A 127940-nucleotide genomic window follows, 5' to 3' on the forward strand; every position below is an offset into this window, starting at 1 on the left:
TAACTCTCCTCTCTGCTGCACTGAGTCCCACTGAGCCAAAGACTTCCTTAATCTAACTGGCTTTATGTTCTACAGAGAAATAAAGCAACACAATAAAAAAATAAATAAACAACCAACAACAATAGAAAAGAAAACATTCATATAGAGGTACCACATGACAGTGCTTGATTTTTTGTTTTTTGTTTTTTTTCTCCCTTTTTTGTTTTTTTAGCATGCAACTTGTAGCAGGCAAAGTGCAGAAACAGGATCAACAAAGTAAAACACTTCATTTACAGACGGCAGTGGAGACAGTGTTCAGTCCGTGTGAGATGAAACAAAACAAGACGGAGGGAAGTATCCGGTCGGTTTGTCAATATGATGATGGTCTAAATTAGTCGAAGCTTTTAGGAGGAATGCAAAATGTGTGCAATTTTTGTTATAATACTCTCTTAATTGATTCTCTTGGTCCCTGAGCGTTCAAGTATTTTGATTAGTAATTCATTCCTTTATATCTTTTAAATTCCGTCCTGAATCACCTCTTGACCAACTACAGGGAAGGCTTGTTCACGACAGACTAAGTGCTACCAAAAGATTTCACACAATGCTGTGGCTTTTCCCCAAATAGAAGTCCTGCTAGGACCAGGTAAACAGCTATTTTTACCCGCTAGAATTCAATTTTTACTTCATTGTGCTTTGCACATAGGTATCGTAAAATAGAAGTGCTACTGTTACCTACAGATTGCTCTGCAATGGTCTTGTGCTCATTTATTATTCACTACCTTTGGATTCCTTATAAGGTTTATAGCTTGGACTTTGTATTCAGCCCAGGTCATAACAGATCAACATTATTGCCCCAAGGCCTCCGAAGCCTGTGAAAGGCATGATGTTATGACTTGAATGTAAACAGTATGTGTGGGTGAGCATGACAGGGGCTCAGCCGTCACTCCTTGTGGTGTTAGCTCAGCTCCTTGTGTTGGAAGGATAGGGGTCACAGTGCAGCCGCCGCCTCAGAGCCCAGTTACATACATCTCCATGCCGTCGTTGAAGGTGAAGATGGTGGTGGTGCTGGAGGTGGCGGAGCCCTGCTTCAGGTCGCCGATGCTCTCGTACAGGTTCTCCCCCGGCAGCAGCAAGGCTTTGGCGGGCAGGTGCTGTAACTTGGGGGTCTGCTGCGTCGGTGGCGGCGGAGGGGGCTGCTGCTGCTGCAAGGGCTGCTGGGCTTTCTTCCTCCTGGGCCGCAGGGTGGCACACGTGTTAGGGGGCCTCTCTCGCTTCCAGGCGCCTCCACCTTCCATGTTCTCGTAGGCCGGATCGCACTCCTCTGTCCCGATGGACTCGTAGCAGTGGTCATCAAGTGGCCCTCCGACTGCTTTGCCCTCCTGAAGGGCCCACGTCTGGGGTTTGACCACTACACTAAACCCCCCATCCCGGTCTCGGTCCCGGTCACCACGACCCAAGGTCCGGAAGCCAGGATTGGCTGGGGGAGACCCAGGAACAGCTCTCTTCTTCTTTCCTGGTTTACACACCTTTGAGTACATCTCAGCCACCTGCAGTCAAATGACACGTTACTGAGACTGTAAAAACAGACCAGACAACTACCAAGACAAGGAATAGTTTGACATTTTGGGAAACACACTCATTCACCTTCTTGATGAGAGTTAAATGAGAAGATCAATACCTCTCACATGTATATTAGCAGGTTAGCTAGGCATGAAGACTGGAATTCGGAAGAAACAGCTGGCCTGGCTCTGTCCAAAGGTTGTTATACCTTTCTTATTTAATCCATACAAAAACTGAAATGTAAAAATGACATGTTGAGGTTTTTACGGGGAGTTAAAAGCCAGTTGTCACCCGAGATTGCCAAGTAACCAGCGGCGACTCCAGAAAGTCACTTTGCCGTGCCAAAAAATAGTCTGGCACACAGTCACACCTCCGTTTTTGTACGAAGTAAACAAACAACATCTTTAAAAGGTGCTGCTTGGTGGATTTTGTTATCTTTGGACAGAGACAGGCTATCTGTTTTCAGTCTTAATGCTAAGCTAATTGGCTGCTGGCTCTAGCTTCATATTTAAAATTTATTCTTATTCTAAATATTTCTTCTAACTCTCAACAGAGAAGTGAAAAATCATATTTCCTACTACTTTAACTACTTTTAAATATTGCGTGAGTGCTGCACAATAAAAAAGATGTTTAACTTCAGCTGTGTCCAAACTGTTATTTCTTATCCATGTAGCCAGAAAGGACATGTGCATCTCTTTGCTCGTACTCGTGTCATTTCCGGCTGACATCTTTGTTTGAATTATGAAACAGAGTTGTAACTGGAAACAAGTTCAAAATCTTTTTTATTGTGCAGCGAACTGAATGGGTCTTTTTTTTTCATCCAGATGGTTAGAGGAGTCTTTGAGGATTCTCGAAATACCTTCAGGACACATCTGCAGGTATTTATTTTTCACAAAAACGGATGCTCAGCTCTGTGACTCAAGTGCACTGGTAATACTGTACACGAGAGGAACAAACTGGATTAAACCAATTTCAGAGTGATATGAGTGAGCTAGGTCAAGCAGATACAGAATACAGATTCTCTAAAACAATGTGTAAAACGGTTTTGTCTGATATTAATAGTAATAGTAAATTTAAGGGGAGCATTGGGAACAGGGAGCTTCAACACAGTAATTTAACAGAGAGGCTGATGCACAGAGTCCTCGCTCACCACAGCAGCAGACGGCTGTATGTTCTCCACTGTGTGAGCACCCAGCGGTCCCAGGGCTTTATTTTGGTGCATGAGCATCTCTTCATCCTCGGGAGGCTTCCAGATGTACTGCTCTCCATTTCCCATAAACATCACTTCCTGTCAACAGAACAAGAAATTAGATTCAGGGCAGAGCTGCTGACATGTCTTCTTTGAGTATTTGTGAATATAAAAACTGCAGTTTAAAAACAGACCCAATGGGCTTCATAAAAGACAAATTAGCCGCTTTAAACATGCAGAAGTGTTGTAGCACAGAGCGGCCATTAGAAATGCATTGGATGGATTTCATACAGTATTGAAAAGATTTTCCCTGGAAGGTGGAGCTTGTATCGTGAGGAACCATGTGATTATATTCTGGATGACTCACTTTCAACATGTTGCGTCATCCACAAGAAAATGAGTGGCGAACAGCCCTGCGAGCAGACTGCGTACACATGTAGGCCCTGTGAACTGTGCGTGTTACTAAACTCGGGTCACAGCAGACAGTGCGACCTTGCTGACCTCACACAGGGCAGCAAATGGTCTCCCACTGTCACCTGGAGGGGAGCACAAAGCCTTAGTCGCCTCCACTCCTGCTGGCGGGAACATATGGACGAGGTGACACTGCTGGGAGCAGAAATATACCGCTATCACCGAGAACTCCTCGACAAATAAACACGACTCGCTGCCCGGACTTCTAAATGTCTACAGAAGTGATAATATAACACCATGCATGATGTGCAGAGAAAACTGCAACATTGGCACAATTACAACTGTGTGGATCCTCTGCAGCATCAACAGGAAATCTGACAGAAATACTGTCAAGATCCTGCTCGCTGTACCAGGACTACAAAACTGCATATTAATGTCGTACTGATGCTGACAAACTACTGAATGAAACATTCATTCATAGTACTCTCCAAAAGTACCAAAACTTTGGGGGTGGGGCTTGTGGCGCTGAATATTTCTGATTAGTCGAGTAGCATACGACAGTCCAGGCCTTATTGAGCATTATTGAGTTCCTCCATGCTTACTGTTGTTGCACAAATAATGATGCCTGTGTGTCGCTTTATATTGCATCATTGATGTTGTATAGTTGCATGCAAAAAATGACAGCAGTCGCTTTTTCACACGTCAGCGGACTAATTTGCCTAATTTTCACATCTTTAAACTGTAGTGGAAACGCAGGCAACAGCAGGCTGAAGGAACCTTTTCATTCCTTGAAAAGTAGTTTGTGGGGCTAAAAGTTCGACTGTGTGTTTCAACAAGACTAAGGCCGCCTTCATACCGACTCTAAAGGCCTGACCGTCGATGCAGAGGGAAACAGCAAAAAAACACACGGTTGTCCAGCAAAAAAAGTTGAACCTGGTTCTGCAAGCAGCTAACAAATGTGAACCTCATGGTGGCGCTAGAGGAAAAGTCAGGGGATCACCAAAGTCAGTAGGAATTTTCCTCTGGGGAGCATGAATGTCTGAACTAAACTTGACGGCAACACATCCAATAGTTGAGATATTTCCGACCCACATTATCATCCATACAGCCACATAACAATGGCGTGCATAATAAACTGACACTTTTAGGACCTTCCAGTGAAGTCAGAGCACAAAGCATCAATTCAGTCTTAATCTGCTTTGTATGATCTCATCTGCTGCTCCAGTCAGTCCTCTGGAGAAACACTAGCGACCCAACTTAGCTGTTAACTTCCTCTTCCCCTCCAGTCATCACTTCCTCACTTGCCTCAGCCCATAAAACTCAATCCTGTTCACCTCTACGACATTACGAGTAATGCTGCTTAGAAGATATGTGGGCTTTGTTTTGAGTGGCATCAAGGTCACCAGCACTATGAGAGAAAAGTTTATCTCTTTCTATGAATAACTAGCTTACATGTTAGTTATGTGGGAATTCGGTCACATTTAATGCTGCCCATGAAAAAAGTCTAATCTACTATCTTACTAGCTTTTTCCGGAGCTTTCAACTGCATCTCATGTTCCGGAAAAAGCTATTAGTAAGTGCAGCTTGTCCTTGTGTAACTACTGTACTGTGTCCATTGTATGAACAGTTTTAAATCATCAGATAAATAAAAGGTTCCTCTACCAACCTTTGGGAATGCCGGGACGTTGAAGGCATCCACGTTTCTACGGGGCAACTTTGTGCTGTGGGGGTGTGGTGGAGGAGGGGCGGGATGTGACGGCGGGGCGTGTCGCGGAGGGGGCACTGGCGGCTCCCCCATATCCGTCCCGCTGTCCCTCTTTTGGGGTGCCTTGTCGGCCTTCCTCAGCTTCCTGACGCAGGCGTACTCGGCCGTCTCCTGAGGATGAGGGGGAGACATCACCTGGGCCTCGGGTTCGGGCAGCCCTCCTTCCACATCCCCATCAGGGTCTGGGGGCGCCGGGGTGTTGGCGGGGACGGCCGGAGGGGCCGGAGTGTCCGTCTGCCCGGCCCTGCCTACCATGGCGTAGAGGGCATCGTCAGTACGTGTAGTGGAGGAGCTCCGGCCCACCTCAGAGTAAGTGTGCTCTCCGTCCTCTCCAGTCCCAGAGGGGATCTGGGGAAGCTGCCTGCCTTGAGAACGAAGGTCAGAGTTAGACCGGCGGCTGAGCAGCAGCAGAAGGTCCATGCTGGCTGGACGTTTCTTTTTAGATGCCTCTGCCCACCATAAAACAGAATTCACATTTACTCCTCCTGCACTGGACAGTTCAACAAACATTTGCGAACATGAATAAATCTCTCGCTGGTAAGAGAAAAATCTGGAGCTGACAGTGAACCGGGAGCTGACGTAGATGTTTGATAAAATGCATCCAAATTGACTTCATTCCACTGCAGTGGAAGCGGGACAAACATGAAGCGGGACATATGCTTATATTTCTTCAAACCCTCTCAGGCTACTGTCACAGTGCCCACAAACAGTTCCCTGTTGACTGTCAGTGATGGAGCTCCAGGACTTGTCTTGGCTCTCTGATTTCTGTCTTTGAGAGAGAGAGAGATGCATGTTCATAAAGCAAGATAGAACAGTCCAGTGGAATATGGCTGAGCTGCGGATGTAATGTGAATTCTGTTTTAGGGTTAATTTCTCATCCAAAGTGCCCTTAAATGTTAGGTTTTGCATACATTTAGAGCTGGATTAGATACTGAGCACTTGGAGAAAAGCACCAGGCGAATGTTAAACATCTACCTAAACATTTATTTGCATTATTAGAGGTTGGTAATGGACTCCAAACATGGCATTAATTAATGAGGATGAAATCAGCCAAATCAGAATATGCCACAGTTCGCTTTATGTATTTACTTGTCATGCTATTGATCTGCTGCTAAATATTCCGAATGATTTTCCGTTCATGCCATTTCACGGACTATATTGACTCTGTTGGGTGAAAACCTTGTACCTCCACTGTCTTGTGCTTTCAAATAAGCTGAAAAAAAAAATGGCATGTGGTTGAGAAAAGCCAAAAGTGCTTCGTCATGCAGCTAAAACAAGACCAGGCTGTTTAGTTCCAGATGAGTTGACATTTAGGAGATACAAGGTTTTCACCAGACAAACAGTGAGGTGCTGTTTACAGAGCACACAGGTTGGATGTGTATGTGAGAGATGCACTCACTTTTGCCATTGCAGTTCATCTTGTTCATCTCAGTGTCTGATTTACTGATGGACCGCAGCTTCGACTGCCTGAGTATACCCTGAAAACACACACACACACACACACACACACACACACACACACAGGGCCAGTTAAACTCTAATTAAGACTGAAGAGGTGTCCTCTGAATGATATTGTTCCCTGGTGAATTGAGTTGCTTCAGCTTCCTCTGCTGCATCACAAACAAAACATGGAGGAGCATGCTGCCTGATACCTACCATGTCCATGAGACGGTGTTTTCCACCCTCGCCGGGAACATTGTGTGTCTTCCCCTTCCTGTGGTAAACACAACCGCTCTGTCACACAGGTTGACACTTACTACAGTGATGCACAGCGTGTGTGTGTGTGTGTGTGTGTGTGTGTGTGTGTGTGTGTGTGTGTGCGTGCAGAGTTTGAGTCATTGTCCATGTTTTTCTGAGTCATCTTAAGACTGTGCACGTGTGTGTGTGACAGAGACTAAGAGTATATTTGCATAAGTGTGTGCCAGTGCTGGAGAGTATTTCCATTTTATGCTACTTTATACTTCCACTCCACTATATTTCAGAGGGAAATGTACTTTTAACGCCACTACATGTATTTTACAGCTATAGTTACTTTTCAGATTAATATTCTATATTAAGAAAATCATATGATAAGTTCATAAAATGCTTGTGACCTCTTGTGTAAAATCAGTGTCTAGTCGGGGCCCTTTGTCACGTTTCAGATGTCTATGAGTTGTTAACGTCTGAACTTCAGGTGGTTTGACTTCAGAAAAGGTCAAATTACCTTTTAAAGCCCCCAAAAAACAAATTTGTGTAGACAAACTTGAGTTTTTCCTCTTTCCTCTCCCATTCATACTCTCAAAACCCCTCAGATTTACCTTGTGTCCCTTTGGAGATTTTGAATACAGGACTTATATTTTATATTGTTGTACCTAAAGGATCTGAGTACTTCTTCCACTACCTGGGCGTGCATGTGTAAATATTCAAAGTGGTGTGTGTGTGTGTGTCTCACCTCTGGCAGCCCACGCAGAGCACCACGATGAGGATTGTGACAACAAAGGCTGAGGCAGCAGCGATAGCACCCAGCAGCAGGACCTTGCCGTAGGGAGGAGCCGTGAAGTTCAGCCCGTCCTGCATGGAGGCCATGTGGGAGCGCTGGCGCTCACTTGCTCTCACACACACTCACACTCACACCCTTACAACTCATGCACGCAGGGAAGTGCCACGGTCTCACTGGGATCTGCAGCGAGAAGGCGCGGAGTGGTGCTTAATTACAAAATGATCTAACCTTTACAAAGCATTAAGTAGGTTAACAAAGCAGCAGAACCAGAAGTAAAATATTCAAGCAGCAGTTTGACAAGAGGGAAAGTGAGAATTCCCGTCCAGTGCTGAAGCAGTGAAGGGAACAGACATTACGCCTCCGGCATGTGCTTCTGCTTTACCTTGTCTGAGGGATTACTGGGCTTTGTGTGTCACACTTATATGGACACACCTGCTCACCAACACAGATTTTCAGGTATCTGGGTCTACATAGCATGAAAGTGAGCTAGTACTTAAAGTAATCCTGAGAATCTGCTGATCTGTCAGTCAGGTAGCAGCTATGACGCATATGGGTAAATACAAATTTCCTATGTTTTTAACCATTCAAACACGAACAAACATACATATGGAGAAGGTGCGATGAGTCACGGCAAAGCTGCACATGCCAGCAGGCAGAGTAACCTGAAACACTGATGTATGAAAGCAGAGCGAGCAGACAGACACATCTTTCTTGCTTCTCCTCGAGTCCTTGCTGCTTGCCAGACAATTTCACATTTGGCAGTGTAATATGTTTGAAATAAACGATAAAAACACGGAGCCATAACAAAAAGACCAAACAACAAGCCCGTTCTAATCTGTCAAATCGTGCCATCTGTCTACTGTGACAGTGTGTTTTCATGTGTGTTTGTCGCTTGTCCATCAGCAACAACAAGACTGAGCGGCAGACTGCGGGAAAGCACACCACCTGGTTTTGTCCAAAGTCTTGTTGAACTGAAGCTTCGGGATGATAACACCTAACATGTCTGTCCAAGTGTCTCTCGAATATTTGTTCAGTTTCTAACTACAGATTTTCTTCCAAACAAAAGCGCACCATGATGGATGTTGTACTTTGAGACAAACTCTTCCTCAATCCTCCTCACTGATGATCAAATCTGACAACGCGCTTTAGTATTGGATTCCACATAGATCCTTTCCTTCCAGACAGAATTGAATTTTCGCCGTCCAAATTACTTTAACAATTTGCCTGTAGTCTGGTGAACAAAGCGTATCGTCTCTGACAGTTTGCCAAAGCTTTGGACGCCTCAAGACTGTTTTTTTTATCTGTTTTTTTTTTTTCAAGGAGAAACCACCACATTAGTGTCCGCTCCTGAAGCCAACATGTCAAATAATCTAGCTTTAGCATTGCAGTAGAGATCAGTAAAGCCAGTGAGGCCTAATAAAGGTTCAAGCAACCCAAGCATGAATTGCTGGTCCGCCTCTTCTTCATTAAAATCGTTCATGACCTTGTAATGTGGTTAGACTTAATTAGGGATTCATTATTTTATTCCAGATAAATCTCACCAACAAAAATCATACTAATCACCCAGATTGTTGCACACTTTTATGTTTTATCCATATATTCTTTGAGTCCATCCAGGTCTGCTGATTTAGGCCACACTCATTCCCACCTGAACATGAATTTTGTTGGATTTTGTCATGCAAAGCCTACTATGTTTTGTACACCCTCTTTTACAGTAGTAAAACACTTCTGTCTGTCTTGCCAATATATCTCGCTAAGACTGGCTGCATGTGCTCGATGCCCGACAGGTTTGCCTTGCAAAATTTAATTTAAATTCTATCATTGATCCCATATTTCCTCCAAATGTGGCATGCATCACCTCTGGACTTATGACTTAAGAAAAATCACACAAAGCATTAGATAAGAGTTGTTAGATACATTTCGTGACCATCTGGACTGTGTGAGAAAACAAAGAGTCTACAGTCACGCTTAGTGGCGCTTTGAGCTAAATGCTAACATCAACATGTTCACTGATGTTTAGCAAGTTAACATTTTAACATTTGCTAATAAGCACTAAACCCAAAGTACAGCTGAGGCTGATTAGTCAGATGCAGTCAGGCCTCATCCTCCATGAATGCCTGTACAAAATGCTGTCAAACAGTTGTGGTGATATTTCAGTCTGAGCCGAAGAGGTGGACTGACAGAAAGACCGACAAGTGTCTGTTTACCACAGCCGGCGTGAACCATAGAAGTGCTCGGGGCTACATTGTGGAAAAGCTTCTCCTGTTCTCATGAAATTTGACATGAAACATTAGACTCTGATCTGACTTTTAGGAAAAGTTAGTTAATAGCTGAACTAGTTATTATGTGCTGCAGCTGAGCAGCTAATTAGCTATCTAGCCTGCAAACCGACACATTTTTCCCGGTGATCAAGCTACGGCACAGGAAGACGTGCGTTCATGTTTGTAAGTTTGATGAGAAGGTGGCTCTTGTGTTGTGTTGCTGCTGTCTGGCTCAACGCTGGCATTACTGACTTTATGCAAGATTTGATTGGCTGTATCGAAATAAGGTCTCCATCTACGTAGACGGACACCAGAGCTGTTTTCTATTTTGACGATTTTGATTTTATTCTGAAAGTGATTTACAGAGCAGATATGTATGTTTTCAGTTGGACTTTAACACTGTTATAACCACGATACCGCTGGTCAGCACTGTAAATATGCAACAACCTGCACTGCCTCTTTTTAACGTTGAAGTTTTATCCATGTGAAGTTTTATTTTCTTTGTGAATGTTTCTTGCATTTCATTTGACTGACTTCACTACTGTAGTACTGAAGGTATCTGCTAACAGAGAGAGTGGAGACAGGACAGAAGTTTATCAGGCGCTGCACGGTAGAAGTTTTGCAGGCTTTGGGTAATTTGCATTTTCTTCAGTAGATCCAGCCATAAACCCAACTGTTCTCAGCGTGAAATCCAATTTGCGCACAGACGTCTCGGTGGTTCTTTGCACGCTGCTTGTAGTTTCCTCTGTAAGTTCAGGGCGTCCTGACCGGAGAGCAACTGCTATGTTTCCCCACGTTAATTACTATTAATGTAATCTATCAATAAGTCATATTTTCCAACATAATTACATATTTCTTTGAGCCACGTCTTAAGAATGTGATTGCAGCGAACATGTTTTCCCAGCATGTCTATCAAAACTATTTGGTGTATTTTAACAGCAGCCAGCAAACATGTCAAAGATCTCTCAGACTGTGAGCTGCTTTTAATGCCACTAATTCTCTCACCAGAGCTTCACCTTTAACAGAACACTTCCTGGGTGAGTAGTCTGATATATTATGTTGGATTTAAAGAACCATATGCACCTGTGAGGCAATGATCGTTTAAATTACAGTGGCAACGGTGTAATTATATCTGTGCTGATTTGACAACAGAGCCGAGGAGTGAAGATGGAGAGGGTAATGACAGAGAAGAAAGGGGAAACGTGGAGGTGTGGAGGAAAAGAAAGGAGAGCGCAGAGGGGAGGAAGACATGCGTGGGAGTCCTGTGGCAGGTGTTTGAAGACGCTGAAAGCAGATGATGAGAAGAGGCTGTCACATTTCCCAAAAAGGTTTCCCGGCCTTCCTCTCCCCTTCCTTTCCCTTCCCCGTCTCACCGAGTGTGTCCACACCTCCCCACCCATTCTTCCCTGCCTCCGCCTGCGGTGTTCAGCCAGAGTGACGCCTCAGCACTGCAGTGTAATCTCTGGCCCTAGAGCTGCCTCGTCAGAGCCAACCAATTGGACGTAGTGCTCAGAGCAGGAGCAAGAAATGGCCCTCCCCCGGCTGCTTCCCTGCTAAACAAAGCCCCCCCCCCGGAGCTTAGTGTGCTCGTTACAAACACGAGTGAATACCTGCAGGTGCAGATTTGCCAGGTGTTGCCCTGACCGTGTATCTCAGGCCAGAAGGCTACGAACACTGAGAGGAGGCCAGCAAACCGGAGCATCATCCGTCTTTAATATCTGGTTTCTTTACTGAATCACATGCGTCGTATTAAACTTTTAAAAAATTTGAATAAATAAAAGCTCATTCTTTATCTTTGGGAACAGTTCATGCAACAACATACTGACAAATAAAGACTGAGTGTGTTTGAAAGCTCTAAAAGCCAGTAAGCTGAATACAGATTTTTTTTATTCATTGTGCATTTTTTCTCTTCTTGAGTCAGTGGACACACAGGAGACCAGGACTGCTAACGATTGTTTTCATTATTGATTAATCTGCCAATTATTGTTTTGATTAATCGTTTAGGCTTTAAAACACCAGTTTCCGAAAGCCCAAGGCGAAGGCGTCAAATTGGCTGTTTTGTTCGAGCAACAGTCGAAAATATACAAAATATTGATTTTACTGTCACATAAGACAAAGAAAAGCAGCTGGAACTGAGGAATGTTTTGCACTTTACTTTGAAAACGACTTTAACAAATAGTCGATCAATTATTTTTCTGTAGATCGACTAATCGATTAATCGTTTAATTGTTGCAGCTTTACAGGTGAATGAACGAGTGGATGAAAGTTTGTGTGGATGACTGTAGAGCTGCAACCATGTGTCGATTAACTGATTAGTTGATCGACAGAAAATATATCGGCAACTATTTTGAAGATCGATAGTAAGTAATTTTTGCAGCTACATTGCTCAAACTCTGATAGGTCTGCAGCTAACGATTATTTTATATTATTGATTAATCTGTTCATTTCCAAGATTAATCGATGAACGGTCTCCAGAGTGTGTGACTGTGACATCTTCTTATTGATTGATTTGTTTCAATCAACAGTCTAAACCTCAAAGATATTCAGTTTACAAAGATATAAAACAGACAAAAGCAGAAAATCCTCTCATTAAAGAAGCTGGAGGCAAAAAACGGATGTCTTTTGTTTGAAACATGACGTTTGGTCGACTAATCAACTCATCTTCGAATCGTTTCAGCTCTAAAATCAGATGATTACAGCTGCTCAAATGGGAGAATTTGCTGCGTTTCCTCATCTTATAATTTAGAGAATTGATTCTCTTTAGATTTCGAACTGTTCGTCAGATAATACAAAACATTCAAAGACCTTGGGAGATTTTTCACTGATGTTCTCTGATGTTTTATGGACCAAAAGATTAATCGATTAATCAAGAAATTAACCGTTAGTAGCAGCCCTAAAGGTGACTGAACTGAATGACAAAAACATATCACCTGTTGACTTGGATCTAATATCAACGATTAAATGAAGTGAGAAACATGCTGGGAGACACACCTGGCCAATCACATTATCAGATCATATTTCATAGGCAACATTTAACAAAAGAATACATCTATATTCAAACAAAACAAATGCTTGTACTCTGACTGCTTCAAACAATAAAATAAATGTTCATGTTTCTGCTCACGGCGCCTGACGAGGCCACGAACAAGGAATTATACTGTAATCCTCATAAAAATGCATTTTTCAGGGACATGTTTAGCTTTACAGTGTTGCAATAAATACCAGTAGGCTTATAATTTTCTAGGAACATGCATTGCATTTACATGTGTGTTCATTATTAATAATACTGGAGCTCCCTTTCCCACAAACACAGCCAGCCAACCAGCCAGCGGTGGCCTCTCTGCCGAATCTGCTCAGGTTTTGATAAACCACCTGGGAGTTCATGTGGATCAAAAAAAAAAAAAAAAAAAAACCTCACCCTCTGTGTGACACAAATAACAGCAATGTGTGTGTGTGTGTGTGTGTGTGTGTGTGATGGGGGGAGAGCGAGAGAGAGAGAGAGAGGGGAGAGAGAGGAGGCTGCTATTGTGTGAGAATGTGAATTAGGTCAAATGTTTGCTTGCAACAACGATTAACCATGCCCCTGTGAGGAAGAAAAGCTGAGGCTCTGTCTTTATCTGTGCAACGCTGCCTCTGATACAAACACCGCCTGACATTATTCACAGCAAATAAAAGAATAATTATAATGACTTGTGATCACATGATTCACATCCTTCCCAGCAGCTTTTGACAGAGAGTAGGGGGGGGGGGGTTGAAACAGGCTGAACGACACCAGAGATGCTGAAGTAAGTTTTTTTTTTAAAAAAGGGGGGGGTGTCATCCTTATTTTTTAACATTGTGGGTCTATTTTGTGCGATAAAGAAGGGCTCCTCCATAAAGGGCTCATGTTGGTATGTATGTGGCTCATGATGGCACCCACTCAGCGGGCATCAATCACACACTGAGGGTGCCCTGGCTCGCCGCGCCTCTGGGCTCTGACACCTCAAACTGCGGTGATGCTGCTGACAACAGGTTACAAGCCACGACTCACATGATGACGCCGGCTGAGACAGGAAAACCCATGCAGGGTGTGAACCCGGATTTGAGGGTTAAAAGGGAAAAAAAATGGTCACAGAAAATGAAGAATTTCAGGCTGATGCAGAGTGCTTTTATGGTGGTTTTTTTTTTTTGGTTTCATTAAGCCTGTAGCGCCAGAGATCTTTTTCTTCTAATCATCAAAGCGTTTCCGATTCATTTCCAGATCAAAGTGAGGATGGTAAAGGATGTTGTGTCCCTGAGGTCAGCTGGCAACTTACACGACAAAGCCAGTTCCCCACACCCCCCCTATTTATGAGTAAAGGAGGGAGGAGGTAGAGAGGGATGGAGAGGAGGAGGAAGAGGAGGAGGAGGAGGGGGGGTGCAAATGTTAACGGAAGGTCTAACGTTAATTATCTTTATGCTTCGCAGTCGGCAGGGATGTTACGCAGAGAAAACGCGTGATTGGAGGCTCCCTGCGCCTTCCTCTCATCAAATCACAATGAAGTTCTCTGATCACTCCGTCAATTTGGGGCTTAAATCGCCCCCCAAAAAAAGGCAATGCAGTAACGCTGAGGTGGGTGCACACGTGTCTTGTGTGTTAGCCTAAATGCATGACCAGAGATGAAGGGGGTGGGGGGGGGGGAGAACCAGGGCGAACACAAAGAAAAACAGGCAAAGCGGAGGGCTACATGTCCTGGATGAATAAAAGATGCTGTGTGCCGTTTGCGTGTGCAGCTTATCGAGCTGGATCTATAGGCACATAGGAATGACCCACCCCCCCTCTTCCCGCTCCCTCCCCACCCACCAGCCTCCCTCCAGCCTGTCACATAGCCACGGGCACAGAGCATTGCGCTATAGCATCCCTGTACTCACTCAGCTCGGAGATTTTGGGAGGCGCAGCGTCAACCCTGGTCGCTTCCTTCTGCTTCCGCTCGGACCAGGCGCTCCCCGCGAGCATAATCAATCAAAGGCGATACCTCGGCTTTCTTGGGCTTCACAAAACACGAATGCAGCATATTGCATGTGACATCCTCTGAGCGCCCGCTGACCCGCTTGTGCGCCCTGTCCGCGCTCCTCTGCTCCCCAGCCAGAAGGGAGGCTGGGAAGAGTCTGACCTGCCTCTCTGCCGCCGCCGCCGCTGTGTCTCCAAATATTATCTCCAAGTGCCAGGTTTCTCCTCCACCGTCCCTCAAGCCCCCTCCATCTGTACTCGCATCCCCTCGGCTCAGCTACTGTGCTTCCATGTGACACATGCAGAGCTGGAGACCCCCCAATTTTTGAATTTGTCTTTTGAATCTAGCGTCATCCCTCGGAAGGACGAGGAAGTGCGGGTGTAGCGTCTGATGAATGGGCTGAAACCGGTTTAGGAGGATTTCTCAGTCCCTGCTAAAGGTGCACGAGGCGCTGGTTAATTGCAGGGGCAGATTTGGGGACATTTAGAGTCTGTGTGCTGCAGTTTGGACACTCGGGGTCTAAAGTCAGGGTCCCTCTTTTTGCACAAGGACTATAAAGTGAACGTGACCTGTTGAAAGTGTTTTGAATGTTTCACTTTCCTGTGAAGATTTTCTGAAACATATAGTTGATGTATGTGACAAGCATATTACATATTGACGCTGACTTTATTTGACTGACCCCTTAAAAGCCTCCCAACAAGACCATGACCCCTATAAGAGCCTCCTACCAATAACCCAGTGTGACCCCCATTTTACATTCTTCCACTTTAATAACATTTGCACCAAATGCAGGTGAACTGAGAAATTCTGATATCATCACTTTTTTTGTCTTATTTTTCTATAACAGAGTTAATGTTGTAAAAAAAAAAAAAAAAAAAAAAGGATATGAAAAAGTAGGGCAGTAAAGTCTTTAGCTTGTTGTAACCTTGCCACTCTCACACACCTTTGAAGCCAACACCTCCATCACTCTACTGCCACCTACCGGCGACTCCAGAGCATCGTAGAGGAGCAAACCACCTATCAGGGAGCAGGAGACGGTGTTGCTGTATGAGGGTCAATCCGTGCCACAGTGCGGGAGAAACAGAAGAGCCGCGAGAGAGGGACCTGATGAAGGGTTTCAAGAGGGACTGTCCTGCCGGGACAAATCACAGCATCAGTCGTTTCAGCTAAAGACAGATGACGACACGCAGGCCGGAGGACGTTATTCCTCTTGTGACGTTAAGTCCACAGAAAGAGGAGGTCAGGTTGGGCGGATGGGTCTGAGTTTGACACAGCAGTCTTTTAACCCAAACTATAATCCTTCCCCAACTCTGACCAAGTTGCCTTAACCAGTGTTGTCACATCATAAAATGGTTTTATGTTTGGTTTTGGAAGGCATTAACAAATGATGTCATCCTGCACACAAAGTGTTTCTATATGTTGTTCTGGAGGGCAACGACAAAAAATATATATATTACGCCATCTCTTCTTCTGAATGGTAGAATGGCCTCCGACTGGAAAATTAGCACCACCAACTGTTTATCTCGATGTGCTGAACTCTTAATATTCACATAACGACAGTGGATGGAAATTCACATAGAATTCAAACACTCTATAATACAGCCGGCAATTTACTGTGTAATGTTGTCATATGACTCAGATAAAGTGCTTAAAAACAAGAGTATGGAGAACAAGAGAGTAACAACTGCGCATTTTGGAGGGAAAGAGAAATAAATTATACTTTATTTTTGTAAATACTAGGTAAAGCACTGGAAAAACAAAGGTTTGGGGAAATGATTTTAACAACATATTCTGCAAAACCTATGAAGTAATATATGTAGTTATTTATAACTGCTTCCAGAACTGTGGATGTACAGTGAGTTAACTGTTTTGTGTCCCAGTATACCGCAAAGGTCCCCAGTATTTACAAAATAAATAATAGAGTATAATTTATTTCTCCTTTCCTCTAAAGTTGTTACTCCCTTGTTTTTTTGTTTTGTTTTTGTTTGTTTTTTTGTCTTGTTTTCTTACTGTGTACCTACATTAAAGCAGCTGCTGTATTATAAAGTGTTATTAAAATTCACAGACATTATTGTCCATTAAAAAAACACAAAAGGCTCACAGCGTCCTGAGGCTGATTTTGTCCTTCAGGGTTTCCCCCTCTTCAGCTCATTGTGGCACGAATCGCCCCTCATACCGCCGCCCCTCCCCCTCACCGTAGTTTCCTCACAGGGGCAGCCTACGTGTTTTCCTCAGGAGGTAAAGTGTACTGTGCGCTTCCTCACACGTCTGGCAATGGATCTAAAGCTTCGCAGGCTCGTCCCTTGTGTTTGAGCAATTTCTAAAAAATTCCAGTCCCTTCACTCTTGTTGTCCACATCCTCATCCTCATCCTCATCCTCAGACCCAGCGGGAGCAGAGAGGAAGACGCAGGAGAAGAAGATGGGGTGCTGCTCGGCACGATGCATGCTGATCCTCCTGTGTTGTCTGCAGTTGGTGAGATGTTTTCCTCTCATTTCTCGCGCGATGCTTCACACAAACACATCTGCTCACACATCCGGACGTTGCCGCTGTCTTATAGCAACTTATACTGATGAAAACCACTAAAAATGGCAAATAAAAGCTACTTTTTAAATGAGTCAATACCTGAAAAGACTTGTTGTTTATTGGGAAAGTTCCTTTGTTGGAGCGTCTGACAATATAAAATCTAAAATTTAGATTAGTGGCTACAATATTTTAATAATCACCAAAACCAACTTTAATACCTGTTAAACACATTATTTGGTGTATTTGTACTTGATGACCTTCCGTTCACATCGTCATGAATTCAGGTTTCTACATCATCTGCAAACTGAAATGAAACGTAAGAAATTAGTTTGTTGGTTCAACAGAAAATTACAACAATTTAGATAACTGATTGATTCATTTTCTTTTAAAGCAAAAATGCCAAAAACATTCACTGGTTCCCGCATCTCAGATGTGAATATTTGCAGGTTTTTCTTGCTGTTCTGTCGGAATAAACTGAATATCTTCATGTTTCTGATTGTTGGTCAAACAAAACAAACACTTTGAAGACGTCACTTTGGGCTCTGGTGAATTATGAAGGGCATGTTTCCACTTCTTTCGTACATTTTATTGCAGATTAATCAATACTGAGAATAATTGTTAATTGCAGCACCTATAAACATGTATTTTTAGTGAACCGTGTTAATAGTAAGCTTGCTGTGTAGTTGGAGGTGCAAATGAAAAGCAGTGACCGCCCACTGCTACAACCACCACAATGAAAGGCTGCACCCACTTTGTCCTCCTCCTCTGTGGTTCCCACCCTGCCCCCCTCCCCTGACTGGGGCACCAACCTCCGAGGACATAACACTATAACCAGGTCTGTCTTTGTCCCCCATGGCTCAGTTGCCCTGACAACTCATATGAATGAAAAATACAACCACAAGTGAGAGATCAAGCCGGGGCAGCACAGCCTCTCCTGACACCGACCGGTGAGACCGAGCGAATGTCTTTTATAAGTTGTCTTTGCTGCCACTGTCTCTAAACTCTGTTTCTGCTCCTGTTGACCAGATCACTGCGCTGGAGAGGCAGGTGTTTGACTTCCTCGGCTACCAGTGGGCTCCCATCATGATCAACTTCTTTCACATCGTCGTGGTCATCCTGGGCCTGTTTGGTGTCATCCAGTACAGATCACGCTACGTTATTATGGTGAGGCAAGTTTGTGTAAAAGCATTTAATACTGAATGTTGGATTTACACCAGTGGTTCCCAACCTTGTTTGGCTTGTTAGGAGTAGTTTGATTTTGGGGAATACACTCGAAGATCGATACCACTCTCAGAGCCTATATCTGAATATGAAGCTACAGCTAGCAGCTGGTTAGCTTAGCTTAGCATAAAGACTGGAAACAAGGGGAAACCGCTAGTCAAATGGTAACAAAATCGGCTTACTAAAACCACTAATAAACATGTTATATTTTGTTTGTTTAATGTGGGAGCAGTTCCTAACCAGCGAAGACTCCAGGAAGTCACTGCCCCCCCCCCCCCCCCCCCTATAAAACGGCAAATTGAAGTTTTTACACTCTGGTGTTTGTATGGTTAAAACAAACAAGATATTAAGGATTAATTAATGATCTTTAGAGATGCTGGTAGGTGGATTTTGTCACCTTTAGACAGAGTCAGGCTAGCTGTCTCCCCCTGTTTCCAGTCTTTATGCTAAGCTAAGCTAACCGTCTCCTGGCTGTAGCTTCGTATTTAGCCCACAGAGGCGAGAGTGGTATCGATCTTCTTGCCTAACTCTCTGCAAAAAGTGCATTTCCCAAAATGTCAAACGATTCCTTTTAAAGTAAAAACTGTCCACTCTTGATCCCTCGTCACAGATGCAGCTCGACCAAAGAGTTTCCATTTTATTTAAACGTGACAAAAGTGTGACGTGTGAGAGGGATGTGAACGAATATGATGAGAAAAACATGAGAAAACAAAGAAGGAGAAAAAACCCCAGCTGCTGTGACATGCAGAGTAAACTGGGCCATTATTGATCGGATATCTGAGATGTGTGTTTGTGTATGTCTGTGTGCCCGAGGTCATGTGCATGAGAGCTGAGTTGTACTACATAAAGAAACAATTACAACAATCCTCACCATCTCTATCAACACCTTATATTATTAATCATAATAAAACTCAGCAACAGATGAGATTGTTTGACTCAGATTGTTTAATTTGAAACTTGAAGTAGTGATAATATCCAGTGTTTCACAAGAAAAACAAGCAACATTTAGATAAAATAAATAAAATACACTTTTGTCATCTTGGGAACCAGTGCTTGATACACTGTCAGGATAAATAAACGTGTAAGAAAAGAGAGGAGCCCTCTGCTACAACATGACCATGTTGAAGAATTGTTATTAATTGTCTTTAATAACGTCTTTGTTTCCTCAGTACCTGCTGTGGACGCTGCTGTGGGTCGGCTGGAATGTCTTTGTTAGCTGTCTCTACTTGGATCTGGGAGGGCTTTCAAAGGTAAGTCTAATGGTCACGTAGGAGTCGGATAATTAGAGAGCGACGCAGCTTCAGCTCCTAAACACAGTGTTCGGCTCCCTCCTCGTCTCAGGAGCTGCCTGCACAAACAGTCACATGATAATAACACTCCTTTGCAGCCTGTTTCTGTCCGCAGATACGAAATATTTAATTCATTCAGTGTCATGAAGGGACAGCAGCTTGTTTATGTCCCATATCTCCATTGGAAAACATATTGAAAGGTCCTAATTGATTATTGAGTATTGCTTAGTATTAGTTGTAAAAGTGGTGGTAGCCTTGGTTTTAGCAAGTAAAAAGTGGAGGAGTTAAGATGATTATTTGATAAGTTGACACAAAAGAATTTCTCATTAATCAACGTAAAAATACAAATCATTTGCTGGTTTCTGCTTCACAAATACAACATTTTTTAATCATTAGGTTGTAATTTAAATACTTTTTAAACATTTTTTACTGATGGTCAGCCTGAGGAAGTAGATTTAAAACATATTTGGGGTGGGCATTTGTTATTATTTGTTAATATTTTACATAAATTAATCAATTCATGTTGTTATTATTGTCTTCCAATATGGTCTTTTACTGCCAGATAACTTCAGTAGCTGCAACAGAGCTTTCTCCGTGGACTCATTACTGTAATGTTCTCACAAAATAAAGCATTACACTTCCATAACTATACAGCACCTAATCTGTTCTATCAATTACATAATTATCCCTTCTTCACTCTGTACTATTTTACTCTGCAAAACTTACAAGAATAACCATCAGAATACCTGCTTTTAATTATGGTTTAAGACCATTTTTCTGTACACATACTAAACTTTTTGGAGTGAAATCCAACATCACATTAGAAATACTGTCACCTTTTTGCAGGTTAAACATTTATACAGATATTTTATTCTTCTGAATTGAGGTTGTAATCACTAGCAGAACTTTTCAACGAACCAAACAAATTCTGTGTAACATGTCACTGGAAACGTTTAAAAAGGTTGTTTTCTTTCTTTCATTGTTTCTCTGTTTGTCTTTATGCTATTTTATTGCTTTTTGTGCTCAATATGTGGGACAGACAGTTTTGAAACTGAGTCAGGCCCTCAGCTGGTTCAGTTTTCCCTGCTAAACACACAAAATTAAATGAAATAAAAAGTTGATAGCTTAATCAATACTGTAAATAATCATTAGTAGTGGCCCCACACAGGAAGACTATCATGTTCAGACTACACCTGATCCTTGTTGCTTTCCACTGCTCACAGTCTAATAACACAGAAATATCTTTAACACCCTGAGAGCTGATAAGTTGCCTTCACACCTCCTCTGCCTGTTCTCTCTCTGCAGGACAGCGACATACTCTCCCTGGGAGTGTCGTCGCACAGCTCGTGGTGGAAGGACAACGGGCCGTGGTGTGACAACGAGGGTCTTCCCTCCGCTGGGTGGCAGAACCAGCAGAACCCGGAGCTGACCACAGTTCTGAGCTGCTGGCTGGAATACCAGTACATAGAAATCCTGCACTGCATCGTGCAGCTCCTCATATCTGTGAGTCTCTGTCGCACTTTACTGAGTAACTCATTCATCACATTAGTTTGTTGTTTAAGTAACATTAAACAAGGGAAAATATAAACAGAATTACCAGATGATGCTTTTAAAACTTAGATTGAAACGCATTAAATAATGTTTTAATATCAATAAATATGCATCTGCACACGCAGGAATGGACTGTTGCCTAGCAACAGCGACTATAAATTGGAAAACGGGCCTGAAACGTTTAAAAAAGGCACCACATTATCACACTGATATGTAGAGATAGTAAGTGTGCTGCTGTTGTTATGTATGAATGTAATTTACTGAGATACTGGGTCTTCTAGTTTCTGGCAGTTAGTGGCACAAATGTACTTTTGAAAAGTAGAAGAGCTTCGGAAGTGACACCAGTCTGTTATATCATCCTAAATGTGCATATTGGCTTTGCCTCTTTCTGTACTGCATGTGTAGTCAGAGTTTTATTAATTAAATTCAATACAACTTTATTTATTCCTGTCAGAGCAATCACATGCAGCAGCTCGCCGCCCCGATTAAGACACACACACAGTAGATACTGTAGGAAAAGTACTGTTCATCAAAACTAAAGACATCCAAAAGATGTACGATTAAAAACTATATGTGGAATTGGTAATAAATACATAATAAATAATAATATTAATATGAAAATAAGAATATCTAAACAAACAATATCAAATTATACACAATCTAAAAACTCTAAAATGTAAAATGTCTTGTGGCCATTAGGTTCAGTTTGTACATACTGTTTATAATGAAAGCAGCTAAGTGTTGTATTTCACACTACAAAAGGTGATAGTCATAGATTTTGCAACAATTGTATGAATTTGTATTTCTGTCAAATCAATACAGAAATGCCACCCATTATTTAGGGTTAGGGTTAATTACTCTAGTTAACATTTCGGGAAGGTTTTGTTTGTGTTACTGTAAGAAAATCCCAGACTGATCCAACTTCTTTTCATACAAATCAGATGAAAAAGATTTTTCTTTAGCACAAATTTCCTGTGAGATCAGCCTGATTGCTATAGATAATTTCACAGACAATTACTTGTATAATAAAGCAATTCATATTCAGATGTTTCAATCGATGTACTCACTGCACACATGAGACTGTATATCTGCACACACAGCAGACATTTTGACTTGTAGGACAAGCACAGGTGTTACTAATAGCATAAATGAAGCAGCTAAATTTAATTCTGCCGCCATTATTTTTATTATTTACATGCATGCTTTTCCTACTGTGACGTGTCAAAATGTCCTATAAAATCTTTCATGATATCTTTGTTTTTTTCACTACATTTATACATTTTTGTGTTAATGTCCACAGCTCCCGGGATTTGTTTATGCCTGCTACATCGTCAGCACTTTCTCAGATGAGGAAGACAGCTGTAAGTACGCTCCTGATCAATGAGACATTTGGCAAATATTATTTATTTTACATGCATTATCCATTTTAAGACATTTTAAAGTATTTTTATCCCCTTTTAAAGTATTAAAGAATGCTGTCTACAACATGTGCCATTCCATTTTTTACACTGAGGTTGATTTGCTTTGTATCATTTATATATGTTGCTCTTTCCCCACTTATTTTAGTTAATTTCATTGGTGAATTTCATCATCCATCCAAACTCTCTCAGTTGATCTTCTAGACCTGTGGGTAGGTTTAGCGGCACCATTGCTATTACCTCTTATTTGAACCCATTCTATCTGTCATTCCCCATCTTATTTGTTCAGCATTTCACATACAATGTATTTTTCTTATTTTTGCTTAGATTATAAATAACTACAAAAATAAAGTGGTTGAGGAAAAGCTGAGAAGGAGCCCAGGCGGAAGAGGAGACAACTTTGAAGACTGTCATCATGTACTTGCTTTGGCCTGGTTGTCAATAAAACATCTGTCACAGATGCTGAACCTCAATGTGCTGAGTGAAAAGGGGAATTTCCAGTATATCACTATATAAAATGTGTAGGCTTACTCATAATATGTTTTTCCTCAGGGCTCAAATGCAGTAAATCTACATGTAAATCTACCTCTGTATGTGTGAGTGAGCATGTGTGTGTGTGCGAAAGAGATAGAAATCACTAGATAATAAGCACTCAAGTGCAATAGAAAAGTGTGATTTGAAAGATGTAAATAAATTGCAGATTATTTCTGATGTTTTGTAAAATGTATAAATTATTCATATGTGTCATTTTAGCAAGAAAAGGTGACCATCCCAACGTGTGTAGTGTATAAAATAATTCAGTGAAATAAACCACGTCTACAATACAGCTTTCAATGGGGTGGACACATTTTCTTCATTATTAAACATTTAGAAGACTGCTCTGGATGGCTCCTTAACATTACTGCTGATCATTTGGCTTTCTTAGAAGCAAAATATTGCACTGCCACGGTATGATATGCTTGTGATTGTTCTTATATGTTTTTCAAACGCGTAATTATCGAAAAAACGGTGTTTTTTAATCCGTAAATGTCACGTAAACACGGGAACAACGGCACATACCAATCTGCGGCTGCTAGGTAGCCGTGGCGACGCGTCTTTTACGTCACCGACGTCATTTCCGCCCCTCAGACCCCGGATGAAGCTGCCATTGGGGCAAGTGAGCAGGGCCACCAAGGCTGGTTGGATTTTAATTTAACGGTGAGGGGGTCGGAGCGGATTGAAGCCCCGCTGGATTAATGTCGACAGGGCAGCGGGGAGTGCCAGCAGGGCTACGACGAGTAAACTGTCCGCGCCGAGCAGAGAGGCTAACCGGCTAACCGCTGCTGCTAACTGTGTTTAACTGTTAGCAAACTAACGCGGAGCAGGGAAACAGCTTCTCCAGCTATTAGCCTCTCTCCAACACAGCGGAGTTTGTGCAGCTTACACACTGTACGTCTTGTCGGGGCTTCTGTCTTAACACAACACCTGGTGGATGAATGATGTCTGCCGCTAGTATTGACCCTCAGGTAAGCAGCGAGGAGAAACGCTCAGCTTCAGGTTTTTAATTTCTACAGAGAGGCGAGATGTGCGGATGTGTGCATCCCACTCTGAAGACGATGCCACCATTGGCAGCTAGTCAGCTAGTTAGCCAACTGAGATGGGAGGTTAGCTAGAAAACTGGTCTCTGCTGGTAACCAAAGGCCTGGACCACAGCTTCCAGTCGGTACCTGGCTGGAAAATGTTGCGCTTTTTTTACTGTATGTGTTAGCCAGGTTTTCAGATGAGACGTCTAAACATGTCAGTGTGCATCTAGGACAATGTGTGATGCTTTGATTAACATTGGAGACCCATGCAAGCTTTCTTTATTTCTCCTTTCACATGCATTCCTCCTTTTAATGTGACCAATAAGACATCGAAAGGACAAGATGCAAGCAAAGGTAAGGAGAAAATGTCTCCTGAACCTCCAGATGTTCCAGTATATAATGATGTATCACCTGTTTAGCACCCTGCCTATCAGAGTACACAACTCTCACCTGATACCTCATATAACTGACGGTATTGTTATAGCTCTTATGTCAACAGAGAAACAATATCTACGTAGCATTAATGATAATAATGTCTTTGCATCATTACATATTTTTGCTCCACACGTCTGCGTCGTAGTTGTATGCAGTAATGAAGATACATCAGTTTATCAATGGAAAACACCATGCACATTTCAAAAGGTCAGCTCCTCTAAAGGTTACGTTTATACAGCAGACCACCACTCTTTGGCAGACAGGATAATCTATTTTAAATCGCTATACAATACTGCTTTGCTCCACCCATGGACTTATTTTTAAATCCTGTGACTATAGTTGTAGTCCAACATTTTAGCTGCATATTTTTTAGTGAGCACTCGCTTGTGTTCTGTTTGCATTAATGTAACTGCATTTTGTGTCAGGTGTTATCATGGGAAGTCTGTTGTAATGTAATGTTGAAATGATGTTGCAGCTTGTATAATGCAGATATTTTAGGCATTGTGAGGTTGTTTGGAAAATATCTGCAAATTCAGATGTTGCAGCTTTGATAACAGCTTGATTTTATTGCAGCCTTTCCAGTTTCAGTGCAGAATGGCTCCCTCCACCAGAAGGATACAGTCCATGACAATGACTTTGAGCCTTATCTTACCAACCAGTCTAATCAGGTAGGAAACACCTTTGTGACACTAAAATCATTTAACTTAGAATGAATTATCTCCGCATCTTGTTGCCCTAACAAATGATCTTAATTCTATTTGTTTGTAGAATAACAGCTATCAATCCATGACAGACCCCTACATGTCCAGCTACTATGCCCCCTCCATTGGATTTCCTTACCCTCTCAGTGAGGCTCCTTGGTCTACAGGAGGTGACCCTCCAATTCCCTACCTGACACCCTATGCCCCCCTCAGCAATGGGGACCATCACTTCATGCACGACACAGTGTTTGGGCAGCCGGGGGGGCTCAGCAGCAGCATCTATCCTCACAGGTTTAACTTTTTCCCAGAGAACCCGGCCTTCTCAGCCTGGGGCACCAGTGGGTCTCAGGGCCAGCAGACTCAGAGCTCAGCCTACGGGGGCAGCTACAGCTACCCACCCAGCTCTCTAGGAGGCACCTTAGTCCCTGATGGCCAGACTGGTTTCCATAGTGACACCCTGAGCAAGGCTCCAGGTATGAACAGCCTAGAGCAGGGCATGCTGGGCCTAAAAATAGGTGGGGATGTGACAGGAAGTGGCTCCGGTGTGAAGAGTGCAGGCTCTGTGATCGGTGGCGGTGGCAGCGTAGCTGCAGCTGTTGCCACGGGCAACGGCGGCACACCAATTGGAATGCCCCCTCCGAAACCTACATCGTGGGCTGCTATTGCTAGTAAACCTGCCAAGCTGCAGCAACAAAAGACCAAGATCAAACCTGGTACACCAATAGCTGGAGGAGCCATGCCTCCACCCCCCATTAAACACAACATGGACATTGATACGTGGGATAACAAAGGGACGGTTACCAAGATGGCCCCTCCTTTGCCGGCCCATCACCACCACCACCACCATCACCAACACCAACACCAACAGCACCACCAACAGCACCAGCCCCAGCTTCACTCCCATGCTCCCAGTCTCCTACCCCCCCTTCAACAGTCCCTACAGTCTGCCCAGTCCCTCGTGCAGCAGATGACCATGCAGGGTCCTCCACATCCTCATCCACAGTCCTACCAGAACCACAACTCCGCTCCAACGCCTCAGACCCGGTGGGTAGCCCCACGCAACCGCAACTTGTGCTATGGTGGTGGAAGCTTGGACAGCAGCGGCTCCTCTAACGGTGGCGGTGTCGGTAACGGAGGTGGAGGGTGCGGGGGTGTGCCTCCAGAGCCGGGATCAGAGTCCCACCCTGTGCTGGAGAAGCTGCGAGCGGCCCACAGCTACAACCCCAAGGAGTTTGACTGGAACCTGAAAAACGGCCGCGTGTTCATCATCAAGAGCTACTCCGAGGACGACATCCACCGCTCCATCAAGTACTCCATCTGGTGCAGCACGGAGCACGGCAACAAACGTTTGGACTCAGCCTTCAGAGCTATGAACGCTAAAGGTCCCGTCTACTTGTTGTTCAGTGTCAACGGCAGCGGCCATTTCTGCGGCGTGGCCGAAATGCGCTCCCCTGTGGACTACGGCACCAGCGCCGGCGTTTGGGCGCAGGACAAGTGGAAGGGCAAGTTTGATGTGAACTGGTTGTTTGTTAAGGACGTGCCAAATAGCCAGCTGCGCCACATCCGCCTGGAGAACAATGACAACAAGCCAGTCACCAACTCACGTGACACTCAAGAGGTTCCTCTGGAAAAGGCAAAGCAGGTGCTCAAGATCATCGCCCAGTACAAACACACCACCTCCATCTTTGATGACTTTTCCCACTATGAGAAGAAGCAGGAGGAGGAGGAGGTGGTGAAAAAGGTAATGTCTTCAGACTTGACACGTTTGAATTAAAGGAGTGACGATATTTAGGGACTGTACGAAAATTATTGGGGGGGGGGGGAGAAGAAACCTTGTGTTTCACTCCACAGTGTTATTTTGTTTGGTCCCACTTTCGATCTGATGACGTTGCCAAATATGCGATTAGTTTTCTCTCTGTCTGACATAATTAAACCACTTACATAATACTGAGTGACATTACTAGGCTCATTAACCAGGTGTGTTTTGGTGCCGTTTTAGCTTCTTTTCTGACTGTGATTACGGGACCGCTGTCTTCTCCAAACAGCAAAACACACCTTTATGACCCACATGAAAACCATCTTGTTGATGTGACTGTTTGACCTGTTTTATTATGTAATAAATGTTAGAAGGGAAGGCTGAAATAAACTATAAATATTGAGTAAGAAAAAAATAAAACACCCTTCCCTGTTCTCCCAAAAAGTCAAACTATCCTTCAGCGAAAATAAAAATGACTGCCCCCTCCCTGTCTAATAATATTTGTACAGTCCCTTATTAGTAAGCTGATTTTCATTCTTTTTATTTGTTTTGTATCCATTGGTAAGTGATTGGAAAGTTTGTCCAATGAGATATTTAAATATCGTAGTGTTAAAAGTGATGAGATGTGTCTTTCTAATGTGACTTTTCAACAAGGCTTTGCATGTTCTTTTAAAACAGAGCTATGAGCCTGCGTCAATACAGAGCCGATCCCGAATTGATCAGGTAAAGTCTGTTATCTTAATGAATGAATTCTTGAATATCTCTCTCTATTTGTCTGACGTTGATAGATATCACTGTATGACAAATATATACAAAATCACATTATATGAAGTAATCAAATGTATCTTTAATGCATTCAACTGTGGTCCACTGTTGTTTATCACACCAGACAAAACTCTTCATGTGTGCAAAAGAACTTCAGTATCTCATTTTGTTTCATTAGAATTTGCTCAGAATCAACAACATACGGTCAAATGATCCCGATATAATTCCATTGAAAGTTGATTAATGGTAATATTGAATCATCCGTCCCGTTTCTCTTTTTGATAAATATGACTTTTGTAATTTACTGTTATTGTAAGATCTGTAAGATTTTGTCCTGTAACATTACACATGCGGGTGACGTGATGTTAATTAATCTGTCTAATAATTTCTTGTTTTTTCCAGGATCGTCAGAAGTAAACAGAAGACGGCTGTCGATGAAATTTAGATTTAAAAAGAAAACACACGGACATAAAGAAATTGAAAACTAATATTTTTTTCTATTTAATTTTGTTGACTTTGGCCCATGTCAAACTCTTGACCCACACTGCTCCTGGCTCCCCGTCTCTACGATGCGTGCAGGGATGAAGCTAGTTCCACCAGTTGAATCGCTTCAATAATATATATTTTCTTGTTTTTTCTGTATTTTTTAGCCTTATAAATCTCTATCGCTACCGCGGAACTTGCATTCTTAACTAAATATAAGTAACAAATATCTGCACGTCTGTTTTTGAAAATCTCTTGACAACATGCTGCTGATATTCAGTGACTGTTCACTTTGTGGTTTGTGTGTTGGAGAAATGTTAAGTGCTTGTATTGGTTAATCTTAATGAGTGAACAACACTTTACTGACAAAATGTCTGCTATCTGTGTGTGGCCAGTTGTATTTTATATTATCAGAAGAAAAAAATAACTTCTATAATGCCCCTTTTTTTCATGTGGGGGGGGGGGTGTCTTTCTTTGGTGGAGGAGCACTGAAAGTTTCTGTATGCATAGACTTAATCGTGCAAGGTTGTGACGTTAGAAAGCATAAATGTTAGAATAATATTTGAATGATGTATCACCTGGCTTACAACTGATTTAAATTTAGCATTAAAGTGGAGAAGTGGATTTCGTCTCTCCAGAGTGGAGCCTTAACATTTCTTTTCAGCACTAGTATAAATGAAATGAAAATTCTTCTTCTTCCTTTTTTTTTTTTTTTCCTTCCCAGAACTGTACCTCAAAAGTTTCAGCTAGAGATTCAGGGAGAAGATGTCTAGAGATCAAATGCTCTTAAAGGTGGTCCCTCTCTTTCTTATTTAAAGAATGGAAATACAAATATACTGTATGTTTTCAAGTTTTTATCTAAAACTAAATTTGGTTTGTGTCTTATTTCCCTGTTACAGTGACTTTTATTTCCCTCTGTCACATAATTCTGGAGGAAATGTAGCATGTACTGCTTATAAAACTCAAGCCAGGCCTGTCACTTTTTTGTTGTTTTTTATTTTTATTTCTTGTTCTTTCTTAACATAATTATAATCTTGGCATTCTCATCATTTTCATTGCTATAACCTGTCCACCATCATCCTCAGAAAAGTGTAAGCTTTAATGTACTGGCATTTCTAACGGAGATCGCCTCAAAATGTTTAACTGTAGCATTATACTTAACTGATTTATTGTCAAGTGTATGAAAACCCAGAGACTAGCCTATATGGTATATGTTTGTGACTTTTCTTTTTTTAAATTGCTTGCTGTATTGTGTGTATGCAAGAGTGAAAGAAAAGAGAGGGAGTATGACTGCGGAGCAATCAGAGTTATATTACTGGTATTGGATTATAGAAAATTTATGCAAAAAAAAAAAGGTTTTAAAGTCATCCCTGAATTAAATATTCATTGTATCAGAGGTCACCATCACATTCTTAGATTTGATCATGCTCATTATTAAAGATATACTTACCTGTTATCTGTGGAGTCTTTTATTGTGACTGTGAATTAGGATTTTCTGTGCATGAAAAAGTGGATTGTACAACATGTGCAGTCTGTATGGTATACAACCACTGACTCAAGCTTCTGCCCAGCGGTGTAAATAGTTCATTTAGTAGGATCATTTTCTCAACCCATGAATAAACACTTGATGCGTCAGTTTATCAGAAAAAGTCACATTCAAAATCACCAGATTCAGAGATACGTGGTTTTCACTGGATGGTATGAAAAAGTATAATCTGAAAAGTGACTAAAACTGTCAGACAAATAGTAGTGGGGTAAAATGTACAATATTGAAGTATAAAGTTGCATATAATGGAAATACTCATGTAAAATACCTCAAATTTGTACTTAAGTACAGTACTTATGAGTAAATGTACTGTTACATTCCACCACTGGTAACTAATACATCATCTTTAAGTAATTAATTCACAACCTTTTTGTCTGACGTACCTCTTTTTATTTGAATTTTATTTTTTAACATTATCAGTTCCATAAAAGTGGATTTACAATATTATATTACAATATTATTTTTCTATGCAGTAATCTTAAAATGTCAACCTTTAATCAGTGAATATCAATGTCAGTAGGTCTGTTAACTCTGCAGTCATATTATATATATCTCTCTCAACAGCAGCAGGTGGTGTTCAGGTGTTGCAGCTGACTCCGGCTGGTACTTTAATTGGTTACTGTGACAATAAATATACTATCAGACTCACACCAATGTGTAAAGCTATTTGTGTTTATTTTCCTCCTAAACACAAATAGGTGGATAAATGTTTTACAGCTGAAACAATTTGTCAATGACAAATCAAAGTCATTTATTAAATAAAACTCTAGCTACTCTCTGGCTGCAGCTTCTCCAACTTGAAGATATTCTGCTTTTCTCTGTTGTAAATCGCATTAAACTGAATATATGTGGGGGTTTTGGCTGTTGGTCAGACTAAACAAGACATTAGAAGCTGCAACTAACAACTGTTTTCATTTTAGTCTTTGAAATGTGTCTGACAAACAGTCCAAAACCCAAATATATCTACTTTACTTTGATATATGAGAAAGAAAAGCAGCATATCCTCTTATTATTAGAAGCTGGAATCCAGAAACGATTGCCATTTTTGCTTGAAAAATATTATCAATAGTTGCCGATTATTTTTGTGTGAGACCCGCTAATTGATTAATTGATGAATCGCTTCACCTTGGAGCCTGTAAACTAGGATTCCATTGACCTATTTTCTGACTATTAATAGAACAAATGATTTATATAATAATTAGCTGCAGCTCTCTTATATTTTGATAACAAAATATGAATTCTGGCTTTACAAATTATCTGAGCTCCTACACAATCTATCTACGAACAGTCAAGCAAATGCAGAAGTAGTGATTTATGTGACAGCTGTGCTGCAACCTGTGCAGAAACATCACAAAATCTGCAAGAAAAACAACGTAGTTTGGTCCTGAGCGGTGAGAAAACAGGCAGTCTTTGTTCCTGAGCACAGGCAGGTGTTCTCTCTCTCTCTCTCTCTCTCTCTCTCTCTCTGCAGATGTTTTAAATCTCTCCATCTTCATAAATGATGCAGGACGTGGAGAGTGGGATTCCTCTCTTGGCATTCACCGCGTGCCTTAATTGTATGGCTAATAAATCAAGGTCCGCCGTGAACACGAGGAGCGGCAATCCGTGTCCGTTGTCGGGGAAAGTTGGAGCTTTACGAGCATTTGACCGTCACAGGATCAAACACACACACAGACACACACACACACACACACAAAACATAAATGAGTCGACAGGCCTGCGCGCCATCAACGCAATGCAAGGATATTTAAAATGTCCTCAAATGTGATCTGTCTATTACACCAATACAACCAGACTCTTAACACAAATGGCACATTTTTAAACAGGCGTCATCAGACAAACGCCTCTTCTTCTTCTTCTTCTTCTTCTTCTTCTCGTCCTTGCTGGTGATCACCTACTGAAGCTCCTCTTGTAACGCCATAATTAACTGTCCAGTTCCTCCAGCTCCGGCGCGTGCAGCCGCGTGCCTTCACTCCGCAACACAGCCGCGGATTATGTTCACGTCCGCGGCTGACTCTCCTCCGTGGAAACATCCCCGCGTTGTGTGATTTAAAGAGATGGAGATGGAGGTAAAGCAGGCCAAACAATGCCGTCCACGGCGCTGGCAGCAGCGGTTGAGGCGGGCGGAGAGGCCCGCTGATGAGGTCCAGTCAGGCTTTGTGCCAGACTTCAGCTCCACATCACACCTTCAGGATAAAACACTGTTTATTCCTCGTTTTTTCTCTTTTTCTTTGTTTTTTTTACATTTGACATTTCTCTACATCAAAAGCCTCCCCGTCCTGATTTGCGTGCGTCTTTCATGCCCCGCTCCTCATAGGCTGAAGCAGTAACGTCATGACGTGGATCCAGTCCTCGCTATCAAACGTTGTGTGCTGCCCCCATTAAAATCTAGCAGAGCAGGTTCATATAATATTTCCATCTCTGCAGACGGAAAAAGACTGCGCTGAACCCGGACCCTCAAACACAGGAGTCTCCCTCCAGCCTGCTTCTTCATTTAATTTAATATCAGTAGGTGATTAAGTTGTGGTACATTAACTCAAGTACTGTGCTTAGCTACAATTAGGAGGTACTTGTACTTTACTTTCTTCTACTACTCCACAACATCTCAGAGGCAAATATTGTGCTTTTTACTCCACATGTATTTGATACCTTCAGTTACTTTGAAGATTCAGATTAATAATACAAAATATGATCAACAAATAAATAATTATGTATTATTATAAGTTAGAATAAGACTTTAGAATTGAAATGAGCTCCACCTTTTACCAGCTGCAACATTAAAGTGATAAACACATCAATGCATCAGTAATTATAATGCAATGATAAAATACACATTATTCTAAAACTGGACATTCTGCATGATGAGTACTTTTACTTTTGGTACTTTAAGTAAAATTTGAATATTTTTGTACTTTTGCTTGAGTAAAATTTTGAATGCAGGATTTTTACTTGTAATAGAGCATTTCTGCTCTGTGCTACTTTTACTTAAGTAAACGATCTTCCTCTTGTTATTAACTTGTGGTTTCCCCCATCGCAACAACATTGTTTCTGTGCAAGAACTATTGTTATATGGTGGAAGACTTCGAGTCAGTTTACAGGTTCTTGGAGAGTTCTACAACACATCTGAAAACAATTGTATGAAGCATTTTGTGGCTCCAGGGGGAGCTGCTAAAGTCTTAAATTACCTCAAGTGATGTGTTGGGGCTGAAGATTACAGACGAATGGGAAGATGCTCTCTGGGCATTTTGCCCTAAACCACAAGGGGGCGTCTTGCCCCAGATGTGAATTTCTCTGTGAATGGCTCCTCACACGAATCTCCTCAAAGTATTTTATTTAATACTTGAAAACACAACATTAAGATAAAGTTCAAACACACCACAGACAAGACGTGAAAGAACAACACATGTGATGCCAAAAGTACAATACACATTAATTTTCATAAGACATAGTAAGTCTCTGTTACAAAAGTTCAGCCAGGTGTGTTTTTTATTCCGTCTTCTTTCATGTACTTTTAAGTTCCCTTTCAGAAAGAACAACGTCAAAATACAGAGATGAGGAAATATTAGTTTTCTCAAAATCTGTTGTTCATCAGAACAGAAAACAAGAAAGATGAACATTTACCACCGACAGTGGAAGTTACATGTGGAACACATTTTAACTGTAGGCTTACCTGGACCTAATAATTTATTCAATAAATTAAATAAATATTTTATCAACATTTCCTCTTTTTGAATACAAGTTTTATCATCTTGAATGTGCTTACAGTGATTTCTCCACAGCGCGTCTTATTCAACGGCTCAAAACTAGATTGTAGTTTTGATCTAATGATCTAATCAGAATGCTAATAATATTGCACTGAATGACACAAAAGCTGTATAACAGTCAGTGCAGCTAGAAAATTAATTATTCTCTACCTAAAACCTCCTGCAGCTTCACATCTGTACCTCTGACCTTGAAGAATACTGCAGTTTGAGCTGTTCAATCACATTTGTTAGTATCAATAGTATCAGACTGATTTATTAATGTGTGTATGAAATAATGGTTGAGGTGTGAGGTTAATATTTGTTAATCCTCTTGCTTAGTCCGGATCTAAACTGAGGTTATTTATTTTATAGTAAACCAGCCCTCTGGTGTTTAGGGGTCAGGTAGAGGACAATGTTTACATTTGAAATAATGAATAATTATCCTAGTATTTATTTCATTATTTTGCCCTGTTATTGAGGGAATACGATTAAAATTCAATTACACATTGTATGTACTTGTTTGATTGGACTCTCAAAGGTAAGTGGCCGTAAACTATTGTTAACTTTTTATTTCTTTTTTTTAATCTGCATTTGGTGACTTACTTATTTACTTGGATAATTATTCATTTAATTATTCAATTTAGTTTTCCTATATCTTGTGTACATATCTATGTGTACATGCTGCCATATGTGGAGTGAAGAATGTGTGTGTGTCATACTCCTGAGTATTGTGTTGTATTTCTACACCATCATTTATGTATTTGTGCCATGGATTTACAGTATTGTCTGATAGTACTGACAACACTCAATGGAATAAAGAAATATTAAGAAAAATGGCAGTTTTTAGGCAGATCAATACATTCAAATTCATCATTTAAATCATTTCACCCAATTGAAGCAAAACACATTTTTTGGGGGGGTATTTAACAAAGTAATTCATTACCATTTTGATAAATTACAAACACTAATATGTATAAAAGTGTCACAGTTTACAAATAACAAGGCCAATAGCACAAAAACTCTACAATAGCACAAACAAACAAACACTTTCTAAAAAAAAGTGTTCAGTTGAATAAATATTTTTATTCATGTAATTATAAATATATATACCAAAGCTTTCATAAAAATATTTCTGGTGAAGTCAAGTGTGAAGTCATTGTGAAGGACACAAGTCTTTGTTTTCACGTTGCTCATTAATGGCACTGCACTAGTTTTAGTAGATTTGAACATTTTGGCCAACAGCAAACCAAACACCAGGCAACAGACATGACTTATCAGTGCTTGACATTTAACTTAAATAATAATAATAAAAAACATGAACATCGTCTTGTCTTGAGGCAATCAGTTCTCAGGTAAGCAAAGTCTCACTTCAACAACTCTGAGAAATATAAATTCTTTACATTGTTATATGGATAATTTTTAGATGTAACAGTCACCAGCAGCTTGCATTCTGCATGTAGTCGTTATTAAAGTAAACATTTCTGTGTGGAAACTCTCTATATTAAATATGTGTACAGCCATAAACATTTGTAAAGCCACATTTAACAGACAACGTCAGTGACAACAGAATAAAAACTTGCCTGCAATATTCAAATTTCTTCATTTTCAAGAGAGGAAATCTGCAGTCTTTCCATGTGCTGTTACAATCAGCAAAACTGAATCCCTTATCAAAACAATGACAAGGAAAGCACGACTTTATACCATCCAAAACTGCAGTTATTTCTCTATATACTGAAGACTATACTGCACTATGTTTACATTTCTTCTGCAGCCAGTTTCAGTAAAGAATAACTCACAATTCAACTATGGATAGAGATTTAACTGCAATGTTCAGTCTCACCAATCAGACACAGACTGGTATTCGCAACAAAAAACTCTAGGTCAAACCACAATGACCTGGCTGTAATCTTCCAGGTCGACACGACGGGCATCTCCGAAGAACAGGAAAATCCCAAGGCCTGTGACATTCACTAAAGTGACGAGGGAGAACACCGTGGCCCACGACAGCGTGACCTCAATCAGGTAACCGGACACGGAGACCAACACCAGTCCTGTGCAACACACACCAGGGAAAAGGACGAGAGAGATCATCTGAGATCAGAGCCAGTGGTGACAACGGAGAATTCACTTATTCCAGATACAATAGTTAAGTAAGTACAGACATTTCCTATATATAAAAGAAATATGAATTAATAAACATAATGGATACATACCCATAAAAGCACCCAACATATTCATGAAACCTGTCGCAGAAAAGGAACATTGATTAAATGTCTACCAACAAAAAGATGGGCAGAGTTTTATGAAAGTGAAATGTAGGCTGCTGGAAACTCACCAAAGAGGGCACCAGCACATGATGGGGTGAGATCCTGCACATTCACGGACACGCCACTGAAACACAATAAAAAACACTATATAAACAGCAACATCGAACAAGGAAAACTCTCATTTACAACACTATAAAAATATGACTGGATATAAAGGATAAGTCTGGTGATATTCTATATTTTTATTATTATCAGTAAATTCCATGAAGAGACCAAAACCAACAATTAATTAATCCTAAAAACAAGTTTTGTGTGTTTCCAAAGCCTGATAAATCTTTTTTCCTCCGTGCCTCACATCTTCATTGCTGTCATAAAACTATTGAAAAGACATCAGTGAGCCACACTTTTGCAAGTCAGAAAGTATTGCGAGACGGACTAACACATTATTAGTTTTGGCAATAACCAGTGATGGAAAGTACATTTAGTCAGGTACTGTACTTATATACAAATTTGAGGTGCTTTTACTTGAGGATTTCAATTTTATGCTTCTTTACACTTCTGCTCCACTACATTTCAGAGGGAAATATTATGTAAAGTATAGGTGAAACTATCCAACAATATATAAAGTAGAAAACGTATTCGATCAGCTGTAACATTAAAATGCTACTTACATGTTGAAGCATCAGTAATAATATTCCAATAACCATTCTGCTCAACAAGTACTTTTACTTTAATCCTCTTAAGTACATTTTGCTGTTAATACTTTCATACTTTTACTTAAGTGAAATCTTCAATGTACTTTTACCTGTAATGCAGTATTTTTAAGTGACATTGCTACTTTTATTTAAGCAAAAGATATGAGTACTTCTACCATAACTGTCAATAACAGAAATACAGAATAACACCAGAATTATCCTTTAAATATTGACTTAACTTAATTTCTCAGACAAATCTTTCATAAGAATCACTTGAGGTTGTTTAAACGGTTTAAACACACAGACTCCTTTTTAATAATCTAACATACCCGCTGGTGAAGGTGGAGAGACCCATAGCAGCAGAGACGAAAATCACAGCAGAGGGAAATGTGACATTTCCAGAGAGGGGCATGATGAACATACTCGATACGCCCATGGCAAAGAACTGAGGATGGAGATACGGAGATGGAGAGACACTCAGACGAGATATTTAAAAAAGGCCCAGCCACGTATTTAAAACACAGGACTGGAACTTGCGAGGAGTATTCATTCAGACTTTTAAGAGATAAAAACAGTCCAAGTGTCTCACGCAGTTTGTTCACACCATTAATCTATAAACTCTATACATGAACCTTAAACGGCCAGATCAATTTCTTTTTTATTCACTTACGTAGCTCGACATGTAACAGTGATTCACAGTACTTGTACACAGTTTGCCCTGGGGAAGCTTTAAGGCGTGTATTTACATGTTTGAAACACATACATAAGATTCCAACATGAGCACCTCAGCAGCTCATCACAACAAACCTCTCACGACATACAGACACACTTTTTACCACTTGAACTATATAATTCAATGCAATAATTCAGTGCACGATCACAACATGTCTTTTCACACTTACCTGCATTATCTTTCTCACGTATACTACACGATATCCTACAGAAAAGATAAAAATACATTTTTTTTTTAATGAAAAGGTACAATAACTGCACATACCACAATAAAAGAACAACAACGCTTGTTTAATACCTCGGTTGATGAGAAAATCTGAAAAATATCCTCCACCAAGTGCTGATGGAATTGCAGCTAGCCATGGAATTACATTATACACCCATCCCTGCAAGAATAGAGAGGTTGACAGGGGAAAGATTAAGATAAAATAAGACAATCCTTGATTAATCCCTGGGAAAGTTGTTCCAGCAGCATACAGGATGGTGCAATAGAGACATAAGTAGAAAATCAAGATATAATAAATAAAAACAATAAAGACAACTGTAATTTACAAATTTACAGATTTACAATTTTACAAGTTCACAGAAGAAATAAAGGTAAGGGGATTGTGCTGTATTGCACATAGAGAAGTGTGGGTATTGCACCATTTGAAGTATGGGGATTGTCCACTCCAGTGTGTCTTCTTATGGAATATTAACAATATAGTTGACTTGAAGCTGTCCAAAGCCTGGAGTGTCAACATGGACCGATGGACGGTACAGTTCAGTGTGTTTATAGGCTAAATAACAACATATGGTGGAGAAAACAAATACCTTGGCATGTGGAAATGATTCTTTGAAGTAAGTTGGCAACCATGACAGTAAAGTGTAGGAACTGCTGCACATGCACATGTGAGCAAACACCATGGCCCTTAGAAAGAAGATGATAAAGACAGAGAGAGAGAGAGAGAGAGAGAGAGAGAGAGAGAGAGGTGGGGTTAGGCCTAAAACTCAAACAATCATGTATTAGTAAACAGTGAAGGATTAAAGAACGTTAGCTGTACCAGATCGGTGGCTTCTTACAGAGACTCCGCCAGAGTCTTCTTGACAAACTCCATTGTGAGTTGTTACTCCGTTCCTTCTGCTTAAGAGCAACTTCACCTGAACCACACATTGCACATCATATCATATTGTTGTATGTCATAAGAGTTACTCTGACACTGTTTATCATTTAGTAGCATAGTAGCATGTTAGCATGCAAACATTTGCTAATTAGTTCTAAACACAAAATACAGCTGAGGCTTATTGGTAATTGTAATTAGTTTTGCAGGTACTTGGTCATAAACCAAAGTACTGGACAAATTAAAATGTTGATGATGGCGCTACATGGAAAGCTAAGGGGTCACCAAAGTTTTTACAATTCATCCTGAGGGGAACATGAATGTGTGAGCCAAATTGCATAATAATCCATTCAATACTTGTTGAGACATTTCAGTCAAAACCACAATTGTCAACCTCGTGGTTTAGCTAGAGGAAAAGTCAGGGGGTCAACAAAGTTAGTAGGTTTCATCCAGCATGAATGTCTGTGCCAATCTATCTTGTAGATGCTGAGATATTTCACTCGATAAGAGATATAACTTTGACTAAATGAAAAAACAGTGGATCACTAAAGTCATGAGGATTCATCATCTGGGGAACATAAATCTGTACAAAATATCATGATAATTTGCCAAATGGTTGTTGAGACACTTCAGTCTGGACTGAAGTGGTGGGCCGACTGTCAAACGGACATTGCCATCCATAAAGCCCTAGCGCATGGTAACGCTCATTTAGCCAGGGTTTTCATTTAGGACAGCCAAGTGACAAGCTGTGGTCACTTGGGTATTCAGGGTTACATGACTGACCGGTGGAGATACTGTACCTTTTAAGAAATACTGCCAAACAATGAGTGCCCAGAGTCCGGCCAGGAAACCAATACAGTAGAACATGCTTTCCCAGCCACACCAGTCCAGCATCAGGGATCCCATCCCACCTGCTAACAATATTCTGAAAGTGCCACAAAGAGCGAAATTAAATAAGGTGTCACCAGAGATAGTGGGAGTGTTTATGTGTGGATTAGTGTGTGTGTGTGTGTGTGTGTGTACAAAGTACCCAAGATAGCCACCGCTGTTCATGGTGCTCATTAAAAACCCTCTCTCTCCTTCCACTACACGCTGTGAGCAAAGGCTGGCCAAAGACGGGAAAAAAACACCTATAATACATTATAAGACACTCTGAATCCATGTAATCAGTCATCATTTATACTTCCTGCACCACTGGAGCTTTTAAAGTACTTAATTTTTATTTTTAATTTTCAATTATTTAAATGAATAGTTTGATATTTTGGGAAATATGCTTACTCACTTTTGGCAAGAGTTAGGTGAAATGATCGATATCACTTGCATGTCTGTGCAGTATATATGAAAACTGAAAAATGTAAAGCCAGCAGCTGGTTAGCATAGCTTAGCATAAAGACTGGAGACAGGGGGAAACAGCTAGCCTGGCTTTGTTCAAAGGTTAAAAAAATATACCTACCAGCCTCTGGCCTCTGGCCAGGAACAGTAATTTCCTGTCATCTCTGCTGGTTGCCTGGCAACTACTCCAGGGCCCAGCAAGAATCAGGCACGTAAACCCCATGAAACCACAGCTTGCAATTTTTACACTTGGTTTTGGTTTTTGAGCGGATAAACAAACAAGATATAACATGTTAATTAGTGAGCTGTAGAGGTGCTGGTCGGTGGATTTTGTTACCTTCGGACAGAGCCAGGCAAGCTGTTTCCCTGTGTTTCCAGCCTTTATGCTAAGCTAAGCTAAGTGGCTGCTGGCTGTAGCTTCATATTTAGTATACAGACATGAGAGAGGTATCAAACTTCTAACCTCTAACTCTAAAGGCAAGAAAGAGAAAACGCGTTATTCCCCAAAGGTTGAACTACTCCTTTAAGAGCTTGTTTCAATAAAAAATGTGGTCCAGTACTCACCCTGCAGTAGTCCCATAAGGAACCTGGCCATAGTCATGAGAGCGAGGGTGTGAGAGCCTAGTTTGGCCAGAAGAGGAGTTCCAGCTGTAATCAGAGCCCATGAGGCTGCAGAGATGAACAGGACACGCTCTCCTCCCACTCTAATATAACAACAAAACGCTGTAGAGTTAAATCCTGAAACTCTACGCCTAACTCAACAAAACTCCATGAAGGTAATTAACTCATTGTTTAAACAGAGCCATGTGAAGTCACGCTACACTGTTTTACCAGCCAAACTGCTTACTTGTCACTGGCATGTCCTCCTAGGATCTGTGTGAAACAGTAGCCCCAGAAGAATCCTCCCAGAACCAGACCTGAATCGATCTTACTCCAGTGGAAAGAGGCTGCCATTGACACTGCACACATTGGCATGGCCATCCTGGCACAGTAGAGGAGGCAGGTGCCCATAAACAACGTCAGGATCCATTTTCGAGCCAGATGTCTATGAGCGTGGAGGGGAAACATGAAGGGAGGTTAAACACACACCCAGATCAGTAATGTCATCAGGCCAGTAAGGTCAGCAGGTTATATAACTAGACGGTCTACAGCCACGTTAGCTGCTCTGTGAGCCTGTACTTTGAGCTACATGAAATAAAACACCAGCACACCGACATGGGTACAATGATAATGCTAGCATGGTGATGTTTAGTAGGTATAATGTTTACCATGTTCGCCATCGTAGTTTAGCGTGTTTGCTAATTAGCAACTACATTTTCTAATTAGCACTACAGTACAGATGGGAATGTCGTTAGTTTCGCAGGTATTTGCTCACAAATCAAAGTATTGTACATATTTAAATTTTGACCTGATGATAGTGCTAGAAGAAAGGGAGTTACAAGGGAGTTGTTGCAGTTCATCCTCTTGGCAACATGAATTTCTGTATTTTCTTTATATTTCTGTAGTTGTGGAGGCATTTCAACAACAACAACAACAAAAACCTAAAGTCAAACTTATGGTGGCACTAGAGGAAAAGTCAAGGGATCATTGAAGTCATTATGGGGCAATCTGTCCAGTAGTTGAGATATTTCAGTCTGGACCAAACTGGTGGATTAACAAACAGACTGACATCTCTCGAGCCACTAGGAAGGCTGAAAACCAAAAAACTGATTTCCAGTGAAGAGTGAGAAGCAAGATTTGTCTTTGAAGTTCGAGTAAATAGTACAGTACATATATTGTTTGCTTCAGTCAGAGAACATGGTTCACATTCTGCTCATTTTAAGATAATTATGTACCATGTAAAGCAGACTGAGACGATATTAAGGCAATCTGTTACGCATTTGTAAAACTCTTAATTGTCATTTAGCTCAAGCTTATTACACAGTGGTACAGTGTATGAACTACATGTCAGCATGGTACTCTTAATCTGATCTAAATCTTATGCAGTCTCACCGGGGCCACAGGTTTTGGTCTTCTGGCTCCTCTTCAGTAGAATTATTGGCTGTGTAAACCTTAAAATCCAACAGAGCGCCGGGGAAGTCATTCCTACCGTCTTCTGATGTGTGCTCGTCATCCATTCAGACAACACTGGTGTGTTCTCTGTGATCTGTGCCACTCTCTGACAGGGAGAAGTGTTTCAGCTAGATCCTCATATCCTCAGGCAGACACGCCAAACAGGTAAAACTTGTTGGAACAAAACTAAAAAAATAGCACCGGCTTGTGATTTGTAAGACGAACAAGACTCGTCTCAGCAGTGGTTTTACTGGATTTGGCATATTGCCTCAATGAAGAACAGAGGAGTAGTTGCAGTTTCAATCTTTCTCATAAGATCTTTTAAGTAAAATTAAAAGCTTGAAACAACCTTTTTTGTTGTAACTCTACTAGTTATATAAACTAAATATCAGTGAATCTAAAATCTGCATACATGCACACTCACAACTCAGAAAATGGAAAAACAGCTCTTGTATGACTCACAAAAGTTTTGTTTATTTTAATAATTGCAAATCTGATCTTAAAAATGTTGAATAATAAAAGGGATGTGAGCTCTCTGGGTCTCAGTGTTTGTCAAAGCCATTACCTATAAAGACAATACAACCTTAAAAGAAATTAAGGATGGACAACTAGCAGCAAGTTTGTTTGTTTTTTATATAAAAGTAAACAAACCAAACAAAATAAACAAGCACAAGTGCCTTTCCCCATTGAAAAAAAAAAGAAGATACACTTACATGCAGTTAAAGTGAAAATACTAACAGCTTTAAAAGTGGCAAAATGGAGCAAGTTCTGTGACCCTTTTCAAAAAAGCCTGTTCAGATTCTAAATGTCAATGCTTCTGATCATTGTTATTGATTATCAAAACAAAGCCAAAGAAGAAAAGAGTTCAGAGATCAGTTCCAGTCTAGAATAGATTTTAAATATGAGAGATATTTCTCTCAAGCAGCGAATAAATCCTCCCTCCATCGATGGGATTGGCAGAACATGATCCTAACCTCAACCCCTTGTAACATTAAACCAAACATAACCATTTGGGGCATGTTGCGGGAAGCGTATACTGTAGGCTGAGAAAAGAGCCCCGAGGGGCTGAACTCAGTCAGAAAGCCATCTCTGAGTTCAACCCGTCAGTCAGGACGTATTTCACCTTCTCAAACACATGTTAAATTCGATTTTTGCAATGCAGTTCATCCCATAGACATATTGTAAAGGTACAATCAAATTTCAAGGTGTACAAAGCAAGTGGCTGATTCTATAGCAAATCGGCAAACATCATACTAAATAAAATCATAAAATATATTAATTAAAACTATATTACATTAATAAGGTGTTTCCATTTAATTGAAAAATACTCACATTTTGCGTATGAAATTTAAATGTTAAACTCTGATTTTGAAATCTAGACTCTTGCAGTGTGTCATCTCAATCTAAACGCATCTTCACTGAAAGAAGGGCGATCGTGTGTCTGCTGTTTCAAAGTTTAAACCTTTACAGTTGTACTCTCCCTTCATTTTGGCTCCACATACGCCACATTATTAACATTGTTTATTTATACCATTAACTCTCTTTCTGGCTAAATATACTCTTCGTGGGGAAAATGGTCACAATAAATAATACTATTGGCTCAGGCTTTAGAAAGAAAAAATATAAAACAGCAATTTGAATTTTGTTGTCTCCGAGATCTATCTAAAAATCCAGGATCAGTATTTAAACTAAATCATTTCAATTTGCAAATACAGCAATTTACAGTTTGCACAATGAGTTAAGTCTTACCTCTCATGAATGAAACATGAAAAAAACAAAAACATTGTAGCATTTGTTTATACATATATGTTACCTGGTTGTCACACAGTCACTGACTGATCATAAATTAAGGGGACGTGGAAGGTGGTTGTTCTTGACTCTTATGTTCACTTGGGGTCTTCGATGGTGCCCGTGCTAAGGTCAGTCATTTTGGGATATTTCACCTTCTTCTGGTCCAGCTCATTCTGAGCCCACAGCAGTAACTTCAGGAGTTTCGCCAGTTTGGGCGTCGATTCTCTGTTTTCATAGTCCAGCACAGCTTGGTTCACCTCACTCCACACCTGTGCATAAATAAAATAAACAAAATGTATTCTTCACAATCATTCATTTCCTGAATTCACTGTGTTCATAATGCTTAGATGCAGTCTGACACACCTCTGCCACCAAAAGCAAGAATTCAGTAGCCTTGTTCCACTAAGGGTGCTTTTCACACTTAACCTGTTCGGACAAATTCTTGTGTGTTTGCCAGTGTGGTTTCGATTGTCTAGTCTCACGTGAAATTGATTTCTGGTAGAGAGTGAACAACAGTCCACCTGACAGCCGTATCCATTCAAAACCTAAACTACTATTAAATCCATCTGCTGATTGTAAACTGGTCAGGAGGGGATTTTATAATAAGCGATCTTTATAAGCGAAGTATATATTTATGCAAATCATTTGGTAAACGTGGCAACATGTAATGACATCAACACGTGAGGGCGGGGATTTTCAAATGCAGCTGAAACACCAGGGTATTGTGCTTGTATCCTACTCCATGTATTTGGTAGTTCATCAAGTCCATTAAGAAGTGTTTGACATAGCGATCCCACTGTAATACCCCCTGTAATGTTGCTGTACAGGATTCTTCTTTTCTGTCCTGTCTGTTTGTCCTAATTGATAACATGTGGTCAATTTGCAGGCTAATAATACAAATAATGCTCATAATCTGTTATGTCTCATACCTTCATGAGCACTTTGTGACAATGTGGAACATAAATATACACATAAGAAGCACTAAAGTCCATGTAGTGCTGGTGATGCAACATGAAAGTCGGCAAAACTGTCCAATCAGTTATCGATGAGTTACCTGTACCATGCTACCAGCTTTTGGTTTTGTTTGTAAAAAATTAGTATGAACATGACACAGACCAGAACTAAAAGGCATGGGCCCTCAGGCATTTTGATAGTGCCGTAGAATTGCTTCACACATCTCCCGTTTTTTCAGCGATTCTAATAATCAAGTGAAACAAAATAACAATTCAGTCTGATTATCAGCCTGAGAACTACCTTTTGCCGCTGCATCATGTTGAGCAAGTCTCCAAAGGGCGACTCTTCCGGGTTGTCAAAGGCCAGAAGGGCTAGTGTTCTCTCCATCTCTGTCAGACACTCGCGGCTCTCCTCCCCCTGCTCGGCCAATTGTGTCTGGGCAAACTCCAGCGCTGACTCAGTCTCCCTTAGCCTGATTAACTCAATCAAATGTTGCTGCTGCAAGGGAGGAAATGAAGTACAAGCAGTGAATGTTGAAATCCAAGCTTTATCTAGTATCACAATATTTAAGAAATATAACAAAGAATACAATCTCATCAGGCACAATGGCAGCCTGGTTTATTACCTACTGGTTATGGAGGGGGTTAAATGTTTATTCACGCACTTCAGTATTGTTGCTGTGCTTTACGGTCACTGCTGTTAAGTGAACAGGATGTATTCTTGTTCACTTCCTCTTTAAAGTTCACCTCACAAATCTAAGGCTAACATCCTCTGTGTACCACTAACATAACCTGCAAAATTTGCTACCAACTACTTTCCAGTTCATAGAGACACATACTACAATCAGAACTACTGATGGCAATCACAAAGCTCTGTGCAACTGTACCTGCAGATGAAAATACAAGTATCGATTGGTGTCAAGCAGCTCTGGGTGTAGGCTGTTGATGAGTGCAATAGCTTCCTGAATCTGTCCCTTCAGGATCATCTCTCTTATCTTTATCCTTTCATCCAAAGAGTCCAGGTCCACACTTGGCTCGATCCCAGACTCCATCCGAAACTTCTCTGCAGCCTCTTTGAATCCCTCTTGAAACATGTGAAACAGATACAGACAGAAGACATTAAGTTATGATTGATGTCTTTCGGTTTGTACATGTTGTATATTCAGCTCAAACTCATTGTCGCCCAGCTGCATGCCTCACCTGTCACCAGGTAGTTCATAATGAGCCGATTCATGTCAGCCCTCTGTATGTGCACATTGTTTAATTTGTCCATCCACTCTTCTTTTGTGATGTCTTCTGGCTTTTCAGCATAACTCATCATTGGGATCCTGGTAAGTGCAAAAGCCATTGGAAATACAGCGAAACGTGAGCAAGACTGACACAGCTTGGTCACAGTTTGTACCTACATGAACAGTAACGTTACAACCGCACAGAGATATATATTAACAATTGAGCGCAAATAGGGATGACACACGCTACTGACAAAAATGCCAAATTAATAACATAATAATAGACACGACATGTATGCGCTTAAATAGCGTTTGAACTCTTGCTGGCGTCGCTAAAAAATATTTTGTAAATTCTTCGAGGCTTCCAAAACAAACCCATTTCCTCCTGGGCAACAGCCCTGGCTAGTTAGCAGACTGTGTGCGTTTACACAGCTTACCGTGCAAAACACAAGGCCCGGCGATTATCCTTTCTTACAGGCGTGAGAAGACAACAATCAAACAGCAATGCGCGGTCCTCTCTGTGCTTTAAGAAGAATAAAACTGTAAAACTGCGGGTACACAGTCAAGCTTTTCGCGGCTAGCTAACTAACCAAGCTAATGTGATAACCTCGCGATAGGAACGTCAGTCCTGCGAGCTCTTCGATTGGACGAGGGCAGTGACGTCACGGTTGCCGAGGAACAGTTTCGGTCAGTGCAGCGAATCGTCAAATCTAATCTGTGAGAATGTGCTGTTTGATTCCTTGTAGCATACAGTATATCTATACATATATATATATATATATCTCAACAAAAGGAAAAGACTGAGTAAAATGGAGAAATATGGCGTGAATTACATGCCATGGCCCTGAATACCTTTAGGCAAGGCTGGATTAACCAACTAGGCAACCAGATCCCCAGATCCCAAAGGACCCCACAAACTACCAAAGCATGTCCATTGGTTTTAGTAATGAGGCTGCTTGTAAACTTGCTATGTGAGAAGTTGCACCACTTAAATATAATATTAACTAAGGTGGATCCTGTATTATTAGCTAATGTTGTTACCCTGTCTTGTAGAGGGGCCCTGTGTCAGAATCTGGTTTTGATACATCAGTTATTTGTGATTTGTGCTCACATGGTGCATTAACCAAATGGTGCATTAACCAAATAGTATTCAACCAAATAAAAAAAAACTAACATAACAAACGCATAAAAATCAACACAATCGGCAGACTAGAAGATTGATGACAACTTTTTCAGAGACTTAGGATCTATGCTAAGGAGCAGTGAAGCATTCTGGCAGCTAATGATGTCCCGTCACCCTGTTTACCCCCCCACCCTTTTTTTCTCATGCAGATCTGCTCTTATTCCCAAGCTTCAATACAATTAGGAAAGAAAACTCTTTACGTCAAGCACCACAAGACAACGAGAACATCATTTATCAATGTGCCACTGCAGCCAATCCCTTTCTAAAATGTTACATAAATATACTGTTAAACTGAATTTTGTGTGCTTAAACAATACAAAAGAAGGAGTTAAAATAAATAATATATATGCTCAGTAAGTGTGTATTATGTGTTCTTAGGGTCAGTGGAGTACTATCACTTACTTCCTAAATAAACTTACTAATAGTAATAGACATTTTTCAAGGCAGATATTTTCACATGAAAAACTAATAACATTAACAATGGCTGCTGTGGCTGTGGTATCATATCAGTACTTCTCTGTATGTTCCTAGGATCAAAATCTGGTTAAAATTAGAAAGATGTTGTAAAAGACAAGGCAGTGTCTTTCAGGGGGCCCCTGGATGCTTCGTGGCCCCCGAGGCATCTGCCCTACTTTCCCTGTGGATTATCCAGGCGTGACACCCCAGTTGGTAGATTGTCCCACTCACAAAGAGTCAGTCAGATGTTTGACAACAGCTGAGAAAGATTAGACACACAGACAAATGGTTATGGTTAAAGTCAGGGTTGAATCACCTGCCTGGAATTATACAGCGAAGAGGTTAGTTTCTATGGGAATACAACACACATGCAAAATCACCATGTTTCCTCCTCATGTATGATAGACAACATTTAACTGGTGAAGTAATGTGGTTCCTTCTAATGTTGGTCTATGATATTGAAGTCTTTCATCAAGGGTTCTGAACTCTGTCCAATTGGCCTTTTGCACAGCAGACATTTTAAGCAGGTGTTAGTGGCTCTGTTGTTTTCAAGTGTACCTTTAAGCCATGACAGTGTGACAGTGAGCCAGCATGCACAAAACCAGGATCCTGAAACCAAAGCTGGAAATCATCAATTTCATTATATACACCTTTGCTTTTCCTTTTGTGACATGTCAACATGTTCAGGAACATTATGAATATGCTGCAACATACATAGTACTGCAAGTTTATGTGTCAGTGGAGTAAAATTACATCCATTTATTTACATACTGATTACTGCCACTGAAAACACAAAAGGGCAAAACAGTATACCTGTTACAGTGTATGAGACCTTCATCTTGCCTGTCAAAGGGGGCCATCTTCTACAGGGAACACCTGGAATACCTTATCCCTCTACCCAGCACTGCACCCTCTAGAAAATAACATTATCTCTCAGGCCCTAATAGAGAATTCATGTGTCAAATCAGTTCTGGACAGTCATGCACGTGTTCAACATTTTGATGTTAGATGAGAAAATTGGTACCACTCTAATGTTTGTAGGCCTGCAGTAAATATGAAGCTTGTTAGCTTAGCTTAGCATAATGACTGGAAACAGGGGGAAATGACTAGCCTGGCTCTGTCAAATGGTAACTAACTCCTCCTACCATCATAAGCTCACTATCTTTGTTTTTTTTTCCGCCTGTACACAAACTGAAGTGTAAAATTGACAATTTTCAGTTTTACAGGATTTATCGAACTATTTCTTAGGCATGAGCAGTTGCCAGGCAACCAGAGCAGACTCCAGGAAGTAATTTGTGTGCATATCACTGCCCATAAAAAAAACATTTTATATTTACATTTCAGTTTCTGTACGAATTAAACAAACAAGATATAACGCATTATGACGAACTCTTCAAAATAAAGCACGTATTTCCCAAAATGTTGAATTTTTGCTTTAAGTCTATTTAATCAGTCTTTAGTGTCATGCTTGAAATAATCTTACAGTTTCTGCTATTGTACAAGCACAGTTTGGCTGTGTTCTGCTCGACAGTGCTGTAGTCACACGCCTTTACATCCTGCATCCTGTCCCCATCATCCCAGTCCGCCAGTGCACGCGCACGTCGGGTCGCCATGGGGTGTTCGGGGGGCGGAGCCAGCGTACTGCTGCAGCTGTCCATGGTTGCGTAGTGGGAGCCAGAGAGGGTCCGGGTACGTGCGAGATGCAGCCATAGTCACGCTACTCTGTCTAAAATTATAACCTGCTGGGATCGTTAGTTTTGCAGCGCATCAGAGCCGACTGAAAGGTGAGCCTGAAAGGTGCATTTCGCTCATTTATTTTTCCTCGAGACACTGCACCTTGCCCTTGAAAATGAATGCTGACGATCCATCCCTGCCTTGCATCAAGAACAGGCCAGGAAGCAAACCAACATGGATGCTGTGCGCTATAGCAGTGCTGCTGATGATGCTTGCACAGAGATTATGCTCCTAGCATCGTATCCACAGAGTCTAATCCTTCTTATAGACAATTTACAGCGGGATGCGATTCCTCTTAAAGGGAAATTTGACACCCGTTTGTCAGAACAGACAGTTTTTGTAAAAATGTTGAAATAAGCTGTACAGGGCTTCAAATAGACCAGTGGCCATTCATTTGTGTCATGATGACACCCATTTGGAAGCAGCTATATTCTCAGGACTGGCTTTATCTTCTTTTTTTCTTTTCTTTTTTTACTTGCAGCATCAATTTGATTAATCTTTTTTCTCTTGCAGTATGGTGGGCTGTGTGGATGTCAGTTACTGATTTACTCACAGCAGCAGAGGCAGTCAGTGGTCCTGCCAAGCTGTTACAGTTGAAATGTAACCGGACAATCAACATCATTGGAGCAATTTCACTGAAAGACTGTGAAAAATTGAATAAGATCTGGCTGTTTCCACGTATAGCTTGTACAGGACAGTTGTATTTAATGAAGACTGACCAGCTGTTGCCTGCAGTCAGGTGGATTCAATCACACAGGCCTCACATTGGTTAAAGGCCTATTTTCTTTAAACAGATGTGTATCATGATAAACAGGCTATCTTTACAAAGTAGATCCGGTTCTCTAGCATCACATGCAACCCAAACAGTGCGTTTAGTTTTTCTGTTTCTGTGTCCAGCTTGTGGACGTGAGGCATCATGGCTGAGCAGCAGAGGCAGCGCTCTCTGTCCACCGCTGGTGAGTCTCTCTACCACGTGTTGGGAGTTGAGAAGGTGGCCACGACGGATGATATCAAGAGATCTTACAGGTGAGGCATCGCTCTGTGACTTAACCCTGCCCGGCGTTATCCACACAGAAATGTGAGTTTTTATTTATTTATTGCCAACTTTCTACACAGGAAACTGGCGCTGAAGTTCCACCCTGACAAGAATCCTGACAATCCAGAAGCAGCCGATAAGTTCAAGGAGATAAACAACGCCCATGCAATTCTGAATGACCCCACAAAGCGTAATATTTATGACAAATATGGTTCTCTGGGACTATATGTGGCCGAGCAGTTTGGAGAGGAGAATGTCAACACTTACTTTGTCCTCTCAAGCTGGTGGGCAAAGGTAAGACTAAGAGAAGGCTTGGACCAATTACTATTTGCTCTGTGATTTCTTTTTTCCTGGTTTTACTTTTCGTATTTTTTGCTCACACATTGACTCCTCACTTCCTCCCATGAATCTGCTTCCCCGCAGGCTCTGTTTGTATTCTGCGGCCTGGCCACCGGCTGCTACTTCTGTTGTTGCCTGTGTTGCTGCTGTAACTGCTGCTGTGGAAAATGTAAACCACGGCCTCGGGAAGGCCAAGACCCGGAGTTTTATGTGTCCCCCGAGGACCTGGAGGCGCAGCTGCAGTCTGACGAGAGAGGTGAGACTGAACCACCTGCATCGCCACTCCCGTTTTTGAATATATTAGAGGGTCATTAACAGGAGGGGAGGGGCTCAATGCAAACACTGAAAAATGTGAAACACTCTGATGAAGGCTTTGTCCTCCTTGACCTGGACGTTGGAGATGTGCTACCTTTTCGTACATTTACTGAAAAATGTTTCTGTTTGTTAAGCAGAGGCTGGGGGAGACCCTATAATGCTGCAACCGTCAGCAACAGAGACAACCCAGTTAACATCGGATGGGCACCACTCCTACCACACTGACACCGGCTTCAACTAACCCTCCGCTCCCGTCGATCCTGGCCTGCGGTCCTGCCTGCTTCCCTGCTCCACCTCAGTGAGATGAAAGAAAGGGGCAATCCATCTTTCCACTTCCGAAAGAGAGCCAATGCGGAGGAGAGGGACTAGTAAGCATGGCCCATGAAAGGAACTAATGAAGTCACACCCCTTACACCCCTCCCTGATTGCTCCACAACTTATTTCCCCCCCAGTACGAGAAGAAAAGAGAAACAACTAAATTGTTTCCTTTTTATTTCTTCTTTTGTATTTCTTGGCCTTTAACCACACAGGGCGCCTACCCCACTTTCCCTCTCCCACATTTCGCATCATGGTGTAGCATGCACTGTTTATAAAACATGGTCTCCAAATTTTCTTTTATCTTTAGCAACATTTTTACTTTGCAAGACTCGTATTGTGGGTGCATACGTATGTGCAATATATCCAAATGAGTACAGTTCACGAGGAGGAGGAAGAAGACGGGGTAAAGTTTATGTGATATTTTATGCTAAAGGAGAGGAGAGCCATGGCTCAGGGAGGTGCTGGTTAGAGAGGTGCGTTAGTTTGCCGAGGCGGTCGATGCCATCATCAAACCTTCAAGAACAGAGTTGTCATATATTAGTGCAATTTTTACTTCTGATCCGCAATCAATACTGTTTCAGTTGAAAACGCCATCTGCCATCGTCAGACCTGCAGAACGTCTTTGGCGCTGTGTTCGTGTGTCTTTAGTGTGCTCCCCTGAGTGTTTTCAACGTGAATCATGAGGTTGTTAAGGCACAGAGTTTTATTTGCAGACATCATTTCTTAAATGCCTGCTGACGTAACATTTCTACTTTAGTGATAAATTAAAATTGGCTGTTTTTCTTTCCTCTGCCTCAGCTTTATTTCAGTCTATCCTTGCAGGATAGAGACTATTTTCTTTCCTGCAGCAGTGAACAGGTTGTCATGGCACTTATTTTCAAGGTAACTTTTATGATTGATGATGCGTTTATGTTGATCTCTGCCAAACCTAATGAGAATTTTTGTTTCATTTTGTTTTATTTTTTCGTCATATCAGCAGTTAAAATGTTGACATTGGATTCATAAATTAGAAGCAGAAGCTTTTAAAGGAATCTCATACAAAACATTGAAAATTAACATTTAAATTATGTAGTTTTTCATTTGTGGAGGAAATTTATTTTCCATTTGCCTGAAGCATCGAGCCTGTTTGAATAACATGATCATTTTCATTTTGTTTGTTCACACCAATAGAAAAATTTATTTTTGTCGGAGATGTCACAACTCATCGAGCCTGATAGATATTCATTTCATCTAATAATTGCTGTTATTTTTGTGTACTTATTGATCTATATGAAGCCAAGGAGCTCCAGGTAATGCAGCCGGCTCTGATCAGAGCTGTTAATAGGCAGAAATAATAATAATTTCAACAGCAGCAGCAGCAGCAGCAGCAGCCCTGGTTCAGAGGGTGACATGTTTTTAACTCTGAGCTGTCTTGAACATGTTAAGTAGTTAATGTGACGTGCAAAAAACATGTTACACTCGTCATAGCTGGGAAATAAAGCTGACATCCACATGGGAATATTTTAGGTAGTGAGGAATATGATTTCCGTCATGTTTTTTAGTCCTTGTGTTTTGAACTGAAGTCTGATGACTCTGACATTTTGTCCAATGCTGTGATCGTTTATCATTGTTGACTTTTTTGAATCCATGTAGAGTAAGAAGCTCGCGAGGCATATCTTCTGTGAGCCAGCGCTACAGGCAGCTCCAAGTAAAATGACTCTAGATTTTTCATACTACTGAATTTAAATATATTGCCACACATTTGCAAATTGCCATAAATTGCCATGAACATCTTTGCCACTTCGTCAGTTTCACAACTGCTAATAATGTGTTTCAATGGTTTACAATAGGTGAGCTCCTGTTGCCCACCCTCTGCTATTAACGGTATGGATGTTGACCTCTGTGGCCCTTGTATGATGTTTCCTGTAACCCTTGATGAAACATAGATGTTCCTGTCATGGCTTTTTCATTGAGATACTGAAAAATGCTACTGTAAATGTTCTAAGTTGAATGCACTGTGTGTTTAAAAAAAATCTATAATGGATCAATGATCAGGAAATTACTCCATAAAAAGACAACATAGTATATAGTGTAACTATAGTGAAATGATGCATTTTTTTGGAATTTTATTTATTTCATACTTTGTCATGTTTCAGATGATGATTGGCTATAATTTCCACTGGTATGGTGTTGTAATGTAACCATTAAGTTTAGCAAGGAATGGTATAATGGTTAAGGTCGCTTGTACATACACTTGGCCCATATAAAGTATAAACCTTAACGTTTATGTTGTAGCATGGTAATTGTGTGTCTGGAGGAAAACAAGTGGATCATTGATCTGATTTGCTGTTGTTGAATAAATGTTCCTGAACATTGTGTCTTTATCAAGTTATTTCACGTGACGATGATAACAACATGGTGTAAGTTCCTGTAACTTCAGTTTGTATAGTTTGGAGAAGGTTCAAATCATCTGACAATGACAAGACATGCACACTGGTGGTGATAAGCATGGAGCAGGGCAGAGCATGCACATAAACATACAACACATACCACGTCTGCCACTGAGGAATGTTAACTGAACTAACTAACTAATGATACAAAAAGTTAATTCATTTTTAAGGGAAGAGGCTGCAGCACACTGATTGATTTGGAGCCTTTAACTTTAACCAACATGCCTCTCTGCAGAGTAGCAAGTTGATAATATCAAAAAATGCTAAAAATATTTTGATTTATATGTATTTCCGCTGCATCAATTAAAATGTATAATATTGTTTGGCAGAATCCAACTGTTACTTTATTCAATTTCTACCACAATTTCTATGGTTTAAAATGTAACGTAAGTAAACCAAGTATGGGGTTACACACACATTCCTCATCTTAAATTTAAAGGTAGTCCCGATTTACTGCTGTTTTGTTGTTTATCTCAGTGTTACATGATCTTCTGTATCAGTGACAAAAAGCTGCCGACTTTGTGTTCACTTCCAGAGGCACACAGTGTCGTGGCACATTTCGCCAACAGATGGAGACAAATTTTTCACTTTCACAACTTACTGTGGGATGCTAATTATAAATGAGAATTTACACACATTAAAACAAACTCAGATGGTGATTTATTTTACTTCTTCATAACCATCATCACAGGTTCTTTACATTGGCCTCCAGTTGAGCGGACTCACTTAGTCTATATGAACAGATTTCCTTGGTATGTAACCAGGATGTCAGCTATTTCATCAGGGCTTTCCCTTTATACACAAGACTGGCTCATTTCAATGTGTTCTCCACTTGGGAAGTCAGCGTTTTTGCTTTGCATAAATACATTTATTTTATTTATTTTGGGTTTAATTTGTCTCACTTTACATGCAATGACAGCCCTACTGTGAAACCTTTATAAGGAAGGTGTGTTAACATAAATCATGGTGGAACATGACTAGTACTGACCATTTGAGGTACTTGTACTTTACTTTACGAACTATTTTCACGTTAACGTTTTCTACATTTCAGAGGCAAATATTGTACTTTTTTCATCACTATATTTATTTGACAGCTATAGTTACTAGCTACTATTCAGATTAATAGTTTACATACAAACTATATCATCATCTTATCTGATACAATACATAGTTATGGATTAAACTACCTGATAGTATATACAGTACAGTAAAATACTTTTGACTGTGAGCAGCTACAACGTTGAAGTTCCACTAAAATATGAATGCACTTGTAAGAATAACCTGTTATAATATATGATGATGTAACAGAGCCATTTTATCTGTATAATACTATGCAGTATACGGTAGTGTAATTTAACTTTTTAAACTACATTTTACTGATAATACTTCTGTTCTTTTACAGTAAGATTCTGAATGCTGGACAGGAGTATTTTACACTGTACATTTGGGATCTCATGCATGTGATTTTCTTAACTCATAGTTAAATGTTTACATAAAAAGAACCAGTCCAATGTTTTGTCTTGATGATAGTACAATATTGATAACTTATCATAAATATATTCATGACAATATACTTAAAATATTGTGTTTTGTATTTGTCATAGGCATTGTTTTGTTGTTTGGATGGAAAACGTTCAAACTCTTATGAGGAAAGCGTGATAAAACAAATTATTAGTAAAACATTATTTTATTTTGTTTTTGGTGGTGGTGACTCGGTGTTTCAGTGTGTGTGTGTGTGTGTGTGTGTGTAAACAACACTAGTCTCAATGATAGCTGCGGTGATCCTGACCGCGCCTGCCTCCTGCTCGTCTCTAAGTCGAGCTGACCGGATGGGGACAGGAGGCTGCTACTAGCTAGCTAACGTTACACTCCGAGGTGAAAGTGGCAGCAATGGACCGACCAGGTAAGACCACCTCACATTGGTTTTTACAATTAACTTTCACGAGTATCTTGGTCAGTTTTAGTCGGCAGCCAACGTGTTTATAGTATGTTTATGCTGCTGTCGACGCTGGCTAACGTTAGCTCCGTGAGCAACAGGTAACGTTAGCTGTTATCCTGCTAGCTTCAGCAGAGTTAAGTTCAGCACTAAGGACAGCTCCGGTTGTGTGTATTTACTATGAAATATAAAACTGCCATCTGTTAACTACTGGTATGACTTAACTACTGGAGTTTTAAACGTATTCGACTCAAAATATATTTAATGTAACAGTTATAAGTTATGTATTGGTTATTATCTATTTATCTAATATTTTCCACGTGCCTCTTTTGAAGGTTTCAGTAGGGACAACTTCATCCGTGAACTATGACATTTTAAAATTATATTTATATTAATATTTATTCATACACACCCTGTAGTCTAAGGGTCTCCTATGCATTAGTGATATATACTTGTTCCTATTTACATACTTATCTATCTGCTCCAATATTTTTTATCTATCTAATTATTCATATATAGGTTTTGGTGGGGCTTCATCGTCCATGAGCTTCACCACAAGGATAACAGAAAATGGATTCTCCTCCTCAGATCTAACCGAGGAGGACTTGGACAACCTGCGGATTGAACTTTCAAAGGTTTAGTGGGCTATTCACCACAATATATTGTAAAAACACAGCGCAGATGTTTAGTGTGTTGTCTCTGTCCTGATTGAACCCTGTTTTCTCCCGCATAGATGGAGGATGAAATTCAGACCTTGCGGCAGGTGCTTGTGGTCAAAGAAAAATATGCAGCAGACATCAGGAGGCAGCTGGGTATGAGTCCCCTCAGTAACATCAGACAGAACTTGTCCAAAGGCTGGCAAGACGTCCAGACCTCAGCACCGTAAGTTGCATGTTTAGACTGGCAGTGTAGCTTTCTACGTGACATTTTCATTGTTACATCAAATAGTAGGAAGGTCTGTTGGATTAGATTGGTTAAAACCTCCACTACACACCTCCATAGTCTTACCTGGTTTAAGACACTCAACTTCTCCCCTGGCAGAACATTTGCCACGCATTGTCTTCATGTGACATGGTTACATAACAGGGGAAAGTAGACTAATGAATAATGACTGTCGTCTCTCTCTCTTAAGTCCGAGTAATAATCTGCCAACTTGTGCATGTTCTGCTCTTGTTTCAGATATCTCACGGCCTCTGCCACTTTGGACGATATCAGCCACTCCAATGTGTGAGTGTTGGTCAACATTTGTACTGCATTTCCCCAACGTTTTGTCCTGTGCTCACATGTTAAACAGGGATCTCTTCTTAGAAACAAGTGATGGGATTTTCCATGTCAAATAGGATCGGTGGCCTACTAATAGGCTTACAGCCTGACTTAGCACAAGGAGCAGTAGTATTAACAGACAACGGCAGGACTAGCCTGAGGTGTTTGTTTGAAAGCCAGATAGAGCGTAGCCATTGGTGTATATGGGCCTGTTAATTTCTGCTGTGAGTGTGCGTGAATTCATACCCTTGTGCTCTCTGCATGTGCTCTCCTGGTTGCTAAGTGTCGCATGTGTGTTGTGACTTTCCTCCATTCAGGTTCTGACTTCTTCTACTTCTTTGTACCTGTAGATACTTGAGGACACGGGAGAGTCTCTCTCATGCAGGCCAGGTCACATCTTCTGCCATGTCCACGATGGGCGTGGCCCTCACCAGGAGACTGGCAGAGATGAGGTACCCTCCAGAAAGTTTAATAATTTCCCCATTTTATTTGTTAAAAAAAGTGATCAATAATGAGTCCCAACAAACCAAAATGAGCATAAGGAATAATCTTTAGATAGTACCATCAAACTACCATTGAGGTGCCTGGTGGGCAAAAAAAAGCTGTCTTTGGCTAATTCAGCCGGGCAGATGGAGGATGCAGGAGACCAACAGAGAGTCACGACAAGAAGTCAACATGTCAGAGGGATGCTTTAAAATGCAAATTGAGGTTACTGTTACAGGTTAGTAACTCAACCTAATACATTTAACAAATATTATAGGACAAAAGAATATTATAAAACCATGTTTTGGCTGTCAGAAAATGCCATGCCAGAACATTTGAAAGCACTTTTATTTCCAATCATATATATTTTTGTATTGTTCTGTTGTCTGATTTATTATCATTGTCACTGTAAGAACTGTACAGCCACAGTCACTATAGTAATTGATAAATGTTAGATAACTGTCTGTAAATCAGTAAATCACAGACCTAATTTAACATAACATTTTATTTCGTTTCATATTATAACTTTAAGGATAAAGCAAATCCCATTAAAAGACCAAAACCAACAATAAATTGATCCAAATATCAAGTATTATAAGCAATTGATGTCCCCTCATTGACCATTCTGTGTAGGATGTGATACTCCACCCAAAATCTATCTTTTGAGTATCAAACAGTTGGAAAGTGGCTGTAAACGGTTTGTAATTCCTTCATCACAGAGCGAGGCGAAGACATTGAGAAGATTCTCTGGACATTTTTGATGCTTTTTTTGGTCATTATTGTAACTGAAATCCAGTGAAAACAATGCAAATTCAAGCTGACCACAGTGTAGAAATACTCAATAATGTTACAAGTAAAAGTCATCTATTCAAAATTTTACAAAAGCATTACCATCAAAATGTACTTAAAGTCCTCACTATGCAGAATGGCCCGCTTCAGAAACATATTCTATTAAAGGATTATAATTACTGAATTTTATATACTGCCAGGTAGTTTAATCTATAAAAATACATCATAATTTATTTGTTCATTATATATTGGATTAAGAATCGGAATCTGCATAGTAACTAGTAACTAAAGCTTTTAAACAAATGTAGAGGAGTAAAAAGTACAATATTTCCCATTGAAATTCAGTGGATTAGATGTATAAAGTTGCAGAAAATGGAAATACTCAAGTACCTCAAATTGTACTTAAATACAGGTCTTGAGTTAATGTACTTAGTTACTTTCCACCACTGATGCTCTGTGAAGAACAACACAACAATTTATTTACGACCATTTTTTAAAGTCTACAGTGTTTTTGAATTTAAAGTTTTACTTTAAGTACGAAGGCTTCCTGTGTGTTTTTGTTTAGTCGGTAAGTATCTATAATCCAATCACAGTAGTACAGCTGGACATCAGCAGCAGTCGCTGATAAGTCTGTTGTTCCCATCCATGTGGAAACAGAAGCTGGTGTGACGTTATCTGCGTGTCTGTCTTTATCTCAACAGAGCTCTGCCTCTCCCGAGCCCACCACGGTAAGATCTGTGAGGCAACGACTGAACTGTGTGTGCGTGTGCTGACCAGAACATGAGCATTGAAATGAACATTTAAAGTAGAATATAGTGACTTTAAAGTGAGTTTCACTCTCGTACAGCTGTGGTATCTGTTAAGATGATAATACAGTTCACATGAATATGCCTATATACTGTATATATATTGACATATCATTTTCATCAAATTATTTATCAAGAAAAAATAAACATTTGCTGTTTTATATTTTTATTACATTTTATATTCTTTAAAATTAAAATATGTTATATGGGTTTTTGGACTTCACATTGGGCTCTGGCAAATTGTGATGGACATTTTTCAATTAAACAATTAATCCATTAATTGTAAAGTGACAGATTAATCAATAATGAAAACACTCATTAGTTGCAGCGCTACACAAAAGATATAAACAATTTAGAGAAAATTAAACGTTTTCTGTAATTTTGCTGGTTCTGTATGCTTTTGTTTTAAAGCTTTCTTTCTGTCTCTCACTCAGCCCCCTGAGCCACACCATGAGTGTGCCGGCTATGAGGTAAAACACCATGAATTTGTCACTGTAATTCCTATATTTACTGCTTGCTGTTCTGTGTCTGTGTGGTTAAACAAAAATGAAGCTCAAGTTCAGTTAGTATTGACTTACAGAAAATGTGTAATTTGTCTTCACATTTCTCCGCAGACATTCCTCCACATTCAAGTCTTTTGAGGAAATGGTTGGCAATGTGAAGGTGAGTTTTCTAAAACACCATTATACATAGTGTACTGGTGCAGTACTTGTGTTTATGAGTATTGATCACTTGTTCCCTGTTTGCATCATACAGGACAAGGTGACTGGCAGTCTGACGAGTAATGGAGACACCTCTGGGTTTGATGTAAGATCCTCACGCCACAGCACATGAGATGGACGCACGAACGCATCGCAATTAATTATTTTTCATACCATGTTAAGTTATGAAAGAAGTTATTTTGCTCCCTTGTCTGTGTGAGTTTGTCCACTGTTATTTCCGACTGTTATATTAATACAATATGACTAATAGAATGTATTACATTTGCAATTTGCAATTATTTTAAACTTCAATGTATAAATAGTATAGTATAGCAGTGTAGTGCATGTTGGATACATGTTGGAGTTATTTATTTGGATGTGACTGCAGTAAACCCATCTTCTGAAATAAGTGGAATTACTTGTAATACGTATTCATTGACATTAATTGTGACATGTACAAAACAGAATATCACTAACATGAAGTATTTTTGTACTTGAATATTTTTCAGTTAAAGTCAGTTGAATGGTGTGTGGTCTTTTGTCATTGATGGTCACATAAGTAAATTAAATGAACTTAGATTGGTGTCCTTAATTAAATGTCCTGCTGCCATTTCTGAGAGGAAATGTCTCTAAAGCCTAGGCTACTGTCTGTAGTGGCCTTGTTTTATATCGAGCCTTTGGGTGGCGCTGCAGGCTTTGTTAAGAATATGGAAACTAGATGCAAGTGTCCCCACCACTGTGCTTTATCCATTTTTTTTCTGATATCAAAAGCTGATACTCCTAGAAGAAAAGAGATCCCTAAACTCCCAGGCCTTATGAGGGACTATAACTTCAGTAAAACAACATTAAGTTCAAGGTTCAGCTTTGTTGTCATTATACAATACAGGATTGCACAATGAAATGCAGTTGTAGCCCCCTCCACACTATATAAACGCATAACTCAACAGATTCATATGTAAATTAGAATAGAATAATAACAATAAAATAGAACGTGTATATAAAAGTAGTGCTAAAAGAAGATATAAATATTAAAAAGTAAGATATACAGTTATGTATGTAAATATATAAATGTGCACATATACACAAAGAATATGTGCAATATCAGTGTAGAACATAAACACTAGAGTTAAATGTGATTTCTGACACCTGATTATGGTCACAGCCTTTTTTATTATTCCTTATACTCGTGTTTGACATGTCAATTTGAAGGTGACCTTCTCTGTGAGTGTTGGTACAAATTACAACCGCAGTTGTTGAACAAAGCGGGTTAAACGGCAAGAAAAGACTCGTTCCCTGACCGGGAATCGAACCCGGGCCGCGGCGGTGAGAGCGCCGAATCCTAACCACTAGACCACCAGGGAGAGATGTTTACCGTCGTGTCATTGCATCTTCTTAAAATAGTCATTTACACACAGTTTGAATCTACTACAACTGAGACAAAGACTGATTGTTTTTTATGTGAAATAACATTGCTATAACGTTAGTTAACTCAACTTAATCGCTCCATAGAGTTAAAACAGATCATGTTTCCCCTCACACAACCATAGGTTTGCTGATTAAAACACCACAGTAAACGTACCATAGCTAGCTAACCTACTTCTGAAGAAAATTAGCTCAATGTTAATGTTTTGTGACATTGTGGGGAGAAATACGTTAAACCCATAAAGATGTTAAGTCTAACGTCTTAAAGCGCTGGTCTGAATCCATATTCCTGGAAAAAAAAAAAAACTCTAGCAAACATGGAGGTGTGATCACGTCATTGATCATGTCCGTCATTCTCTGCCATCGCCAGTTTAATTAAAGCCACTCCACAGCCTGCCTTTGTCTCGTGTCACCGGGTTCCCGTCCAAACCGAAAAGAAACAGCACGTTTTGTGACCTCGGGCGGCCACAGTCCCCGCCCCGTGCCACAGCAGCACGCGCCGAGGGCAGACCCTATAAAAGCCGGTCGTCCCTCCGCCCAGTCAGTGACAGCAGCAGCTAGCTGACCGAGAGGGGTCAACACAGAGAGTTCATCCACAAATGGGCCATTGACACTACCAGCACCTCTTCTACTTCAAGCCATCCGCACCTTACAACCGCATCAACTTCAAGGTATGTCAAAATAATGAAAGTAAAAGTTTTGTATGTTTAAATGTAAATTAAATATGACCTATTATTGTGAAGACAGTTGCCATCTTCAGCATGTATACAACAACAGTCCACTTCATTAGTTTACTTACTTAGTTAACTAAGAGGTGTCTTTCTCTCAGCACAAAACAGGTGTGCTGGAAAGTACCGTTCTTTAGTGAGGATACCTGCCTATTAAATCCACAGACGTCATTATTTAAATGTTTGGTTGACTTATTCTCTGCAAGGCTACATACATTTTTATAAGCACACACGTGTTACCAGGTCAAATCGCCTTCTAGCCAGTGTATAAGTGTTCATGCGTCATCTGCTGTGTTTATCTAGACCTGCGTTTGTCTGCTACTTGAAATCCCCAAAGCCATCTGCTGCTCACCTGGCGTTAAGCTTTACAGCCCTCAACTGGTTCCAGGCTGATAACATGTTCTACTAAAATACGCGTGAAATATGAAATACATACACGAATAATGCATGTTTATTCTTGCATTTTCTAATATTCAACACATGTTGCTGCAATGTCACTTCACTCTGAAAAGTAAGTTTGTTTATGATTTTAATTTTTACCGTTAAAATGTTTGTATAGACAAACTATAATTTCCTGGCTGAAAAGAGTTGTAGCTTGGACGTCCACTAGCAATACAGGGCAAGACCCCCAGGGCAATCTGGTTATTTGAGTCACGGGAAACCAGATTCTTGGAAGCAGCTGCTTCTGCTTTATCGCTCTGCAGTGAAGGCCTGTGAACAGAAATGTAGCACAGAGGGCACGAATACCTTTCCCTGAAACCGGTCCTGAGAAATATGTTGTCAGATGTGCTTTCTCAGTAGTAGGCAGTATACTGGTGCTGGGGTATTGGCTGAAGCACTACAGTGCTCTTTAAAACAAGATAATCTGATTATGACAGTACAACAATATACCCAAAATGTAAGAGAGATAAAATAACATAAGATAAAATGGAAGGAAAACATAACATTGTTTTATTTCCAGCCTAATAATACCATCTATTTTCCTCTGTCTCTCCTCCAGGTTACCATTTTCCATCTTTGAGCGGTTTTACACCTGAGGTCGGAGAAAATGGCAGCAATTCCATCAAGTGGCTCCCTCATCGCCACCCATGATTACTATAGAAGTGAGTCATGAGGCCTATATGCATGTATGGCAAAATGGCAATCGTCTTCGATTGTTTTTCATTCTTCATCTGACAGCAGTACCTTGTTTCCCCTTGAGTTTCTTTACTAAAAGGAAATGTCTTTATATCTTTACTCCAGGGCGCCTCGGGTCCGCCTCCAGCAACAGCTCCTGTGGTAGCGCAGAGTATACAGGGGAGGTCATTCCACACCACCCAGGTATGAAGAAGATTTTATTTCAGAAAGTGCGAAAAGTCTCCCCGCACCAAACCGAGTTCCTGTCTAACATTCATTCTGTTCTTCGCAGGACTCCCGAGGCAAGATTCTGGCCACTGGTGGACTTCATTTTTCTTTGCAAAACAGAACCAGCCCGGCATGCAGAACGGCTCTGAACATCAAAAGTGAGAGTCGTAGCATATGAGCATAACCACAGTGCAGTTAATCAGGGGTATTAACCTTTGATTTGTCGGTTCTTTGGGGTAAAACTAACATTTCTTTGTATCGCAGGAACGGAACCTACACAGTGGCCAATGGTCAGGTGACCTGCATCGCCAGGGAAATGGTTTTGAAGAGACAAGCCAGCGAAAGCAGTGAAAACGGAAAGTCTGAAACAACGACCCCTCCACCAACTTCCTCTTAGACTCATTCCCTACCACCGCCTCCCCCTCCTGCCCTCCCCCGCACCTCCCTCACCCTCAGCTTGCCATCCATGACGTAGTCCGTCACTGGAGATGGAGATGATGATGGTGTTTCTTACCTTTAGTCAGTGTCCTTTGTATATTATCTTTTTATTATGACCAAAGGTTTAAAAAAAACTAAAGTATGTAAAAAGTTTTTTCATTTTGTTCTTCTTGTGACTTGATACTGTTAATAATAATAATAAATAAAATGCTTGCAGTCAGTATTTGTGTCCTAAGTTTTATTGTTTCCATACAGCTGTTTTTAATCTTTACACCCTAGCTGCCTTATCATTATATAGGGAAACATTATCTGTTTAGTATTTTTCAGTACTATTGTCACCTCTCTTCAGGTGATCCACACAGCAGAGCAGCTGTTGTATAACTCTGTGAGGGAACACCTGCAGCCTATTTACCAAACCGAACTAATCTGTGTAGCTTATGATTAGCAACGATTAATTCAGTTGTTACACAATGCCTCACCTGAGCTTAAATGTGGGTCAGCAGCTTCTGGAAAGTAAAGGTCTGGACAGTTGAATTACATTGAAACACGTCGTATTCATGTTTTTGGTTCTGCAAATGTTTAAATTAATTAGGAAACAGCAGCCAAAGTTAGCTAACATTTGTGCAACACATTTCTGACAGCAGATCACTGGTCAGTTCTCAGCTACTGCCAGCACAGACCTGCTGTATAACTGCATGGCATACAAATGAAGCAGTCCACCTGCTACTATTAAATCTTATATTTGTACTGGAATTGTTTCATGAGGCATTTTTGAAATGCCACAACACATTGTAGAAAAAGATTCAGTCTGTTCACGTTACAAATGCTGTGAGGAGACATTTCATGCTCTCCTTCAATCTTTGTGTGTGTGTTTTTGTTCAAAAGCAACTTTTGTTTTGGACTAATCAGTGAGCTGAAAGACATATAAAGTGGCAAAACATTTTAATTCACCAAATATTACCAGGTTGCCAAATCCAGAGCCATAAATCCCTCATAAAACCAATCTCTTGTGAAATTTTCATATAATTTAGCATAATTTCTTATCATTTTGGACCTTAAAAATATTCTTATTACCACAATGACAATGGTTAACTGTTAGAAGGATCAATAAATGCACTGGTTCTCTGAATTTACTTTCCTGTGAAATCAATATGTAGGGAACATTTTGTAATGTGCACACTGACAACTAAGAATAGATTGAACAAAGTCTGGTTTCAGTCCAGTTCTGTTGTAAGATAATCTTTCTGTTCAAACAGGAAAGTCAAACAGCTAGAGCGGCGTACTGGGACAAATATACTGGCATTTAAACGACCAAATACGTGATTCAGACCTTCATGCATCTCTACCTCTAAAAAGTGCATGATCTGTCCTACCCGCCCTACAAAGCTGCCCTATTCTTGGCAACGTATCAGGGTCTAAAAATGTCCTGTGATCCTGGCCAAGAACAAACACTCTCGTGTCACCTCACTGGCACGGGAGTCTTCCCGTCATGCAGGTCTTTTTTTATTTTTCCAGAAGGTAGACGGGTTAGTCTGTGCAAAGTTGACAGAACAAGGTGAAGGACGAATCCCCAGAATATTTATATTAAAACTAAACACTTGCACTGACCAAAAAAGCCCTAGTGAAAGACAAAACAAACAAATACATGAGTGAAGATAAGCCTTGTGATGCTGCAGAATCCTGTAGAAAGGCACAGGACTTATAAGGGTTAATTACAACACTATAGTGCTATCTTTCATGTAGAGTGAAAAATAAGCTTCCTAATGCAAGGCCCAGGCATTCAACCCTAACACAAAATATTTGGGTCAACACATCAATTAAAGGCAGAGCCAAAATCTTGAAGGGGAACTCCACTGATGCGGACTGAGTCTGTTTGCAGGTCTTGGGGAGTTCTACATATGCACTACATATGTAGAATAGTTGTATAAAGCCTTTTGTGGCTCCAGAGGGAGCTGCGCAAAGTCTGATAAGTTACCTTAAGTCATGTCACTTGCAGTTGTGTTGCATTGTGGGTAATGTAGGAGCCAAGTTTTGACAAGGAAGAAGAATGTGTGGAATAAAAAAGGAAAAATAGGAATGTAATGTTAAATTGCGCGTGAAGGATGTGCCTATTCCAACAAAACAAACTGGTCTCAACAGTCACGTCAAAAACTGTATTGACACGACTGAAGATGAAGGAGACGTCTTTCAGTTTTCAAGGAGGTGCTCCAGTTTTCAACCACTGAATGTAAAGTGACAGGTGGCCACCTCATTAGTGTTATCACTATTGTTCGGTGATTTGGTCTTGTGCCTCCAACACTCAGATAAAGAAGTTGAAAATAGGTCTTTGTTGAAGACTCAAATAAATGTACCTTGAATCATATCTCCTTAATGAAAAGCTTAATGAAACTCTATTCCTAGGTCAGAGTCTTTTTTTAAACCCTGATTCGTCGTCATCCCATGTAGTCAGTGGAAAATGTTGGCACGGCCACACAGAGCGCTCCCACACATCAACTGGCTCAAAGATAAATGGGGAATCTGGGGCAAAGGCATCTGGCCCATGACTCAGCGCTGCCAAACAGTCCAACCACTGGACTCCCCACAAAACATACGAGTTCAAACTGCACAGATAAGAGGAGAGGAAATACACATCTAATTCTCAGTATTAGCAGACACAGTGCAGCGTTGTATAATTATATATGTTTGACTTAAAGGGGTAAAGGGGTGCAGACTGTCTGCAGGGGCTCAGGTGACAGCCTGTTTTAGGTCTATATTTGATCAGCAGCATGAGTAGAGAACGTGAACCCCTGAGGGAGTACGAGTCCACGTGTCACTGAGGGACGTTCAGTGTCAACACAAAAAGTTGCACGCTGTCCCACCATGATCGCTTATCTCCGCTGGCCACAGATGCTTATTGGTGTTTCTTGTGTTGATCAAGTTTGGATGTTTTTTTTAAACCCTGGAAAACAGATTTCAAATGTTGGCTTTACGGGTGAACCTTTAAAGCAATGAATATGAGAGAATTAAGTCTAACTACATATGAAAAAGAGGATGGGATGGTTATTAAAAACAAAATTATTACGTAGAAATGTGTGCAGAATATTCCTTCTAGAAAATGGGACATGGTCAAATGATTGGGTCAAAATTTAAGGTACTTGTACTTAAATAATATTATATACTATATAATAATATAACACTCAGAGGGGCCATTTTTCTGCATGAATACTTTAACTTTTGATACTTTAAGTACATTTTGCTGATAATACTTTTGTTCTTAGGCTACGCTCGCTGTAAACATTTTGATTGCAGACTTTTACTCGTATTGTATTTTTACATTGTGGTATTACTTCTTAACTTTAAAATAAAAAACTTGAGTTTAAGATATGATGCATCGTCATAGATTAAACTACCCAACAGTATATAAATAGTTCAAATGATCTCCACCTCGACCAATGTTAACATGCTACACACACAGTAATGCATCAGTAATGATAATCTACTTTATGCATTTTATTTATTTTATTATTATACTTTAAATACATTTTGCTAATAACACATACTTTTACTCAAGAAATATTTTCAATGCAGCATAACAAGGTCATCGTTGTTGTGTTTTCACTGTGTGGAAATATTGACTTTGGTATGATGGAACACAGCAAACCTTTTTCACATGAGACTCTGTTTGTGAAACCATCTGTAAATCTTCCCAGACCTACTTGAGCCGAGCCAAAATATTTGACAACATCACTACTCCACTCCAAGTCTGAAATCATAAACCATGTGAAATTAGGCCACGGAGTAGATCTAGATGTGACTAGACGACTTGACTAATATCCATGCGTCAGAACTACAGGTTTAATCAGAGTATCAGGGTAAAATGTATCTTTAAAGTAGAGCTAGCTAATAGTCTGACAACAATAAACAGGAACCCTGAACAAGAAGCTCCCTGAAATAAGTAAAAAATATGCAAGTTATGTAATTTTTTTTGTATGTTTTCATTTGAGGGACGGGGTCCGTCAGTTGGTGCGGTCCAGACTGAAATGATCTCAACAACTATAAGCTAAAGTAAAGCAAGTAAAAATGTGTACAGAAATTCATAGTTTCCAGACTATGAATCCTATTTTCTTTGGAAATCACCTGACAATGCCTCTGGCGCCAACATAAGGTTGACGTTTATGTTTTTTAAATGAAATGTTTCATCAACTTGGCTGGCTTGCCATGAAATTTGGTTCAGATCCACCTCAGGATGAATTGTAACTTCAGTGATCCCTTAACTTCTCCTATAGCGCCATCATGAGGTCAAAACGGTTTATGACCAAGAACCTACAAAAATAATTATCTTCCCCTCAGGCTCAGCTGTTCTTTGTGTTGTTTAGTGCTAATTAGCAAACATTAACACGCTAACAAGCTAAACTAAGATGGTGAACATGGTCAAAAGCATATCTGCCAAACATCTACATGCCGACATTATCATTGTGACCATGTTAGCATTTAGCTCAAAGCGCCGCTGTACTAAAGTACAGTCTGACAGCTAGCAGCTCGCACGGCGTGTTCTGTCACCAACAGTTGGTTTCAGTTGAACATTCAACGGACATTGTTACACCCACCATTTCTGTCAGATGTGTAACCACACAAATATTGACAGACATCTTTTATCTACTCCCCAGATGCCCTTGCTGGAGAATTATCTCTATGTGTTCATTTGTGATTAGTTAACTTAGGCTAGTTTTTCTGTGATCAGTTTACTGCTAACCAAGCTAGCCATTATGCTAGCAGTCTGAGGCTAATGTGTTGCTAATACAACATTCTAAGTAACTGTTAAGTCTAATGTTGGGCTAAGTGTTGTGTATTTTAATCTTTTTACATTTACTCTTGTGTGTACCTTTACTAGATTAATGTTCTATGTCCTAAGGAGACTTAACCCATAAGAACCCAGACCCATTTCCCCTTAAAGGAAAATTATGGGGAATACACCACAGACCAAGTGGACCACATTGAAGACATTTCTGATGGGGTTTTTTTATACTACCCCTTAATGTCAAAGATCTGTGATGGTACATATACTTTACATTGGGCGTTTATGGTAAATGTACTTGTTTTATTGTTTTATATTAATTTGTTCAAGAAATATGGTCAAAACAGGTTGACTGTATACAGGACACACTATTAAAGTATTAGAATCGTTAAATGGGTTTTAACTTACCTTTAGTATCAAAATACAGGCTTTTTGAAATGAGTTGCTTCCTTCACTTGTGTTTACATGTCACACCACCATTTTGAAAAGGTCCCGACCTGTGACATGACCACCACACCAGGATGTTACATATATGTCGCTCAGGGACTTAATGAGTTGAGATCAAGCACAAAGCTGTATAAGGAAGATTCTGGGGCCTTTGAAGTGTGTGTTACACTGGTGTCACCATGGGTTCTTATGGGTTAATGTTAAATCTTTCACTGATAATAATTTGTTTCTTCCTGGTTAATGTTAAATCTTTCACTGATAATAATTTGTTTCTTCCTGGCATGAAGCTCAATGTATCTTACATTTGTGAATGTTTTTCCTTGTTACTGTACAACATAGTTTTACTACACCTTTTGTCCAAATCTTGTTAATGGAATTTGTGTGTGTGTGTGTGTGTGTGTAGCCCATACAGGTTGTATGTCTACAGTCTGTGACCTGCACCCTCCTGACATTATCTATCTTTACCTACATCTCTATTTTTCTTGCACATCTTTGTGTGACTCTGCTGCCCTCTTGTGGACAAAAAACAATAAACATGTGCTGAACAACCTGGACGTCGTCTTTTTTGATGTGAAACTCAGATGTTTGCAGAAATAAGACAAAAAAAAAGGAAATCACAAGCGAGGTTTCAGTTAGATAGCTCATCGCACTATTTTATTCAATTACTGACATCTCAGGAGAAGAGGAGAGCCTTGCAACTCTGCTGTTGGTAAACCACTGTTGTTGTTTTTTTTTTGTTGGTTTTTTTTTTCATAGCGTTGATGCAACACTGAAAAAGCGCTATTTCCAAACAAACACAGGTCCCTCATTAGTGATATGTAAGAGGCAGAGAGAATCTCACCTGGACAGTTTTGCATGAAACATACAAATGAAACAGGTTCAACCTTGTCTTTTGTCTTTTTGTAGTTTCACATATAATAATAAATATCCATACCTATAAACACTCCAAAAAAAATCAAAATATTAAGTCACAGGTACTGGAAAAAGCTCCACTTTTAAATCACAATGATAAATGTACAAAACAATAGACATCTCATATAAATGTTAATGGTTTTCGTTAGAGACTTAAATCTCATTTCAGAATAAATCAGTGGATAAAAACTAAACTTGGAGATTCAGTAGTTCCTGAGGTTTATGGGTTCCCCTTAAAAGGCCAGAAGAGGGGAATGGCTTTTATGTTACCAAGGAGATATTACAACAGGTCAAAGTGTACCTTTCAGGGTACCAGTTAGTTAAGGACAAGGAGTTTTCCCTGACAATACAGCCAGGATATTAAAAGATTCTGAGCACTTAATGTAGTATAATAAATGTACCTACACCCCACCGATCTCCATTTAGGCCACAATAGTATTCTAAAACAGTTGATTAAAGTCGTCTTGATCCTTAATAAATCTTTGCTGGTCCACTTTGAGAAGTTGTGAAGCTCCCTTTTACTTAAGATTACCTTTTAAAACGCTGGAAGCCACCACAACACCGAGCCGACCACAACCAGCACACTCTGACCATGTGACCGAGTAGTCAAAGAGGTCACGTCTGCACTTGATGCAATGAAACGACAAAAGGAAAAATATCTGGGGCAAATGTACACAGATTAGGGGTATAGGTGAGGAGAAACCAAAAAAAAAAAGCTTGAATAAAACGCAAAAAAAAAAAAGTATTCTGAAAAACTGTACATGTAAACATCACACTTTCACTGAGTCCAAAACCAGAGGGGAAAAATACAAATATTCACACAGGTTTACAGTACAACCCCCCGCACGGAGCTACAGTCTCTCATCAGTGCAGGAGAGGCAACAATTGAAATAATATAAATAACAATAGAAGTAATACAGACCACCACCAAATGATAAGTTAAAACAGGCAAGGGCTAAAACCACTTTGATTTTTTTTTTTTAAACAGTGCTGTACCCACATAAAAAAAGAAAGGTTTAAAACATCTTTTATCACTCTTTGTACAGCTATACAGTACATTTATCTGACCACTTTAGCAATCCACAAGCTACCAGGGCATTTTTAATCAACACCAATAGATTACATTGTCCAGTCAATACAAAGAGAAAATCCATTGGGCATTATTAGAAAAACAAAAAACAAAAACAAACAAAAAAAACATCATGACAACACGTGGTTGTCGTTGATCACAGTAACTCCAGCACACAGCTATAAATGTTGCTCAGCGTCGACTTTAAGACAAAGTTTACAAATCTGCAAAGCTAATGTTTGGTTTGTGGAAATGAGACGAGAACAACGTGGCATCACTGAGTTAGACGTGAAGTGTAGAGGATCTGCTATGGCTACAGTTAACAAACGAGCAGGTTGGAGGAGACGAGGAAGACATGTGTGAGGACTCGGGTCCCACGTACATCTATGATTACGTATGTCTGAGCCCAGAGGGGTGTTTCGTGAAGCGGGATTAACCGTCAAAAACAGGCTCAGTTCACTCAGTAAGTCAGGAAATTCTGTTTCATAGAGGAGGTTTAAATAAGTTACCATGGAAACGTGTCTGAACACAGCGAGTCTGTTTGCACGACATGTAAAATGTGGGTCAAATATTGACATGGGATGCACACTTAATTGCATAATTAAAAAAGTCTGAGCTCATATCTCTCTCATTCTAAGTCAACATGCGTGTTTTTAAACGCTCCGCGATTAAGTTAAAGCTGACGAACAACGTTGGCTCATTGATTGTAGCCTCATAGTAAGAAACATTTTCACCGTTTCTTCTCTCTTTAAATGTCACTAAATCAAATTAAAAAGGGCCATACACCCAGAAATGCATTTATTTCACCATATAGAGGCTGTTGTGGCACAAACTAAGTAACATAATCTAACTGATAACTTAAACCTGCAATAACTTAATAACTTTTTTTTTGGCTACTTGAGGGCAGCGGAGACTTTTAGCTGAAAAGGAGTGAATCGAAACAGTTAAGCTGTGAGCTGAAACTCACTATTACACTCCATTAAGTCTCTGTTCACATTATTTGATACATTTTTATTATTAAAAATATCGATTATAGCCGCTTTTAGTTTCTATTACCTTATTGTCTTGCTATAAAGCAACCCTACCTGGCTAGGGTCCTATTAGAAATGTCAATGTTGTTTTATAGTATGTTGCCTTTTTTACATCTATACGTTCATTTTCAGCACTAATTATGCAACGAAAGTTCATGACACTCATGCAGGATTTCAACCAACAATGCAATAATTACAAGCAGAGCACAGCGACAGACTGCTGACAGAAGAGTATCAGCTGATTTGAGCTCATCTCTACAACATGCGGCTCTTTTATGTTGTTTATTAGTGATTTTCTAAGTCTTTGCTGTAATATCTTATATTTTATGTCCGTTTTCTTCCCTGTGGATTGACGTGACCAGTGCTTGACGTGTTTCAAAGTCATGAAATAAACCAGACTCGAGTGCGACTGCTGACATCGGCTCCAAACCAGCTTTACGAAACAGATTCAACCTGGTTCACTTCAGGCTCTTTTCTGAGCCTCTTTTATGAAACCCCACCCCCCCTCAGATGGACCAAACTGATGAGTTCAAACTGAGCTCCAATACGGTTTTTCAAAAAAGGAGCTGCTTGTTATTTTTTATAGTCATCAATGAAGCAGATTGAAAGCTGCTTCTGAATGAGTCGCGTCAAACTGTCCTTTGTTACGTTCAGTTCTCAACGTTTGAACTGAAGCCGATATTCCAAATGAGGTAAAGACACACTCAAATCACTGTGTTATGTCACCTTAATCCTGAGGTATAAAGTGCTTCCAAACTTGCAATAGATAGTAGAATTTAAATGTGAATGTGATGCGGCCCAATCATGACATGGTAATAAACACGTAAATCCAACTCTAAACTGGCCTAGTGGTGGTGAGACGTGTATGAACGATGCTAAAATAGACTGATTCATGATAAATAACCGATAAATGCGATAGATTTGTGATAAATACAGAAATATATCTCTCTAAACTTTGACAGATCAATAAGGTGCGAGCCACTTTTGGCTGCTTGAAGAGTCATTGTCCTTGTTTGGAATGTTTCAGCCTACTGAATTAAAATCTTCACAGATTGATGTTGTACAAACTGGGTCACTCCACTTCGACACGAACAGAAAATCAACATACTGTCAATACCAACACTTATCAACAAATTAAACATTAAAAAAAAGACACCACATGCACACTTGACACACACTTACATGACTGTTTTTTTTTTGTGCTGAGTGACTCACCATTAAAAGTGTCTGTTGTGAGACTGTGCTCTAGATCTGCTTTTGAGTACTCTTGTGCGCCCTCAGACCACACACACACACACACACACACACACACAAACACAAACACACACACATACACACACCATAGCAGAAAGCTGGGAGAGTAAACTGTGATGCGATTACATCTTTTTCAAAAGATTGTCTCTTGCTTCTTTTCAAACGTGTGTTTATCAATGAGTGGAGATGAGAGAGAGGGTTTGACACGGCTGAGGTCAGAGGGGAGGATGCAGACGGACGGACGGACGGACGGACGGACGGAGTTTCTTTTGTCTGAGCAGCCTTCACACACTCACACTGCATCCAGTAAAGCCATATGGATGTTAGGGTAATACCGCTGCATTTATTTGACTGCCAGTAATGGATGCGTGTGCCCGTTTTAACTTAAAAATACTCACAGGACAATTCCTTCACAAAATGACCCCAAAATCACTTAAAAAAAGACGTGCAACATTAAGTCTCGTTATTTTTCTGCCAGGTCCCATTTCCTTTTATCACTATGGATGACTGATCCCAATACAATGAAAGTGCCTCGGTTATGAGGTCAGCGATAAAGATCAGTACTCACAACAAACAACAACATTGAAATTGGCTACAATGCTGCATGGGATATCATTTCTTTTTACAACTTGACAGTTACAGCAGGAGGAGATTGTGGTAAAGTGCTCCCCTTGTTGCCTTAAAACGCTTCCACAAGCCTGACAAAGTCCTTTCAGTAAGCACACCATTACTGATTATCTTCGATATTGCACCTTTTTCCACTTTTCCAGTCGCACTGGTTACAAAACCAAGAGTCTAAACAATATATTAATCTCCTTTTTTCCCTGACAGGTGTCTGTGACCTCAATTTGCATACCCATGCTTCTTAAAAAGCCTCCTTCCTTTTTTAAGTAATGATAAATTGTCCGTGATAGAAATATTCATAATAAAATAACTGAAAATAAAGTCACGTCAGGTAATGAGTCTTTGTCTCTTAGTAACCACATGCCTAAAGGAGCAGGACCGAGGTATAGTTTCAACTGCACAACTTGACGGATCTGTTGGTCAAAACTTGGTGAAAACTGTTTTCTTTTTCTACATTTTTTTTCTTGTTATATGTAAGTCAGCACGTCCTTCAGTAGCTGTTGAGGTTAACAGGTCAGTGGGTTTAGCAGCGATTCATCTATGGACTTTCAGAAAGCAATGCTCCAAATTTTTCCAATTTTCCAAAGAACCAGAAGAGAATTTGGAGAGAGTTGATTCGAATTGTGCCACTGTACAGTATATTTTACATTTGTGTAAAGATAGAAACAAGGTAATGACACTAAATCACTGCTATTTCACTATTAATTTGTCCAAACATCTGCACTAACGAGCCAATGTGGCACTACGGTCACAGCTAATTTAAGGTTAACACCTCTGGTACTCCGCTGCGTACCAGTGCAGGTCATTTTTTCACATAGATCATCGCTTCCTGAGACGAATGGAGGTCGAAGTGGTAAAATGAACTGAATGGGATGAATGGCTACAGATAACAGGGCACTAAGGTCAAAGTGAACCAAATGCATAAATAAACATTTTTCAGCCTGCGATATGTTTCTGGCCCGTCCAAATACATAAACATGTGGGAATAAGTAAAGGTACCATACCTACAGGACCCACTGTGCGCTGCAGTATCACTCGTGTACATTTGTGTCTTTGTATGCAAGTCTGCTCAAATATGTGTGACCGAGAGCGACGGAGATGGACAGGCTAGGAGAAGGTCTCGGATCAGACTCAGTTCTGCTGCAGGATCAGGTTTTCCAGCTCGTCTGCCGAGCGAAGCAGGAAGGCGGCGGACTCCCGGTATCCTGCGATGAGCTGCCTCACCGCTGTGACCTCCGGAGGGCTGAGCTGAGCCGAGGCTCCGCCGCCGCCACCTCCCTGACCGTGACTGTTGGAGCTGGAGGAGGAGTTTGGCCCGACTGACTTCATACTCAGATCTGTGGGACCTGCAGACACAACAAATGATTTAAGAAAAACAGACAGATACAGAGACACATCGGGGAACATAAAAAATGGTCAGGCAGCATCCTTAACCTGAGTCTTTATGCTATAATATCAAACTATATAAGGACCCTGGAACTAGCAGAGAAAAACATCTACTAACGCCTGGTAATCTCTATCCAACTACAATGCTCATTCAAAAAAATGTCTTGAAAGCTCAGTTCACCCAAATTACAAAAAAGAAAAACCCTGAAACATATTTTCTGATCTTCCTCTAGTGGCATCTAAGGCTGTTCTAAGACAGCTATGCCTTGAGCAGTCAGCATGTAGCTGACTGTAGCAGTGCTAACATGGTTATGTTTTAAGCAGGTAATGTTTAATATGTCTGCCATCTTAGTTCAGCATGTTAACATGCTAACTGTTGCCAATTAGCACCAAACACACAGTACAGATGATGATGGCGCTTTAGGAAACATTAAAGGATCTCTGAAGTCAGTAGGATCCATCGTCTGGGAACCTTGAATGTTAAATTTAGTACCAGTACATCTTGTAGATGTTGAGATGTTTTACTGAATACACCATCATTGTGTCAAGGTGGAAACTCATATTAAGGTTGAGACCAAAATGAGAAAATATTTTGTGCTTTTGTAATTTGCGTGAACCAACCCTAGAGCAGTTTGCTGAATATCCTTTTCTTCTACATACACAGCATCAACAATTCTTCTTCAAGCCACATTATTTGGTTGAGCTGGACTGATAGAAGCTCCTCACCGTTGGTTTGTGCAGCACCAGAGTTCTGGTTGCCGCCGACTGTCCCATATCCCCGCAGGTTGTAGTTGAGGCCTCCGTTGGTGTAGAGCTGGTCTTGGGCAAAAGCTGCGCTGGAGATGGAGAATCCTGACGGGGCCACAGAGGCCGGGTCCCTCGAGTTGGGCTTGTCAACAGAGGCGGGCTCATCCTATGAGAAATTAAATGTTTTCAGTTTGGGCAGAATATTGTAGTTTATGTCGTACAGTTTGGCGTTAATGATGCGTGGCCATCCTAGCACATTCCCGAATCCCTACTGGGCAAACTCACAAACACCAACTGCCAAGACATTTACCGTCGGTTGGTAGACGTCGAGCCGCATCCTCTTGGCAGCATTTCGGGTTTCGCTGTCACAGGCAGCAGCGAGGATGTTCTCAGCCATGGCAGAGGTGAGGTGAGGAGGTGTCGGTCGTATCTGGCAGAGAGGGTCAGTGAGATTTTTGCACATTGTGAATGTGAAACACTGCATTTTTTAGATTTATGATTGTTAGTTGGATTTATACATTAAAGGTGGGGGCGCTTTGTACCTCAAAACCGCCTTTTTTCATGCGGCGACAGGATTTGAGGTAGGTGCGGATGCGCTTGCGGGAGCGCTCCTGGAACTCTGGGAACTGGCGGCTACAGGACTCGATAATGGCCTGGATCTTCTCCTTGGGCTGTTTGGAGATGGGCACCATGCGGTCCAGATTCTCATCCACGAACAGACGCACAAACATCTGACAGAGACAGTGGGAGAGGGGGAGGGGAGAGAGGGGATGTAGAGCAGAAAAATGGAGTGGGGGTGTGGGGTGGAGAGAGAGAGAGAGGGGTGTGAGAGTCGAAAACAAAAGAGAGGAAAAGGGAAGGCAGGGGATGGGGGAGCATGAGAGGTAGAGTGGAAGAAGAGAGGATAAAGAGGGAGGGGGAGGTGATGAAAACAGGAGCCATGGAAATGGAATCATTGCTCATATTCAGACAATATTTCTAGTGTTTGCTTATTCACTCACGTTTGCATTTTTGCAACTCTACTGTTCTAGTTGTTTCCATTAGACTCAGAAATGCACAGATTGTGGTTTTCACAGAATAAAGGGTGAGTTCTTGCCTATACTGGGTTTGGATATGAGAATTTTTCTCATCTTTAATAGAAAAGTAAAGATGAGAAAAAGTACAATATCTACGCATAATAACAATAACTGGCTGATATCCATCAGTAGTGGAGAGCCACAGATAAGAACAGCACTGTATTATATTGTCTCTGTTTGAATTGAATTATACCGCAGCAGTTAGACAGGTTACTTACATTGAAGGCTTTAAGTCTCTCAGGGTCCATACCCTCAGCGTCATTGATCTTGTCACTGTCATCGTGGTCGTCATGATCGTCGTCGTCGTCGTCAATTATCTGTGCCCGACCAGAGGTCAAGTCCTCTGCGCTCATGCTCAGTTCGGTTTTCACAGAGTCATAGCTTCCTGAGCTGTAAGGAGGCGACTAGAAACAGAAATACACAAGAATACCTTTATTATAGATTAAACAGACAGAGAGCTGTTTTTATTAAATGCTGGGATCACACGAGAGATAAAGTATTTGAAATTAAGATGAATCAAATCAAGTTTCTGTTCTTACCTTGTTGTTGTACTCTGTTTTGATGGGGTACTTCCTGTTGGGGTCTGCGGGGTAAGAGTTTGGCGGCGAGCTCCCCGCAGGCAGTCTGTCGCTCAGATTGACCGGCTGCTGATCCTCTGAGGAGGACGAGGGCGAGGTGGTGCTGAAGTCCAGGGGAGCGCTCAAACCATTCTCTGTCACCTCCCCGTAAGGGGCCCCACCATCTGGGGGGTTCCCACCCACAGCCAGTACCTCCGTGGAGGTCAGGGCCGGCAGCCCGTTGGCACTGCCGCTCTCCGAGGAGTCGTCATCTGGCAGAAGGGGAGGAACAGGAGGACGGGGCGAAGATGCAGATACAGAGATGAGCTGTCATCATTTAGCATTAATGTGGGTTTGTTTACTACAATAGGCTCTATTTCTGTCTCGGGGAACAACAGAGTGGGTGTGTAACTACAGGGGGATGGGACTTCCTGCCTCATGTTGTGCTTTCTGAAACTGTTAGGGAAGTGGGTATCGGGGTCAACTGTCAAGATAAATAAAAGTTAGGGTAGAAGGGAGGAATCTGAAGAGTTTTAACAGCGAAAAGAGAAAGAGATGAGGATGAGGAGGGACTGATGGGGGGAAGGGAGCCTTCACTTCCTGGTGTGTGCAAATTACAGCTTTTTAACCCAATTTATGGTCATGTTTTGATTCGTTGCACACCTATGCTCGCTGGAACAACGTAATTCTCCCTTTCAATGATTTGCCCTATTTTCAGTCTTTTCTATAGTGGTTCCTAATCTGTGAAGGTTAACATCGGCCTTTGTCCTACTTCTCTAAACCCTGTACCCTGAGAGAGAGGGGTGCACAATGGGTTGGGGCTGCGGTGGTGTCCCACCCCCTGTAAGAGTGGATTTATTTGGATTAGTCCGCTAAGAACGAGGCAAGCTGTTTCCTGCATAACACCAATCTGTACTCTTCCTATGCAACGAGTATATAAGCCAGATTCAAAGTCCAGATGTAAACACAACTAAAAAGGACCAAAAACAAATAAAACCACATCATGCCAACAACAACTATCAGCACTGAATGTGGCTGAATGTGGCTGAATGTCTACAGATGTCTTACCGTCCTCTTCTTTAACGGTGGCTGTTGGGTTGCTGACTCTCTCTCCGTTAGGTGGACTGGGCTCAGGCACTGGGGGCTGCTCAGCTGCGACCCATGCGGGCTCAGCACTGTTCATGTCCTCGCTGCTCACCGAACTGTCATCCTGAAGGGGGGCAGCGGGAGAGGAAAGAGACTGTGAGACAGGTGGAGGAAACCTGGACGGGCAGAGGAGAGAGATCCTCTCACTTTAGACCTCCAAGTTTCCCATTCATCCCATAAAGGCAGAGAGAGGGAGAAAAAGACGAGACTATCATCATGTCTATCTTTATCTTTAACTAACATGCTCTTATGTTCATTGAAGTAGTCCCTTCTCAAAGCTATGTCAGTGTAAGTGATGGGGGACACAATCCACAATCCACGTTCTGTGTAAAAATGCATTTTAAAGTTCAGTTGACGTGAATATTAAGCTTCAGCAGTCTGAGTTAGAGAAATCATGAGGGTACCTTCCAAAGTTACAGTGTTTTCAGTATGAAATTCCCCCGTTGTGCTTCCACAGACAGCGTTTCTTGTTGACAGCGTTTTTTTGTTGATTTGCTTCAGCTGAACTTCAGATTTAGACTGTGGATTTTTTGTCCTCGATCACTCAACACTGAAATAGCTTCAGGAGGAAATCTATTTGAGGCAACCAATACAGCGTTCAATGTACATTTAAATTGTGAACCTACCCTTTCATTTCTTGATGTAACTCTTAATAAAACATGCTGAAGACTGGCAGCAGAAACAAAATATAGGAAATGTAGGAGTCTCCCTGTTGAGTAATATGTTTCTTGGAGCAACGCTATTTTTAACTCTTTTACGTAGAGACCTTAAAGATGCTTGTTGCAGCGTAACACAAGTGTGAGTAAACCACCGGGTTAAGGATAAGCAAAGGAGAGCGGAATAATCTCACAAACTATTCAAAGGCCATCCTGAGTTTTGGCTTCAAACCACAGAAATTATAATCTGCCGTGACCACATTTCAGACCAGTGCCAAGTTTCACAGAGCGACCGGTTTACTTCATGCTAACACAAATGGTGACTTCTCCTTGGCCTGCGTGCACGCCGTCATGTGTCAGCTGGCAGAAGGGAAAACTACGACTGTGTGATGGAAACAGAGCAGAAATACATCTCGTCATCTCATTCCACCCACACGAGCACACAAATAGGCCTAAACTCCTGGGAATCTGCATCCGTCCCTCTGTAAAGGGGTTTTGAGGAGGACCAAAATGCTCAGTGACAGCTCCATTAGGTACCAAGTGAGCAATGTAGCATTAAACAGAGAGAGAGAGAGAGAGACAGAGGGAGAGAGGGAGTGTCTAATTACTGTTTCTAAGTAGTTGGAAATGTAGCATCATTAATGTCTACGCTTTAGAAAAGAATATAATTGATAAAGTGTGTGTGTGTGTGGGGGGGGGGGGGTTAAAAACTGAGGCCTGGTTCATCATATAATAAAGTTTACGAAAATAAAGTTGAAACACTTGGCGGCCTTTACCCAGATATTTTAGAATAAAATAGAATAAACTTCATTGTCTCACCATTAAGACAACATACAATATATCTTCAGAAGGTTATACAACTTATAGTATAATTATAATCTCCCAGCATGGGAGAGCTGAAACAATGAATCTAGAGTCAACCACAAAATGCTAAACGTTCAGTGGTTCGAGCTTCTCAGTTATGAGGATTTGCTGCTTTTCTTTATCTTATATGTGACAGTAAATTAAATATCTTTGGGTTTTGGACAATACAGGCAACTTGGAGATGTCAGTTTGGGCTTTTTCACAATGTTTTGATATTTTGAGGACCAAGAATCATTAGTTGCATATTATAGCCAATGTTTGGTAAAAAGGATAGAAAACAGATCTTCAGCATGTTTTCATCACCCCCTATGTTGTTTCTTTACAATATGCCAAATGAGAAAAGAAAGGTTGAACTGTAACAATCACCAAAGTTCTGCAGAACAACATGCAAACAGTTGAGAAGTAAACGGCTGCAACAGACCAGAGACACATTCACAAATCTTACTGATACTGATCTGCTTTTGTAAACACAACGAACCCGCTGCGTTTGGAACCAACTGCTGCTTTGAACTGATCTCAGAGCCGGCACAGCAGAGATATGGAACAAATTACTACAAGTCTCCTACAACACTGACATAACCCTCTGTGATGGTTAATTATTAAATTATCGGCCTGCTCATTCTCAGTCTGCACACAGATGCGCCCAACAGTCTGAGCATTTGTTAATTTGTACTCACCCGCAAATCACAGTCTGGGTCATTGTTCCGGATAATCCTAATTATGCGTGAGTGAGGTCGACATTATCATCATCAAGTGCCGCTCCCTGCACTTTAGTGACAGTGGTTTCTGAGTGTTTCTGTCACAGCCACACATGGGAGTGGTCTCACACGTGACGTCACTCTGCACACAAGATTTACTAATCCTCATTTCACACTGTGCTCCTCCTCCCAGCAGCCCAAACTACTCTGTTTGATATTGAGCTGAAAGTTTAAGAGGACGGATGTTTTATTGTGCCTGCACACAGCATTTCTCAACCACAGCCTCGATGAGACTGAAAAGAAAATAACCGGATGATTTGTGAAGTCAATACAAACACAATTATGGTGAAATGGAGATCTTAGCAGTGGGTGATTTTCTAATTAAGCCATCAGGACACCTTGTATCTATGCCCACGCTTCACAAACATTCACAGTCCACTTGCAGGAAGAGGTACTTACCCTCTCATTGGCAGTCATGCACTGCAGTTTCATTTGTTTCAGGTAGGTGGCAGTAAGAGGCATGTTGTAGTCAATGAGGTCCGGGACCAGTGAGGTTGGTCTGTCATTTTCTGACAAAGAAAGCAAAAAACACACCAATTACAAACAAATCATAAAAAATAATGATGATTTCATGTCTAATAAATATAGAAGAAAGCAGATGAACCAAGTTAGAACTCATGCTCAGTGAATCATGTCTATTTCATCTAAGTACATTCCCTCAAGTACTGTACTTAAGTACAATTGTTGAGATACTTGTACTTTACTAAACATCAAAAGTAATGATCTAATAATATAACGCTGATGTAGGGCCATTCTGCAAAATGAGTACCTTTCCTTTTTAATACTTAAAGTACATTGTGTTGCTTGTACTTGAGTATTTTTATAGTGTGGCATTTCTACTTTTAAATAATTGAAGTAAATGATTTGAATACTTCTCGTACTTCTATTAAACAAACCAGGAGAATGAATTAAAAAAAAATTAATTAACAAACACATTTGATTTGATTTCTTAAATTAACTGTGATCATTTTTAGAATGATACATGAAATATAAACTCCTGTACAATGTTAAAAGATTATAACAATAATGTATTCATATAATTATGTGATGTTGTAATTGCTATTTACACTGGGTCAGATCAGATTCTACAGTGATTCTATAACAGTATTTGTGAAGTTGTGAGGTGACAAAATATCAATATATATCAACAATATCCTTTACAACTGCCCCTCACCCCCGTGCTTTTAATTGGCACCATTAAAAGTATTAAAAGTATGCCAAATTAGCTATTACCAGTTCCTTTGATACTTAAAAATATGATGATTCTCAGGCAAGTTCTGGAGTTAAAAGGGCCGTCTTTTTTCAATGATTTCTAAGCGGATTTAGTTTTTTGATGTTTGTTTGCGATGGACGCCAGATAAAATACTATCCTCAGAGAGAATAAATATGTGTATCATGTCAGTGTGTTCAGATTTGACTAAGTTAACACTCAAGGAGTGCGTTTTTTGATGCACATTGAGGGTCAAATCAGTGGACCTAACTGCAATAACTAACTTCCTGTTGTTTTCCTGAATTGCTGCAATATCCTGCCAAAGGACGAAATCCAAGTAGTGGCTTCGACTGTATGTAACACCTAAAATCAAACAATGTGGCTGAGAGCTGCCTGCAGTCTCCACACCGGCCACTAGAGGGATTCTGGGATCATTGTAGTGGGTCTACACAATCCCAGAGATGTGGTCCTCTTGAGTCTTTGTTACATCATGTCAGTGATGGATATATACAATATGTTTTATTAACGAGGGTTCGATTCAAAAACTCTTCAAAGTGCAAACACCTGAGATCATATCAGCTCATATTTGGTGTCTGACAGGACAATGGAGAACTCAACATGTCTGTCATTCAGACGCCAAACACAAACTGAACATCTATGTCAAAAACCAAATAAACATTTCTATGAATCTCTGGTTAAAATTATTTCAGAAAATCCTACAGTAATTATGACTGGCTGTTGCAGTAGAAGATTGATTGGGTTATCCCATCTCAGCATGCACTGCAGCATAGTAATTAACCCTTTTCCATGTCAGTATGTCAAAGGAGTATTATCCACTCTTAAAGGTTAATCTCAAAAATAGCATATCAGTTAATGATGCCTCCAGAAGTAGAGAGCTATCCACAGCTCTGATGTGTGCTATTACCTTTGAACTCTGCAGTGCTGGGGTTGATGTGCATCCTCTTCTGACACTCTCCACAGCTCATTAGGAACCGAGTCACCGCCTCTCTGGGCAGGAAGGCGTAGGTCTCTGCTATCTGTGCCGGGGGAGTGAGCGGACGAGACTGGGTTACGGCAAAAATAAAAAACAATGGCAGCAGATATGGCTCAGGCTGTGGCTGAACTCAAACTGTGTGCAGGTGTTTTGGGGGTTTTTTGTACTGTGCATGTGTGAAAGTTTGGGGTCAGTGATTATGTGTTATCTCAATGTGGCATGAGGAGGACTCCTCCCTCCAGGCGATCTCGTGTGTTCGGATGGCCTAATTCCAGCTGCAGTCCTGTACATATTTCTGCTTTGATACCCTAAAACACAAGTGGTGTTTGTCATCCTTTTCATTTCTCCTCCTGCTCTCTCAGGTGCAGTTGACTCATATCTACACTTCTTTCTCTCTCATGCTCAGCCTTCCTTCTCTGTTTGTCTCCACTGCTATGCCACCCTCCCCTCCTCACCCCCTCTGGCGTTTCCCTGTAAAAATGCGACCTTCACGTGACCATGGAGAGACAGCAGGGGTGCCCACCCCCACCGGCCCACCATCACCACTGCCACAGCTCCCCATCCCCTTTGCCCCCCCCCCACTCCCACCCCCCGCCCACCCCCACCCCTCATGGCCCCTTGAGGCAGCTGAGAGGGAAAGGCCACCCAGAGGAGCGTGCACCTCCCAGAAGGCCACAGTGACAGTTCCATATTATGCCCTGCCCCAGTGATGCTGCCTCCTCAAAAGGGTACACTCTATGAGACGTGACAGGACCTCTCTACAGGGCAGGAGGAATTGGCTCTGTGATTTTTTTTTTCCAAACCTGGGGGGCGGGGGGAGGAGAGGAGGGGTGCCAAAGTCCTGCTAAACCCCCCAACGCTGCATGCAAAGCCCCTCGTTTTGTCAGGACACCACACCCGACTCCAAGACCACACCTCGGTTTGCAACATAAACTCATACTGCCTTTGTTCCAGAGACATCCATCATGTGACACAACAAGCTCCATTTAAGTACTTTGTTTTCCTGGTAAAGGTGGTTAGTTGTTCACTTGGTAACTCCTGATGCTAAAAATGGCACATTATGTTGCCAGAGCTAAGAAGTATAGTCTATTGTTTTTCAAAGGAAAAAAACGTTCTTTGTGGTCGCTGTGTGTTAAACATGCCTTTAGTCAAGGGTGCTTGGAAGTTGAAATAATACTGACCCCATTTTATTCAAATCAAATAATCCTTCTGGGATTTTATAAACTCAATCCAGCTGTGGGCCACTTTTCACACAAAGGAGAAAAGAGAGGTTGTCTGCACGTTGTAATTCGCTTCAAAAAATGTTTTTACTGATACAAGGCCTTGTCAGGCAAACATCAATGTCACAAAAAACAGACTATACTACATATATACAGACCAATGGGACAGTTCCACCTACAATTAGGAGATCCCATGATACGCGATATCTCCACATTGTACGCATCTCTAGCATCTCTGTGGTGGCTGTATTCAGATACAGCAATGCTTTGTGCTGAATGCTAACATGCTCACAGTGACAATGCTAACATGCTCACAGTGACAATGCTAACATGCTGATGTTTAGCAGGTAGAGTGTTCACCATCTTAGTTTAGTTAAGCACACAAACACTTTGACCTGCTGGTGGCGCTAGAGAAAAAGTCAGAGGATCGCCAAAGCTATTAGAATTTATCCTCTGGGGATCATGAATATCAGTACAAAATTTCATGGCAAACATGTAAGAAGTTGTGGTATTTCAGTCTGGACTAAAGTGGTGGACTGACCATCCAACCGACATCGCAATCCCTAGAGCCCTGTCGCCAGCTTGGCTTTTAGTGAAATAACTTAGTTTGGTACATCACTTTGGTGCTCACTTAACTTTTCATCTTGTGCCACCATCACGTCAAAGTCTGAATTTGTCTAATACTTTAGTTTATAACTAAATACTTACAAACAGCATTCCCATCACCCTCAGCTGTACTTTGTTTAGTGCGAATTAACAAATGTTAGCATGCTAACCCGCTAAACAAAGATGTATATCTACTGAACATCAGCATGTTAGCTGATTGTCATTGTGAGGCTGTTAGCATGCTAACATTAGCATTTAGCTTAAAGCACAGCTGTCCCTAAGAGAGCCTCACAGAGTTGCTAGCATGGCTGTATACTCTTGTTTGTCTGTATGTACAGAATAACCTGTTTATTGTTCACATGGATGTTTTTCTGACAAAGACCTTGAGTCCTTTCCTTTTTCTTTGTATCCCATTTTCTGCCACTGCCCGTGGTATAAATATGGACGAAATGTCAGAGACCAGAGGGTAATGTTGACTTTACTGTTAACATACTCAATATCCACAAGTATAAAGACATACTGAGAGCAGTGCTAGCAAGGTTAGCTGCAACCTGCAGGCACCTGGATGGATTTACCCACCGCTTTGTAGGTCTTCTTTTGGCCTGCATGTTTGGGTGCCCTGCCAGGGTCGGCGCCCATCTCCACATGCATGGCATAGATGATATCAAAGAAGTCTTCTACCACAGCTACACGCTTCAGGGAGGAGCTGTCTTGGGCCGAATTCCCGTCCGAACACTGAAACACAAACAGAGAGTGGAGTTAAGTTTAATGTCCCGCCTCAGGCCTGCAGAGATGTTATAGCTGCAAATGGAGAGTCCTGCATCCATGTAACGTGAGGAGGATATTTAAGGAGTCACGGGTCATGTGGTCACAGACAGTCATTCACACTGCACAATGTGTTCTCAGCAGTACAGACAAAAAAAAACAACTTGAAACAACCTGCCTTGTTTTGTTTGTCCCTCCTCCAGTAGTCATTATATCTTTAAATGTCTCTCTCAGGTAGAGAAGTCTCGGCCCGGCTGGGTCGGCAACCATCACCTCATCTTTGCGATGTTTAAAAATAACACAACCGACACTGTACAGGACCAACAGTCCCTCCTACTACCACCTCTGGCGCCCGTACTGCTGACCCTGTCGCCATAGAAACTGCCACTGATTTCTCCCGGGCAGGTGTGCTGGGCAAAGGGTCATGTGACTCGCTATACAAGTGGGATCGCCAGGACAACGGCCTCCATCCGTAGCACCACATGGGGCTTTCCTCTCCTTTCTGCCTCCATCTCTTTCTCCAAGTAACTCACCACCATACCTTACACACAGTCGACACTTTGCATTTTCCACTAGATCCTATCTTTATATTTCTGCACCAGCTTTTATTTTAAAGCGCCCCAGCAAGAATAAAATGGGGGAGGGGGGATTTGGGAATTTAATTAGGATTTTTTAGAGTCCACCTCTTCCACGCAGATATGAGACAAGCTCTGACATTTGGTGGAGATTGGGTTCTAGGTGGGGAGTGATCTTTTCTTGTTTGAGTGAGAGGAGAGGGTCCGGAGTTCAAAAAGTTGTCCCCCTGGCATTGAGGAATCACACTTTTTTTTCCTCCCTCCTCTCCTTGACATTTCTGCACAGTTCCTGGGATCTGACATTTAATTTTCTCGTTTTCTCCCAACTGCCTCCATGTCTTCATCCCCTACCTCCGTCCCGTCTTTCTTTCTTTCTTTCTTTCTTTCTTTCTCCAACCCCCCTCCTCTTCTCTCTCCTTGCTCCTGCTCTCCCAAGTGCGAGGTAATGATCGTTGCCATGGCAACTAAAACCAGCTCACAGAGCGGGTTTGTTTTAATCCGGCCCTCTCCCTCTCTCCCGCTCTCTTTCCAGCCACTCTCCCCTGTCAGCATGGGCTAAATGTAATGATAATAAATGAAATAATAGCGATCCTCCACCTCATCATCACAGTTGTAATCTATTGGAGGTATCATCATCATTCCCCCGGTGACATCATCACCACCATCGCCGCCACCGCTGCTGCTGCCGCTGCTGCTGCTGCTGCTTGGGACAATGGTGTCAGGTCCATTCACGCTGGATTTAGATAATCTCATACAACTGTGGGGTGTGCAGTGCACCCACACCGCTGCAGCATCCTCCACTGAATTCTATCCCAACAAAATATCCAACACATACACACACACACACACACACACACACACCGGATATTCTGCTGGGAATGTATTCTTCGACCTGAAATCCAACCAAAAAACACACACACACACACACATACATAACACAGCAACCCACCAGTGTTGGTAATTCTGCCAAAGTCTTGATCTGAGACCAATATTTGCAATGTAGGGCTGCAACTATTATTTTCATTATCAATTATTTTCTCAATTAATGTAAGAAAAATGCTCATCACTATTTCCTGAAGCCCTACGTAACGTCTTCAAATGTCCAAAACCCAAATATATTCAGTTCACAATGATATAAAACAGAGAAGAACAGCAAATCAGCACATTTGAGAAGCTGGAACTAAGGAATGTTTTGCATTTTTGCTTGAAAAACGATTAATTGCATATCGAAATAGTTGCTGATTATCTTACTAATCGATTAATCTAGCTCTGCTTCTGTGCACTGCTACACATCAAATAAGAACTTGCATGCAGGACTGAATTTCTTTCACTTTCCACCGCGTCAATCCTGCCACCTGAAGGCCGTCTTGTGCCTCCTCTGCTTCGATAATCTCTTTAGTTTCCAAACACAAGTCAACAGGGAGTTAAACATTCACCTCTGAACACGACATGCTTTGAGTGTGTGTGTTTGTGCGCGCCGTGTGTGTTTAAGTGCAGCACACGTCTATCGGGCAGAGCTTGTAGAGCATCTCAGAGGAGAACAGCTGTTGAATAGCGCTGTAGATATTTGGTCTCATCAGCAGCATGCCGTTTTAAAGAGCAAAGGAGACATGTCAGCATCCCTAATCGCCAGCAACACCGCAAAAACTCTCGCCCTCCTTCTCCTCCTTTCCTCCTTCGCTCTATCTTTCTAATCCTGTAGGACTTTGCTCTCCCCCAGCCACTGTACAACCAGCCCCCATCCCCTGCGCGCTCTCCCTGTCCCGCACCAAACCGCTCTGTTGCTAGGAGACTGGAGGGGTTGAGTCGGCTGCCCCCACCCCCGCTGGCAGTCACACACACACACACACACTGTAGCAGAGAGTCGCTGAGGGGAGAGAGGAGCAGTCCAGGCAGGTCAGGAGGAGGAGGAGGTGATGGAGGTGGGGGGGGGGGGGGGGGTGGGGGTGGGGGGTTCACGGGAAGCAGCTGGGTCACAAAGACAGGCCGGCAAAGATAGAAGAGATGCATCACACAAGAAATTATTTGTGAACAGACGTGCAAAAATCTCAATTTATCTTTGCGTTTAACTTTAAAAGTCAACATACAAGATTTTATTTTGTAAGGTGGCTGCACAATAAGTAGCTTAAGTTGTGGCAGCAGGGATGTGTGCTCAGGTACTCTGTGTGTGTGTGTGTGTGTGTGTGTGTGTGTGTGTGTGTGTGTGTGTGTGTGTGTGTGTGTGTGTGTGTGTGCGTGCGCGGGGGGGGGGGGTAAAGATGGCTGTGTCAACAGTAGTCATGACTCAGATTATCTCACTGCAGATGTGACAACAGGTCATCTTTTAAAGCCCCATCTCCCCTCTGTAAATCTATCAACCGGCTAATGGACACGTAAATGGAACAATCCTTGTTTCTTGTGTGTGTGTGTGTGTGTGTGTGTGTGTGTGTGTGTGTGTGTGTGTGTGTGCGCTCCGGGAGAAGATAAAGGTTCATATGACAAAAAAAACTGGGATAAAACAGACTCTGATCTCCTCTGTGTCCCATTTTTCTTTTCTTTCTTTTTTTTTATAAAACCCGTCCCCTTCTATTTCTTTTCTTTTCACCATCATCCTCCTCTCTGGCTCAATTATAAAGCCCCGTCATTAAATCCACATTAGGTGCACCGAGCTCAACCCCTCTGTCCGATGTCGGTGTGTGTGTGTGTGTGTGTTTCTCTCTCGGCAGCCCCCATGATGAACATTATTTGATAGAGTGTGTGACATCCCCAATATCCCACTGAGCCGGAGACACAGACAGTCCCACCGGCCCCGCGAACTAACACTGTTGACGTTCCAGTCACTGACTCAAAATGGTATGTAAATGACTCGCACATACATCATCACGTCCCAGAGTCCATTTCACCATTTTCAGGCTATTATCATGCTGTCCCAGTTTGTTAAACGTTGGCCTTGCAAAGGTATTAAAAATGACAGTAGCGGTGTGGTAGGAAGATTATTGCCGTCTTAAAGATTCTCTCTCTTTCTCCGTGTGTGTGTGTGTGTGTGTGTGTGTGTGTGTGTGTGTGTGTGGAGCAGAACTCAGACTATCTCCCACACAGGGGGGGAGGCCCCCGGGCCAGTTAAAAATGGTGTTAATTTCTCCTCCTATGGGAAAGCAAAGAACGGTCTCTCCATGGCAACAGAGAGGGTGCTGAAGGGAGGAAACACAGAGCATGCGATCAGCGACCCCCTCTTTGTACGAGCACACAAACGCGCACAGAACGACCACATACGTGCAGTGTGGGTTTCATCGGCCATTTACAGGAAGTCACGGTAACATAGTGACTGAAATGAACACATATTTGACAGAAACTCGTTTTCTTTATGAATCCCAGTTTGACTCTCATTTAACAATGAAGTGTTCTCCAGCCTCAAACACAGGCACTTGATGGGAAAGTCAATCACCGCCACACACACGCGCAGGTAAATTCTGCTGTAGTCCATCTGCGACTGACGGCGAATCACACGAGAACAACTAGGCGATTCTTGCTTGGGGTGGTGAGCATTTGCTGTTTGAACCCATGAGTGTGAGCCCATGTGTTGCCCCTTAATAAGCTGCCAGAGAGGGACGAAACAAAAAAAGAAAACACAGGACAAAAGCACCGGAGACTCTCTATGCAGAAAATAGCATTAATGCAAATGCTGTTGAATAATAGGGCCAGTATTCTTTTGACTCTGTGGCCCTTCCACAAAAGAGGAGCTCTCAGGGGAAATGTGGACTAATTAATCAGATAATAATGATGATGTTCCTCTTCCCGTCTGACGGTGAGGCACAAACATTTAGGGCCCATTTTCCAAGACACAGACTATGAATAGTGGCAGAGGAGAGGACGTCCCAAGACAAATCTTTATTTTGTAAATTGATAGCACTATTAAATCCTCTATTCTGAAAACCTCTTTCTGTGGCAGTCCGGTTTAATTCTATCCTGTCCTGTCACTTTAAAGCTGCAACTAAAGATTATTTTCATTGTTGATTATGAATCTGCAGATTATTTTTAATTCATCGAATCGGTGGTGTCTTCAAATTTCTCATTTCATCAGATCTAAACCCAAAGATATTAAGTTTACTGTCTTATAAGACAAAGAAAAGCAGCAAATCCTCACATTTGAGAAGCTGGACACACAAAATGTTTGGCTGAAATTATTATTTGATTATCAAAATAGCTGCCACTAGAGCTGCAACGGTTAGCCGATTAATCGATAAATTGATCGACAGAAAATAACCTGCAAAATGTTGAAAAAGGATTAATTTTTATAGTGATTTTCTCTTTAAAAAGCCACTTTTCTCTCGTTGTGGCTTCTTAAGATGTGAATATTTTCTGGTATTCTTAGTCACTTGAAGGTCTTTGCACTCTGGACGGTTGGTGGGACAAAACAGGACATTTGAAAACATCACCTTGAGCTTTGAGAGACTGTGATGGACTTGTGGATCGTGACAAATGATAGAGAAAATAATGAAAATAATCGTTAGTTGCAGCCTTAGTTGCCAGCTAATTTTCTGCTGGTCGATTGTGAATGGTTTCAGCTTTAGGGCACTTATTTGTTTTTGGTTTGACAGACTGTAAATGGTTTTGGACGCATCATACGAGTTAAAATATAAAGATTTACACAGGCCGATGCTGATTGGACTGGATAGTTTGTGACAGCACCTCCAGCAACTTTCACTTTTCAACATCACGTGAAGTCTTGTGAACTGTTACATGTATATGTACAGATATACACATGTGTGTGTGTATGTGAGAGCATGTCCACTAAAACCTAGTTGAGAGAGACGAACAGAGATATTTACAGATTTCAGTTGGCATGGCAACAAAACGCAACAGCTCGCAGTACTTCAAATTTTTCAGTACAATGCTCATGTCAGCCGAGGGGAAATGCACAGGGCGTTTAAGCGTTTCTTTTGAAACTGGCTGCACTCTGACTCCCTTCGTCTCGGGAAAGTCTTGTGCTCACACAGTGTGCAATTCTGTGATGCATCTCTGTGTCTGTTTCTGGTCCTATTCCCCTCCTCCTCTGTAGCGTCCTCTAATCAGGACATAATGAGAGCTAAACGAGGTTGCATCTCCACACTGAGGGCTGCTGGATTCTCTGAGCACTGGGAGGGCTCCGAGTTGTGCAGAAAGCGTGCTGGAGGACAGATATGGAGAGAAAACACAAGACAGAAAATAATTCTGTGTCTGGCTTGAAAAGAAGGCATCTACGCTGAGTCTGCGCTGCTGTGCCCTGCCTTTCTGTCCCGTCACACACTGAAGCCGCCTTGTATGCTTCGCTGACACATAGAAGAGACCTTCTCTGTCTGCACATCAGCCACCATCCATCCCTACCCCCACCCAGCCTCCCGTCATTTAGACCCATGCCTGCCCCCATACAGAAACTTGGCACACCCTGGGAGCAGCTGCAGCGGGGCTTCCAATGCTGGAGCTCCAGAGACACGCCCCCGGCCCTGCAGCCGTACGAGGAGGCAGTGACCATTGTGTGTGCGTGTTTGAACGTCTGCTCGAGTGTGTGTCACTTTTCCACTGGCCCAGGACGGCCTATTTATAAAGCCTACTGAATCAAAAATCCTGCTCTCTCAAAAATCATGCATATAAATTGGTTGATTTGTTGCCTCTGACTCATCATTAGAAGTAGCTTGTGTTGGTTGATGTTTTGTTTGTTGTTTAAATTTCCCAAGTGGAGCTGAGTCAAGGGGAGGTCCCCCCCCCCCCGCCTTATGATATTACCTACAAAGCGTGAGCACTCCTCTCCAATAGTGGAGAGCAACAGTGAGCTACACTTTTTCAGTGAGACTCAGAGGATTTGTTTCAGGCTGACCTGGAGAACGTTATATTGCTAAACATATTGAACAAGAGGACATATAAGAATTAATATCAACATGATGTGACGAGAGTCAATCAAAGCTAATCAACAAGACCTTTCAGGCACCATCTGCACCTGCAGAGACAGATGACACCTGCCCTCTTGCCCAGAGGGAAACATGATATCGAGTGGAGATTAGAGGAGTTTTGTTGGCCTAAATGTAAATTGTGCATTCACACAGGTATAACACCTGTGGAGGGATCCGCGCTATTCAACCAAAATCAAAGGATTCAGTCTCTAATCTGTGCCAAAATCTCCTCTAGTTGGTTAACAGAAAATATGTTTCTGCTCTCTGATGTCCACAGAGACTCTGTCCCAGCAGGGCGGGAGGGGGGATGATTCCCTGAAGGCGCTTATTTAAAATGGTGGTTGTCTCCTTGCTGGCACAGCAGGCCCAAACACTACACAGAGACATGGGTGCGCACACCGTGAGAGGTGCTGAGTGCTGAGAGTTCAGCATGTACATGTTCATCTTAGCAATCCGTTAAAAAGAAGAATGTGTGGTTTAACCCTTAACACACCTGCAGCCTCAGTGACGTGCAGCCGGACGTATCGTGACCTGACTTCCATCACACACCCCGTCATCCAGAGACAGGGAGAAGTGAAGTCTGAGCTCCAACTGTGGGCGTATGTCGCTATCAGTACCGAGCAGACCCTTTTGTTTCCGCCACAGCCCCTCACGTGGTCACCAATTACGCACAGCTGCCACCCTCCAAATGTAGACATGAATGTTTAAATGTTTCTCCTGCAGAGACAGTTTCTCACGGGCTTCTGGAGCTTAAAGTCGGAACGTACACAATAAAATGCGGCAGAAGGTTGAGTCTCTCCTGGACTACACAGGTGTTGCCAGAGCAACGAGTGCCTGCGAGCCGATCCGCATCCTGCCCAGGACAATGAAAAGTGGGGTGCAAACACTGAGACTCACACTCTCTGCCACGCAATCATATTTTTATGAAAAAAAAACAGATATTTGAGTATTTTCGGACCCTATCTTTGCTCTCGCGGAGCAGGACAAATCAATCCTGCCGACGCACGGGCTCAGTCCGTATTGCTCGGTTTAGATGGGACAGTGAGGGCGCGTGCCTTTGATGAATCGCTGACAATCAAACCCGCTGAGCCGCACAGCAGAAGGTGAATCTGACATCTTCTAAGTTGGCGTTAATGGACTGTGGTCCCTCCATCCACCCCACATCGGAGCACCCCGACATACCCGACCCACGAACATGCCGTTGCATCCACACGCGCGCGCGCGCGCACACACACAGCATCACTATATCGGGCTTCACGAGACCCGAACAGCACGCTTCAAACTAAATGTTGTCAATAGTCAATTATCTCGTGCTTTGCACCCGGCAGCGTGCCGCTGACAGGACTTCAACCTCACTGGCGAGATGGCTATGCATGATAGCCTACCTTTTACAATTGCGATTGCCAGGAGGCACCGGCGTTGCTATGGCAGCAAGGGATGAGAGTAGGGCTGCTCTGGTTGGGATGTGGACAAAGTGAAGCTTTATGAGGAAAGACGAGGGCGAGCCGGGACGACAAAACATTATAAGTTGTCATTTTATTCATGTGGCAGGTGCATGTGTGCAGCCTGAAATAATGACAACTTATAGGTGGCAACGGGACATCTCGTGCGCGCGCACACGCACGTTCTCTCTCTGTCACACACACACATGCATGCACGCACGCACGCACACACGCGCACAAACACACACACACACACACACACTTTACCGTTGACTTGACCGGGACGTATAGAACGGGTTTCCCTGGAGCTCCTTTCTTGTTGTGCTCTCCCAAAACGTTGGTCCCGACCTGAAATCCTTTAGACTTCACCCAAAATTTGAATTTGGCGTTGATGTGGCTGTTATCGATATAAACGCCATCCGACTCGTCGTTCTGCAACAGTGTCTGCATGATTTTGTTATATTTTCGCCGGGTGACGGTCTTTGTTTTACCGGAGTCTCCATAAGTCCGGAGACACCAGTCCTGAAATTCACTGAACATCTCCGCCTCCAACACGACCGGACTCCGGCTCCTTTTGGGCGCATCCACGCACGCCCTTTTCGTTGCCATCGCTCCCTCTCTCCCTCTCTGTCTGAACCCGTTCAAACAGCCCAGGCTAATAAAGAAAAGACTTGAACGGGTTGATTCTCCTCCTCTGGTCCCCGCTGTCCCGCGTCCTAGAGGCTTGGTTCAGGTTTTGGGACGCTATCTCCCCGTGGTTTCCCAGCAAAAGTGACCCGGACAGTAGCACACCTGTTTGCAGAGGAGCAGTGCTGTCCCGAACCGCAGCGGTGAAAAATGTCACTTCCTCACATCATCCGCTGAGGAGCAGAGAGGGGGGCTGTCCTACAGTACGCTGAGCGGGTATCTCCCACCTGTGCGTAAAACGCTTTTCACTGAAGGGTAGGCTATGAAGAAGAAAAAAACCCACAGTCCTCGCAAAACAACAAAGAACACAGACAAAAGCGTGGAAACAAACGTCGCTCTCAGTTCCTATCGACCTACTTTCTAACAGACAACACTATTTTCGGATGCGGGTTGCTCAACCCCTTTTAAAAAAACGCAAAGATGCTGCTATATGCACACATATCCGATCAACGCGCGCCACCTGGGATTGTTTCTGCTGCTCACACCTGTTTGAATGTGATTCGCGCTTTTGCACTGTCTGCTCTTTCTATCCCGTAAACACACACACACACACACACACACACACACTCATATCTGCATCACACTGGTAACTGGCTTAATTTGCAGCAAAGCCTGCGGTTTACAAGCAGCGTGATGTTTTGCCCAGACGCAGAGAGAAAATGTCCGATTTGGAGACGTGGAAGGTGAGAGAGGGTGGGGGCAGAATTTATTTCACACAGGCTGAAGAATATGCTAGAAAACACTGATAACACAATTTCCCTTTAAATAGGAAACACTTTCTTTGCAGATACAGTGATGTATGGATACATAAAATGTGGGTGAGATAGTTACAGTCACGAGGGACAGACCTGTAAATACTGTGATATACGGCTTGTGTCATTTGAGAAAAGAAGTTTCTCTTGGGAAGGTTAAGGTGATTTCAATCCTCAACATTGCAACAATTCTGTCCCAGTAAAGAAAATAACTATTAATATTTAATTTCTACTCTGTCACTTTCACATGTAGGAACAAGGGAAGGAAAACTGCACACATTTAGGATCTGTATTTGTCTCCGGTGTGTGTTTTTCTGCCTGTGTGGTGTCGTGCTCTCATTGTGTGTGTGTGTGTGTGTGTGTGTGTGTGTGTGTGTGTGTGTGTGTGACTCCTCCTGGCCTGTGCATTATAGGCCCATGCTGGCGGTGGTGACTGCTGCTGTTGCCATGACAGCAGCGCAGCAGTGTCTCCGGCCGTGCAGAGGGTGAGTGGGATGCCCCGTCCTCATCTCTCCATCCTGACTCAGACAACGGCATGCTGGACGAAAGAAAGAAAGAAAGAAAGAAAGAAAGAAAAAGCCCCACCCCGACTGAATGACGAACAGCTCGACACTCCGTTAACAGCTCATCACATAAAGAAAAACTGAACGCACGTGTGTTTCTGTGTGTGTGTGTGTGTGTGTGTGGTGAATGGTCGAGGCCTTTACAAGCTATTTCATTTCGTTTCATCATTTGGTCTCGTGTTGTGTCTCCTCTCAGGACTGGCCTGCATGCAGGATGAGCCCCAGGGCTCCCCCATCCAGCCCTCAGGGGAGGGAACATCTCAACATGCTGCTCTTATTTTGAAAGGTTTGGTTTAAGACGTGAATCTCCAGTTTGTTGTTATTGCAAAAAGGTGAAAATGCCTCTTTTCCTACATAGATTACTTAACAAAGTACATTTACTCATGTACTGAGCTTAAGTACAATTTTGAGGTACAACCATTTGATGATACTTAATATTAGAAATATTAGTATTTACTCCACTACATTTATCTGACGGCATTAGTTACTTTTACATACAAAACATATGATCAGCTTATCAAATGTGATGCATTATTATTGATCTAACTACCAACAGAATATAAATCAGTTAAAATTATCTGCATCTTGTCCAGCTACAACTGCGTTTTCCAATTTATTTTGACTTGTGGCCCCTTAAATGGTCACACACTAAAGATCACTGGTTCAGAACTGACCCAATGGGTTGTTTCGATGCATTCTTAGTGTAATTTTTTAAATTACTGTTGGGGTATGACACGCAACAAAGCTCGCCGGCTGAAATCGAACCGCCATGCTTCCATTTGGTTTCCTAGGCGCTCCTTTTTAAGGATTTTTTTGAGGCTGTAAGATGTAAAAGCATCTAGTATTTCACAAAGAAAAAAAAAAGCTGACATGGGATAAAAAGCAAGAAATTAAAAACAAATATCTCTATCAAAACATCAAATATTTATCTCTTTAATGACCCCTCTGGTTTATCCTGGGACCCCTTGAGGGATCCACTGAGCTGCTCACACATGACGCATCAGTAATAATAATTCACAGGGGTTGTTTTCTGCCAAATGAGTACTTTAACTTTTTATGCTTTTACATTTTGCTGATGATACGTCTGTATTTACATTGTGGTATCTCTACTTTACTGAAGTAAATGATCTAAATACTTCTTGCACCACTGGACAAAACATACACACATTTAACAGGACTCAGACTGCCCCCCTGTAATACACCGATACCCCTCACCCTCTGAGCAGAGATCATCTCTCAGCGCTACCATCCGTGCTGTTCAGCTGTCAGACCTGTAGGCAGGGTCACGCCTCCTCACTCCTAATGAGGCAAAACTGCTGTAATTACGCTCACAAACCCCCACTGAGCGCTTCCCTTTCACCATGAGGTGGACAACTCCCGTCCTGGAGGGCCACAGCGAGGGCTGTCTTGCACTGAGATACCCCACACTCCAAAATAAAACCCCTCACTTAAAAACACAGGCCTGATGACAGCAGCTTCACACCCATCTGCTTACACCCTGACCTGCACCCCGCCAACCTCTGGATTAACTGATAGTAGATAATATATCATCCTCCCTGTCCACATACACTGTCGTCTCCATCCCACAGATGAAATGTCTTTCTTACATATCCAGTGGTGGAAGACCAGGTCCTTTACTTAAAGGGGCACTCCACTGATTTTACAAGTCATGATAATGCTACTTGTCCTCCCCAATAAATAACATTGTTTTCTGGCGCCTGAATTTTCGACAATGTTACGAAACACACAGTTGAAGCAAACAGATTAACAACAGCATTAGAAGATATCTGGGGTAGGTACAAGCCTGTGTACATAACAATTTCAGGGGAAAAGATAACTACGTCTCCCAAGGTGCATTTCAAAAAGAAACATCAAACCACAGAGCTTAAAATTCTGTCACGTGTACCACTAACAGAGTTTACAATCTGCAGCTCAAATCAATTCACTTTTTTGGCATAAATTCTGGATGAATTCAGGAACTACGGCGTCCCATTTTGTTAACATCCGCAATGACGAAGCTTTTTGAATTCGCAGCTGCTCTGGTTCACGCCTCTGACTGGCTTCTTCTCCATAGCAACGCCAGACGAGGCTCGCGTGTATTTCAGTATTTACAACTGTCTGCAAAACTCACAAAATATGATTTCTCAGCAACAAAGTAATAATTGGATAATAATTATAATTATTACTTAATTATTGGAAATGGTGGTCATAATGTAAACCTATCCAGGAGTCTAATGAAAGCTGTTGTTGAGTTGCATTATGGGAAATGTAGGATCTAGTGTTCATGGAGTTTGACCAATACAAGAGACTAATAAGTCTGGATATTTCGGCCTCTGCTGCTTTGATTTTGATAGTTTTTTGTTTTATCTGTCTCTTGAAAGTCCCCCAACTTTACGGAAGTACAATACTAAATTGCTGCAGCGGCCCTTTAATTAGCTAGAAGTACTAATACAACACTGTAAAAATACTGCTACCAGTAAAAGTCCTGCCTTCAGAAGCTAAAAGTATTAAAATTAAAAGTAAGTTAAAAGTACTTTAACTATGCAAAATGACCTGTTTGAGAGTGTCACATATCTAAATATTACTGGTTGATTGTGCAGATCCTGTTATTCAAGATTTTATTGTTTTCATTATCTCCAAGTCTGTATTTGTTTTTTACCACTACACAGGATATTTGTAGTTGTAGTATTTTACTGCTATTCATATATCATTTGCATTTGTGTCATAAAATACTATAAAAATGAAATGTATTAAGCAGATCCATTAACAAGCAAGCAGCATTTTAATGTTGCAACTGGCCATGGAGAAGCAAAGTTTTGCAACTTTATATACTGTTGGGTAGTGTAATCGAAGATAATGCACCAAATTTTAAAGGTTTAACAGCATCATATGTTTTGTATGTAACATCTTAATCTGCAAAATAACTATAGCTGTCAAATAAATGTACCAGAGTAAAAAGTACAATATTTGTCCCTAGTACAAATATAAAGTAGCACAAAATGTAAATTACTCAAGTAGATTGAGTAAATGTACTTTAATTTCCACCACTGATGGTATCACAGAGGGCTCACACAGCCACACTCAAAGTTTTTTCCTCGGGGGTGTTTACTGCTAACAAAGAGGATGTCTGTAGATCTCGCTGTAAAGAGAATTCTCGTGTAGTTGTAGTGTAAACAAACAAAATCTGTCTTCGAGGAGGGTGCAACAACCTCAGCAGAGCTTAAGGGGGGGACATAGACAGTAAACAGAGGCAGAGAGACAGACAGTGACACAGAGCTGCGAGTGTTAGACTGAATAAGAGTATGAGAGGCAGACATGCTGTGAGGGGGAGTGATGGTGAATCAGCCTCAGTTAGGCTGACAAGTTTACCCTGCTCGCCCGGTGTTGATCTCCCAGCGTGATAAAGTCAGAGGGACAATTAGATAACTACTGCTGCCTCCTGATGGTGGAGCTGAAAACTGCACCTGTCCTACAGAAGACCACACACGTCAATGTACCTTTCTGTTTCAATGAACTGTCTGTACTGTAATATTCGGATTGGATGCATATGAATGTTATATTGTTATATGTGTCCTTGTAGATTAATAAAGGGTCAGTTCACCCAAATTACATTAAAAAAGCATTTTCCCACTTACAACTGGTGATATCTAGTCATGAAAATCGTTTTATATGCTGAGATTTTGAAATATCAGCCACTGAGATTCTTGCTGCCACCTAAACACAATCACAATTTTTATCTTTTGATGCTTTTGGCATTGAAAAATTATTAATAAAGACTCATCACTCTCTTTCCAGATTGCCCTTCGAACTCATTAATGTATTAATGTTTTTTTCTTTTAATTGTTCCAAGGTCCTTGGCTTATCTTTATTACCAGGACATGTTTTTTCTTTTCAAGTATAATTTTGCAATGTTTTACATTCCCATCCATTGTAATCAATCAATCAGTAAAACTGAATTATATATAAATGTATAGCACCTTTCATACAGGTTAGTGTAATTCAAAGTGCCACGTCTTGTGGTTCTGTAAGTCAAACTAAAATATTGGAGCAATTTATCTCTAAAAATGTAGATTTTTTAAAACTGTATTGTTATATATTACATTTTATTGAAGTCTTATTGTGAATAAATGTCTAAATGTATTTTTATTGTGAGCATTAAGTTGCAATCATCATCCAACCAAACCTGTACTGCATCACTTAAACATAAATAATAAATACTTTTAAGGGCTTAAATTGAATCCTTAACAGGTCAAACTGAGCACATATCATTGAGCTATGAGGTAGAGGAGGTGTCCCACACAAGAATCCATCATAGCCAAGTTAGATTCTCAGTAAGGAATAATAGGTAATTCTAATAAAGCTGAAAGAAAGTCTGATAAGACTTATGAAACATATGTAAGAGCCAATAAAATTTCCACCCAAAAAGAACCAAACCCTTTTCTTATTTCTTATAGAAATGTATAGGAAGCCTAAAGGATTCTATTGGAAAAGGTGAAAATCCTACAGGACTTTTTGACTTGGGGAAATATGTTGTTTTTTTGTTCTTATTGTGTGATTTGGGTGAAGTCACCCTTTCATAAAAATATGACAGTGTTTTGTTCCCTACATGCTGATGTTGCATTTGATGTGTGATGAGATGAAGCTATGTAAAGGAGAGAGGGAGCATGCTGACTGCATATTTAGTGTGTATTATATCAACTCTCTCTCTCTCTCTCTCTCTCTCTCTCTCTCTTTGTCTGCTCAGTCAGCCACAACACCGACCAGCCAGAAGTTGCATTTACCAGTCTGGCATGGTGAGGGTCTGCAGTGCGACGTGAACACACACTGACAGCCTTATGGGACCATGAGGCAGGGAGGCAGGGAGCTGTGGGTCAGGGCCCGGGGTGGCTACAGGCCATTGGGACAGCGCAGCCAAGAGGCAGCCGGGAGACGACAGAATGGGCACAGTCGCCATGGAAACACAAGCGGCCCAGGCAAATCATGGCAACTGGTAACTAAGTAACAGGAAACGACGGACCATAGAGGGCGAGGAGTCTGGTTAATCACGAGGAGAGGGGGTAGCAGAGAGAGAGGAAGGGAGGGACAATGACAGGGAGATAAGGGCCACAGTTCTGGCTCCCCTCTCCTCCAAAGTGTGAGCTCATTCCCTCCCCACATGCACTGACACTGACACGGGATTAGTGTCAGTGTGAGCTGGAGAGGCAGCCTCCACCCTTCTTGCACCATCACTTTCCTTGTAAATCCATGAGGGGGTGTAAATGAGCACACACTACAAGGAGAGGGGAAATGAGCTGGAATGCAGCCATTAAACTGAGCTTTTGTGTGTGAGACTGAGTGTTGATATTAAAGCAGCTTTGATCGATAATTTTACAACAACAATGTGGCAAACGACAATGAGAAAAAAATATGTGAAAGAGGTCTTTACAGCAAGTTTCAGGATCCGGGTCACGGTCCGGGTTTTGGTTCACTCTCACAGCTGATCAACAGATTGATTGACAGGTGGATGTCATGATATTTTTGGTTGAAATTGGTTGGTCATCATATTTTGATTTACAGGAAGAAAACATGAATGATTTTTTGTTTTTGTTTTTAGTATATATTGTTAAATAGGTGCACAATATGACCGGGGATGTGATCTAAAGGGGTTAAAAAGTAATTTTTCATTCAATCTCAGCTTAAAAATGTGATGTTATATGATGTTATATCAGTTAACTTGCTTGAGATAATTATAATAATCACACCTCAGCTGTAATTACGGTTTTGTCACAGTTATTGTCACAAGGTAATGAAGCAAAAAACAGGGACTATTTTGAAAACTTCATATTTGGTGCATTCACCATAACGCCAAACAACTTCTTCACAAACAAAGTAATCTTTTTCCTTATATCCATGTTGTTTCTCTTGAGTGTTTCTAAAAACACAACTTTTAAGCAGCCAACTCCCAATTTTGAATGTACCAACAAGAAAGTCAACAGTGTACCTGACAAAATAAATAAATAATAAATAAAGGTAACTGAACACTGACGTGATGAATTGCCTGCAGGGTCTTATGCAAAGTCCAAGTCTCTGCAAATTGATTTTCATACTGACATCAACAAGAACCACTGGAATCCTAGAAGGTATTCTTTGTATATTCTTTGGAAGGTTGTTGGTATTAAAATTAAGTGTGCGCCATTAGTATAGATATACTGTGTAAGAAAGACCATGGAAAATTCACTAAAACATGTGTCCAGCTTATATTAAGTTTAATACATGGTGTTTTAAATTAAATTAAAAGTGAAAGCATAGAACGTCAGTATTTTCCTACACAGCTCTCTTAGACAAGTTGCATGTCTGTCACCCCAACCCGTCTTGAACACTCCTCTGCGGTCTGAGAGGCCTCGAGGGGCCCAGAGGAAGCCTGTTACCTCGACACAAAGGCAAATTGTATGTATGACCCCGGTGACCTAACCACTGCTCATAATTAAAGCTTTATCTTTGACACAACATCTGCTTAGTAAACTGGCAGGAATGAACAAGTTAAGTGGCAACAAATTCTGCTAGTCCAGTCATAAACAAGTACAAGCCAAACATGACCATTACCTGATCTGTCCACTCACATATAGCTGATGTGCCTGTTGCCACTTGATCAACCACTCCCTCTCACATGATCTGTCAGTGCCACCTGTGTTTGTGGCCTCGACCATGCAAATACTACTCGGCCTCGACATCTATAATGGGCTCACTGTGGAGAGACACAAACAGTTCCTGCTGCCCAAACACTCTACAGCTCTTATTCTACCGTCCTGATTGGCTTTGACATGCTTTTAGTGGCCCCCAACAGCTGCACTGACATCCACTTTACCATGGCTGTGTGACACATGTGATTGCACCAGGCTCTGTCCTCTAAGCCTTATCCCCTAAATGCTCCCGCTGACCTTTGTCTCTGTTTTCTGCCCCTTTTCAGTCTTTTCTTCCTGGTTCTCAGACTGCTTGTTGGTCCCCCTTTTCTGCCTGACACACATGGCACTCTCGAAAGCGGTTTAGTTAAGATCTTTTTAGCCTCAGAGCCTCACATACGTTAATATTAAATCATCAATATTGTAATAATTGTTGATTGCATGTCATAGTTCATACTTTTTGCTAGTTATTTTATTCACAAAACAGCAGGAGGTGCAATAGGTGAGCGTTTTCAGAGAACACTATTCTATACTTTTCTTACAGTCATCAAATCCCATTAACCAAAACCAAAACTTTTTCAGTTCTTCTCTCAGTACTCTCCAACTTTTGTGTTTTTCTGTTTCCAGATGGAGCAGGCAGCTGTTTTCAGAGAAAAATTTCTGATAAACCACAGAGACACAAACTAAGTGACTAGCTGGTGAACATAGTGGAGTATTTAGCAGCTAAAGAGCCAGATATTATCCTCAGAAGAGACTAAAATAGACAGAGAGAAGTGAGAGTGAATATTTGACTTATATACATCAGGTGGACACAAAAACAACTCCAAATGATTGATACTGTTGCTCTGTGTCTGCTGGATGTGTAAATAAGTAACTCTTTGCTAACAATTCACCATATCAACTTAAAAGGGGATAATATGTCTGTGTTGTGTTTACAGCTCGTCTCTGATGCCCCCAAGTGGCAAAATAAATCAGTTGCTGTAGATTTAAAAACATATAGTTATATACATATAGTTTCATTTTAATAAAGACAAGATCATTTCCTAAAACTGCTTGGCACTGTAGTTACTTACATTACTTAAACTTGAGCAAATATTGTATTTGCTGGGACTATTTTCGGCAGTGGATCAGATGGAAAACAGCCCAGGGTAAAAGAAATGCAAAGGTCTTCATTGGTTGAATAATAGATCCTCCATGACTTTGAAGGCTTACCAGAGGGCCAAAAAAACTGCACAGCAGTTTATAATATTTTGAGGAAGGATCTTACAATTCTGAAAAGTTATTACGGCTGCAATTATTTTATCTTTTGTCACGACAACCGCGTGGTGAACAGTAGAAATACAGCTTTCTCTTTACAAAGTAATCTACGAGCAACGTGCACTTGCAGGTATTTGATTGGCCGACACAGCTCCTTGCCGGATAACGTTTGCCGGACGACCTTACGTGTTTTTGCCGGGGGCTGCGGGTTTTTTCACGCAGTGCTATTGTCTATCTGAACGCAGCCTCATACACACCTGACTCACATTGAACTACAGTGGCCATGTTCTCAGTTATAAAGGAATATGTCACCCAGAGCAACAGTGTGGCTCATTGATAACAATGGAGGTCTTTTCATGGGATTTGGTGACAATAATAAAAATATAGAATATCACAAGCCTAAACATGGTCACATGTGGCCTATTACACGCAATCAGTCAATCAAGTAATCTATGGCGAAGGCTGAGGTTTTTTGAAATTATACTCATTCATAAAAGTGTCAAATAGCTTTATCCCCTGAATGCTCCCAAGGACCTCTCTCTATTTTCTTCCCCTCTTCTTTTCTTTGCCCACTCCATATGACACTCGTGAACGTGGGTGCAATTTTTCTTCATACACTTTGATATTATTATTGTAACTGTGTTGCTATTTCAGACTTCCATACAATTTTCATCATGAGGCAGGTATAGCAGTAACCTCTTACACTCTGGAGGCCAAAATAAATTAGCAAGTGAATCATAACTTCAGACATTCACGCAAGATCAAATGACATACGAAAATTAAAGTGCTGTAATGTTTTGGGCTTTGATTTAATCATTTACAGAAATGGCTAAACCATGTCTGTCTCATTAAGTAATCTGATCGTGGATCCCCAAGAGCTTGCAATCCTAGACTAATGCCAGACTATGTACTATGCAGATAAGAGCTGCTATCCCTGATGAGATTAATTGAATATTTGCTACAGAGGAAATACATACGTTAGGACAAGTTAGCAAATGTATACACTCAAGTGCCATTTATCCCATTTGAACAAGTGCTTTCTTGACATATTAGACTTTGTTAGACCAGTCATTCAAGCTTTTGACCAGTGGAATTTATGGTGGGGGGGGTTTCTTCTTCTTTTGTGATTCATGATTACAATTGAGAGTCCTGAATTCCTCTGCCTGACCTCTTAACCCAACACATGATGAAACTATAAAGAAAACTCTAAACTCTAAAACTTAATTAATACATTTTCACAAGAACAAATATATTCACTCATTCTCCACCATTAAACCATCACTGACCGTCAGCCACATGAAGAAAAGTGCCTTGCTTTCTTTCTCTCCGCTTTGATGACCCTGCCCTTTGGGAAGATGGGCTGGTGGAGAAGTGGTTAGACAAACAAAGCCTACCCTAACCCCTGTGACCTTGCTGTAGGCTACCACAGGAGTGGATCTACACTCACCACAGATGGTGTCAAAAAGGCCCAGAATTGTCCTCATAATGACATCATAAAGACATTCAGGGACAATTTGTTGTTTTCAGTATTAAAGCAATATTTCACAGTGTAAGAGCATTTTCACATCAAGGGTTGTCCACCTCAGCATCAGTCCATAAATACTGCGCCATGGACATCAGCTCCCCCGCGGACACAGGGCCATTAGGGTTCAGCCTTTGTGGTCCTGTTTCTAAGCATTCACTTACATTTATTCCAAGACTGAGATTGAACATAAATTCAGACACACACACATTAACCCCTGGACCTCCTCAGTGACTCTCAGTAACGTCCTCTCTATCGCCCATGTATAACAAAAAAAAATGCTGTAACTCATTTCAGTCTAGCAAACCATGTTCCAAGGCACAACATGTTACTTGGGCCCTATACAATATTTTACTTTGATATAATTTACAATTTTGTCACTGATCCAAATATAAACATCTGACTCCACATGGCATCACAATGTCTCACCTGACCAGTCACTTATTGTGCTATAGCATTTGCCTTCAATGTTAAATCTAGAGCCCCTGTCATTGAAAGCAATGATATTTTTTAAAAAGCACACCATTTTACTGTAAACTGTGTTATAATCAACTCAACACTTTTAATAGTAGAAAAATACTGTACATTTCTAGTCAATCATACACACAAACTTAAACAAATACGCTGATACGGCAGAAGGAAGTGGTTGAGTAGTAGGCATTATATAATAAGGTTTTTATTAATGATGTTGACAACTTTTACATGCACGCTAGTATCCTGGTGATCTAGTTTTTGGAGTATCCTGGTTCCGTGTTGCACATGTTAACATGTTATCCTGGTTTCAAACCTGGATAAGCCCTTATCCTGGTTTTGAAAAACCTGAATTGGAGTACTACTATATCCAGGTTTCTTCTCTGTAGGTACAGAAATTAGAGGCTACTAACTGTACACAGGATATGGATTCTGTATGTTTTATGTAAGTCATACCCCAAATAAGACCAAAACCAAGCATACTCACTCTATACTCACGGCTCATGCATTATTTATTTGTATTTAGACCTCCTGTCCCACTGACTCAATGGCTCATTTAGTGTGTAGGTGAACACAGATATAGGTCAATTTCTGTTTTCACTTTTTAAGGCTACCAACTTTGTGGCAGGGTTAAATGTCAATCCAAATGCCAGGCTAACACCCAATAATATAATACACAGGGTAAAATTCTGTATTGTTATGGTTGAAACCATTCGTTTTGTTCGAGTCTGAGTTTCTTTGTTTCTACAGCAATGGCTTCACTCGTCTTGACGATTTCACAAAATGGCCAAAAATAGGCGCCATATTGGCTGCGCCAGCCTTTGACTTTCTCAGTCGTTTCTTTTGGCAGTTAGATGAAACTGTCAGTTTCTATGAGGGGGGCCTGTATCAACCGTGACAGTATCACCGTGAAATAGTCGTCACCTGTTCGTCAGCAAGAGAGGAACACAATGTAGACAGGCTGTAGGAAACATACCTGTTAACCGAACGGCCGTTTGCGACACAGCCGCCATTACTGCATGTTAATGAAAACTGCATCTCATGTTATCACTCAGAAAATGCGAAAATCAGCTGGTCACCAGTTTAATTTTTATTTACAATGTTTCTATAGTTACCATGTTGACCATTAGGTTAGCCAGTATAGTCTCGCATAGCCAGACCTATCTCCACACTTCGGAGAAAGGTCTAGCCAGTATAACCGAAACAAACCAAACCTCGCCGGTTGTTCAAGCTAGCACGCAGCTAGCTAGCTAACTAGCAAATGACAACTGTGTGGTTGTAGTGTGTAGCCAGTTAACTTACCTGATAAATAACGTCTCTGCTCCCGTGGTAGCGTCAACTCAAATCAGGGCATACTCTACTGCTATGTTTATCTCCAATTTTATATCACTATAATATACATTACTTATAAGTTATTAATTTTAGAGGTATAATAAACAGTTCACGGTGATAGCTGTGTTAGCCTACAGTGATTTCAGTGCAGTACGTTGGTTCGTTTTCGGAAGGAAACTGCGCACTCTAAAGTAGGCAAACGATGAGCCAGTGATATAAGCTAAATTAAGTTGTTACCGTTAGCATATTTTTCGCCCAACTGAAAATCATCACTTGCATTATATTAGCCTAATTGTTGCTCAACCTGGGGGGGGGGGGGGTAACTATGTTGGCCTCTACACAGTGGAGTTCATAACTTTCAATTTCCTTTTCAGTAATAAACTGAGTTGCCAATACAGCAGCCATATGTCTCTTCCAACTGAAAATCGGCGAGATATGTTTTTTTGTTTGTTTGCCTGGGATGCGGCGTTGGTATCACATTGCGTTATTTAACGATCAGACTGCTCACTTCAAGGCGAGCGGGGGTTTTGTAATCCTGTGGCGGTTTAATAGCTAGCAGTCCTACTACGGGACAGCCTCCCGTGTCGGTCGTCCAATCGATCGTTCTCGGATAATGCGGACGTCACAAGGGCCGGTCTGCCTATCGGAGGATGTGTTTTAGGAAGAAGCTACTCAGGGGCATCATCTGTAAGGGAACCGCCGAGGTAAGTTACTAACTGTTATCTACATACAGGACCAGCCGTTTATAGCCTATTGAGACTTTCTCCTATAAAGGCGGTGTGCAGATGATAAGCACGTGGTCATATTGTTTTAGTTTTTATTGTCCTTGTTTGTTGTAAATCCAACCCTCTGCCGACTCACAACACAAAGACCGGCTCATACAAACCCACGGCGATAATAGCAGATGTGATCGTAAGCCGGGTTTTGACTTCCTAGTATCGTTTGCGATTGACTTCAATCAGTTTAATTCAGCCCGTTGCTGTAATAACCTGCATATGCGCGGATAGTCAGCTGTAATTGCATTTTCTTAAACGGCTGCTGGAGTGCATCACTTTTAGCCACTTGCTTCAATGTAACGTTAAAACCTAAAGATCGCTGCCCTCATGTAAAAGCAGCCTGGTGTCGCTGCACCATGCATGTCATGTTAAGTCTTGCAGACAAACACTTACTGTAGGATTGAACATGCCGGTCGGCGTGGTAGTATCAGCTGTATCAACGTGTGGGTGCATTGTATTTGTTTTTACTGCAAGTAAAATTTCAAGATCTTGTGTTAAATCTCAAGTTTCCTTGTTAGTGAAAGTTGTGCATGGGGGGCGTTCGCGGCAAAAAATGGACAACGCGAGATTTCATTTAGCTTACGCTTTCTATACATTGTGGGGAAAGGGGAGGAGACAGGCAGCAGCATGGCTCAAGTGGCGTGTAGAACTGTCTTAATGTAACGTTACACGTGACAAGAACATGGTCTGATATCAGCAAAAGACACAAATGTAAAGATTATTTGAGAGAAAACACAGAGTCTTTATTCCCACAGTCAGACAATAGGGATTAGAACCCTCCCACTGTCTCACCCACCACCCCCACCCCCAGAAGTCAGTCATGGGGTAGGGGTAAACACTACCCTTTGGCAATGCTGACAGCCATGTTTTTCTAATGAATGACAATGTGGAAATTCCGTTTTGAAAAAATAAGTTTTGGTAGGGTATGCATCACAGAAACACTAAGCTGTAGATCACAACGTGTGTGTCAGTATTGTATGAATAATATAGTTATAAAGAAACTACAGGAATGGTGGCGCTGGCTCACAGAACGTCTAGTGCTTGTTGCTCATTTAAACTCAGGATCTAGCAAAGCTTTATTTCAAAATGAATATAATATTACAAATAAGAACACTAGGGGTAAGCAAAGGATTGAATTAATAAAGTAAATAAGCTCAATTATCTTGCTTACATCACTAAATGCATGCAAGGGCATAGATTTAAATAGGTCACTTTGCTTTTATTCAAAGCGCGTAATAATTTGCCTCTCATTTACATGCTGTTGTGACTACTTCAACATGCGGACAGGACGATTGAATTTTAGTGGATGACTCTACCTCCTGAGCCACAGCCAACCAACAATCAAAATGGAAATGTAAAAAAAGTATATAGACATGGATATGGGCTAATTATGATAATAATCTTTTTGATTATCTAATCGGCCGTTCTTATTATACAAATGTGATTGTTGTTGTTGTTGATTTCTTTCTTAGAGAGCTGCAAGATGGAAAGTACAGCGGTTGTGACTCCGGACTCCTCCCATGATAAAACAAGCCACATTTACATGGTGACCTGGGTCAACAGCCTGCTGAAGACAAACTTCAAAGATGTGCGGCAGATGGGTTCAGGTGATTCATCATTATGAGCAGAATGAATGCAGTTTTCCCAACGCGCCGAGCCACAACAAGCCTTGAATACATGTGTCTCCACCGCTGCACGGTGGTGTGTAACCGTGCCAACTCGCACTGTTGTGGCCCTGTGTAGTAGCCGTGATGGTTTCCTTTCTGAAACCAAGATTTGTCTTGTATTAAACTGGTTGGCTAAACACGTGTGGCTGTGCTGGTGATGAGTCTCTCTGTGCTCTGTGGGCAGCTCTCAGTACTTTTATAACTTCTAACTAAACCAGTCTTTGGTTTGGAGTTTAGTTTCAATCTTACACGTCAGTTCATCTTTCAGATCTCAATCTTATTTTACTGTTAACTGATCGGTTTACAGCCTCATCACAGCTGTATTTGTGCTGTGATAAGTTGCTAATTTCCTGCTGCTGCTTCATGTCAAAAATTTTCCACTGGCAAACAAGGGGGCTTTATTGTGAAGCAGCCATAGGAAATGCAATGAATATGTCACTGAATTAGCAGAACTTTGTTAGTTGTGTTAGTTTGTTGGTGTTATTCTTCACTATAAAATGGTCTACGCAGCAATCAGAGGATCAGTCTTACATATTGCAGGAATGTGCAGTACAAGCAGAAACAGTCACAGTCAGCTGTTAGATGAAGAGCCGTGTTGTGCTGTGGATAAGCACAGTTGAATGGTCATGGTTGCTCACAGATCAGCTCAGTGCAATATCCCCACTGCCACTGAAAGACAGCAGAAGAGTGTTCCTTTGCACAGGCAACACTTTCTGAACTGTCTTTATGTGTGTATGATCCAACAGGTGCATGCCACTGTCAGATCATGGACTGGGTTCTTCCTGGCTCTGTTGACATGACCAAGGTGAAGTTTGATGCTCAAGGTGAAGATGACTGTAAGCACAACTTCAGTCTCCTCCACGAGGCCTTCAGCAAGAGCGGTATCACAAAGGTATGCACTCTAGTAGAGTAGCATTACAATTTCTTTCTTCTTTTTTTATTTATTTTTTCTTATCTGTTAGATTTGTTTAAGGAGTTAGTTTCCCAAATCTATCCATAAGGAAAAGAATCTTACTTCTTATCTCTCTCTCTCTCTGTCTCTCTCTCTGTCTCTCTCTCTCTCTCACCCAACCGGTCAAAGCAGATGACCGCCCACCTAGAGTCTGGTTCTGCTCGAGGTTTCTGCCTCTTAAAAGGAAGTTTTTCCTTGCTACTGTCGCCAAAGTGCTTGCTCATGGTGGAACTGTTGGGTCTCTGTAATAACATTATAAAGAGTCGGTATAGACCTGCTGTATTTGTAAAGTGTCACAAGTCGTTTGGCGCTATATAAATAAAATTGAATTGAATTGAATTACTTACAAGGAGCATGCTAATGTTTTCACATGCCCAACACAAACCACAAATTGTGTTCTTACAGTTATCTTTGTGATGGATTAAACAAACAAGATATAACGTGTTAATTAGAGAGCTTTAGACAGGCTAGCTGTTTCTAATGTTCTCTCTAGCATTATATTTAGTGTACAGATATGAGAGTGGTATCGATCTCCTCATCTAACTCTCGGCAAGAAGAAGTGTATTTCCCAAAATGTTAAACTATTTCTTTAACTCGTCAAGTACAAATCATTGACACTGAAAAAGTCAAACTTATCCCATGGAAATTTACTTTCTTTTCTACGAAAGGACAAGAATGTGTATTAAGGTTTAGGTGTAATTTTGTAATATGATGGATCCCTTGTTGGAACAAATATTTATTTTGTAGTATACTGTATCCCTGTTGTTCTATATGGAAGTTATATGAATTTCTAAATGTTGTCTTCTTTGTCTTGAATTAGACCATTCCAGTTGAGGAGCTCATAAAAGGGGATTTTAAAAGCAACCTTGACTTCCTGAAGTGGTTCAAAGCTTTCTACACGGCAAATGTGAAAAGTGAAGGATACGACCCTGTGAAAGCTCGGGACAGCCGTGATATCAGCCCTATCATGACATCTCCCCACCCGCATAAATGTAACTTAACATTCTCTTTCACTTTGATAATAAAATGAGGCATTGCACTGTGTTTCGATCGTCACATTTAACTGTGCAGTAATAATTTATTTTCTCTTCCTTTGTCAGCCACGGAAGGCAACGGCACTGTGATGACTAAAAAGTTCCCTTACACTGAAAAGTGGAAGGATATTTTTGATTGGGCTGACCACAGTGCTCTTGGAGAGCACTATACATACTGCCGCTCTTGTGACAGGAACCTGAACACATTTCATAAAGGCCTTGTTGAACTCAGGCGACATGTGGAAACAAACAAACACAAGAAAAGGGCTGAAAATTTCAAGCACGTTGGAGGCCTACGCTCCGAGCCGCTGCCCTGTAGCGACGCAGCGATGCGGTTTATTCAAAAACACTGTTACACCGGCTCTGCTAAAGGTGGACAGCTGTCTAGACATTTTGCACGCTGTAAGCTGGGGTTGCGGTACCCCAAAGATATCACATCTGTTTGCCAACACACTCCTTACTGCGTATACGTTTATGGAGGGGTAACGCTGGGAAAGGATGACACCGTCTATGTGGTCCTTGTCGGCTTTTTTGATGTTGAAGCCTCCAGGCACTGCATCCGATTTCTGGATGCTCTTCAGTCAGTGGGTGGTGCAGAGGATCAAACGGCGGCAGCAGTGGCGGAGGCCTTGAAGAAATTCGGGTTACCCACAGATAATCTTGTTGCTGTTTATTCTGATGGTAGTGGTGCTGCCTCAGAGCAGATCTGCTCGCAGCTCAGGGAACTCAACCCGAACATAGTAGCCTTGGGAGGGCTGTACACCATCGCGGATGCTGCTTGCCAGGTTGGGGTTAAGGAGCTCTCCGATCAGGCCCAAGAGTTGATGGTACATATCCATGCTCACTACTCCTCCTGCTCTACCAAAAATGACAACCTCAAGGCTCTTTTTGGCTCAGATATCAGTGAGAACAGTCCATCATTTCATGTCAACACCAGCTGCCTTAAGTTCTGCCTGTTAGTCACAAAAATCTTGGAAATATGGACAGATCTGATACTGTACTTTAGCTCTTGTGACACGGACGATGACAAAGCCAAGTTAATCTGCTCGAAGCTGCAGGATCCCAAAGTCAGGGCAACATTTATGTTCCTGGAGCAGGCCCTGAAGCCTCTGCACAGTTTCCAAAGACATCTGCAGACACACAAGGGAGCTGGCCGAGCTGATATGCTGCTCATCCTAGAGGAAGCCAGTCGCCTGCTGTGCACTTACACCTCCTACTTTCTTCATCCTCAAGATGCTGCTCGCTTCCTCAAAGAAGGAGATGCCCAAATCCTTAAGGACAAGAAATTCCACCTGTCGAGCCCCGAATTCAATCTGGGTGGGAAAGCTGTGGAGGACTTCCTGAAAGAGTCTGAGACTACGGAGGCAATGCCACTGTTAAAAGAGGAGGCGCTGTCTTTCTATGTTGCACTCACAGGCTGCATTGCAGAGGAGCTGCCTCTGAGCGAGGTGGTGCTAAGGAGCATAGCTCAGTTGCTGAATCCCCAGAGCAGGCCGAAAGTGACAGAGAAAACGGTAGGGGAGCTTGGGACCTTGTTGGGAATCTGCAGCGCCCCTGAGGAGATCAAGCAGCTCACGAGTGAATTCCTTGAGTATCAGCTGTCACAGGAAGGAAAGAGTGAAGAGAAAGAGAAGGACTCAGCACTGGTTTCAGTGGAGAAACACTGGGCCAACTTACTGAAGGACACCAAGCGAACGTCAATCTTCAGGAAGCTTGTTTTGACCCTGTTGTCTTTCCCCGGTCCTCCACTTGAGGCTCAGCAGGTTTTTACTCAGGTATGTAAATGGCTGAGCTGCATCAGCATTTTCTGTCGTGTTTGTGTTAAGTTTTCACAGGTTCACTAATGAATTTTGCGCACTTCTCAGGCCCTGGTGAATGAAGATGCTGCACTGTTCTCTGAGAGTGAAGCCTTAACAGAAAGCGAGTTTGACGTCACGTCCGACAGCACTCTCTCTGACAGCACCAGCAGCAAGGACTCCTCAGTTTACATTGAAGGTAAGAAGGAAGATCGTCCAGCATGTAAATGAAACAAGAATGTTCAATTTGCATCGAAATGAACTTTAAATGAAACGTCTGATTAATAACGCACCTTTCACAGGATGATGATAATGATTTTTTTATGATGCATGCCATGTAATTTACACTTTTATCTTATTTTATAGAACTGAATGGCCTTACTGTGACAATGAAGCCATGTGAAGTCCGCCTTAAAAAGATCACGCGTGAGAAAAACTTTTTTTAACTTTTTATTTGCATAATTGACACTACTGTAAGAAAAACTGCGGATATGTCATTATTAAAGTGTAATTTTATTCTTTCTCCAAAATGTGTTTTGTAAAATGAAGTTGATCTTACTGTAGATTTTTAGCTGAGAAAAACATCATTCAAGTCTGAAATAGTTGAAATATTTAGCTATGAGCATCAGGTTCAGGATCCTGTCATCCTCCAGACTTCCAGTTTTAACATGTCAGAATGCAGTTTTCATATCTCTGATCTCAATACTAAAACATACTAAATATACTTTGTTTCCATCCAAAGCGCCAATGAATGAGCATGGAGAGAACGGCACCTCATGGAAAGAGGTAACAGATCTTTTCTGTTCGTCTTCTGCTTCTTAATCTACTACATCTACAAGGAAAAGAAGCAACTAGGTTGAATAAAGCTAGAGCTTTTATGACAAATAGGACTCAGTGGGAAAATCTTTTTGCTGCATCATACTGTATATGGCTTCAAGTTGCCGCTTTTGTAAAGGGAATCGGCTGCTCTTCATTCCTTCTCATCTACTAACAGTCTTTTGCCCTTTACTTACCTCTTGATTCTTTTTATCTTGATGGCCAACATAATCGCTGGTATCATGTCATTGCCCCTATATGAAGGCGTGTGTGTGTGTGTGTGTGTGTGTGTGTGTGTTTTGGTGTACATTTGCATGTGCATGATATTTGCATGTGTAATGGGAGTGTGTTGTCTCTCAGGGGACCAGTAGGGGAAGTTTTGGCTGGGAGAGCAGCTTGCGCCAGAAGCCACAGGCCCGTACAGTGTTTCAGGCTGGTGCTAACTGCTGGTCCAAACCCGTAGATCTTGATAAGGACAGCAAAAAGGGTCTGGAGTCCCAAGATGAGGTGGTAGGTATACTCAAGTATACTACCGGAATACCCCTGGGCCGTGAAAGGCCTCTCTGACCTCCGAAATGCTATTAGAGTAAAAATAAATACTCAGTGGTTTACCCTTCATCATGAGAGCATCCTGCACAATGGCTGTGAAAGTCAAATCTATCTAGGTTACACTAAAATCCAAAGAAGACCTAAAAAAAAACAGATTACATATTTGATATTTAGTTAAATTACTAAATAAAATATTTAGTAAGTAATTTCTTTACTGCAAATCCACATTAAAAGCAGGACATTCGCAGCAGGTGAGCCCTACTGAAGTGTCCGTCCACTCAACCACTGTATCTGTGAAACGTATTAAAGATATTTATTAAAAAGTCTTACAGTTCATTTACAGGCAGTAACAAAGACAGTAACTTTGGTCATATATATACATTCAGTGTTACTCACCAAAACAATGGGCAGGCAGGCGATCATGCAGACAAACAGATGGCTGGAAACCTAAGGCAGAGGCACAATAGACAATCCAAGAGTGAATGGGAATATATATATATATATATATATATATATATATATATATATATATATATATATGCAGAGCTGATTGGAAAAGTCTGAACAGGTTGTGTAGGTTGGCCGGGGAGATTAGGTGATAGGGAATGGCGGGAAAACGGGTTGCTGCAGCGCAGGAGGGAGCAGCAGGATCTGAAATGACAAGGAAGAGATACACGCGATAAGATAAACGAAACCGGCCCCTTGGAACCAGCTTTCAGAAATCAGTCCTGCCTCTAACACACCTTCATTTCAGATTCATCATTCGCTTTGTTCACGTGGTGCCAGGTCAAATTGGAAATAAGGCAAAAGTGGGATAACACATCCTCTCAAGCATTACGCTGGCTCCCCTGTTTAAAGTCAATTCGATCATTTGGCTTGAAACTACAGTGGAAAAGACGTCTTGTTTGTTATTGGATTTCTTTTGATTAGTCATTATATTTCAGTATATTATGCTGCTTTGAACAAAGCGACTGTTCACATCTTAACAATGATGACAGGCTTCCTTGTTTCTTATTTTAACAAATTCTCTCCTCTGTGTCACCTGAAATTAAATATTGAAAACAATGAGAGTGTAAGTGATTGGTGGTAAATTTAGAAATAAGCACCATCAAATACAGTTACAGTTATGTTTTATCTGTAAGAAATACACAGATCCTTACCGAAATTACTTTTGACTTTCAGGTAGAAGAGACATCACCACCCAGTAAACCAACACCAAGAGGACGACGGAAACATGTCTACCAGGTAATAAAACAGATTAGGACAAAGCCCACAATGCAGTTGTTCTCAAAGGCTGTTGATCAGACATCATAGATAATATCTATCTTCTTTTAGATGAACGAAAATGTATAAATGCAGTTTTGAAGTTGTTTTTTTGTACGCCTGCAGGACGGGAAAGGGTTTCTGACAGGAGAGCTGCTGTGGGGGAAAGTGAAGGGGTTTTCCTGGTGGCCTGGGATGGTGATGCCTTGGAAAACCAAGTCGGCTCCCCCGGGCATGCGGAGGGTGGAGTGGTTCGGAGACGGGATGTTCTCAGAGGTCAGAAATACAGTAATTATGCTCGAGCTGCAGAAACACTTCACATGTGTTGAATAGATTTTTACATCATCTTCACTTTCTGTTGCAGATTTATACGGACGGTCTACTTCCATTCAGTGCCTTCACTAAGTGCTTCTGCAAAAACTCCTTTGCCAGCTTGCCCATCTACAAGGAAGCTATCTACCAAATCATCGAGGTAAGATACCAAAACTGTCACAACATCAAAACATGTAACTTCATAGTATGTTACACACATGTTGTACCGCATTTAGCTTTGGTCAAACGCAGCAAACTACAACTAAATGACCTTTGTGACCTTTGTGTGGGTTCTTCTGATAAAGGTTTGTTCAACTCAAAGCAGGTCTCATCTCATTAATACTGACATCATAATTCAGAGTGCTCATTTGTACCATTTTTCTTCATATTTGGGCTGAAAAAGCCCCAAACGCACTCCGAAAATCTCCTTCTGTCTTCACTTGGATTTTATCAGTTTATTGAGAGGAGTTTGGCAGCACAGTTGTTTGTTATTATGATACTGTGGGGTGTTTGAACCTTTTAAAATATATTAATTATCGTTGCCCTTTTTCCTTTATTCACATTTTTCAAGTGCAACATTCTTGGTATTTATTAGTTCTTATCTGATATAAGATAAGTGATAAGTGGGAATTTGGCTATGTCAGCTATTTGGCTGTTCTTTGGATTTAAATTGGATGAAATCAGGAGGTTTGCTAATGAGGACCAAACTGTGAGCAAGCTTTTTGATAAAACGTTATTTAAGAACTAGTGGAAATAGACTTTCAAACAGCAATATCCTTTTTGCAAGCATCAGAGATGTTTCATGTATCATGGTGAATGTGTTAACTCAGTGCCAGGAAATGTTTGTGATCTGCAGTTGGCAAGTGAGCGATGTGGGAAGTCTTTTGCTGAGGCGGAAGGAAATAAAGGAAAAGAGCTGAAGCTGATGCTGGACTGGGCTTTTGAAGGATTTCTGCCTACGGGACCTGAAGGATTTGTACCTCCTGGTAGGTGCACATTTATAAACATTTACTTATTTACTTATGACTAGATTTACAGGAAGCCTCAGCGAGTAGACTGCTTCAGACTGTCAGTTTGTACATGTGTTCATCTGGCTTTATAAGAAACTTCACTGGGAACTTCTTTTTCTTGTGGATATGTGAAAAGATGTTTCTTAAAAATATGTTTTGTTTTTCAAGAAATGTTTCTCGATTCCATATTTTTCTGGTCCTCTAGATTCTGCTGCACATCAGGATTCTTCTGACTCTGCCTTGTCTGACTACCAGCCTCCAGCAAAAAGGAAATATGTTTTTAAAAATAAGGCAAATGCACCCGTCATCACATATAACAGAGGTTTGTATTATTTTTTTGTTGACGTCCGCAAACATAACAATAAATTAGAACCTACTCTTTATTTGTCCTCATTTTTTGATTTGGTTTGATATTTTACTTTACAGAATTAATTGCAGAAAATGTCAAAGAGTGTGGCAAAAACATTGAAGGTAAGTTTTGTGTGAGTGTTGAAGAAGTTTGTGATTTAAAATCTTCTTTGATATAAACATAAAATTCTTATTTTTAAGGAGGTAATGGTTTGTTATTTCAGATTTTTGTTTGTCTTGTGGATCATCTGAGATTGAAGTGCAGCACCCGTTGTTTGAAGGTGGTCTTTGTCTAAGATGCAAGGTAATCTAATGGTCCATCTCTGTCTACTTAATGTGGTCTGCTTTCCTCCATCCCAGCCCAGTTTGTTAATGTCTAACCTCCATCTGAAACACAACTGCTATTAACATCCCAAATGCTGCAAAACCACCTTGTCACTGTTTGCAGGAGAACTTCACAGAGACACTGTATCGCTACGATGAAGATGGCTACCAGTCGTATTGCACCGTGTGCTGCGCCGGCTTGGAGGTCATTCTGTGTGGCAACGCTAGCTGCTGCAGGTAAACACTGCTCAGGTGTCATCTCCCTCAGTGAAGGCCACTGTATTGATGTTTATTGTTTATCATTCTAACCTTAATTGGGATTTGTAATATTTTTGAATTATGACACACAAAACTAAATTAACAATTCATCAATTATTAAGACAGATTTATAAAACTTGAGAATGCCTGCTGAAGATGTTCCACTTTGACTTTCCATCACCACACAGTCCCATGTGATCATCTTCAAGTAGATCAGGGTTTTCAAAGTCTGACACTGTAGGACCCCCCCCCCCCCCCCCCCCCCAATCAAAATCAACAGTTCCCATAATGCATGGAAGGACGTAAACAGGAAGTATAATGTTGCTATGGACATTTTGGCAAATTGGCACCATTAAAAGTATGCCGATATAGCTATGAGCAGTTCTTGTTTGCAATGTTCCCATGGAAGTACACACAACTGTCACTGGATCATTTTGACACTAAAGACAACTTAAAAACCGTGAGGATTTTCAAGCAAGTTCTGGAGTTAGAAGGAGTGTTTCTATATGATTTCTCTGTGGGTTTAGGGATGTTTGGTGGTGGACATTGGAAATAGTGATCCCTTCAAGAAAATGTACGTCACACTGAATATAAATATACAGTTTCATGTCTGTGTGTCCAGATTTGACTGAGTTATGACTTTTATGATTTTTTGACACAACTAGCAAAATGGGTTTTCAAGGACCTTAATTAAGCTGATATTGATATTTGGTAGTTGTCCTTACCTAAACAGAAAAAAAATCCTCTGGTAGTTCAACTTTCTAAATGACTCATAAATAAGAAATAGCATCAATGGCTCACGCTAACCGCACTACTTCTTTTTAGTGTCTGCACAGGTATCACTTTCTCGTACACATGTATGTTCTCTGTCTCTCCAGATGTTTCTGTAAGGACTGCCTGGACATCCTGGTGGGCCCGGGAACCTTTGACAAGCTGAAGGATATTGATCCCTGGAGCTGCTACATGTGCAAGCCGTCACAGTGCGACGGAAACCTCAAACTCAGACCAGACTGGAGCATCAAGGTTCAAGACTTGTTTGTCAACAACAGCGCCATGGAGTTTGTACGTACCATTCTCTCAGCGCACATTTCTAGTTCACATGTTGCCTTGTTTGAGGGTGAATTCTCACACTAAAAATCTAATGGATCAACCAACTGAAATAGTTCATTCTCTATGCTCACTTTGGAGGCTGTACTTTGTGGTGCTGTTTAGCTGTTTTGCAGCTGTTATCGAAAGAGGTTTCACATTTCAGTATACAAAAAGTCAACTTTAACATAAGTTACAACATAAAAGTGTCCCCTGCTATGTGTAAAAACCTGTCAAAGAGAGGAAAACTGGTTGTAAGAGCAGTTAATGTCAGCAACATAATATTAGTTCAAGAACCAAATCAAAATGTATAAATCTTTCCACTCTGACGATGAGTGAAGAGTTGTTTGTTCTGTTTCATTTGATGGGTAAACAACCTGAGTCCACTACTATTTTATTTTATTCTTAACATCATACTGTCATTTATGGTTTTAGTTGTAGCAGGTAAGTGAGTGAAGCTGCAACTTAATCCTCGTCTCTGTTTTAGATGATGTATGTTAGTTGTGACGTGATGCTGTTTTACTCTAGTTATGGCAGAAGTCAGCAGATTACATTTAGGCCACTGTCGATTAGGGCTGCAACGAACAAGCATTTGAATTATTGATTAATCTGCTGATTATTTTCTAGATTCATTGATGGTTTGGTGTATAAAATGTCAGAAAAACACACAGAAACATCAGTTTCTCAGGGTCCAAGGTGACTTTCTCAAATGTGTTGTGTCCAAGCAGCCGTCTAAACCCCACAAAATAATCAGTTTAAAATGATATAAAACAGAAAAACCTGTTTTATAAAATATATATTTCTCTATATATAGTGTATGAATAAATGACTTAAACAGTTAGTCGATTATTAAATAATTGCCAATTAATTTTATGTCAGTTGATTAATCAACTAATCGTTTCAGGTATAAAAATGATTAATTTCATGTTAATTACAATCAAAGGGGAAAAAATCACATCCGGTGACAGGTTTTCGTTGTGGTCCCTGCTGGTCTAGATTTATTATATTCCTCCATATTGCATATACATGAAGACACAGCTTGATGTGAAAGTTAATAGTATTCAACTCGTAACACTTTTACACTCTTAACTTGTGACAAACGTCCACCATGTTTGTTGTGATTGTTATTCAACTGGCTGGTGCGGTGGGACTGAAATGTACTTTTTGTACCACAGGAGCCTCACAGAGTTTACCCCTCCATCCCTGCCGATCAGCGCAGACCAATCAGGGTGCTCTCGCTTTTTGACGGCATTGCAACAGGTTGGTTCATCGTGTGACACGTGACAGTCTCATTAACTCAGACAAACTCATCCAGTCTCTGTGATGTTTTATATATATATATATATATATATATATATATATAAGACTGAACCAAAAGTACAATGGCATAAAATGTGTGTATTCCTCTCATCAGTAACCTGCATTTAACTACTGTGGCGTCATGGCAGGTTACTTGGTGCTCAAAGACCTGGGCTTGAAGATTGAGCGCTACATTGCCTCAGAGATCTGCGAGGATTCGATCGCTGTAGGGATGATCAAGCACGAGGGAAAAATCGAATATGTCAATGATGTTCGTACCATCACGAGGAAACATGTGAGTACAAGCTGGAGGAAGACTTCTCATGTTGTTTATCTGTGTAATCCACACCAACCGCTGGAAACAAATCTGAACACACTTTTAAATAATTAAATTTTTTTTTTACTAAAGTTTGTGTCCCAATAAAGAGGCTAAAAACAATATAAAAATATGAACTTAAGCTCTGTAGTTGTGTGTTGCAGCTGGCTGAATGGGGTCCATTTGATCTTCTGATTGGAGGCAGTCCGTGTAACGACCTGTCCATGGTCAACCCTCTACGAAAAGGATTATTTGGTATGCAGCTTTGTGACTTCTATTGAAGGTGTTTTAGCAGCAGTGTATGCTGAATAGTAAACAAGTCTTTCTCTCGCCCCGTTTGTCCTGCAGAGGGCACTGGAAGGCTCTTCTTCGAGTTCTACCGCATTCTGACGCTGCTGAAGCCGAAGGAGGGCGACGACCGTCCGTTCTTCTGGTTGTTTGAGAACGTGGTTTTCATGAGTTCCAACGACAAATCGGATATCTGCAGATTCCTTGAGGTGATTTATATTGATTACCGATGAAAGTATCCTCTCAGCCTGATGGCAGGGAGCAGACTGCATTAAGTTTTATTGCTCATTATATGCCTTCTCCCCCTTTTTTTTTTCAGTGTAATCCAATTCTTATCGATGCAGTAAAAGTCAGTCCTGCTCACAGAGCGCGCTTATTTTGGGGAAACCTCCCTGGCATGAACAGGTACATACTAATACACAATCATATTCCTTTCTTCATGCATATTCTCACACTGGAAGACAAAAATGTACTCCTTTTAAAAACAAATGTGCATGTTTCTCGTTAGACCTCTCGCTTCAGCCCTGGATGACAAGGTGGCCCTCCAGGATTGTTTGGAAGTCGGACGTATGGCAAAGGTAGAAGCATCTAGTTTACTGTGTGTAAGACAGATGATAACCTGAGGGGTCTACACTCTTGTAGTTTGTTGTTGTTGAAGCAACCAGGAAACAGGGTACCTGCAGGTGTTGAAAAGTCTTTAAAGCAAAGCAAATCAGTGTCCTCAAAAACTTTTTTTTATTTATTTACAAAAGTCTTAGATATTGATGAGATAGATATTTTTGTATCTGACTGCGGGCTGTTGGGAGACATTTCACACTTAAAAACTAAAAGTGGGATTGTTGCGACAGTAGATTACATCCGCAGGAGGCTGTTCAGTCCTTTTTTGTGGAGTTTCATTCAACACCATCAGACCGACAGCAAACGCTGTCACTAGTGCTAGCTACAGGAGCTAGCAAGCTCATCCTCTCATAATGGACAAATGCCAGTTTTAGGAAAAACTTAAATTAACTTAATTAATCATTTTTAATGGTTAGTCCATCCTGGTCCCGTTCACATTAATGACTGATTATATCATCAAGAATTATTGTTATATACTGCTGGGTAGTACTGGGGGAAAAAAATGGTTTTCCATCATACTTTCATACTTTGGCCAATATGACTGTGAAACAGGTATTAAATTGTATTCTATGTGATATTAAAAAGGTCTTAAAAAGTCTTAAATTTAACTTAGTGATCCCTGCAGAAACCCAGAGGACAGCTTGAATAACTCTCCTCTCTCAAATATTTTTAAAAAGGTTGAACATCCTGATTCTGATTTGTCGTCTCTTCCTGCAGTTTGACAAAGTCCGAACCATCACAACAAAGTCTAACTCGATAAGGCAGGGCAAGATGGGGCCGCTACCTGTCGACATGAACGGGAAGGAGGACTACCTGTGGTGCACCGAAATGGAACAGTGAGCATTTCTGAAAAATATGTTCTTGTAAACATACTGTTTACATCATAGCTGTAATCTCATGTGTAGGATATACATTTGATGAAGCAGTAATAGCAATAGTTGTAGTAATAGTCGTAGTAGTGGTTGTAGTTGATGAAAGCTGGTGGGCTGGTGGTTAATATCATATAACCGCTTTCTTGCATGTCATATGTCTCTGACTTTCCGTTTCCTGTCTGTTTTTATACACTGTCATGATCTAATAAAAGCCAAAAAAAGATGGCTTAATACTGATACCATGGACACAACTTAGTCCACGACTATGTGAACATAAGAGGCCACTTCTGGGCCCTGACCGTGTTACACATTAGATTATTTAAAAACATTTTCCATGTGGTTGTCTCTTTTAGGGTCTTTGGCTTCCCCAAACACTACACGGACGTGAACAACATGGGCCGGATGCAGAGGCAGAAGGTCCTGGGTCGCTCCTGGAGTGTTCCTGTTATTCGTCACCTCTTCGCTCCGCTGAAGGATTATTTTGAATGTGAATAACAACTGTGAACCAAATCTCCGCTCTCATATCAGAGCAGCAGTGGTAAACCTACTGCCTTATCCTGCCTCTGCATTACTAGGTAGTTCAAATTCTCCTTTTTTCTCTGAATGACTTCATTTAGTTTTTTACTATTTTGACTTTTAGAAGTGTTTCTTTAATCCTGTGAGTTGTCAGTCGTCCATGATCCACTTCCACCAGCAGGCACTGACACTTTCCAGTTTGTTTTTTTCAGGTTTCCTTTGATAAATGATGGTGCTGTGATCAAACAATAATGTTGCTCAGAACACGGGCCTGAATCACGAAGCGAGATTAGACGGTTAGCCAGCTATCTTTGGGCTTCACTCAGGGCTTCCAGTGTCGCAAAGCAGTAATCACCATGGTAACCTGCTGCACGGCTAACTTCAGAGATCAAAACCTGCCACAGGCATCATACTGACCAATCAGCTTAGTGGAAAAACTGAGTCATCATTCCTACAGGATCCTGACATATAATACAATATATAATATAATACTGAGTTTACAGTGAAGTGACAGCTGATAAAGTTTTAGCTCAGTAAAAACATAAATGCAACATTTTGGTCAGAGACCTTAAAGTGGCTATAATCAATACTATTACATTAACAATGGATCAAATTACTTTGTATAAAGTGAAAGGAAACTCTGCATTTTCCTTCAGCTCTACAGAGCATTTTAGCATCTTTCAGCTCATTGTTTTGGTTTTCTGGCCCTTTACTGTTCCGGTTCACTCTCGCTGCTCTCGTAGCGTAGTTTTTCGGCCACAGCAGGCAGGTAAATAGCTCTAAAAACCCTCTTAACACTACCAGCTCAGCACTTAACAGCAGACAGACACCGTAAGTGGCAAGCTGGTGAACATAGAGGAGCATTTAGCAGCCACATATTTCCCTCAGGAGTCGGTAGAGTTAGAAGAGAGTGAATATTGGACTTTATCATTTTGTGATAATATGTCAAAGTTGTGTTTATAGCTTGTTTCTGCTGCCCCCAAGTGGCCAGAAAGCCGATATTGCAGATTTAATTAATTTACTTCAGGCCTCATTTTGACTGTCTATACTTTACTCTCCGCTTTGGCAACAGGAAGAGCTTTACTTTAACAGTTTTTAAGTATTTTTCCATAATAGTTTGTCGTCATCACTATTCTAGACCACTGAACATGTTGAAAATGCCTTTCTACTTAAACCTGCACTTATTTATAGCCTTGCTTTTCATATTTGGATATTCTTCTTACTATTTCTACAACATGTTATATTAATATTTATATATATTGATAATCAGCCTCATGATACCGGTTATTCAGGATGACCAGTGTTGCCAGGGTAACCCAAAGAGAGCCGTTGAGCTTGCTTCGTGGTACAGGCCCCATGTCTCTACCTCAACACTTTTTTATTGGTTAAAAATCTGCAATTACACTTTTTTATCCTGTATTTAATTTATGAATCTTCTTGAATCTTTTCTTTCCACATAACCTGTATTTTATAGTTTTATTGAATAATCTTACAGGGATTTTAAGCCCGATCTAATCATGTTAATCGTTAGCTGTGATTAATTTTATTCTTTTCCTATGCCAATTTTTAAATCTGCTTTTTAATCCATTTTTATCCAAATTACATGAATCTCACTGTGGTGCACCAATGGGTTTGTCAAACGTTACCTCACTGGGTTTGCACTTTTTATATATTTTAAGGACTGCTATTTATACAAGACCAAAAATATTTTGTGTCGACTCACGAGAAGAAACTGTTATCAATATTTCAACTGGAGTGTCTTCAACTTTACTGTAGTGAGAACAATACTGCAGAGGTCTGACTTCAACAATAACATACAGTGTCTTCTAACGTAGGAGACGTGAACCTTAAAGGATCGTAACGATGGTTTTGCACATTTCCTCCTCTTGATAACAAAGTGTTTACGCTATAAAACAAAACCAAACTTCACATATTGTAAGTTTTATTTTGAGAAAGTCAAGGCACACTACTTTGTTTAAGTACTTAAGTTAAAGAGCCTTTATTATAATACTGTAAGAACAAGATACTAATTAAAACATACATGTAAAAAGCCTTAATGCAGATCACCATTTGTTACTCATGTTGCCACGGTGATGAAGGCCTTTGAACTTTTGTGCTTAAACGAAGCAGTGAGCCTTGAACTTTTCCACTCCAGTCCTCTGTATCGGGACTACCTGCTTTGAGTTTGAGTAAATAAATAATTGTTAGAATGATCAGTAAATAATAATGAAAGTTATTCTTATCTACAGCCCTAAAATATCTGGATTTTGGACAGTTGGTTGGACAAAACGAGACATTTGAAGGCATTTCTCACTGTTTTCTGATGTTTTAGAAGCCAAACAATTAATCAGGAAAATAATCGTTTGATTATTCAGTAATGAAAGTGATCATTATTTGCAGCCGGTCTATAACATCAAAGTGTTTGGTGAAGAATATGGTCAGCAGTAATGTTATGTAGCATACACGCTAAACCACTGATGTGGTCCTTTAAATCTCAGTGAGACACGACTCCTTTAGTTTGAGAGAAATATCGGTGCTTTTTTTTTCTAAATGTTTGGTTTGATCTTTTGTAATTCTCTCAAAACATCGACAGCAGTTTTCAGGTGTCCCTAAATGACGGTTTTATGCACACCTTTGTTTTTATTGTTAAATTTACTGAGAGTTAAGATAATGGTGCTGAATCACTGTTAGTTTTCTTGTGTTTGACCACACGTTACTACTGACTGTTCTGCATCTGTTACCTATATGATGGACAGACCTGCAGTGAGATCAGACTGTTCTGATTGGTCGACACCTTTACCTCATTGATTGTTTGCGACTTTTGATTCCTCACGGTGCTACGCTAACGGTGCTATCTTTGCATGTACAGTGCAGTTTTGTTTTCTTGTTTTTTTTGTGTTTTTTTTACCTCCTGTCCTGAATCGGCACCAGCTCAAAGTGAACTTTTCTTGTAGGTTGTTTGTGTTTTGCTGTGTGTTGATTGTTTAATTGTGTGTTTGTTTTTATGAAATGACAAAATGATGTAGGGAAATATTAGTGCGATGTATCGCTCGTGTCCTCAGTGAAAACAACAAATGGCATGTCAGGACACAATCAATAAAAGTGTATGTGGGACTCAGGCAGGTGTAGCCTGTTTTTTAATGGGCCGGCATGTTTTAATTTTTTTTCCTGACTAACTTAGCCAATTCCCTGAACCAAAACATCTAGTTTTTATTGCTTCGACATGACTAATTAAACACTATGTTCATGTAGTTTTCTGCGACTGAATGTAGATAATTGTGTAATGACACCTGGAGCTTAGTGATGTATTAGACATGAAAAGAGCCTTTATTTCACCACAAGAGGTCAACATTGTTCTCCACTATGCTGCAGTAAATCATTTGGGACGTGCTGGGAGAGAATCAGTGGCTTTGTGTTGAGCTCATCAGCCTCCTGTGGACCAACATCCTTTCACAACTGCAGCTGTTTAAGATGGACGGATTGATATGGAGAAAACAATGACTGTTATTTCTCCAGGATAATCCACCCAATATCAATGTGGCTTTTCAGGGAGTTCTGGGTACATAAAAACAGAACACGAGGGGCTGGTTGTGAAGCCCACCTGAACAGCTCTTAAAGGTTTTGAAGGGCAACATGACGCAGTACAGTTATTTTAAACCTATCTGCTGTTCTGTCAATACCACATCAGTGGAAGAAGTACTCAGATGCCTCAGTGTAAAAATGTAAAAGTCCTGCATTTAAAATATTGAGTAAAAGTATGTATTATCGACAAACTTAACTTAAAAGTATTAAAAGTAAAAGTACTCATTATGCAGAAATATGGTCCCTGTCAGTGTTTTAGTATTATATATTATGTTTTTGGAAAGTACTCAGATCTTTTACTTAAAAGAAATACCACAGTATAAAAATACTCTGTTACAAGTAAAAGTCCTGTTACAAGTAAAAGTCCTGTATTTAAAATCTTAACTTACCTAAAAGTACATCAAAATATACTTAAAATACCAAAAGTTAACATACTCATTATGCAGAATGGCTCAGTTCAGAATATGTATTAGATCACTGGATTATAATTAGTAATGCATTAATATGTAAGCATCACTAATGTTGCAGCTGGTGAAGGTGGGACTCATTTCAACTTCTTTATATACTGCTATTAATTAATTTATTAGTTGATTTATATTTTGAATTCATAATCTGAATCCACAAAGTAACCTGCTGTTTAAATAATGTAGTGCAGTAAAAAGGACAACATTTCGCTCTGAAAATTGTAGGTAAGTACAGTTCTTGAGTAAATGGTCTTTTTTTGCTTCTCTAATCCTTTACCCAACCTTTCTGACCAGTTTCAGCTCTTCACTTCCTGCTTTGCCTTTCAAACCTCAGTCCTAGTTATAATAACATGTCATCTAGCTTATCTAGATCTAGAATTTATCTTTATTAAAAAGTCCACAGTGATATAAAGAGTGAAAGGTCACTTGGAAACTGATGATATTTCCCAGGGCTTCAGTATCCTCTTCATCTGAGAACGAGTGGGACTCTGGTTGGTTGGTTTTATGTCCAGTTTTGTCACTCCAGGCACTTCCTTTCCCTCCTGAACGAGTCGCATCACCTCCGCAAAGGAGAGCTGCGTCGACTCCGTCTCTGCAGATGTCTCCGCTGTCTGGTTTTTACTGATATCAGAGTCTGAAAGTGTCATCTGGTCCATCTGTGCCACACGAGGAGAAGCAGAGCTCCACTGTTTGTAGCTGCTCCGGTCTATCGGCTCCACAAACCTGATGATGGCAGTTTTAATAAAAGTTGGGGTTTGAAAGACAAACATTCAATTCATTTTCTGTGGTGTCAGAAAACTAAGTTCAAAGAAGGAAAGAAGACATATTATTTCCTTTTAATGTTACTTTCTACTTTTTACTCCACAACAATTCAGAGGCCATTATTGTACGTTTTACTCAGCTACATTTATTTGATAACTTAAGTTACTTTCCACATTCAGATTGATAATACAAAATATAATCAACAAATAAATTATGATATTATATCAATAAGACCTTATTGATCCCCGGGGGAAATTCACAAGCTACCCAGCAGTATACATTTACCAGCT

General features: G+C 41.0%; 10 protein-coding genes and 1 non-coding gene across 12 annotated transcripts; 6 read left to right on the top strand and 5 right to left on the bottom strand.

The window, feature by feature from the left end:
• Positions 1-986: 986 nt before the first annotated feature.
• Positions 987-7469, bottom strand: LOC139288372 (uncharacterized). The gene is made up of 6 exons (XM_070909649.1): positions 7336-7469; positions 6561-6618; positions 6349-6382; positions 4806-5353; positions 2690-2827; positions 987-1526 (listed from the first exon to the last, which is right to left on the bottom strand). Exons 1-6 carry the CDS (start codon positions 7467-7469, stop codon positions 987-989), a joined length of 1452 nt encoding a protein of 483 aa, XP_070765750.1.
• Positions 7470-17034: 9565 nt separating this feature from the next.
• nkain5 (sodium/potassium transporting ATPase interacting 5) lies at positions 17035-22822 on the top strand. Its single transcript, XM_070910027.1, has 6 exons — positions 17035-17088; positions 18166-18303; positions 19530-19610; positions 20955-21152; positions 22501-22561; positions 22767-22822. Exons 1-6 carry the CDS (start codon positions 17035-17037, stop codon positions 22820-22822), a joined length of 588 nt encoding a protein of 195 aa, XP_070766128.1.
• Positions 22823-23933: 1111 nt separating this feature from the next.
• On the top strand, positions 23934-28358 carry LOC139288660 (YTH domain-containing family protein 1-like). Of its 2 annotated transcripts, none has more exons than XM_070910025.1 (6): positions 23934-24123; positions 24507-24534; positions 25189-25283; positions 25384-27057; positions 27751-27795; positions 28240-28358. In XM_070910025.1, exons 1-6 carry the CDS (start codon positions 24094-24096, stop codon positions 28252-28254), a joined length of 1887 nt encoding a protein of 628 aa, XP_070766126.1. In that variant the 5' UTR covers positions 23934-24093; the 3' UTR covers positions 28255-28358. The 2 variants fall into 2 exon arrangements, with proteins under 2 accessions (XP_070766126.1, XP_070766127.1); XM_070910026.1 differs by having other exon boundaries at positions 25204-25283.
• A 6314-nt stretch (positions 28359-34672) lies between these two features.
• Positions 34673-41852, bottom strand: LOC139289179 (voltage-gated purine nucleotide uniporter SLC17A9-like). The gene is made up of 13 exons (XM_070910714.1): positions 41728-41852; positions 40583-40780; positions 40300-40439; positions 39434-39533; positions 39204-39328; positions 38347-38443; positions 38117-38213; positions 37602-37689; positions 37474-37508; positions 36901-37016; positions 35945-36000; positions 35823-35852; positions 34673-35660 (listed from the first exon to the last, which is right to left on the bottom strand). The coding sequence occupies exons 1-13, from the start codon at positions 41850-41852 to the stop codon at positions 35491-35493; spliced, it is 1377 nt and encodes a 458-aa protein (XP_070766815.1). The 3' UTR covers positions 34673-35490.
• Positions 41853-43597: 1745 nt separating this feature from the next.
• LOC139289409 (glucose-induced degradation protein 8-B homolog) lies at positions 43598-46275 on the bottom strand. Its single transcript, XM_070911010.1, has 5 exons — positions 46198-46275; positions 45732-45859; positions 45419-45615; positions 44833-45030; positions 43598-43847 (listed from the first exon to the last, which is right to left on the bottom strand). Exons 2-5 carry the CDS (start codon positions 45850-45852, stop codon positions 43674-43676), a joined length of 690 nt encoding a protein of 229 aa, XP_070767111.1. The 5' UTR covers positions 45853-45859; positions 46198-46275; the 3' UTR covers positions 43598-43673.
• A 3774-nt stretch (positions 46276-50049) lies between these two features.
• LOC139289135 (dnaJ homolog subfamily C member 5-like) lies at positions 50050-51064 on the top strand. The gene is made up of 4 exons (XM_070910656.1): positions 50050-50159; positions 50250-50463; positions 50593-50764; positions 50961-51064. Exons 1-4 carry the CDS (start codon positions 50050-50052, stop codon positions 51062-51064), a joined length of 600 nt encoding a protein of 199 aa, XP_070766757.1.
• A 4396-nt stretch (positions 51065-55460) lies between these two features.
• Positions 55461-59702, top strand: LOC139289140 (tumor protein D54-like). The gene is made up of 10 exons (XM_070910665.1): positions 55461-55473; positions 56026-56141; positions 56240-56388; positions 56686-56733; positions 57120-57221; positions 58607-58609; positions 58743-58769; positions 59282-59317; positions 59462-59510; positions 59604-59702. Exons 1-10 carry the CDS (start codon positions 55461-55463, stop codon positions 59679-59681), a joined length of 621 nt encoding a protein of 206 aa, XP_070766766.1. The 3' UTR covers positions 59682-59702.
• A 1135-nt stretch (positions 59703-60837) lies between these two features.
• Positions 60838-60909, bottom strand: trnae-cuc (transfer RNA glutamic acid (anticodon CUC)). Its single transcript has one exon. It is a non-coding gene; the product is annotated as a tRNA-Glu (tRNA).
• A 614-nt stretch (positions 60910-61523) lies between these two features.
• LOC139289203 (pancreatic progenitor cell differentiation and proliferation factor B-like) lies at positions 61524-63701 on the top strand. The gene is made up of 5 exons (XM_070910746.1): positions 61524-61641; positions 62699-62801; positions 62941-63018; positions 63107-63200; positions 63307-63701. The coding sequence occupies exons 2-5, from the start codon at positions 62747-62749 to the stop codon at positions 63437-63439; spliced, it is 360 nt and encodes a 119-aa protein (XP_070766847.1). The 5' UTR covers positions 61524-61641; positions 62699-62746; the 3' UTR covers positions 63440-63701.
• An 11021-nt stretch (positions 63702-74722) lies between these two features.
• nol4la (nucleolar protein 4-like a) lies at positions 74723-94108 on the bottom strand. Its single transcript, XM_070910585.1, has 11 exons — positions 93767-94108; positions 85391-85546; positions 82917-83028; positions 81181-81290; positions 78426-78567; positions 77340-77629; positions 77019-77204; positions 76267-76455; positions 76035-76154; positions 75704-75890; positions 74723-74937 (listed from the first exon to the last, which is right to left on the bottom strand). The coding sequence occupies exons 1-11, from the start codon at positions 94106-94108 to the stop codon at positions 74723-74725; spliced, it is 2049 nt and encodes a 682-aa protein (XP_070766686.1).
• Positions 94109-109001: 14893 nt separating this feature from the next.
• dnmt3ba (DNA (cytosine-5-)-methyltransferase 3 beta, duplicate a) lies at positions 109002-122821 on the top strand. Its single transcript, XM_070909876.1, has 25 exons — positions 109002-109125; positions 109932-110077; positions 110958-111129; positions 111238-112946; positions 113037-113166; positions 113334-113393; positions 113710-113753; positions 114144-114293; positions 115515-115577; positions 115722-115871; positions 115960-116067; positions 116764-116893; positions 117123-117239; positions 117344-117388; positions 117490-117569; positions 117714-117826; positions 118726-118909; positions 120109-120193; positions 120382-120527; positions 120713-120803; positions 120897-121045; positions 121156-121241; positions 121345-121414; positions 122172-122290; positions 122680-122821. The coding sequence occupies exons 1-25, from the start codon at positions 109002-109004 to the stop codon at positions 122819-122821; spliced, it is 4413 nt and encodes a 1470-aa protein (XP_070765977.1).
• Positions 122822-127940: the final 5119 nt, after the last annotated feature.

This window comes from Enoplosus armatus, chromosome 8 (assembly GCF_043641665.1).
Source record: "Enoplosus armatus isolate fEnoArm2 chromosome 8, fEnoArm2.hap1, whole genome shotgun sequence".
NCBI classification, from domain to species: domain Eukaryota; kingdom Metazoa; phylum Chordata; class Actinopteri; order Centrarchiformes; family Enoplosidae; genus Enoplosus; species Enoplosus armatus.

Bases quoted from the DNA above. Each gene is read 5' to 3' on its own strand.
- LOC139289135 (XM_070910656.1), top strand. From the start codon at position 50,050: ATGGCTGAGCAGCAGAGGCAGCGCTCTCTGTCCACCGCTGGTGAGTCT. The intron at 50,464-50,592 runs GTAAGACTAAGA...GCTTCCCCGCAG, and splicing joins TCTCAAGCTGGTGGGCAAAG to GCTCTGTTTGTATTCTGCGG. The intron at 50,765-50,960 runs GTGAGACTGAAC...TTTGTTAAGCAG, and splicing joins GCTGCAGTCTGACGAGAGAG to AGGCTGGGGGAGACCCTATA.
- LOC139288660 (XM_070910025.1), top strand. From the start codon at position 24,094: ATGATGTCTGCCGCTAGTATTGACCCTCAG. The intron at 24,124-24,506 runs GTAAGCAGCGAG...GTGACCAATAAG, and splicing joins CCGCTAGTATTGACCCTCAG to ACATCGAAAGGACAAGATGC. The intron at 27,058-27,750 runs GTAATGTCTTCA...CTTTTAAAACAG, and splicing joins AGGAGGAGGTGGTGAAAAAG to AGCTATGAGCCTGCGTCAAT.
- dnmt3ba (XM_070909876.1), top strand. From the start codon at position 109,002: ATGGAAAGTACAGCGGTTGTGACTCCGGACTCCTCCCATGATAAAACA. The intron at 115,872-115,959 runs GTCAGAAATACA...TTTCTGTTGCAG, and splicing joins GAGACGGGATGTTCTCAGAG to ATTTATACGGACGGTCTACT. The intron at 117,827-118,725 runs GTAAACACTGCT...CTGTCTCTCCAG, and splicing joins GGCAACGCTAGCTGCTGCAG to ATGTTTCTGTAAGGACTGCC.
- LOC139289179 (XM_070910714.1), bottom strand. From the start codon at position 41,852: ATGGATGACGAGCACACATCAGAAGACGGTAGGAATGACTTCCCCGGC. The intron at 39,534-40,299 runs GTGAGTACTGGA...AATGTATTATAG, and splicing joins CCTTATGGGACTACTGCAGG to GTGTTTTTTTCCCGTCTTTG. The intron at 35,661-35,822 runs GTATGTATCCAT...TGTGTTGCACAG, and splicing joins TATGTTGGGTGCTTTTATGG to GACTGGTGTTGGTCTCCGTG.
- LOC139289409 (XM_070911010.1), bottom strand. From the start codon at position 45,852: ATGATGAGTTATGCTGAAAAGCCAGAAGACATCACAAAAGAAGAGTGG. The intron at 45,031-45,418 runs GTACAGTTGCAC...CCTCCCTTGCAG, and splicing joins ACTTGTATTTTCATCTGCAG to CAGCAACATTTGATTGAGTT. The intron at 43,848-44,832 runs GTAGTTCTCAGG...ATTTATGCACAG, and splicing joins ACATGATGCAGCGGCAAAAG to GTGTGGAGTGAGGTGAACCA.
- nol4la (XM_070910585.1), bottom strand. From the start codon at position 94,108: ATGGCAACGAAAAGGGCGTGCGTGGATGCGCCCAAAAGGAGCCGGAGT. The intron at 83,029-85,390 runs GTGGGTAAATCC...CCCCCGGCACAG, and splicing joins AAAAGAAGACCTACAAAGCG to ATAGCAGAGACCTACGCCTT. The intron at 74,938-75,703 runs GTGAGGAGCTTC...TTGTGTCTGCAG, and splicing joins TGGTGCTGCACAAACCAACG to GTCCCACAGATCTGAGTATG.
- nkain5 (XM_070910027.1), top strand. From the start codon at position 17,035: ATGGGGTGCTGCTCGGCACGATGCATGCTGATCCTCCTGTGTTGTCTG. The intron at 19,611-20,954 runs GTAAGTCTAATG...CTCTCTCTGCAG, and splicing joins ATCTGGGAGGGCTTTCAAAG to GACAGCGACATACTCTCCCT. The intron at 22,562-22,766 runs GTAAGTACGCTC...CACTTATTTTAG, and splicing joins CTCAGATGAGGAAGACAGCT to TTAATTTCATTGGTGAATTT.
- LOC139288372 (XM_070909649.1), bottom strand. From the start codon at position 7,469: ATGGCCTCCATGCAGGACGGGCTGAACTTCACGGCTCCTCCCTACGGC. The intron at 5,354-6,348 runs GTAAATCAGACA...TATGGTGGGCAG, and splicing joins GTCGAAGCTGCGGTCCATCA to AGGCATCTAAAAAGAAACGT. The intron at 1,527-2,689 runs GTGAGCGAGGAC...ATTTGACTGCAG, and splicing joins TACAGCCGTCTGCTGCTGTG to GTGGCTGAGATGTACTCAAA.
- LOC139289203 (XM_070910746.1), top strand. From the start codon at position 62,747: ATGGCAGCAATTCCATCAAGTGGCTCCCTCATCGCCACCCATGATTAC. The intron at 62,802-62,940 runs GTGAGTCATGAG...TCTTTACTCCAG, and splicing joins CACCCATGATTACTATAGAA to GGCGCCTCGGGTCCGCCTCC. The intron at 63,201-63,306 runs GTGAGAGTCGTA...TTTGTATCGCAG, and splicing joins AACGGCTCTGAACATCAAAA to GAACGGAACCTACACAGTGG.
- LOC139289140 (XM_070910665.1), top strand. The intron at 58,770-59,281 runs GTAAGATCTGTG...TCTCTCACTCAG, and splicing joins CCTCTCCCGAGCCCACCACG to CCCCCTGAGCCACACCATGA. The intron at 59,511-59,603 runs GTGAGTTTTCTA...TGCATCATACAG, and splicing joins AAATGGTTGGCAATGTGAAG to GACAAGGTGACTGGCAGTCT.